The sequence below is a fragment of the Bombus flavifrons genome, chromosome 12, assembly GCF_040668555.2.
Source record: "Bombus flavifrons isolate JBK064 chromosome 12, iyBomFlav1_principal, whole genome shotgun sequence".
Taxonomy (NCBI): Eukaryota; Metazoa; Arthropoda; class Insecta; order Hymenoptera; family Apidae; genus Bombus; species Bombus flavifrons.
This window is the reverse complement of record NC_138453.1, coordinates 352,567-496,745: the sequence shown is the minus strand read 5'-3', so window position 1 is coordinate 496,745 and position 144,179 is coordinate 352,567. Positions and strand designations below refer to the sequence as shown.

Below are 144,179 nucleotides of genomic sequence, written 5' to 3'. Positions count from 1 at the left end.
TCCATCTTTTCGGGCGCTGGAGTTGGATCTCTGATCACTGTCCAAACTTTATCTTTAATTAATAACAATTCGAGTTTATCTCTCCACGTCTCGTAATTGCTGCCGTTAAGTCTTTGTATTTCGAAACGTGCACTACCCGTCATTGTTAATTTGCTATAGCCCGCACTTATACGCTTATACTTTACACTTATACTTTACTTTAAGACTGTATGTTAATTGTTTAATATTTACTTTAATCAGGAACTTATTTCAACACTAGCACATTGGGTCTGGGCCCATAACCTGTTAGAATTTAATCTTGAAATTAAGATTAATAAACTGTGTGGAAGACACAATGTGTGTATTGAAACAATACTTTATGATTTTTATTAAACAAAGTTACAAGTAAAATACAAGTAAGCGTTATGAATGTTGACAGTTGGCTAGTTGTTCACAGACTGACTTGCTTAGTGACCCATGGCCCTTAAAAAGGTTTAGAACTCCACTCTGTATGCAGCAATGAGTGTGACCTGTGTGAGTGTCTGTGTGGCGTCACATGTGCTACAGAACCTTCTAGTAGCTTCTCGACGTGCCCATCGAGAATGTTCCATCCGTATCCTTAAGCTTCTTCCGCCAAATTCTCGAAAGAGCATGCACGTGCTAGCCGCCATGGTACATCTCACGAACGCGCACTAGTGGGGATAGCGTTGGACAACGAAAGGAAGAATCCATACGATCAACCACCTTATCTGCATGCGATTGATATCGTTGTATTCCAACAATAACATTCCGTTGTATGTCGTACTTTTATTTGTACTGGAATGCATTTGACTATATGGACTACTTCTCCTGCGATCAAAGCCATGTGTCCTGGGGTTTTGGTTATTGTATATATGTGAATTCGTCGGGCAGTAGGGTTGCTAAACTTAAAGCGTTTTCTATTAATTTCTTTTCGGTGGTGCATCTTCGTGTCAGTACATCGTGGTATAGTGCCGTTTGTTTCATAAAATTTTATGTGTATATGTTATCAGTGGAAATAAGTATTACAAATGCTGCTTGGTTTACAAATATATACGTATATGTGTATGTATCGGTAGGTATTATAAATGAGATTTGTTTTATAATTATATATGTCGGGTTATGGTTGGAATTTTGGGCGCGTAACAACTCTTCACGTGAATTAACCGTTGTTTTACACAACCGAGATTATATTTACACGTATACACAAGTCTACTACAAAGATTAACAAATAATAAGTCTAGTGAATAATAAGCTTAACAAATAATAAGTTAGTGGATAATAAGTTGAACGAATAATAAGTCTAACAAATAATAAGTCTAATGAATAATAAGTTTAACGAATAGTAAGTTCAATGAATAGTATGATTTACGAACAATAAGTTTAATGAACGCTATTAACAATATTTTTGAGTTCAAACGAATCCACGGCCAACGGGATAACTCTTTACTAAGCGTAGACTGATCTTAAGCACAGAAATACGATGGTTGGAAACTCGACGTGTCACTCTCCAAAGCAGTCGCAAGAATGCCAGCCTCGTCGAGATTTTTCTCGCTGTACGATTGCATTTGTTTTTCTATGCCCGTTTGGAAGCATCGAGAAGGTTTCAAACGCCGTTGCTAGGCAGACTCGTTGGAAGTGTGACACCAATTACCTCTCAGGTACAAGACATCGACTCCCGACTGTCGGACGCCAACGCCGCGACGCATCTTAGTCCCCATCAGAGACAAGGCCCCAACCCCGACTTTCGGACTCCTTAGAATCCACACCAAACCCCCCAACATCCCCAAGCCAGGGTGTATATAAGCCGAGACTTCACCCAGCCCGGGCAGTTCTCGTTCTAGTTGCTGTTCTTGTACAACATCCCTTTCTCTGTTCAACGTTATTGTAAGTGCCAAAGTCATAATAAAGTTCGATAAAAGAGAATTAATAGTTGGGCTACGACTCAGGTTTCTTTTCTCTCGCAACCCAAATATCCGTTTTACGTGACAGAAGCAGCGAGAAAGTTCCAAACGCCGTTGTTAGGCAGTTTCTGCCTGGAGTTTGATTAGTAATACAATGTATGACCCATTGTATCACACGTGGCTAGACCCGCTCCCGAGGCCGCATGCCGCCACAACCACATTTCTCGGAAAACCCATACAACCACTCCAGACCTCCGTTAGGCAAAACGTACATCCCGTGACCGTGGCTACGTTCGGCGACCAATTGTCACCTCGAACCCAATCTCGCTATTACAAATCTCGAACAATTACAGCTATGATAAAATCCAGGCTAGAGTACTAGAGGATGTTCCCAAAATTTCCAAGGAACGGCTTCGGCTTTCCTCTCATCTCCGACGTATATATGTATATATATTGATAGAAATAGATGTTATAAATGTTGCTCATTTTACGAATATATATATATGTGCATGTGTCGATAAATATAAACGGACTTTATTTTATAAGCCTTATGCATTATCGATGAGAGTGGGTGTTATAAATGTTAACTGCCTTACAAACATGCATGTGTATGTATCGGTAAATATAAATGAAAATTATATGCATTGCTATAAATGTTGGTCGTTTTACAAGCGGATAGCATAAATATTTATTTTGTGCGTATACTCAGTTAATAGTAAATACCGTATCCATATTATATATTTATTATAAAGTTATAATAACTAATTATTGTTTATTAGTTTTCTCTAGTTCCATAATAATGAAAGTTAGAATAATATACGATAATAATAATTATTATTTATTAGTTTCTTTAGTTCGATAAATGTATTGCATTGTATTAATTATTATTTATTATTTTTCCTTAGTTTATTGAAATAGTTAGTAGTTTAATAGTCGTAGCGTTGTTCCTTATGGCTGATTTCCATAAATTCCTAATATTCCTGTTATAATGCTGTATTATATTGCATTAGCTATTATTCATTTCTTGTTATAATGTTCCCTTTGTTTTATTACCATCTTATTAATTATTTATTTCTTCGTTGAAAATACAATTTATTTTGTAACGCATGCACGTGTTGATTATCCAAAATGGCCGCTTACCTATATCTTCAGTAGGAATATGGTGTTAATATAATGTCAACAGTAACGTGTCGTCGAAATAACTAATTGTTCGTTAATCATTGTGATTTTATTTACTGGATGCCGAATTGAAGGGAAATAATATTGTTTTGTGTTTATAATAAAGTGCGCCTCATAGCACATGCGCGAACGATGCTTTGTGTTCGGGGGGAATTTTCAAATGGCTGTTCGTGTGTATCTTTAGTGAAGATAACGTGTTATGCAGCGTTTTACCAAAATAATTATTTACTTGTGTTAGATTTTATTTAATGAGGTGTGAATAATATTGTTTTATGTTCGTTGTAATGTTGTAATTATAACGTAATACGTTATATGGTATAACGTTATAACGTATTACGTTATATGGTATAACGTTATAACGTATTACGTTATATGGTATAACGTTATATCGTATTACGTTATATAGTATAACGTTATATGGTAAAACGTTATAACGTATTACGTCATATAATATAACGTTGTATGGTATAACGTTATAACGTATTACGTCATATGGTATAACGTTATATCGTATTACGTTATATAGTATAATGTCATATGGTACAACGTCATAACGTATTACGTTAAATGGTATAACGATATAACGTAATACGTTACATAGTATAATGTCATATGGTACAACGTCATAACGTATTACGTTATATGCTATAACGTTATATAGTATAACGTAATATGGTAAAACGTTATAACGTACTACGACATATAGTATAACGTTGTATGGTATAACGTTATAACGTATTACGTTATATAGTATAACGTTATATGGTATAACGTTATAACGTAGTACGTTATATAGTATATCATTATGTGGTAAAACGGTATAACGTAATACATTATATGGTATAACGTCATAACGGATTACGGTATATAATATAACGTTATATGGTAAAACGTCATAACGTATTACGTTATATAGCATAGCGTTATATGGTACAACGTTATAGCGTATTACGTTATACGGTATAACGTTATAACGTAATACGTTATATGGTATAACGTTATAACGTATTACGTTATATGGTATAACGTTATATCGTATTACGTTATATAGTATAACGTAATATGGTAAAACGTTATAACGTATTACGTCATATAATATAACGTTGTATGGTGTAACGTTATAACGTATTACGTTATATGGTATAACGTTATAACGTATTACGTTATATAGTATAACGTTGTATGGTATAACGTTCTAACGTATTACGTTATATAGTATAACGTTATATGGTATAACGTTGTAACGTAATACGATATATGGTATAACGTTATAACGTAATACGTGATATGGTGTAACGTTAATAGCCCAATTCCGGTTTCATATTTACAGAACTGATATGACGTATTACGTTATATGGTATAACGTTATAATGTATTACGTTATGTAGATTAACGTTATATGGTGAAACGTTATCACTTATTACGTTACATAGTATAGTGTTATATGGTATAACGTTATAACTTATTACGTTATATAGTATAACGTTATATGGTATAACGTTATAACGTATTACGTTACATAGTATAACATTATATGGTATAACGTTATAACGTATTACATTATATATATTCTAATCAATATCTTCATTTTGTCTTAGCTCGAAGAAGTATTCCTTAAATTTTCTGACATCTCTTGCTGAGAATCTTGCACAGAGTAGGAAACACTCTATCATTTTATCTCTGATTATTTTAGTAGAGTAATGCATAATGTAATGAATTTTTCATACCTTAATAGCTCCCTTTTCGAATATCCTATGTATATCAACGGAATGATGAAGTAGAATCATAAAATGATTCCACATGATCTTTCCTGCTTTAAACGAAATGTATCAAATTTTGTATTTAACATTTTCAATATTTCAATTACTAAACTACACATCCGAATTTAATTCAGAATGTGGGCATATGATTATGGTTAAGGTAAACAGAACATAAAGAGAAATGGTTAAGTACGTCTGCTTTTTCTGCAAGAATAATTTGGAACATACCAGTAATATACACGTATGTATTATACGCGTTACAACCTTTTTTAAAATCTCGATGCGATATAGTAAAGTTATGATATTTGGCAGATAAAACTTTTTAAATTACTCATATTGTTCCGTGGTAGTGTTGTTTCTTTTGTATCTATCTTAATTTTCCATCGATCTTACATAGATTACCTAAGTTTAACTTTTTATTGTTCCAGAGAGTATTAATTTGCAATTTGCTTGGTTTGGCGAATGATAATATCTTCTATGAAAATTTGAAAAGGAAGTTGGCAGAAATGTTAAACTCGGAAGAGAGCGTAAAAGCAATTGAAGACTTGGGACTTCTTGAAGAAGATTTAGTATTGAAGTTGAATACGCCTCTCGATACTTTGACACATTATTTGTCAAAAAAGTTGTGCTATGATCAAAATGAACGAGATCTAGTAATTCTAAGACACGACGTTGGAATACTCTGGCCAGACAACAGAAGAGAAAACAGAGGAATTAATTTGGTGTTGTATGGCGAACCACAAGGATACTCTGCTATGGCGCGCAGTGTTGGATATCCGACGGCAATAGCAGTTAAAATGATCCTTGACGGTATAGTTCTTCTTTTTCCCGTTTATTCTAAAAAATGTTTCTTCGTTCAGTATTACATATCGAATAATAAAAATTACGATTGACATTTGTTATCCCTTTTAACATAAAGGCGTTCAAAATTATGTTTACACAGAACGTAATACATATTATTGCAATTTTATATATCCACGCATATGTATATTTCTGATACTTTCATTGCATGTCATCCTTCTAAACAAATTTTACCATATAATTTAATAATAATTTCAAAGTACATTATTTTTCTTTTTCGTTAATAGGTGAAATTCAACAACGAGGAGTAGTCTTTCCGTTTACCCCAGATATTTATCGACCAATACTCAATCGATTGAAAGCAGAAGGAATAGAATTCTTTGAGACATCCAAGTGGATTTAACATCTTTATAATATTAATAACAAGTAATTATAAATATAATGTATAAATAAATATAATTATTAACTTATATAAGTTAACTTTCCATTGCCACTCTTGTAACACAAAGCATACGAAAACAACAGCGACAGAATTATTATTGTGTAGGTATTGTTTTTTAGTAGAACTTCTTATTGCTATTCATTATGATAGCATTATTTACATAGTTCTTTATGAAGTGAAATATACAAAAGAGTGGGATAATATCCGAATGTCCAGGATTAGGATCTTTCCACTTCAAATGAGCATAACATTCTAATGAGTCCAAGAATTACAAAACTTGAAACGTTATTTCGTAAGGAGGAGGGACAGGGAAGCCAATATTTATTATCTGCCGCCAATTTCATCTCAATATCAGTTACCACAACTTCATGTCACATTTGCCATGGGTAATAATATTTTTCATATCTTAAGACTGATACAATGAAAATTTCTTTGTATCTAAATCTGCAATACTCACATTCTATGAAAGGCTTTCTGACGATTCATCTGCAATTTTTGCTGCACTGCTTTGTTGCTGCGAATTTGCTGTTTCTACCTAAAAAGATTAATATTCAAATTAGCGTTAGGGGAGTCATGAATTAGAAAGAGGAGACGAAGAAGGAGATTCGTGTACCTGATTATCACATCCGTAATGTCTGCATTCGCAGTGTTGTCCACATGGAATGCCTGCTGCTACGCAGCCACATCGCCGTGTAGTACAATCTTTTTTGCAGTTACAAGCATGCGAAGATTTCTTTGTATCTAAACCTGCCACACTCTCATCTTGTGAACGGCTTTGTGACGATTCATCCGTAGTTTCTGCCGCACTGCTTTGTTGCTGCGATTCTGTTGTCTCTACCTAAAAAGATTAATATCCAAATTAGCGTTAGGGGTGTCATGAATTACAAAGAGGAGACGAAGAAGGAGATTCGTGTACCTGATCATGACATCCATAATGTCTGCATTCGCACAGTTGTCCACATGGAATGCCAGCTGCTACGCAGCCACATCGCCGTGTAGTACAATCTTTTTTGCATTTACAAGCATGCGAAGATTTCTTTGTATCTAAATCTGCCACACTCTCATCTTGTGAACGGCTTTGTGACGATTCATCCGTAGTTTCTGCCGCACTGCTTTGTTGCTGCGATTCTGTTGTCTCTACCTAAAAAGATTAATATCCAAATTAGCGTTAGGGGTGTCATGAATTACAAAGAGGAGACGAAGAAGGAGATTCGTGTACCTGATCATGACATCCATAATGCCTGCATTCGCACCGTTGTCCACATGGAATGCCAGCTGCTACGCAGCCACATCGCCGTGTAGTACAATCTTTTTTGCATTTACAAGCATGCGAAGATTTCTTTGTATCTAAATCTGCCACACTCTCATCTTGTGAACGGCTTTGTGACGATTCATCCGTAGTTTCTGCCGCACTGCTTTGTTGCTGCGATTCTGTTGTCTCTACCTAAAAAGATTAATACCCAAATTAGCGTTAGGGGTGTCATGAATTACAAAGAGGAGACGAAGAAGGAGATTCGTGTACCTGATCATGACATCCATAATGTCTGCATTCGCACCGTTGTCCACATGGAATGCCAGCTGCTACGCAGCCACATCGCTGTGTAGTACAATCTTTTTTGCATTTACAAGCATGCGAAGATTTCTTTGTATCTAAATCTGCCACACTCTCATCTTGTGAACGACTTTGTGACGATTCATCCGTAGTTTCTGCCGCACTGCTCTGTTGCTGCGATTTTGTTGTTTCTACCTAAAAAGATTAATATCCAAATTAGTGTTAGGGGAGTCATGAATTAGAAAGAGGAGACGAAGAAGGAGATTCGTGTACCTGATTATCACATCCATAATGTCTGCATTCGCACCGTTGTCCACATGGAATGCCAGCTGCTACGCAGCCACATCGCCGTGTAGTACAATCTTTTTTGCATTTACAAGCATGCGAAGATTTCTTTGTATCTAAATCTGCCACACTCTCATCTTGTGAACGGCTTTGTGACGATTCATCCGTAGTTTCTGCCGCACTGCTCTGTTGCTGCGATTTTGTTGTTTCCACCTAAAAAGATTAATATCCAAATTAGCGTTAGGGGAGTCATGAATTAGAAAGAGGAGACGAAGAAGGAGATTCGTGTACCTGATTATCACATCCATAATGTCTGCATTCGCACCGTTGTCCACATGGAATGCCAGCTGCTACGCAGCCACATCGCCGTGTAGTACAATCTTTTTTGCATTTACAGGCATGCGAAGATTTCTTTGTATCTAAATCTGCCACACTCTCATCTTGTGAACGACTTTGTGACGATTCATCCGTAGTTTCTGCCGCACTGCTCTGTTGCTGCGATTTTGTTGTTTCTACCTAAAAAGATTAATATCCAAATTAGCGTTAGGGGAGTCATGAATTAGAAAGAGGAGACGAAGAAGGAGATTCGTGTACCTGATTATCACATCCATAATGTCTGCATTCGCACCGTTGTCCACATGGAATGCCAGCTGCTACGCAGCCACATCGCCGTGTAGTACAATCTTTTTTGCATTTACAAGCATGCGAAGATTTCTTTGTATCTAAATCTGCCACACTCTCATCTTGTGAACGGCTTTGTGACGATTCATCCGTAGTTTCTGCCGCACTGCTCTGTTGCTGCGATTTTGTTGTTTCCACCTAAAAAGATTAATATCCAAATTAGCGTTAGGGGAGTCATGAATTAGAAAGAGGAGACGAAGAAGGAGATTCGTGTACCTGATTATCACATCCATAATGTCTGCATTCGCACCGTTGTCCACATGGAATGCCAGCTGCTACGCAGCCACATCGCCGTGTAGTACAATCTTTTTTGCATTTACAAGCATGCGAAGATTTCTTTGTATCTAAATCTGCCACACTCTCATCTTGTGAACGGCTTTGTGACGATTCATCCGTAGTTTCTGCCGCACTGCTCTGTTGCTGCGATTTTGTTGTTTCCACCTAAAAAGATTAATATCCAAATTAGCGTTAGGGGAGTCATGAATTAGAAAGAGGAGACGAAGAAGGAGATTCGTGTACCTGATTATCACATCCATAATGTCTGCATTCGCACCGTTGTCCACATGGAATGCCAGCTGCTACGCAGCCACATCGCTGTGTAGTACAATCTTTTTTGCATTTACAAGCATGCGAAGATTTCTTTGTATCTAAATCTGCCACACTCTCATCTTGTGAACGGCTTTGTGACGATTCATCCGTAGATTCTGCCGCACTGCTCTGTTGCTGCGATTTTGTTGTTTCTACCTAAAAAGATTAATATCCAAATTAGTGTTAGGGGAGTCATGAATTAGAAAGAGGAGACGAAGAAGGAGATTCGTGTACCTGATTATCACATCCATAATGTCTGCATTCGCACCGTTGTCCACATGGAATGCCAGCTGCTACGCAGCCACATCGCCGTGTAGTACAATCTTTTTTGCATTTACAGGCATGCGAAGATTTCTTTGTATCTAAATCTGCCACACTCTCATCTTGTGAACGGCTTTGTGACGATTCATCCGTAGTTTCTGCCGCACTGCTCTGTTGCTGCGATTTTGTTGTTTGCACCTAAAAAGATTAATATCCAAATTAGCGTTAGGGGAGTCATGAATTAGAAAGAGGAGACGAAGAAGGAGATTCGTGTACCTGATTATCACATCCATAATGTCTGCATTCGCACCGTTGTCCACATGGAATGCCAGCTGCTACGCAGCCACATCGCCGTGTAGTACAATCTTTTTTGCATTTACAAGCATGCGAAGATTTCTTTGTATCTAAATCTGCCACACTCTCATCTTGTGAACGGCTTTGTGACGATTCATCCGTAGTTTCTGCCGCACTGCTCTGTTGCTGCGATTTTGTTGTTTCCACCTAAAAAGATTAATATCCAAATTAGCGTTAGGGGAGTCATGAATTAGAAAGAGGAGACGAAGAAGGAGATTCGTGTACCTGATTATCACATCCATAATGTCTGCATTCGCACCGTTGTCCACATGGAATGCCAGCTGCTACGCAGCCACATCGCTGTGTAGTACAATCTTTTTTGCATTTACAAGCATGCGAAGATTTCTTTGTATCTAAATCTGCCACACTCTCATCTTGTGAACGGCTTTGTGACGATTCATCCGTAGTTTCTGCCGCACTGCTCTGTTGCTGCGATTTTGTTGTTTCTACCTAAAAAGATTAATATCCAAATTAGTGTTAGGGGAGTCATGAATTAGAAAGAGGAGACGAAGAAGGAGATTCGTGTACCTGATTATCACATCCATAATGTCTGCATTCGCACCGTTGTCCACATGGAATGCCAGCTGCTACGCAGCCACATCGCCGTGTAGTACAATCTTTTTTGCATTTACAGGCATGCGAAGATTTCTTTGTATCTAAATCTGCCACACTCTCATCTTGTGAACGGCTTTGTGACGATTCATCCGTAGTTTCTGCCGCACTGCTCTGTTGCTGCGATTTTGTTGTTTCTACCTAAAAAGATTAATATCCAAATTAGTGTTAGGGGAGTCATGAATTAGAAAGAGGAGACGAAGAAGGAGATTCGTGTACCTGATTATCACATCCACAATGTCTGCATTCGCACCGTTGTCCACATGGAATGCCAGCTGCTACGCAGCCACATCGCCGTGTAGTACAATCTTTTTTGCATTTACAGGCATGCGAAGATTTCTTTGTATCTAAATCTGCCACACTCTCATCTTGTGAACGACTTTGTGACGATTCATCCGTAGTTTCTGCCGCACTGCTCTGTTGCTGCGATTTTGTTGTTTCTACCTAAAAAGATTAATATCCAAATTAGCGTTAGGGGAGTCATGAATTAGAAAGAGGAGACGAAGAAGGAGATTCGTGTACCTGATTATCACATCCATAATGTCTGCATTCGCACCGTTGTCCACATGGAATGCCAGCTGCTACGCAGCCACATCGCCGTGTAGTACAATCTTTTTTGCATTTACAAGCATGCGAAGATTTCTTTGTATCTAAATCTGCCACACTCTCATCTTGTGAACGGCTTTGTGACGATTCATCCGTAGTTTCTGCCGCACTGCTCTGTTGCTGCGATTTTGTTGTTTCCACCTAAAAAGATTAATATCCAAATTAGCGTTAGGGGAGTCATGAATTAGAAAGAGGAGACGAAGAAGGAGATTCGTGTACCTGATTATCACATCCATAATGTCTGCATTCGCACCGTTGTCCACATGGAATGCCAGCTGCTACGCAGCCACATCGCCGTGTAGTACAATCTTTTTTGCATTTACAGGCATGCGAAGATTTCATTGTATCTAAATCTGCCACACTCTCATCTTGTGAACGACTTTGTGACGATTCATCCGTAGTTTCTGCCGCACTGCTCTGTTGCTGCGATTTTGTTGTTTCTACCTAAAAAGATTAATATCCAAATTAGCGTTAGGGGAGACATGAATTAGAAAGAGGAGACGAAGAAGGAGATTCGTGTACCTGATTATCACATCCATAATGTCTGCATTCGCACCGTTGTCCACATGGAATGCCAGCTGCTACGCAGCCACATCGCTGTGTAGTACAATCTTTTTTGCATTTACAAGCATGCGAAGATTTCTTTGTATCTAAATCTGCCACACTCTCATCTTGTGAACGACTTTGTGACGATTCATCCGTAGTTTCTGCCGCACTGCTCTGTTGCTGCGATTTTGTTGTTTCTACCTAAAAAGATTAATATCCAAATTAGTGTTAGGGGAGTCATGAATTAGAAAGAGGAGACGAAGAAGGAGATTCGTGTACCTGATTATCACATCCATAATGTCTGCATTCGCACCGTTGTCCACATGGAATGCCAGCTGCTACGCAGCCACATCGCCGTGTAGTACAATCTTTTTTGCATTTACAGGAATGCGAAGATTTCTTTGTATCTAAATCTGCCACACTCTCATCTTGTGAACGACTTTGTGACGATTCATCCGTAGTTTCTGCCGCACTGCTCTGTTGCTGCGATTTTGTTGTTTCTACCTAAAAAGATTAATATCCAAATTAGCGTTAGGGGAGTCATGAATTAGAAAGAGGAGACGAAGAAGGAGATTCGTGTACCTGATTATCACATCCATAATGTCTGCATTCGCACCGTTGTCCACATGGAATGCCAGCTGCTACGCAGCCACATCGCCGTGTAGTACAATCTTTTTTGCATTTACAAGCATGCGAAGATTTCTTTGTATCTAAATCTGCCACACTCTCATCTTGTGAACGGCTTTGTGACGATTCATCCGTAGTTTCTGCCGCACTGCTCTGTTGCTGCGATTTTGTTGTTTCTACCTAAAAAGATTAATATCCAAATTAGCGTTAGGGGAGACATGAATTAGAAAGAGGAGACGAAGAAGGAGATTCGTGTACCTGATTATCACATCCATAATGTCTGCATTCGCACCGTTGTCCACATGGAATGCCAGCTGCTACGCAGCCACATCGCCGTGTAGTACAATCTTTTTTGCATTTACAAGCATGCGAAGATTTCTTTGTATCTAAATCTGCCACACTCTCATCTTGTGAACGACTTTGTGACGATTCATCCGTAGTTTCTGCCGCACTGCTCTGTTGCTGCGATTTTGTTGTTTCTACCTAAAAAGATTAATATCCAAATTAGCGTTAGGGGAGTCATGAATTAGAAAGAGGAGACGAAGAAGGAGATTCGTGTACCTGATTATCACATCCATAATGTCTGCATTCGCACCGTTGTCCACATGGAATGCCAGCTGCTACGCAGCCACATCGCCGTGTAGTACAATCTTTTTTGCATTTACGAGCATGCGAAGATTTCTTTGTATCTAAATCTGCCACACTCTCATCTTGTGAACGGCTTTGTGACGATTCATCCGTAGTTTCTGCCGCACTGCTCTGTTGCTGCGATTTTGTTGTTTCCACCTAAAAAGATTAATATCCAAATTAGCGTTAGGGGAGTCATGAATTAGAAAGAGGAGACGAAGAAGGAGATTCGTGTACCTGATTATCACATCCATAATGTCTGCATTCGCACCGTTGTCCACATGGAATGCCAGCTGCTACGCAGCCACATCGCCGTGTAGTACAATCTTTTTTGCATTTACAGGCATGCGAAGATTTCATTGTATCTAAATCTGCCACACTCTCATCTTGTGAACGACTTTGTGACGATTCATCCGTAGTTTCTGCCGCACTGCTCTGTTGCTGCGATTTTGTTGTTTCTACCTAAAAAGATTAATATCCAAATTAGCGTTAGGGGAGACATGAATTAGAAAGAGGAGACGAAGAAGGAGATTCGTGTACCTGATTATCACATCCATAATGTCTGCATTCGCACCGTTGTCCACATGGAATGCCAGCTGCTACGCAGCCACATCGCTGTGTAGTACAATCTTTTTTGCATTTACAAGCATGCGAAGATTTCTTTGTATCTAAATCTGCCACACTCTCATCTTGTGAACGACTTTGTGACGATTCATCCGTAGTTTCTGCCGCACTGCTCTGTTGCTGCGATTTTGTTGTTTCTACCTAAAAAGATTAATATCCAAATTAGTGTTAGGGGAGTCATGAATTAGAAAGAGGAGACGAAGAAGGAGATTCGTGTACCTGATTATCACATCCATAATGTCTGCATTCGCACCGTTGTCCACATGGAATGCCAGCTGCTACGCAGCCACATCGCCGTGTAGTACAATCTTTTTTGCATTTACAGGCATGCGAAGATTTCTTTGTATCTAAATCTGCCACACTCTCATCTTGTGAACGACTTTGTGACGATTCATCCGTAGTTTCTGCCGCACTGCTCTGTTGCTGCGATTTTGTTGTTTCTACCTAAAAAGATTAATATCTAAGTTAACGTTGGGGGTGTCATGAATTACAAAGAGGAGACGAAGAAGGAGATTCGTGTACCTGATTATCACATCCATAATGTCTGCATTGACACCGTTGTCCACATGGAATGCCAGCTGCTACGCAGCCACATCGCCGTGTAGTACAATGTTTTTTGCATTTACAAGCATGCGAAGATATGTCTGTATCCATATCCGGTACACTCTGATTTTGTAAGAGGCTTTGTGGTGATTCGTCCGTAGTTTTGCCGCACTGCTTTGTTGCTGCGAATTTGTTGTTTCTGCCGTAACAATTGTTTTTGTGTTTTGTATTCTAGCGTTCTGCGTTTCTGTATGAGGAACCAATGCTCCTTCACCTAAGTTCTATATAAGACAGGGAAAATGATAAGGACTCTTTTACTTGCTTGGACATTCTATAATATTTTGAACATTTTCTTTACGTATAGGTAAAGAGATTGTTAAGGTTTTGATATCTGTTCGAATGTACGATTTAGGAATGTCCATGTCAGTAACACGTGGGGGGACTCTACTGCAAGGTGCCTCGAGAAGTGATCAAACATGGTCATCCCTATTTGTCGATAAAATGAATTAATTAATTACTTAATAATTAATAACGAGTCGATAAAATTCCTATAAATCGCCATTATAATAAGTTTCAGTACAAACTCATCGGTGTGACCATCTGAATGCACGAGTCATATAAGATATCTCTCTCTCTTCTCATTCAATAGTGTTCTAGCGCTTCCGAACACACCTTTCTCCTCGATTCCTCGTTGGATTCTAACGGGTATCAGGATTACATCTATGTAAATATTTCAGTTTCGATAAAAAAAATAACGAAATATTGTTAATGCGCGATTGTTAAATTCACCCCAAATTTATATTTCAAATATTCATATAATAGAGGTAGAAATAACGAAATTGCTTACCGTTTGACTTTTGTTGTTGGTGATTTTGTATGAACTAAAGGATTTACAGATGAAACTTTATACCGATCAGTTATTACTGATATGTAATCATTTATTACTCATGTTATGATAATTTATCTTATGATGAGTCTCTACTGAGATTAGAATGTACCTCTTTTAGTTGGACAAAAGAAAAACCTTTTTTTAGTTGCGTTTTTTGTCAACAGTTGTTACATTATGTAAAAAAATAGAAAAAAGTTTGGGGTCCTCAAATACATAATCTTAGTTCAGCTATTTATTAGTTTCCAAGATATTAATAAAAAAATTTTCGGTAATATATATTGCATTCAGTCATTACTGTTGAGGTTGACTGATAGAAGAACGAGTGGACGAATTTGCAATATTAGGTTGTCCGAAAAGGTTCTTTCGTTTCATAAGGTGATAATATATGAACAATAATTTAATAAAGACTAAAGTATATCGACTAAAATGAATTTTCAACATTCGGTAATGTTTGATAATTTGAGAAGCATCATGGAAAATAAGAAATTCAAAATATTTGTCTCTAGCCACTAGCCAGCGACCCTGACTCAAGTGATTCTTTAGGAACTGACGAATTTATAACATCTTACAACAGATGTCGATCATCTTAAATAACTTAAATGACCTCATATGCAAAGTTGTTAAATTCGTCTCAACAAACGCCATCGTACGTACTACAGAAGAAAGTGCAGGTCCATGCGAAATGAAAAAATGTTCATGCTAGTACAAATGACATGCCGAATGCTAAAAGTTAATGTTAAATCTAAATGATGTATGGAAAATTTATTAGAATTATTGCATCGTTCCATTAATCCATAATCGTTTGAAAGGGAATATTCCCTTTTCTCCCCTAAAAAGAATATATAATAAACGATTAATTTCTGTTTCTTAGGCAACTTGTAATCAGTTTCAGTATTGCACGATTCTGTCATTCTTATATTTGTCTATCTCGGATAGAATAGTAGATATGAACTTTTTCATAGAACCGTACACTTAAATAGGTTCTTGTAGCTTGAAACTCAATAGGTTCTCGCCTATGCTATTGTGTTACCAAGCGGGGCAGATTCCTAACTTTAAGCTTAAATACATAGGTTCTTGTATATGCTAAGTTCCAACCAAACAGGACAGATCCCTAATTTTATAGGTTCTTGAAATGCTATTTTCAATTAAACTCAGTATTTGGCCGCACGGAGCAGCACCAGTCCGGACATAACTAGATCCATAAGCGGGAGCGTTCTCATATATATATATATATATATATATCAAAGTTATAATATCTGAGTATATGTAAAGTAAATATTTTGAAGATATAAAAGAAAACGTTTATGATTTAAAGATAGAGGATTTTTGAATAATGTGTATTACAAGTTATAGTATTGTATTTGATCACGAATAAACCTAACGACATACATATTAATATACTTAAGAAAATATTTAATTGAATGTATCGATATAAAGCCTGTATTATAGTCGAATTGTATATATTCGATTTAAGTTCTGGGCGTATTTTATTTTGTCAAAGTTTTATGTGAAAATGTCAAATGAAATAAAAGTAGCTCTTAAAGCGGCTCGTGATACATTTAGAGAAAAGAAGTATATAGATGTGATTAAGAAATGTAACAAGATATTAATGAGAGTTCAAAATAATTATAACGCACTTATGTTATTGGCGGCTGCAATGAAAGAAATTGATGAGTATAAACCACAAGTACCATTAATTCTCCAAAAAGGTACAAAAATCCAAGCAGACAATCCATTAGCTTGGTACGGTTTAGTATCTTACTATGAAAGAAACTTGGACAATAATGAACGTTATAACCAACTATTATTAGCTTACTGTAAGCTTTTGGAAATAGAAAGGTATACAATTGCTATATACTTCATAAATGTTATATGTTTGTAAAACTTATTCAGTAATTTATTTTCAGTGACTCTAAGTTTACAAATATTATGAGTAGAATCTCAAAACTTTTTACACAACTTAAGGATGTTACGACTATAACTCAATGTATTGAACATTTAATTGAATTACGGAAGAATTTGGATGATAACAAAATTAAGGTCATTGATAAAACGCTTGGATGGCTGCTATTAGATAATTTTTACAATCTAGATAAATATCAAAATTTATTAGAAAGTGTTTTTAAATCTACAATTAATGATCTTGATGCAACTGACCAACAAAAATTTTATACAGAATACTTAAAAATTTTATATGACAAAGATGAATTAATCGATTTGGTAAAAGAAGCTATCAATATGCATCAGCGATTCCCTCAAGATACATTACCGTTAGGTAAGTATTAAAAATAATATATTAGCTATTTTAACATTCTGTTTATGAAAGTAACAAAGGAATCTTATAATATCGCTTATTAATTTTAATGGGATTTTTTATCAAGCAAACAGAAGAATTTAAAGATTTATTTTTAATATTTATGAGGTAACAGAATTTAATAATAATGCAATCTATATCTATCTATATCATGAAACATGTGGAGTGCAATTGTTTAGTAAACAGTAAATGGTAAATATAATTAATAAATGGCAATGATGTAAATAGTATTAATAGAAATGAGTTCAGTTAGATGTAAATATTAGCATATACGTACTATAAAGAAACAAAAAGAATTCAAAAGTACTGTACGACAAAATTTAAACTTTTTTACATATACATATATTATTATATATATATATATATATATATATATATATATATATATATCGTCTATGTATGTATTTTTTAGTTACAATAATAGGCTTTTCCCACAATAGCAACAATTGTTGTGATAAATGCTTCAATTTTGTATAGTTTCTCCATAATTGTTTTATCAGTATTGTTTTATCAGTAGATACATTTCCTGGTATTGGATGCATCTTTATCATTTCCAGATACTATTGAGGAAGCAAGCGTTTATGTTATCTCTTATTCACCATTGCCGATATTCTGGTTAGTAATGAATTATCAAATTTAGCGAAACAAAATTTTTATATTTTTTATTTTATAATTATGGGATTATTATAAACAAATTTCTAACGGTTTGCCAATGAAAATAATGCCAAATACGATTATATTTCAATGAATTTGATCTATGTGGAAAATGTACAATTGCATGATACATTAACTCTGCTATGTTTCTTTGTCATTATCGACCCAATTTTTCAACATTTCAAAAATAAAATAGGGTAAAATAATATTGAACAAGATATGGAAATTCTTATTAATATACATAATTTCTTGTTTCAGTTGCATATTAAACAGCTTCTTAAGACATTACAAATTTTTATTTGTTTACTAAAATGAGAGCAGGATTGAAATATACAAAATTCCATAATGATAGTAGGATTAAGATAATAGCTAGCATTTTCCAGAAACTTTTATATTCTTTGTTAGTAGATATGGCATGATCTCGAACATGCCTGTCAGAGATTTAAAATATATAGTATACAAAGTATAAAAGTATACAAGAACAGTACACATAAAGTATACATAACTTTAGTTGTAATTTATACTTTTAATGATATGACAAAGAGAATAGAGGAGTGCCAGGGTAAATAAATCAAGAAAGAAATTAATGACTAAGTGGTACAAAGAAGCAAAATTGTATAATAAGGTTGCACAATTTAAAGGAATTAAATATTAAAACTAACATTATATACACTGCTACTGGCTGCAGTCTATACCATAGGTATAATATAAATGATATCTACCGTTTCACTTCTGAATTAAAATCGCCACTAACAATAAGTGTTTAAAGCAGATTGAAAAATAACTTTCCTGAATTGTACCGAAGAATATTAGAGAATAGCAGTCTTAACTCAAGAGTTTCCATAAGTATGTTTTGTAGTAGTATATTTTAATAGATTAAACAGCTTCTATTAAACAAGTATTAATTTCCGAAAAAATTGCCACTATTAATATATAAAGCTTACATCTCACTACTGCATTGTATAGTAATTGCAAGCAATAAGTGCTTGAAATTTGCATATTAATTAAAATTAGAAACTATGTACACTTATAATCATTCAATTGTTATTTTCAGCATTTAAAATATTATTTATCAAGATATGAATATATTATTTGAGAAATTTTTCTTATGTTATGCATACATATATATATATATTCTAAACTACCGAGCATATTTCAAGTTGTTTTCATATATTGTTAGTTAAGGGATGAAATTTAGCAAAAATAGCATTTAATCACTATTTGTCGATTTTCCATATTTATGTTTTAATCACTCAGTTATGAAAATTATTTTAAAAGATCGTAATAGATCGATATTTGTTAAAAACGAAAAATAATAAAAATAATTAGTAATAAAGATTTAAATGTCGTGAAAGTCATTGGAAGAAACATAATACAACACGTTATAACGCAGTACTTGTCTTAAATTATTTATTAACTATTATCGAACTGATACTGATCAAAAACCATTATTTAAAGAGATAGTAAATTAGCGACAGCCATTGAAATATTCGTGATTCGAACTTACCTGGCTCTTATTTTTCAACTCTCGTCGCTGTCCGTGAAACAATTATTCAAAAAGTTGTTAATAAATGAAAATAAAATTTAAAATAAAATTTACTGCTATTGCTTTCATGTGATTACATATTTAGACAATAGTAGAAAATGATTTGGAGATTTATGTAAATCGAAAACTTGTTGCACAGAATACAGTAAGGTTTTATAGAAAATCTAGCTTGAAATTCTTCGTATAATGCAATTTCCTATTTCAAATACTGCAAAAACGAAGTCTCGAAGATATCACACAGAAGTAGATTACGCACGTATGGTATACGGAAAACTGAATTCCCCGCAATTCTACACATACTTTTATACCAAGATTTTTTATCTTGCAGCGCTCTGCAGAGTGACATAAGTTCAAATCCGTTTGAAATCATAAAATTGCGGATTTTTATTAGAAGTGCGCGATCCCCGCACTTCTGGATTCTTGGGATCCCCGTTAGTTTCGGTATTCGTAATCGAGTATTGAAATATAGTACCAACGAAAATTATGTAATGCCGCGAAGTGCAACGACAGAGGCACAAGTCGCCCCAAATTGTTATCTTACACCAAGAAAATAACAATTAACGTGTGTCACGTTTTAAGGTGTGTACATGCGACGTACGTACGATGATGTACGTAGACGTTGTAGCGAGTCTGTTGTGAGCCGATCATAAAAACTCTCGATATCAAGATATGCAAAGTTTCTGAATACAGCAAGAGCAGGGTCGTAGAAGAGAGACACCGTGACGACAGAAGTGACAAAACAGAACCGTAGTACGAAACGTATCGCGTAACCCGATAGTACTAGCACGTCAAGTCTACGATGAACTTCCGCCGAAGATTTCGGCAATTCAATTGATATTCAAGAAATCGTGCGAGAGTGCCAGCATTGAATCATCGCTCACAGCGTTGGATCACGTACGAATATGAAATTATATTATATATTATATAATTATATGCGGAAGAGTGGAGTCGCATGTTAGTCACTGATGAATCACGATACTGTCTATACGATCAACAGGTCATCAACAGGTTTGTTATCAATACGGTCCCCATTTTGGAATATGGACAATGGAAATGTGTGTCTCAAGTAAGAGTTTTCAACGCCGGTGGTTATTGGTGATGACGTGAATCGGAGTTTAGTTTTTCTATTGCACAGACTGGACGGTAGTGTCATTACCAGCACTAAATGTAACTTGTCATGTAGACGAAGTGGGAAATATTTAAGGAAAGAATTCAGTACCTAACACCGGTAAAAGAAGTTCTTATCAACATATGTCCTGTTTGACTTTCTTCAGGAGATACAGCGTCTTGTGTTCTGCGATTTCATATTTCATAGAATATACTTAAAATGACTTGCATTTGAATGCATGCACGAAGATCTTTTGTTATCGATCTAATGACTCTGTCAATACTGTCCAATAATAATAAATAATAAATAATAATAATAATAAATAATAATACTGCGTCCGATAATTTGAGCAGTGTGTGCGGGTGCCTGTTATCTGCAAATAGCGCGCCTCTACATCAGATTCAACTGGTGAGAGAGAGAGAGAAAGAGAGAGAGAGAGGGTGAGAGAGAGAGGGAGAGAGAGAGAGGATACAAGTCAATCTCATAACACTACAACGCTACAATCCAGACCTATCATTGGATTAATGCATCCAGCAATAAATACGAACCTGTTCAATGAGAGAAACGACAGCTACACCCAATATTAATATCCGGAAAGGAAAAGATGCAGACCAATCTGATACAAGTAGATACACTTACATTCGCCATACGCAAATAGTACAGATATCCTTCTTGCGTCAGTGGGGAAACACGCAATCGCAACTTCCCAACTTTTTAATTTACAGAAGGTTAACGCAACACACACCTATAATAACTAATATAACTGGCTCACAGAAACCGATAATGTAGACAACACGTCAGAATCTGACATGAGAACTGAATTGCAAATTCAACGACAAAAAGACAATCCAACGAAGTTCATTGAAGGGCAGAAGCCAACAGAAATAAAAGCGTAACCAACACAGCAGAAAGAAGATCACCTATCAATGCGATGAATATTTATCGACAATAGTATCACTTTCTCAATCAACTCACCCCAACAGTTGTTTGTCATAAATACCTGTTGGATAAACGTATCATGCAGAACAACCTAAGGAAATATTTCATTGTAAAAAGTGTCAGAGGATTGGCCATTTCAGTAGTAGTTGTACACTCGAATACAGATGCGATGTGTGCTAATAATCATAATCATTCAGGAAATTGCACAATCAAACATAAAAGTGATAAAACCAATGTCGAGTGCAGTCGGCACTAACTGCGGACAAACAAGGCATCCAGCATTGTTCAAGAAGTGCTCAACGAGGTAGCCCTTATTTTTTGACCTCCGATTTGCTTTCGATCTTACCGTTCCAAACTGCGATACTTGAGGACAAAATAATAAAATTTATTACGCGAAATTGCAGAGTGATTGGACAACTGGAATCCGTGCCACATTTAAGTTATTATGACTCCTGCAGTTACATACAGTGGTTTAAAGTCTTAAACGCTGCTTCATATACTAATTTCAGAAATAAAACTCAAATATTTTATATATATTTGTAGTTGCATCATATAAATATTATCATTACACGTCTAAGACATTGTATTTTTATGTAAAAATATTCACTAATATTTTTCAAATAGCGGATTATGCTCGAAATTGACGCGAAATCATTAAAATTTGAAAACTAACTTAAACACGGCACAGGTTCTCGTTGAGGAATCACTTTGAAATTTTTGCACATTTTCTCCCCAAATGTCAGAGTTTCGGACGGTGAGATAATGGTAATAGATTTTCTCCAAGAAATTACAAATAATTCAAATAATTGCAACAAAAGTTACAAAATTATTTTTGTGGATGAATTTGAAAATTGGTTTATGGGATCCTTAGAATGACTTTATGGAAGTTGAGATAGGAAACTGCCTATGACGAATGTAATCTTTTTACCACCTAGATTGAGTTTCATCTCACTGTGCGTTCGAATGCCACGTATGTGATGTTAATGTCTTTAAGTCACATGTAACACATGTAAATCCTCAGGTGGTAGGCTCACGTTCTCCGCTTTGGTATAGGATCTCCAATAACCATAGTACAAACATGCGCCACTGACGGCAATAATAACATCTTAATCTCATATAATATTAAATTCCCGATCACTTTTTATTCGGAATTGTTACTAGTTGCTTGCTTATACTGCCTACTCGGTACCAAGGTTGGACGCACACGAGGTTGGAACATGGGCTGCTTCGCTCTACTTGTTCATCGCTTGTCTCTCTACACATGAGCGTTACTACGCTTGCTGTATGCATGTATAGATATGTATTATTATTAGGTATATAGCTTATGCATTATTATTAAGTATTGTATTTATTTGTGTATTGTCGTATGTTATTTTGTATACATATTATTATATGTATTATGTAGCAAATGTTTTTATCATATATCTTTAAAATGAAGCTTTCAAACTATTTGAATATTATTCATTACGTCTAATGATACTGCTTCAAAAATATGTAATAAGAGAATTTGCTCCGTTTAGTTCATTTTAATTCATTATATTACATACACACACATACATATATGTATCTTAATGTATTTATCAATTATTTCTCTGAAGTAATCGGTCTTCTCCAATTTATGTTTCTATCCATAATCGCAGATACTGAAAAAACTTGTCTGGAAAATTTCCTAATTGGTGGTGCGAAAATGTTGACATTCGCCTTAGAACGAACGCATCTCATTAATTGGATAAACATTATACTTACCAATTTTCAGATAAAAGCGTATATCGTAGCGAACGTAGCAACGACGTGTTACGTACTCAAAAATAACAACTGCTGCATAATTTTACCGTTCTTCTGTATGTTCATATCCCACGGCGCTTAATGTTGGCGTCCCAAATATCGATGCTCTGGCTTACCGCTCTCTGTATGGTCAGGCCCGCTGCAGACGAACTTTTGTCGTTGCGATCCCGTTGCGATCACATATCTATCTTCGTTGTTTTTAATTAAGAAAACAAAGGAAGACACAAGATCGCAACGATGAAAGTCGCTCGCCTGCACCGGTCGTTAATTAGGTCGTAAATATACGGCGTAGTGAGCGATAGGTGGCAAGTGGCAAAACAAGTGATTTCACAGACAATGCCAAATGCCAATGTCCTAAATATCAATTTTGTCGCTTACTGTTTGCCACTTCTCTGTATGTACACGGCTTTAGGATTACAAGTGGAGAAGCGTCCGGAGAAATGTGAACTATAGAATTACTTCATACCTTTGTTAGGCAAAGCGTTCATCCCTTGACCGCGGCTACGTTCGGCGACTGGCTATCGCCTCGAGCCCAAGCTCATTATCACAAATCTTGAACAAATACAATCGGATCGAAAGACGACAATTGTTTAATTACGCCTATGATAGAATCTAGATTACGGTGTTAAGGGATTTTCCCGGGGTTCCAAAGGGAAGGCTCCGATGTCCTTTCATCTCCGACATATATATATAGTGTTAGGGACAGTAGAACAAGAATTTTCGCGTTAATGGATTGGTTAGGATTTTGAATTTTCTTTGTTTAATACAAATTTTATCCCTACGTTTCCTTCTTCTTCTCTCTTAATTTCGCCAGTGCATAACGAAATTATTAGAGAAGAAGAAATTTTTATAAAGTCAAATTTCTTACCTTGAGGAGTAAGTGCCGTCGGGGGCCATCACCTCGCCTGCGGTAATGATCATCGGTGTGTTTATTATTGGATTTTATTATTCAACTCGGGTATAATTATTATTAAAACCGTTAGTTTTATTTATTTATTTTGATTAAAAAAAAATACACACTGAATAAAGCTTGCAGTTTATTATTCGGACTAATGTCGCGGATACAAATATATTTATTTATAAAGATATTTTGATCTCGCCAACGAAATGAACACTTAGAAGATTTCTAATTTAATTGTGACTTAGACTGAGCAATTAATGAGAGACCGTCGAAACGCAATGCACGATAGACGACAAAATAATCACGTAACGTACAATTGACGACAAAATAATCACGTAACGTACAATTGACGACAAAATAATCACGTAACGTACAATTGACGACAAAATAATGGGCCATAGGTTTTCAAATCGCGAGTCGGCTATTGGTAGTAGCGCGTGTTCATTTGTGTATTCGAAACCTTACTCGCGCGATTTGCATATAGTAGTTTTCGTTTCCTCGTTACGGCACGCGCTGAGCGCGGGACGTGACACCCCCGCCCTTGGAGTTCAAATTTCCAAAGGAAATTTGACTGATAATGTCCCTGAGTTCGCTCAGGGCGGATGTAGGTGCTGTTGGTTGTTGAGCAACTGTTGATGTTATTAATATTCCTTGAGGTTGTGCCGTTTGATTGTCGACATTTCGTCCTCTTTAGAAGTATAATAGCAGGTGGGTGACTGTGCCGCATATTGCTCCTAGTAGGGCGATTCCACATCCGTAAGTCTCGCGTAACTGTTATCCGTGTATTGCTATATCTACTATCGTCTTCATTAGTTTAAATATTACAAGTATTCCAAATATTGCTGCTCTGACCGTTCCAAATTCCATAGGACCAGTCCATAATTTCGATGTGGTGCGATTTCCTTGCCAAACCGGTAGTTCCGAATAACTGTTAGAATTTAATCTTGAAATTAAGATTAATAAACTGTGTGGAAGACACAATGTGTGTATTGAAACAATACTTTATGATTTTTATTAAACAAAGTTACAAGTAAAATACAAGTAAGCGTTATGAATGTTGACAGTTGGCTAGTTGTTCACAGACTGACTTGCTTAGTGACCCATGGCCCTTAAAAAGGTTTAGAACTCCACTCTGTATGCAGCAATGAGTGTGACCTGTGTGAGTGTCTGTGTGGCGTCACATGTGCTACAGAACCTTCTAGTAGCTTCTCGACGTGCCCATCGAGAATGTTCCATCCGTATCCTTAAGCTTCTTCCGCCAAATTCTCGAAAGAGCATGCACGTGCTAGCCGCCATGGTACATCTCACGAACGCGCACTAGTGGGGATAGCGTTGGACAACGAAAGGAAGAATCCATACGATCAACCACCTTATCTGCATGCGATTGATATCGTTGTATTCCAACAATAACATTCCGTTGTATGTCGTACTTTTATTTGTACTGGAATGCATTTGACTATATGGACTACTTCTCCTGCGATCAAAGCCATGTGTCCTGGGGTTTTGGTTATTGTATATATGTGAATTCGTCGGGCAGTAGGGTTGCTAAACTTAAAGCGTTTTCTATTAATTTCTTTTCGGTGGTGCATCTTCGTGTCAGTACATCGTGGTATAGTGCCGTTTGTTTCATAAAATTTTATGTGTATATGTTATCAGTGGAAATAAGTATTACAAATGCTGCTTGGTTTACAAATATATACGTATATGTGTATGTATCGGTAGGTATTATAAATGAGATTTGTTTTATAATTATATATGTCGGGTTATGGTTGGAATTTTGGGCGCGTAACAACTCTTCACGTGAATTAACCGTTGTTTTACACAACCGAGATTATATTTACACGTATACACAAGTCTACTACAAAGATTAACAAATAATAAGTCTAGTGAATAATAAGCTTAACAAATAATAAGTTAGTGGATAATAAGTTGAACGAATAATAAGTCTAACAAATAATAAGTCTAATGAATAATAAGTTTAACGAATAGTAAGTTCAATGAATAGTATGATTTACGAACAATAAGTTTAATGAACGCTATTAACAATATTTTTGAGTTCAAACGAATCCACGGCCAACGGGATAACTCTTTACTAAGCGTAGACTGATCTTAAGCACAGAAATACGATGGTTGGAAACTCGACGTGTCACTCTCCAAAGCAGTCGCAAGAATGCCAGCCTCGTCGAGATTTTTCTCGCTGTACGATTGCATTTGTTTTTCTATGCCCGTTTGGAAGCATCGAGAAGGTTTCAAACGCCGTTGCTAGGCAGACTCGTTGGAAGTGTGACACCAATTACCTCTCAGGTACAAGACATCGACTCCCGACTGTCGGACGCCAACGCCGCGACGCATCTTAGTCCCCATCAGAGACAAGGCCCCAACCCCGACTTTCGGACTCCTTAGAATCCACACCAAACCCCCCAACATCCCCAAGCCAGGGTGTATATAAGCCGAGACTTCACCCAGCCCGGGCAGTTCTCGTTCTAGTTGCTGTTCTTGTACAACATCCCTTTCTCTGTTCAACGTTATTGTAAGTGCCAAAGTCATAATAAAGTTCGATAAAAGAGAATTAATAGTTGGGCTACGACTCAGGTTTCTTTTCTCTCGCAACCCAAATATCCGTTTTACGTGACAGAAGCAGCGAGAAAGTTCCAAACGCCGTTGTTAGGCAGTTTCTGCCTGGAGTTTGATTAGTAATACAATGTATGACCCATTGTATCACACGTGGCTAGACCCGCTCCCGAGGCCGCATGCCGCCACAACCACATTTCTCGGAAAACCCATACAACCACTCCAGACCTCCGTTAGGCAAAACGTACATCCCGTGACCGTGGCTACGTTCGGCGACCAATTGTCACCTCGAACCCAATCTCGCTATTACAAATCTCGAACAATTACAGCTATGATAAAATCCAGGCTAGAGTACTAGAGGATGTTCCCAAAATTTCCAAGGAACGGCTTCGGCTTTCCTCTCATCTCCGACGTATATATGTATATATATTGATAGAAATAGATGTTATAAATGTTGCTCATTTTACGAATATATATATATGTGCATGTGTCGATAAATATAAACGGACTTTATTTTATAAGCCTTATGCATTATCGATGAGAGTGGGTGTTATAAATGTTAACTGCCTTACAAACATGCATGTGTATGTATCGGTAAATATAAATGAAAATTATATGCATTGCTATAAATGTTGGTCGTTTTACAAGCGGATAGCATAAATATTTATTTTGTGCGTATACTCAGTTAATAGTAAATACCGTATCCATATTATATATTTATTATAAAGTTATAATAACTAATTATTGTTTATTAGTTTTCTCTAGTTCCATAATAATGAAAGTTAGAATAATATACGATAATAATAATTATTATTTATTAGTTTCTTTAGTTCGATAAATGTATTGCATTGTATTAATTATTATTTATTATTTTTCCTTAGTTTATTGAAATAGTTAGTAGTTTAATAGTCGTAGCGTTGTTCCTTATGGCTGATTTCCATAAATTCCTAATATTCCTGTTATAATGCTGTATTATATTGCATTAGCTATTATTCATTTCTTGTTATAATGTTCCCTTTGTTTTATTACCATCTTATTAATTATTTATTTCTTCGTTGAAAATACAATTTATTTTGTAACGCATGCACGTGTTGATTATCCAAAATGGCCGCTTACCTATATCTTCAGTAGGAATATGGTGTTAATATAATGTCAACCGTAACGTGTCGTCGAAATAACTAATTGTTCGTTAATCATTGTGATTTTATTTACTGGATGCCGAATTGAAGGGAAATAATATTGTTTTGTGTTTATAATAAAGTGCGCCTCATAGCACATGCGCGAACGATGCTTTGTGTTCGGGGGGAATTTTCAAATGGCTGTTCGTGTGTATCTTTAGTGAAGATAACGTGTTATGCAGCGTTTTACCAAAATAATTATTTACTTGTGTTAGATTTTATTTAATGAGGTGTGAATAATATTGTTTTATGTTCGTTGTAATGTTGTAATTATAACGTAATACGTTATATGGTATAACGTTATAACGTATTACGTTATATGGTATAACGTTATAACGTATTACGTTATATGGTATAACGTTATATCGTATTACGTTATATAGTATAACGTTATATGGTAAAACGTTATAACGTATTACGTCATATAATATAACGTTGTATGGTATAACGTTATAACGTATTACGTCATATGGTATAACGTTATATCGTATTACGTTATATAGTATAATGTCATATGGTACAACGTCATAACGTATTACGTTAAATGGTATAACGATATAACGTAATACGTTACATAGTATAATGTCATATGGTACAACGTCATAACGTATTACGTTATATGCTATAACGTTATATAGTATAACGTAATATGGTAAAACGTTATAACGTATTACGTCATATAATATAACGTTGTATGGTGTAACGTTATAACGTATTACGTTATATGGTATAACGTTATAACGTATTACGTTATATAGTATAACGTTGTATGGTATAACGTTCTAACGTATTACGTTATATAGTATAACGTTATATGGTATAACGTTGTAACGTAATACGATATATGGTATAACGTTATAACGTAATACGTGATATGGTGTAACGTTAATAGCCCAATTCCGGTTTCATATTTACAGAACTGATATGACGTATTACGTTATATGGTATAACGTTATAATGTATTACGTTATGTAGATTAACGTTATATGGTGAAACGTTATCACTTATTACGTTACATAGTATAGTGTTATATGGTATAACGTTATAACTTATTACGTTATATAGTATAACGTTATATGGTATAACGTTATAACGTATTACGTTACATAGTATAACATTATATGGTATAACGTTATAACGTATTACATTATATATATTCTAATCAATATCTTCATTTTGTCTTAGCTCGAAGAAGTATTCCTTAAATTTTCTGACATCTCTTGCTGAGAATCTTGCACAGAGTAGGAAACACTCTATCATTTTATCTCTGATTATTTTAGTAGAGTAATGCATAATGTAATGAATTTTTCATACCTTAATAGCTCCCTTTTCGAATATCCTATGTATATCAACGGAATGATGAAGTAGAATCATAAAATGATTCCACATGATCTTTCCTGCTTTAAACGAAATGTATCAAATTTTGTATTTAACATTTTCAATATTTCAATTACTAAACTACACATCCGAATTTAATTCAGAATGTGGGCATATGATTATGGTTAAGGTAAACAGAACATAAAGAGAAATGGTTAAGTACGTCTGCTTTTTCTGCAAGAATAATTTGGAACATACCAGTAATATACACGTATGTATTATACGCGTTACAACCTTTTTTAAAATCTCGATGCGATATAGTAAAGTTATGATATTTGGCAGATAAAACTTTTTAAATTACTCATATTGTTCCGTGGTAGTGTTGTTTCTTTTGTATCTATCTTAATTTTCCATCGATCTTACATAGATTACCTAAGTTTAACTTTTTATTGTTCCAGAGAGTATTAATTTGCAATTTGCTTGGTTTGGCGAATGATAGTATCTTCTATGAAAATTTGAAAAGGAAGTTGGCAGAAATGTTAAACTCGGAAGAGAGCGTAAAAGCAATTGAAGACTTGGGACTTCTTGAAGAAGATTTAGTATTGAAGTTGAATACGCCTCTCGATACTTTGACACATTATTTGTCAAAAAAGTTGTGCTATGATCAAAATGAACGAGATCTAGTAATTCTAAGACACGACGTTGGAATACTCTGGCCAGACAACAGAAGAGAAAACAGAGGAATTAATTTGGTGTTGTATGGCGAACCACAAGGATACTCTGCTATGGCGCGCAGTGTTGGATATCCGACGGCAATAGCAGTTAAAATGATCCTTGACGGTATAGTTCTTCTTTTTCCCGTTTATTCTAAAAAATGTTTCTTCGTTCAGTATTACATATCGAATAATAAAAATTACGATTGACATTTGTTATCCCTTTTAACATAAAGGCGTTCAAAATTATGTTTACACAGAACGTAATACATATTATTGCAATTTTATATATCCACGCATATGTATATTTCTGATACTTTCATTGCATGTCATCCTTCTAAACAAATTTTACCATATAATTTAATAATAATTTCAAAGTACATTATTTTTCTTTTTCGTTAATAGGTGAAATTCAACAACGAGGAGTAGTCTTTCCGTTTACCCCAGATATTTATCGACCAATACTCAATCGATTGAAAGCAGAAGGAATAGAATTCTTTGAGACATCCAAGTGGATTTAACATCTTTATAATATTAATAACAAGTAATTATAAATATAATGTATAAATAAATATAATTATTAACTTATATAAGTTAACTTTCCATTGCCACTCTTGTAACACAAAGCATACGAAAACAACAGCGACAGAATTATTATTGTGTAGGTATTGTTTTTTAGTAGAACTTCTTATTGCTATTCATTATGATAGCATTATTTACATAGTTCTTTATGAAGTGAAATATACAAAAGAGTGGGATAATATCCGAATGTCCAGGATTAGGATCTTTCCACTTCAAATGAGCATAACATTCTAATGAGTCCAAGAATTACAAAACTTGAAACGTTATTTCGTAAGGAGGAGGGACAGGGAAGCCAATATTTATTATCTGCCGCCAATTTCATCTCAATATCAGTTACCACAACTTCATGTCACATTTGCCATGGGTAATAATATTTTTCATATCTTAAGACTGATACAATGAAAATTTCTTTGTATCTAAATCTGCAATACTCACATTCTATGAAAGGCTTTCTGACGATTCATCTGCAATTTTTGCTGCACTGCTTTGTTGCTGCGAATTTGCTGTTTCTACCTAAAAAGATTAATATTCAAATTAGCGTTAGGGGAGTCATGAATTAGAAAGAGGAGACGAAGAAGGAGATTCGTGTACCTGATTATCACATCCGTAATGTCTGCATTCGCAGTGTTGTCCACATGGAATGCCTGCTGCTACGCAGCCACATCGCCGTGTAGTACAATCTTTTTTGCAGTTACAAGCATGCGAAGATTTCTTTGTATCTAAACCTGCCACACTCTCATCTTGTGAACGGCTTTGTGACGATTCATCCGTAGTTTCTGCCGCACTGCTTTGTTGCTGCGATTCTGTTGTCTCTACCTAAAAAGATTAATATCCAAATTAGCGTTAGGGGTGTCATGAATTACAAAGAGGAGACGAAGAAGGAGATTCGTGTACCTGATCATGACATCCATAATGTCTGCATTCGCACAGTTGTCCACATGGAATGCCAGCTGCTACGCAGCCACATCGCCGTGTAGTACAATCTTTTTTGCATTTACAAGCATGCGAAGATTTCTTTGTATCTAAATCTGCCACACTCTCATCTTGTGAACGGCTTTGTGACGATTCATCCGTAGTTTCTGCCGCACTGCTTTGTTGCTGCGATTCTGTTGTCTCTACCTAAAAAGATTAATATCCAAATTAGCGTTAGGGGTGTCATGAATTACAAAGAGGAGACGAAGAAGGAGATTCGTGTACCTGATCATGACATCCATAATGCCTGCATTCGCACCGTTGTCCACATGGAATGCCAGCTGCTACGCAGCCACATCGCCGTGTAGTACAATCTTTTTTGCATTTACAAGCATGCGAAGATTTCTTAGTATCTAAATCTGCCACACTCTCATCTTGTGAACGGCTTTGTGACGATTCATCCGTAGTTTCTGCCGCACTGCTTTGTTGCTGCGATTCTGTTGTCTCTACCTAAAAAGATTAATACCCAAATTAGCGTTAGGGGTGTCATGAATTACAAAGAGGAGACGAAGAAGGAGATTCGTGTACCTGATCATGACATCCATAATGTCTGCATTCGCACCGTTGTCCACATGGAATGCCAGCTGCTACGCAGCCACATCGCTGTGTAGTACAATCTTTTTTGCATTTACAAGCATGCGAAGATTTCTTTGTATCTAAATCTGCCACACTCTCATCTTGTGAACGACTTTGTGACGATTCATCCGTAGTTTCTGCCGCACTGCTCTGTTGCTGCGATTTTGTTGTTTCTACCTAAAAAGATTAATATCCAAATTAGTGTTAGGGGAGTCATGAATTAGAAAGAGGAGACGAAGAAGGAGATTCGTGTACCTGATTATCACATCCATAATGTCTGCATTCGCACCGTTGTCCACATGGAATGCCAGCTGCTACGCAGCCACATCGCCGTGTAGTACAATCTTTTTTGCATTTACAAGCATGCGAAGATTTCTTTGTATCTAAATCTGCCACACTCTCATCTTGTGAACGGCTTTGTGACGATTCATCCGTAGTTTCTGCCGCACTGCTCTGTTGCTGCGATTTTGTTGTTTCCACCTAAAAAGATTAATATCCAAATTAGCGTTAGGGGAGTCATGAATTAGAAAGAGGAGACGAAGAAGGAGATTCGTGTACCTGATTATCACATCCATAATGTCTGCATTCGCACCGTTGTCCACATGGAATGCCAGCTGCTACGCAGCCACATCGCCGTGTAGTACAATCTTTTTTGCATTTACAGGCATGCGAAGATTTCATTGTATCTAAATCTGCCACACTCTCATCTTGTGAACGACTTTGTGACGATTCATCCGTAGTTTCTGCCGCACTGCTCTGTTGCTGCGATTTTGTTGTTTCTACCTAAAAAGATTAATATCCAAATTAGCGTTAGGGGAGACATGAATTAGAAAGAGGAGACGAAGAAGGAGATTCGTGTACCTGATTATCACATCCATAATGTCTGCATTCGCACCGTTGTCCACATGGAATGCCAGCTGCTACGCAGCCACATCGCCGTGTAGTACAATCTTTTTTGCATTTACAAGCATGCGAAGATTTCTTTGTATCTAAATCTGCCACACTCTCATCTTGTGAACGGCTTTGTGACGATTCATCCGTAGTTTCTGCCGCACTGCTCTGTTGCTGCGATTTTGTTGTTTCTACCTAAAAAGATTAATATCCAAATTAGCGTTAGGGGAGTCATGAATTAGAAAGAGGAGACGAAGAAGGAGATTCGTGTACCTGATTATCACATCCATAATGTCTGCATTCGCACCGTTGTCCACATGGAATGCCAGCTGCTACGCAGCCACATCGCCGTGTAGTACAATCTTTTTTGCATTTACAAGCATGCGAAGATTTCTTTGTATCTAAATCTGCCACACTCTCATCTTGTGAACGGCTTTGTGACGATTCATCCGTAGTTTCTGCCGCACTGCTCTGTTGCTGCGATTTTGTTGTTTCCACCTAAAAAGATTAATATCCAAATTAGCGTTAGGGGAGTCATGAATTAGAAAGAGGAGACGAAGAAGGAGATTCGTGTACCTGATTATCACATCCATAATGTCTGCATTCGCACCGTTGTCCACATGGAATGCCAGCTGCTACGCAGCCACATCGCTGTGTAGTACAATCTTTTTTGCATTTACAAGCATGCGAAGATTTCTTTGTATCTAAATCTGCCACACTCTCATCTTGTGAACGGCTTTGTGACGATTCATCCGTAGTTTCTGCCGCACTGCTCTGTTGCTGCGATTTTGTTGTTTCTACCTAAAAAGATTAATATCCAAATTAGTGTTAGGGGAGTCATGAATTAGAAAGAGGAGACGAAGAAGGAGATTCGTGTACCTGATTATCACATCCATAATGTCTGCATTCGCACCGTTGTCCACATGGAATGCCAGCTGCTACGCAGCCACATCGCCGTGTAGTACAATCTTTTTTGCATTTACAGGCATGCGAAGATTTCTTTGTATCTAAATCTGCCACACTCTCATCTTGTGAACGGCTTTGTGACGATTCATCCGTAGTTTCTGCCGCACTGCTCTGTTGCTGCGATTTTGTTGTTTCTACCTAAAAAGATTAATATCCAAATTAGTGTTAGGGGAGTCATGAATTAGAAAGAGGAGACGAAGAAGGAGATTCGTGTACCTGATTATCACATCCACAATGTCTGCATTCGCACCGTTGTCCACATGGAATGCCAGCTGCTACGCAGCCACATCGCCGTGTAGTACAATCTTTTTTGCATTTACAGGCATGCGAAGATTTCTTTGTATCTAAATCTGCCACACTCTCATCTTGTGAACGACTTTGTGACGATTCATCCGTAGTTTCTGCCGCACTGCTCTGTTGCTGCGATTTTGTTGTTTCTACCTAAAAAGATTAATATCCAAATTAGCGTTAGGGGAGTCATGAATTAGAAAGAGGAGACGAAGAAGGAGATTCGTGTACCTGATTATCACATCCATAATGTCTGCATTCGCACCGTTGTCCACATGGAATGCCAGCTGCTACGCAGCCACATCGCCGTGTAGTACAATCTTTTTTGCATTTACAAGCATGCGAAGATTTCTTTGTATCTAAATCTGCCACACTCTCATCTTGTGAACGGCTTTGTGACGATTCATCCGTAGTTTCTGCCGCACTGCTCTGTTGCTGCGATTTTGTTGTTTCCACCTAAAAAGATTAATATCCAAATTAGCGTTAGGGGAGTCATGAATTAGAAAGAGGAGACGAAGAAGGAGATTCGTGTACCTGATTATCACATCCATAATGTCTGCATTCGCACCGTTGTCCACATGGAATGCCAGCTGCTACGCAGCCACATCGCCGTGTAGTACAATCTTTTTTGCATTTACAGGCATGCGAAGATTTCATTGTATCTAAATCTGCCACACTCTCATCTTGTGAACGACTTTGTGACGATTCATCCGTAGTTTCTGCCGCACTGCTCTGTTGCTGCGATTTTGTTGTTTCTACCTAAAAAGATTAATATCCAAATTAGCGTTAGGGGAGACATGAATTAGAAAGAGGAGACGAAGAAGGAGATTCGTGTACCTGATTATCACATCCATAATGTCTGCATTCGCACCGTTGTCCACATGGAATGCCAGCTGCTACGCAGCCACATCGCCGTGTAGTACAATCTTTTTTGCATTTACAAGCATGCGAAGATTTCTTTGTATCTAAATCTGCCACACTCTCATCTTGTGAACGGCTTTGTGACGATTCATCCGTAGTTTCTGCCGCACTGCTCTGTTGCTGCGATTTTGTTGTTTCCACCTAAAAAGATTAATATCCAAATTAGCGTTAGGGGAGTCATGAATTAGAAAGAGGAGACGAAGAAGGAGATTCGTGTACCTGATTATCACATCCATAATGTCTGCATTCGCACCGTTGTCCACATGGAATGCCAGCTGCTACGCAGCCACATCGCCGTGTAGTACAATCTTTTTTGCATTTACAGGCATGCGAAGATTTCTTTGTATCTAAATCTGCCACACTCTCATCTTGTGAACGACTTTGTGACGATTCATCCGTAGTTTCTGCCGCACTGCTCTGTTGCTGCGATTTTGTTGTTTCTACCTAAAAAGATTAATATCCAAATTAGCGTTAGGGGAGTCATGAATTAGAAAGAGGAGACGAAGAAGGAGATTCGTGTACCTGATTATCACATCCATAATGTCTGCATTCGCACCGTTGTCCACATGGAATGCCAGCTGCTACGCAGCCACATCGCCGTGTAGTACAATCTTTTTTGCATTTACAAGCATGCGAAGATTTCTTTGTATCTAAATCTGCCACACTCTCATCTTGTGAACGGCTTTGTGACGATTCATCCGTAGTTTCTGCCGCACTGCTCTGTTGCTGCCATTTTGTTGTTTCTACCTAAAAAGATTAATATCCAAATTAGCGTTAGGGGAGTCATGAATTAGAAAGAGGAGACGAAGAAGGAGATTCGTGTACCTGATTATCACATCCATAATGTCTGCATTCGCACCGTTGTCCACATGGAATGCCAGCTGCTACGCAGCCACATCGCCGTGTAGTACAATCTTTTTTGCATTTACAAGCATGCGAAGATTTCTTTGTATCTAAATCTGCCACACTCTCATCTTGTGAACGGCTTTGTGACGATTCATCCGTAGTTTCTGCCGCACTGCTCTGTTGCTGCGATTTTGTTGTTTCCACCTAAAAAGATTAATATCCAAATTAGCGTTAGGGGAGTCATGAATTAGAAAGAGGAGACGAAGAAGGAGATTCGTGTACCTGATTATCACATCCATAATGTCTGCATTCGCACCGTTGTCCACATGGAATGCCAGCTGCTACGCAGCCACATCGCCGTGTAGTACAATCTTTTTTGCATTTACAGGCATGCGAAGATTTCATTGTATCTAAATCTGCCACACTCTCATCTTGTGAACGACTTTGTGACGATTCATCCGTAGTTTCTGCCGCACTGCTCTGTTGCTGCGATTTTGTTGTTTCTACCTAAAAAGATTAATATCCAAATTAGCGTTAGGGGAGACATGAATTAGAAAGAGGAGACGAAGAAGGAGATTCGTGTACCTGATTATCACATCCATAATGTCTGCATTCGCACCGTTGTCCACATGGAATGCCAGCTGCTACGCAGCCACATCGCCGTGTAGTACAATCTTTTTTGCATTTACAAGCATGCGAAGATTTCTTTGTATCTAAATCTGCCACACTCTCATCTTGTGAACGGCTTTGTGACGATTCATCCGTAGTTTCTGCCGCACTGCTCTGTTGCTGCGATTTTGTTGTTTCCACCTAAAAAGATTAATATCCAAATTAGCGTTAGGGGAGTCATGAATTAGAAAGAGGAGACGAAGAAGGAGATTCGTGTACCTGATTATCACATCCATAATGTCTGCATTCGCACCGTTGTCCACATGGAATGCCAGCTGCTACGCAGCCACATCGCCGTGTAGTACAATCTTTTTTGCATTTACAAGCATGCGAAGATTTCTTTGTATCTAAATCTGCCACACTCTCATCTTGTGAACGGCTTTGTGACGATTCATCCGTAGTTTCTGCCGCACTGCTCTGTTGCTGCGATTTTGTTGTCTCTACCTAAAAAGATTAATATCCAAATTAGCGTTAGGGGTGTCATGAATTACAAAGAGGAGACGAAGAAGGAGATTCGTGTACCTGATTATCACATCCATAATGTCTGCATTCGCACCGTTGTCCACATGGAATGCCAGCTGCTACGCAGCCACATCGCCGTGTAGTACAATCTTTTTTGCATTTACAAGCATGCGAAGATTTCTTTGTATCTAAATCTGCCACACTCTCATCTTGTGAACGGCTTTGTGACGATTCATCCGTAGTTTCTGCCGCACTGCTCTGTTGCTGCGATTTTGTTGTCTCTACCTAAAAAGATTAATATGAAAATTAGCGTTAGGGGTGTCATGAATTACAAAGAGGAGACGAAGAAGGAGATTCGTGTACCTGATTATCACATCCATAATGTCTGCATTCGCACCGTTGTCCACATGGAATGCCAGCTGCTACGCAGCCACATCGCCGTGTAGTACAATCTTTTTTGCATTTACAGGCATGCGAAGATTTCTTTGTATCTAAATCTGCCACACTCTCATCTTGTGAACGGCTTTGTGACGATTCATCCGTAGTTTCTGCCGCACTGCTCTGTTGCTGCGATTTTGTTGTCTCTACCTAAAAAGATTAATATGAAAATTAGCGTTAGGGGTGTCATGAATTACAAAGAGGAGACGAAGAAGGAGATTCGTGTACCTGATTATCACATCCATAATGTCTGCATTCGCACCGTTGTCCACATGGAATGCCAGCTGCTACGCAGCCACATCGCCGTGTAGTACAATCTTTTTTGCATTTACAGGCATGCGAAGATTTCTTTGTATCTAAATCTGCCACACTCTCATCTTGTGAACGACTTTGTGACGATTCATCCGTAGTTTCTGCCGCACTGCTCTGTTGCTGCGATTTTGTTGTTTCTACCTAAAAAGATTAATATCCAAATTAGCGTTAGGGGAGTCATGAATTAGAAAGAGGAGACGAAGAAGGAGATTCGTGTACCTGATTATCACATCCATAATGTCTGCATTCGCACCGTTGTCCACATGGAATGCCAGCTGCTACGCAGCCACATCGCCGTGTAGTACAATCTTTTTTGCATTTACAAGCATGCGAAGATTTCTTTGTATCTAAATCTGCCACACTCTCATCTTGTGAACGGCTTTGTGACGATTCATCCGTAGTTTCTGCCGCACTGCTCTGTTGCTGCGATTTTGTTGTTTCCACCTAAAAAGATTAATATCCAAATTAGCGTTAGGGGAGTCATGAATTAGAAAGAGGAGACGAAGAAGGAGATTCGTGTACCTGATTATCACATCCATAATGTCTGCATTCGCACCGTTGTCCACATGGAATGCCAGCTGCTACGCAGCCACATCGCCGTGTAGTACAATCTTTTTTGCATTTACAAGCATGCGAAGATTTCTTTGTATCTAAATCTGCCACACTCTCATCTTGTGAACGGCTTTGTGACGATTCATCCGTAGTTTCTGCCGCACTGCTCTGTTGCTGCGATTTTGTTGTTTCCACCTAAAAAGATTAATATCCAAGTTAGCGTTAGGGGAGTCATGAATTAGAAAGAGGAGACGAAGAAGGAGATTCGTGTACCTGATTATCACATCCATAATGTCTGCATTCGCACCGTTGTCCACATGGAATGCCAGCTGCTACGCAGCCACATCGCTGTGTAGTACAATCTTTTTTGCATTTACAAGCATGCGAAGATTTCTTTGTATCTAAATCTGCCACACTCTCATCTTGTGAACGGCTTTGTGACGATTCATCCGTAGTTTCTGCCGCACTGCTCTGTTGCTGCGATTTTGTTGTCTCTACCTAAAAAGATTAATATCCAAATTAGCGTTAGGGGTGTCATGAATTACAAAGAGGAGACGAAGAAGGAGATTCGTGTACCTGATTATCACATCCATAATGTCTGCATTCGCACCGTTGTCCACATGGAATGCCAGCTGCTACGCAGCCACATCGCCGTGTAGTACAATCTTTTTTGCATTTACAAGCATGCGAAGATTTCTTTGTATCTAAATCTGCCACACTCTCATCTTGTGAACGGCTTTGTGACGATTCATCCGTAGTTTCTGCCGCACTGCTCTGTTGCTGCGATTTTGTTGTCTCTACCTAAAAAGATTAATATGAAAATTAGCGTTAGGGGTGTCATGAATTACAAAGAGGAGACGAAGAAGGAGATTCGTGTACCTGATTATCACATCCATAATGTCTGCATTCGCACCGTTGTCCACATGGAATGCCAGCTGCTACGCAGCCACATCGCCGTGTAGTACAATCTTTTTTGCATTTACAGGCATGCGAAGATTTCTTTGTATCTAAATCTGCCACACTCTCATCTTGTGAACGACTTTGTGACGATTCATCCGTAGTTTCTGCCGCACTGCTCTGTTGCTGCGATTTTGTTGTTTCTACCTAAAAAGATTAATATCCAAATTAGCGTTAGGGGAGTCATGAATTAGAAAGAGGAGACGAAGAAGGAGATTCGTGTACCTGATTATCACATCCATAATGTCTGCATTCGCACCGTTGTCCACATGGAATGCCAGCTGCTACGCAGCCACATCGCCGTGTAGTACAATCTTTTTTGCATTTACAAGCATGCGAAGATTTCTTTGTATCTAAATCTGCCACACTCTCATCTTGTGAACGGCTTTGTGACGATTCATCCGTAGTTTCTGCCGCACTGCTCTGTTGCTGCGATTTTGTTGTTTCCACCTAAAAAGATTAATATCCAAATTAGCGTTAGGGGAGTCATGAATTAGAAAGAGGAGACGAAGAAGGAGATTCGTGTACCTGATTATCACATCCATAATGTCTGCATTCGCACCGTTGTCCACATGGAATGCCAGCTGCTACGCAGCCACATCGCCGTGTAGTACAATCTTTTTTGCATTTACAGGCATGCGAAGATTTCATTGTATCTAAATCTGCCACACTCTCATCTTGTGAACGACTTTGTGACGATTCATCCGTAGTTTCTGCCGCACTGCTCTGTTGCTGCGATTTTGTTGTTTCTACCTAAAAAGATTAATATCCAAATTAGCGTTAGGGGAGACATGAATTAGAAAGAGGAGACGAAGAAGGAGATTCGTGTACCTGATTATCACATCCATAATGTCTGCATTCGCACCGTTGTCCACATGGAATGCCAGCTGCTACGCAGCCACATCGCCGTGTAGTACAATCTTTTTTGCATTTACAAGCATGCGAAGATTTCTTTGTATCTAAATCTGCCACACTCTCATCTTGTGAACGGCTTTGTGACGATTCATCCGTAGTTTCTGCCGCACTGCTCTGTTGCTGCGATTTTGTTGTTTCCACCTAAAAAGATTAATATCCAAATTAGCGTTAGGGGAGTCATGAATTAGAAAGAGGAGACGAAGAAGGAGATTCGTGTACCTGATTATCACATCCATAATGTCTGCATTCGCACCGTTGTCCACATGGAATGCCAGCTGCTACGCAGCCACATCGCCGTGTAGTACAATCTTTTTTGCATTTACAGGCATGCGAAGATATGTCTGTATCCATATCCGGTACACTCTGATTTTGTAAGAGGCTTTGTGGTGATTCGTCCGTAGTTTTGCCGCACTGCTTTGTTGCTGCGAATTTGTTGTTTCTGCCGTAACAATTGTTTTTGTGTTTTGTATTCTAGCGTTCTGCGTTTCTGTATGAGGAACCAATGCTCCTTCACCTAAGTTCTATATAAGACAGGGAAAATGATAAGGACTCTTTTACTTGCTTGGACATTCTATAATATTTTGAACATTTTCTTTACGTATAGGTAAAGAGATTGTTAAGGTTTTGATATCTGTTCGAATGTACGATTTAGGAATGTCCATGTCAGTAACACGTGGGGGGACTCTACTGCAAGGTGCCTCGAGAAGTGATCAAACATGGTCATCCCTATTTGTCGATAAAATGAATTAATTAATTACTTAATAATTAATAACGAGTCGATAAAATTCCTATAAATCGCCATTATAATAAGTTTCAGTACAAACTCATCGGTGTGACCATCTGAATGCACGAGTCATATAAGATATCTCTCTCTCTTCTCATTCAATAGTGTTCTAGCGCTTCCGAACACACCTTTCTCCTCGATTCCTCGTTGGATTCTAACGGGTATCAGGATTACATCTATGTAAATATTTCAGTTTCGATAAAAAAAATAACGAAATATTGTTAATGCGCGATTGTTAAATTCACCCCAAATTTATATTTCAAATATTCATATAATAGAGGTAGAAATAACGAAATTGCTTACCGTTTGACTTTTGTTGTTGGTGATTTTGTATGAACTAAAGGATTTACAGATGAAACTTTATACCGATCAGTTATTACTGATATGTAATCATTTATTACTCATGTTATGATAATTTATCTTATGATGAGTCTCTACTGAGATTAGAATGTACCTCTTTTAGTTGGACAAAAGAAAAACCTTTTTTTAGTTGCGTTTTTTGTCAACAGTTGTTACATTATGTAAAAAAATAGAAAAAAGTTTGGGGTCCTCAAATACATAATCTTAGTTCAGCTATTTATTAGTTTCCAAGATATTAATAAAAAAATTTTCGGTAATATATATTGCATTCAGTCATTACTGTTGAGGTTGACTGATAGAAGAACGAGTGGACGAATTTGCAATATTAGGTTGTCCGAAAAGGTTCTTTCGTTTCATAAGGTGATAATATATGAACAATAATTTAATAAAGACTAAAGTATATCGACTAAAATGAATTTTCAACATTCGGTAATGTTTGATAATTTGAGAAGCATCATGGAAAATAAGAAATTCAAAATATTTGTCTCTAGCCACTAGCCAGCGACCCTGACTCAAGTGATTCTTTAGGAACTGACGAATTTATAACATCTTACAACAGATGTCGATCATCTTAAATAACTTAAATGACCTCATATGCAAAGTTGTTAAATTCGTCTCAACAAACGCCATCGTACGTACTACAGAAGAAAGTGCAGGTCCATGCGAAATGAAAAAATGTTCATGCTAGTACAAATGACATGCCGAATGCTAAAAGTTAATGTTAAATCTAAATGATGTATGGAAAATTTATTAGAATTATTGCATCGTTCCATTAATCCATAATCGTTTGAAAGGGAATATTCCCTTTTCTCCCCTAAAAAGAATATATAATAAACGATTAATTTCTGTTTCTTAGGCAACTTGTAATCAGTTTCAGTATTGCACGATTCTGTCATTCTTATATTTGTCTATCTCGGATAGAATAGTAGATATGAACTTTTTCATAGAACCGTACACTTAAATAGGTTCTTGTAGCTTGAAACTCAATAGGTTCTCGCCTATGCTATTGTGTTACCAAGCGGGGCAGATTCCTAACTTTAAGCTTAAATACATAGGTTCTTGTATATGCTAAGTTCCAACCAAACAGGACAGATCCCTAATTTTATAGGTTCTTGAAATGCTATTTTCAATTAAACTCAGTATTTGGCCGCACGGAGCAGCACCAGTCCGGACATAACTAGATCCATAAGCGGGAGCGTTCTCATATATATATATATATATATATCAAAGTTATAATATCTGAGTATATGTAAAGTAAATATTTTGAAGATATAAAAGAAAACGTTTATGATTTAAAGATAGAGGATTTTTGAATAATGTGTATTACAAGTTATAGTATTGTATTTGATCACGAATAAACCTAACGACATACATATTAATATACTTAAGAAAATATTTAATTGAATGTATCGATATAAAGCCTGTATTATAGTCGAATTGTATATATTCGATTTAAGTTCTGGGCGTATTTTATTTTGTCAAAGTTTTATGTGAAAATGTCAAATGAAATAAAAGTAGCTCTTAAAGCGGCTCGTGATACATTTAGAGAAAAGAAGTATATAGATGTGATTAAGAAATGTAACAAGATATTAATGAGAGTTCAAAATAATTATAACGCACTTATGTTATTGGCGGCTGCAATGAAAGAAATTGATGAGTATAAACCACAAGTACCATTAATTCTCCAAAAAGGTACAAAAATCCAAGCAGACAATCCATTAGCTTGGTACGGTTTAGTATCTTACTATGAAAGAAACTTGGACAATAATGAACGTTATAACCAACTATTATTAGCTTACTGTAAGCTTTTGGAAATAGAAAGGTATACAATTGCTATATACTTCATAAATGTTATATGTTTGTAAAACTTATTCAGTAATTTATTTTCAGTGACTCTAAGTTTACAAATATTATGAGTAGAATCTCAAAACTTTTTACACAACTTAAGGATGTTACGACTATAACTCAATGTATTGAACATTTAATTGAATTACGGAAGAATTTGGATGATAACAAAATTAAGGTCATTGATAAAACGCTTGGATGGCTGCTATTAGATAATTTTTACAATCTAGATAAATATCAAAATTTATTAGAAAGTGTTTTTAAATCTACAATTAATGATCTTGATGCAACTGACCAACAAAAATTTTATACAGAATACTTAAAAATTTTATATGACAAAGATGAATTAATCGATTTGGTAAAAGAAGCTATCAATATGCATCAGCGATTCCCTCAAGATACATTACCGTTAGGTAAGTATTAAAAATAATATATTAGCTATTTTAACATTCTGTTTATGAAAGTAACAAAGGAATCTTATAATATCGCTTATTAATTTTAATGGGATTTTTTATCAAGCAAACAGAAGAATTTAAAGATTTATTTTTAATATTTATGAGGTAACAGAATTTAATAATAATGCAATCTATATCTATCTATATCATGAAACATGTGGAGTGCAATTGTTTAGTAAACAGTAAATGGTAAATATAATTAATAAATGGCAATGATGTAAATAGTATTAATAGAAATGAGTTCAGTTAGATGTAAATATTAGCATATACGTACTATAAAGAAACAAAAAGAATTCAAAAGTACTGTACGACAAAATTTAAACTTTTTTACATATACATATATTATTATATATATATATATATATATATATATATATATATATATATATATATATATATATATCGTCTATGTATGTATTTTTTAGTTACAATAATAGGCTTTTCCCACAATAGCAACAATTGTTGTGATAAATGCTTCAATTTTGTATAGTTTCTCCATAATTGTTTTATCAGTATTGTTTTATCAGTAGATACATTTCCTGGTATTGGATGCATCTTTATCATTTCCAGATACTATTGAGGAAGCAAGCGTTTATGTTATCTCTTATTCACCATTGCCGATATTCTGGTTAGTAATGAATTATCAAATTTAGCAAAACAAAATTTTTATATTTTTTATTTTATAATTATGGGATTATTATAAACAAATTTCTAACGGTTTGCCAATGAAAATAATGCCAAATACGATTATATTTCAATGAATTTGATCTATGTGGAAAATGTACAATTGCATGATACATTAACTCTGCTATGTTTCTTTGTCATTATCGACCCAATTTTTCAACATTTCAAAAATAAAATAGGGTAAAATAATATTGAACAAGATATGGAAATTCTTATTAATATACATAATTTCTTGTTTCAGTTGCATATTAAACAGCTTCTTAAGACATTACAAATTTTTATTTGTTTACTAAAATGAGAGCAGGATTGAAATATACAAAATTCCATAATGATAGTAGGATTAAGATAATAGCTAGCATTTTCCAGAAACTTTTATATTCTTTGTTAGTAGATATGGCATGATCTCGAACATGCCTGTCAGAGATTTAAAATATATAGTATACAAAGTATAAAAGTATACAAGAACAGTACACATAAAGTATACATAACTTTAGTTGTAATTTATACTTTTAATGATATGACAAAGAGAATAGAGGAGTGCCAGGGTAAATAAATCAAGAAAGAAATTAATGACTAAGTGGTACAAAGAAGCAAAATTGTATAATAAGGTTGCACAATTTAAAGGAATTAAATATTAAAACTAACATTATATACACTGCTACTGGCTGCAGTCTATACCATAGGTATAATATAAATGATATCTACCGTTTCACTTCTGAATTAAAATCGCCACTAACAATAAGTGTTTAAAGCAGATTGAAAAATAACTTTCCTGAATTGTACCGAAGAATATTAGAGAATAGCAGTCTTAACTCAAGAGTTTCCATAAGTATGTTTTGTAGTAGTATATTTTAATAGATTAAACAGCTTCTATTAAACAAGTATTAATTTCCGAAAAAATTGCCACTATTAATATATAAAGCTTACATCTCACTACTGCATTGTATAGTAATTGCAAGCAATAAGTGCTTGAAATTTGCATATTAATTAAAATTAGAAACTATGTACACTTATAATCATTCAATTGTTATTTTCAGCATTTAAAATATTATTTATCAAGATATGAATATATTATTTGAGAAATTTTTCTTATGTTATGCATACATATATATATATATTCTAAACTACCGAGCATATTTCAAGTTGTTTTCATATATTGTTAGTTAAGGGATGAAATTTAGCAAAAATAGCATTTAATCACTATTTGTCGATTTTCCATATTTATGTTTTAATCACTCAGTTATGAAAATTATTTTAAAAGATCGTAATAGATCGATATTTGTTAAAAACGAAAAATAATAAAAATAATTAGTAATAAAGATTTAAATGTCGTGAAAGTCATTGGAAGAAACATAATACAACACGTTATAACGCAGTACTTGTCTTAAATTATTTATTAACTATTATCGAACTGATACTGATCAAAAACCATTATTTAAAGAGATAGTAAATTAGCGACAGCCATTGAAATATTCGTGATTCGAACTTACCTGGCTCTTATTTTTCAACTCTCGTCGCTGTCCGTGAAACAATTATTCAAAAAGTTGTTAATAAATGAAAATAAAATTTAAAATAAAATTTACTGCTATTGCTTTCATGTGATTACATATTTAGACAATAGTAGAAAATGATTTGGAGATTTATGTAAATCGAAAACTTGTTGCACAGAATACAGTAAGGTTTTATAGAAAATCTAGCTTGAAATTCTTCGTATAATGCAATTTCCTATTTCAAATACTGCAAAAACGAAGTCTCGAAGATATCACACAGAAGTAGATTACGCACGTATGGTATACGGAAAACTGAATTCCCCGCAATTCTACACATACTTTTATACCAAGATTTTTTATCTTGCAGCGCTCTGCAGAGTGACATAAGTTCAAATCCGTTTGAAATCATAAAATTGCGGATTTTTATTAGAAGTGCGCGATCCCCGCACTTCTGGATTCTTGGGATCCCCGTTAGTTTCGGTATTCGTAATCGAGTATTGAAATATAGTACCAACGAAAATTATGTAATGCCGCGAAGTGCAACGACAGAGGCACAAGTCGCCCCAAATTGTTATCTTACACCAAGAAAATAACAATTAACGTGTGTCACGTTTTAAGGTGTGTACATGCGACGTACGTACGATGATGTACGTAGACGTTGTAGCGAGTCTGTTGTGAGCCGATCATAAAAACTCTCGATATCAAGATATGCAAAGTTTCTGAATACAGCAAGAGCAGGGTCGTAGAAGAGAGACACCGTGACGACAGAAGTGACAAAACAGAACCGTAGTACGAAACGTATCGCGTAACCCGATAGTACTAGCACGTCAAGTCTACGATGAACTTCCGCCGAAGATTTCGGCAATTCAATTGATATTCAAGAAATCGTGCGAGAGTGCCAGCATTGAATCATCGCTCACAGCGTTGGATCACGTACGAATATGAAATTATATTATATATTATATAATTATATGCGGAAGAGTGGAGTCGCATGTTAGTCACTGATGAATCACGATACTGTCTATACGATCAACAGGTCATCAACAGGTTTGTTATCAATACGGTCCCCATTTTGGAATATGGACAATGGAAATGTGTGTCTCAAGTAAGAGTTTTCAACGCCGGTGGTTATTGGTGATGACGTGAATCGGAGTTTAGTTTTTCTATTGCACAGACTGGACGGTAGTGTCATTACCAGCACTAAATGTAACTTGTCATGTAGACGAAGTGGGAAATATTTAAGGAAAGAATTCAGTACCTAACACCGGTAAAAGAAGTTCTTATCAACATATGTCCTGTTTGACTTTCTTCAGGAGATACAGCGTCTTGTGTTCTGCGATTTCATATTTCATAGAATATACTTAAAATGACTTGCATTTGAATGCATGCACGAAGATCTTTTGTTATCGATCTAATGACTCTGTCAATACTGTCCAATAATAATAAATAATAAATAATAATAATAATAAATAATAATACTGCGTCCGATAATTTGAGCAGTGTGTGCGGGTGCCTGTTATCTGCAAATAGCGCGCCTCTACATCAGATTCAACTGGTGAGAGAGAGAGAGAAAGAGAGAGAGAGAGGGTGAGAGAGAGAGGGAGAGAGAGAGAGGATACAAGTCAATCTCATAACACTACAACGCTACAATCCAGACCTATCATTGGATTAATGCATCCAGCAATAAATACGAACCTGTTCAATGAGAGAAACGACAGCTACACCCAATATTAATATCCGGAAAGGAAAAGATGCAGACCAATCTGATACAAGTAGATACACTTACATTCGCCATACGCAAATAGTACAGATATCCTTCTTGCGTCAGTGGGGAAACACGCAATCGCAACTTCCCAACTTTTTAATTTACAGAAGGTTAACGCAACACACACCTATAATAACTAATATAACTGGCTCACAGAAACCGATAATGTAGACAACACGTCAGAATCTGACATGAGAACTGAATTGCAAATTCAACGACAAAAAGACAATCCAACGAAGTTCATTGAAGGGCAGAAGCCAACAGAAATAAAAGCGTAACCAACACAGCAGAAAGAAGATCACCTATCAATGCGATGAATATTTATCGACAATAGTATCACTTTCTCAATCAACTCACCCCAACAGTTGTTTGTCATAAATACCTGTTGGATAAACGTATCATGCAGAACAACCTAAGGAAATATTTCATTGTAAAAAGTGTCAGAGGATTGGCCATTTCAGTAGTAGTTGTACACTCGAATACAGATGCGATGTGTGCTAATAATCATAATCATTCAGGAAATTGCACAATCAAACATAAAAGTGATAAAACCAATGTCGAGTGCAGTCGGCACTAACTGCGGACAAACAAGGCATCCAGCATTGTTCAAGAAGTGCTCAACGAGGTAGCCCTTATTTTTTGACCTCCGATTTGCTTTCGATCTTACCGTTCCAAACTGCGATACTTGAGGACAAAATAATAAAATTTATTACGCGAAATTGCAGAGTGATTGGACAACTGGAATCCGTGCCACATTTAAGTTATTATGACTCCTGCAGTTACATACAGTGGTTTAAAGTCTTAAACGCTGCTTCATATACTAATTTCAGAAATAAAACTCAAATATTTTATATATATTTGTAGTTGCATCATATAAATATTATCATTACACGTCTAAGACATTGTATTTTTATGTAAAAATATTCACTAATATTTTTCAAATAGCGGATTATGCTCGAAATTGACGCGAAATCATTAAAATTTGAAAACTAACTTAAACACGGCACAGGTTCTCGTTGAGGAATCACTTTGAAATTTTTGCACATTTTCTCCCCAAATGTCAGAGTTTCGGACGGTGAGATAATGGTAATAGATTTTCTCCAAGAAATTACAAATAATTCAAATAATTGCAACAAAAGTTACAAAATTATTTTTGTGGATGAATTTGAAAATTGGTTTATGGGATCCTTAGAATGACTTTATGGAAGTTGAGATAGGAAACTGCCTATGACGAATGTAATCTTTTTACCACCTAGATTGAGTTTCATCTCACTGTGCGTTCGAATGCCACGTATGTGATGTTAATGTCTTTAAGTCACATGTAACACATGTAAATCCTCAGGTGGTAGGCTCACGTTCTCCGCTTTGGTATAGGATCTCCAATAACCATAGTACAAACATGCGCCACTGACGGCAATAATAACATCTTAATCTCATATAATATTAAATTCCCGATCACTTTTTATTCGGAATTGTTACTAGTTGCTTGCTTATACTGCCTACTCGGTACCAAGGTTGGACGCACACGAGGTTGGAACATGGGCTGCTTCGCTCTACTTGTTCATCGCTTGTCTCTCTACACATGAGCGTTACTACGCTTGCTGTATGCATGTATAGATATGTATTATTATTAGGTATATAGCTTATGCATTATTATTAAGTATTGTATTTATTTGTGTATTGTCGTATGTTATTTTGTATACATATTATTATATGTATTATGTAGCAAATGTTTTTATCATATATCTTTAAAATGAAGCTTTCAAACTATTTGAATATTATTCATTACGTCTAATGATACTGCTTCAAAAATATGTAATAAGAGAATTTGCTCCGTTTAGTTCATTTTAATTCATTATATTACATACACACACATACATATATGTATCTTAATGTATTTATCAATTATTTCTCTGAAGTAATCGGTCTTCTCCAATTTATGTTTCTATCCATAATCGCAGATACTGAAAAAACTTGTCTGGAAAATTTCCTAATTGGTGGTGCGAAAATGTTGACATTCGCCTTAGAACGAACGCATCTCATTAATTGGATAAACATTATACTTACCAATTTTCAGATAAAAGCGTATATCGTAGCGAACGTAGCAACGACGTGTTACGTACTCAAAAATAACAACTGCTGCATAATTTTACCGTTCTTCTGTATGTTCATATCCCACGGCGCTTAATGTTGGCGTCCCAAATATCGATGCTCTGGCTTACCGCTCTCTGTATGGTCAGGCCCGCTGCAGACGAACTTTTGTCGTTGCGATCCCGTTGCGATCACATATCTATCTTCGTTGTTTTTAATTAAGAAAACAAAGGAAGACACAAGATCGCAACGATGAAAGTCGCTCGCCTGCACCGGTCGTTAATTAGGTCGTAAATATACGGCGTAGTGAGCGATAGGTGGCAAGTGGCAAAACAAGTGATTTCACAGACAATGCCAAATGCCAATGTCCTAAATATCAATTTTGTCGCTTACTGTTTGCCACTTCTCTGTATGTACACGGCTTTAGGATTACAAGTGGAGAAGCGTCCGGAGAAATGTGAACTATAGAATTACTTCATACCTTTGTTAGGCAAAGCGTTCATCCCTTGACCGCGGCTACGTTCGGCGACTGGCTATCGCCTCGAGCCCAAGCTCATTATCACAAATCTTGAACAAATACAATCGGATCGAAAGACGACAATTGTTTAATTACGCCTATGATAGAATCTAGATTACGGTGTTAAGGGATTTTCCCGGGGTTCCAAAGGGAAGGCTCCGATGTCCTTTCATCTCCGACATATATATATAGTGTTAGGGACAGTAGAACAAGAATTTTCGCGTTAATGGATTGGTTAGGATTTTGAATTTTCTTTGTTTAATACAAATTTTATCCCTACGTTTCCTTCTTCTTCTCTCTTAATTTCGCCAGTGCATAACGAAATTATTAGAGAAGAAGAAATTTTTATAAAGTCAAATTTCTTACCTTGAGGAGTAAGTGCCGTCGGGGGCCATCACCTCGCCTGCGGTAATGATCATCGGTGTGTTTATTATTGGATTTTATTATTCAACTCGGGTATAATTATTATTAAAACCGTTAGTTTTATTTATTTATTTTGATTAAAAAAAAATACACACTGAATAAAGCTTGCAGTTTATTATTCGGACTAATGTCGCGGATACAAATATATTTATTTATAAAGATATTTTGATCTCGCCAACGAAATGAACACTTAGAAGATTTCTAATTTAATTGTGACTTAGACTGAGCAATTAATGAGAGACCGTCGAAACGCAATGCACGATAGACGACAAAATAATCACGTAACGTACAATTGACGACAAAATAATCACGTAACGTACAATTGACGACAAAATAATCACGTAACGTACAATTGACGACAAAATAATGGGCCATAGGTTTTCAAATCGCGAGTCGGCTATTGGTAGTAGCGCGTGTTCATTTGTGTATTCGAAACCTTACTCGCGCGATTTGCATATAGTAGTTTTCGTTTCCTCGTTACGGCACGCGCTGAGCGCGGGACGTGACACCCCCGCCCTTGGAGTTCAAATTTCCAAAGGAAATTTGACTGATAATGTCCCTGAGTTCGCTCAGGGCGGATGTAGGTGCTGTTGGTTGTTGAGCAACTGTTGATGTTATTAATATTCCTTGAGGTTGTGCCGTTTGATTGTCGACATTTCGTCCTCTTTAGAAGTATAATAGCAGGTGGGTGACTGTGCCGCATATTGCTCCTAGTAGGGCGATTCCACATCCGTAAGTCTCGCGTAACTGTTATCCGTGTATTGCTATATCTACTATCGTCTTCATTAGTTTAAATATTACAAGTATTCCAAATATTGCTGCTCTGACCGTTCCAAATTCCATAGGACCAGTCCATAATTTCGATGTGGTGCGATTTCCTTGCCAAACCGGTAGTTCCGAATAACTGTTAGAATTTAATCTTGAAATTAAGATTAATAAACTGTGTGGAAGACACAATGTGTGTATTGAAACAATACTTTATGATTTTTATTAAACAAAGTTACAAGTAAAATACAAGTAAGCGTTATGAATGTTGACAGTTGGCTAGTTGTTCACAGACTGACTTGCTTAGTGACCCATGGCCCTTAAAAAGGTTTAGAACTCCACTCTGTATGCAGCAATGAGTGTGACCTGTGTGAGTGTCTGTGTGGCGTCACATGTGCTACAGAACCTTCTAGTAGCTTCTCGACGTGCCCATCGAGAATGTTCCATCCGTATCCTTAAGCTTCTTCCGCCAAATTCTCGAAAGAGCATGCACGTGCTAGCCGCCATGGTACATCTCACGAACGCGCACTAGTGGGGATAGCGTTGGACAACGAAAGGAAGAATCCATACGATCAACCACCTTATCTGCATGCGATTGATATCGTTGTATTCCAACAATAACATTCCGTTGTATGTCGTACTTTTATTTGTACTGGAATGCATTTGACTATATGGACTACTACTCCTGCGATCAAAGCCATGTGTCCTGGGGTTTTGGTTATTGTATATATGTGAATTCGTCGGGCAGTAGGGTTGCTAAACTTAAAGCGTTTTCTATTAATTTCTTTTCGGTGGTGCATCTTCGTGTCAGTACATCGTGGTATAGTGCCGTTTGTTTCATAAAATTTTATGTGTATATGTTATCAGTGGAAATAAGTATTACAAATGCTGCTTGGTTTACAAATATATACGTATATGTGTATGTATCGGTAGGTATTATAAATGAGATTTGTTTTATAATTATATATGTCGGGTTATGGTTGGAATTTTGGGCGCGTAACAACTCTTCACGTGAATTAACCGTTGTTTTACACAACCGAGATTATATTTACACGTATACACAAGTCTACTACAAAGATTAACAAATAATAAGTCTAGTGAATAATAAGCTTAACAAATAATAAGTTAGTGGATAATAAGTTGAACGAATAATAAGTCTAACAAATAATAAGTCTAATGAATAATAAGTTTAACGAATAGTAAGTTCAATGAATAGTATGATTTACGAACAATAAGTTTAATGAACGCTATTAACAATATTTTTGAGTTCAAACGAATCCACGGCCAACGGGATAACTCTTTACTAAGCGTAGACTGATCTTAAGCACAGAAATACGATGGTTGGAAACTCGACGTGTCACTCTCCAAAGCAGTCGCAAGAATGCCAGCCTCGTCGAGATTTTTCTCGCTGTACGATTGCATTTGTTTTTCTATGCCCGTTTGGAAGCATCGAGAAGGTTTCAAACGCCGTTGCTAGGCAGACTCGTTGGAAGTGTGACACCAATTACCTCTCAGGTACAAGACATCGACTCCCGACTGTCGGACGCCAACGCCGCGACGCATCTTAGTCCCCATCAGAGACAAGGCCCCAACCCCGACTTTCGGACTCCTTAGAATCCACACCAAACCCCCCAACATCCCCAAGCCAGGGTGTATATAAGCCGAGACTTCACCCAGCCCGGGCAGTTCTCGTTCTAGTTGCTGTTCTTGTACAACATCCCTTTCTCTGTTCAACGTTATTGTAAGTGCCAAAGTCATAATAAAGTTCGATAAAAGAGAATTAATAGTTGGGCTACGACTCAGGTTTCTTTTCTCTCGCAACCCAAATATCCGTTTTACGTGACAGAAGCAGCGAGAAAGTTCCAAACGCCGTTGTTAGGCAGTTTCTGCCTGGAGTTTGATTAGTAATACAATGTATGACCCATTGTATCACACGTGGCTAGACCCGCTCCCGAGGCCGCATGCCGCCACAACCACATTTCTCGGAAAACCCATACAACCACTCCAGACCTCCGTTAGGCAAAACGTACATCCCGTGACCGTGGCTACGTTCGGCGACCAATTGTCACCTCGAACCCAATCTCGCTATTACAAATCTCGAACAATTACAGCTATGATAAAATCCAGGCTAGAGTACTAGAGGATGTTCCCAAAATTTCCAAGGAACGGCTTCGGCTTTCCTCTCATCTCCGACGTATATATGTATATATATTGATAGAAATAGATGTTATAAATGTTGCTCATTTTACGAATATATATATATGTGCATGTGTCGATAAATATAAACGGACTTTATTTTATAAGCCTTATGCATTATCGATGAGAGTGGGTGTTATAAATGTTAACTGCCTTACAAACATGCATGTGTATGTATCGGTAAATATAAATGAAAATTATATGCATTGCTATAAATGTTGGTCGTTTTACAAGCGGATAGCATAAATATTTATTTTGTGCGTATACTCAGTTAATAGTAAATACCGTATCCATATTATATATTTATTATAAAGTTATAATAACTAATTATTGTTTATTAGTTTTCTCTAGTTCCATAATAATGAAAGTTAGAATAATATACGATAATAATAATTATTATTTATTAGTTTCTTTAGTTCGATAAATGTATTGCATTGTATTAATTATTATTTATTATTTTTCCTTAGTTTATTGAAATAGTTAGTAGTTTAATAGTCGTAGCGTTGTTCCTTATGGCTGATTTCCATAAATTCCTAATATTCCTGTTATAATGCTGTATTATATTGCATTAGCTATTATTCATTTCTTGTTATAATGTTCCCTTTGTTTTATTACCATCTTATTAATTATTTATTTCTTCGTTGAAAATACAATTTATTTTGTAACGCATGCACGTGTTGATTATCCAAAATGGCCGCTTACCTATATCTTCAGTAGGAATATGGTGTTAATATAATGTCAACAGTAACGTGTCGTCGAAATAACTAATTGTTCGTTAATCATTGTGATTTTATTTACTGGATGCCGAATTGAAGGGAAATAATATTGTTTTGTGTTTATAATAAAGTGCGCCTCATAGCACATGCGCGAACGATGCTTTGTGTTCGGGGGGAATTTTCAAATGGCTGTTCGTGTGTATCTTTAGTGAAGATAACGTGTTATGCAGCGTTTTACCAAAATAATTATTTACTTGTGTTAGATTTTATTTAATGAGGTGTGAATAATATTGTTTTATGTTCGTTGTAATGTTGTAATTATAACGTAATACGTTATATGGTATAACGTTATAACGTATTACGTTATATGGTATAACGTTATAACGTATTACGTTATATGGTATAACGTTATATCGTATTACGTTATATAGTATAACGTTATATGGTAAAACGTTATAACGTATTACGTCATATAATATAACGTTGTATGGTATAACGTTATAACGTATTACGTCATATGGTATAACGTTATATCGTATTACGTTATATAGTATAATGTCATATGGTACAACGTCATAACGTATTACGTTAAATGGTATAACGATATAACGTAATACGTTACATAGTATAATGTCATATGGTACAACGTCATAACGTATTACGTTATATGCTATAACGTTATATAGTATAACGTAATATGGTAAAACGTTATAACGTACTACGACATATAGTATAACGTTGTATGGTATAACGTTATAACGTATTACGTTATATAGTATAACGTTATATGGTATAACGTTATAACGTAGTACGTTATATAGTATATCATTATGTGGTAAAACGGTATAACGTAATACATTATATGGTATAACGTCATAACGGATTACGGTATATAATATAACGTTATATGGTAAAACGTCATAACGTATTACGTTATATAGCATAGCGTTATATGGTACAACGTTATAGCGTATTACGTTATACGGTATAACGTTATAACGTAATACGTTATATGGTATAACGTTATAACGTATTACGTTATATGGTATAACGTTATATAGTATAACGTAATATGGTAAAACGTTATAACGTATTACGTCATATAATATAACGTTGTATGGTGTAACGTTATAACGTATTACGTTATATGGTATAACGTTATAACGTATTACGTTATATAGTATAACGTTGTATGGTATAACGTTCTAACGTATTACGTTATATAGTATAACGTTATATGGTATAACGTTGTAACGTAATACGATATATGGTATAACGTTATAACGTAATACGTGATATGGTGTAACGTTAATAGCCCAATTCCGGTTTCATATTTACAGAACTGATATGACGTATTACGTTATATGGTATAACGTTATAATGTATTACGTTATGTAGATTAACGTTATATGGTGAAACGTTATCACTTATTACGTTACATAGTATAGTGTTATATGGTATAACGTTATAACTTATTACGTTATATAGTATAACGTTATATGGTATAACGTTATAACGTATTACGTTACATAGTATAACATTATATGGTATAACGTTATAACGTATTACATTATATATATTCTAATCAATATCTTCATTTTGTCTTAGCTCGAAGAAGTATTCCTTAAATTTTCTGACATCTCTTGCTGAGAATCTTGCACAGAGTAGGAAACACTCTATCATTTTATCTCTGATTATTTTAGTAGAGTAATGCATAATGTAATGAATTTTTCATACCTTAATAGCTCCCTTTTCGAATATCCTATGTATATCAACGGAATGATGAAGTAGAATCATAAAATGATTCCACATGATCTTTCCTGCTTTAAACGAAATGTATCAAATTTTGTATTTAACATTTTCAATATTTCAATTACTAAACTACACATCCGAATTTAATTCAGAATGTGGGCATATGATTATGGTTAAGGTAAACAGAACATAAAGAGAAATGGTTAAGTACGTCTGCTTTTTCTGCAAGAATAATTTGGAACATACCAGTAATATACACGTATGTATTATACGCGTTACAACCTTTTTTAAAATCTCGATGCGATATAGTAAAGTTATGATATTTGGCAGATAAAACTTTTTAAATTACTCATATTGTTCCGTGGTAGTGTTGTTTCTTTTGTATCTATCTTAATTTTCCATCGATCTTACATAGATTACCTAAGTTTAACTTTTTATTGTTCCAGAGAGTATTAATTTGCAATTTGCTTGGTTTGGCGAATGATAATATCTTCTATGAAAATTTGAAAAGGAAGTTGGCAGAAATGTTAAACTCGGAAGAGAGCGTAAAAGCAATTGAAGACTTGGGACTTCTTGAAGAAGATTTAGTATTGAAGTTGAATACGCCTCTCGATACTTTGACACATTATTTGTCAAAAAAGTTGTGCTATGATCAAAATGAACGAGATCTAGTAATTCTAAGACACGACGTTGGAATACTCTGGCCAGACAACAGAAGAGAAAACAGAGGAATTAATTTGGTGTTGTATGGCGAACCACAAGGATACTCTGCTATGGCGCGCAGTGTTGGATATCCGACGGCAATAGCAGTTAAAATGATCCTTGACGGTATAGTTCTTCTTTTTCCCGTTTATTCTAAAAAATGTTTCTTCGTTCAGTATTACATATCGAATAATAAAAATTACGATTGACATTTGTTATCCCTTTTAACATAAAGGCGTTCAAAATTATGTTTACACAGAACGTAATACATATTATTGCAATTTTATATATCCACGCATATGTATATTTCTGATACTTTCATTGCATGTCATCCTTCTAAACAAATTTTACCATATAATTTAATAATAATTTCAAAGTACATTATTTTTCTTTTTCGTTAATAGGTGAAATTCAACAACGAGGAGTAGTCTTTCCGTTTACCCCAGATATTTATCGACCAATACTCAATCGATTGAAAGCAGAAGGAATAGAATTCTTTGAGACATCCAAGTGGATTTAACATCTTTATAATATTAATAACAAGTAATTATAAATATAATGTATAAATAAATATAATTATTAACTTATATAAGTTAACTTTCCATTGCCACTCTTGTAACACAAAGCATACGAAAACAACAGCGACAGAATTATTATTGTGTAGGTATTGTTTTTTAGTAGAACTTCTTATTGCTATTCATTATGATAGCATTATTTACATAGTTCTTTATGAAGTGAAATATACAAAAGAGTGGGATAATATCCGAATGTCCAGGATTAGGATCTTTCCACTTCAAATGAGCATAACATTCTAATGAGTCCAAGAATTACAAAACTTGAAACGTTATTTCGTAAGGAGGAGGGACAGGGAAGCCAATATTTATTATCTGCCGCCAATTTCATCTCAATATCAGTTACCACAACTTCATGTCACATTTGCCATGGGTAATAATATTTTTCATATCTTAAGACTGATACAATGAAAATTTCTTTGTATCTAAATCTGCAATACTCACATTCTATGAAAGGCTTTCTGACGATTCATCTGCAATTTTTGCTGCACTGCTTTGTTGCTGCGAATTTGCTGTTTCTACCTAAAAAGATTAATATTCAAATTAGCGTTAGGGGAGTCATGAATTAGAAAGAGGAGACGAAGAAGGAGATTCGTGTACCTGATTATCACATCCGTAATGTCTGCATTCGCAGTGTTGTCCACATGGAATGCCTGCTGCTACGCAGCCACATCGCCGTGTAGTACAATCTTTTTTGCAGTTACAAGCATGCGAAGATTTCTTTGTATCTAAACCTGCCACACTCTCATCTTGTGAACGGCTTTGTGACGATTCATCCGTAGTTTCTGCCGCACTGCTTTGTTGCTGCGATTCTGTTGTCTCTACCTAAAAAGATTAATATCCAAATTAGCGTTAGGGGTGTCATGAATTACAAAGAGGAGACGAAGAAGGAGATTCGTGTACCTGATCATGACATCCATAATGTCTGCATTCGCACAGTTGTCCACATGGAATGCCAGCTGCTACGCAGCCACATCGCCGTGTAGTACAATCTTTTTTGCATTTACAAGCATGCGAAGATTTCTTTGTATCTAAATCTGCCACACTCTCATCTTGTGAACGGCTTTGTGACGATTCATCCGTAGTTTCTGCCGCACTGCTTTGTTGCTGCGATTCTGTTGTCTCTACCTAAAAAGATTAATATCCAAATTAGCGTTAGGGGTGTCATGAATTACAAAGAGGAGACGAAGAAGGAGATTCGTGTACCTGATCATGACATCCATAATGCCTGCATTCGCACCGTTGTCCACATGGAATGCCAGCTGCTACGCAGCCACATCGCCGTGTAGTACAATCTTTTTTGCATTTACAAGCATGCGAAGATTTCTTTGTATCTAAATCTGCCACACTCTCATCTTGTGAACGGCTTTGTGACGATTCATCCGTAGTTTCTGCCGCACTGCTTTGTTGCTGCGATTCTGTTGTCTCTACCTAAAAAGATTAATACCCAAATTAGCGTTAGGGGTGTCATGAATTACAAAGAGGAGACGAAGAAGGAGATTCGTGTACCTGATCATGACATCCATAATGTCTGCATTCGCACCGTTGTCCACATGGAATGCCAGCTGCTACGCAGCCACATCGCTGTGTAGTACAATCTTTTTTGCATTTACAAGCATGCGAAGATTTCTTTGTATCTAAATCTGCCACACTCTCATCTTGTGAACGACTTTGTGACGATTCATCCGTAGTTTCTGCCGCACTGCTCTGTTGCTGCGATTTTGTTGTTTCTACCTAAAAAGATTAATATCCAAATTAGTGTTAGGGGAGTCATGAATTAGAAAGAGGAGACGAAGAAGGAGATTCGTGTACCTGATTATCACATCCATAATGTCTGCATTCGCACCGTTGTCCACATGGAATGCCAGCTGCTACGCAGCCACATCGCCGTGTAGTACAATCTTTTTTGCATTTACAAGCATGCGAAGATTTCTTTGTATCTAAATCTGCCACACTCTCATCTTGTGAACGGCTTTGTGACGATTCATCCGTAGTTTCTGCCGCACTGCTCTGTTGCTGCGATTTTGTTGTTTCCACCTAAAAAGATTAATATCCAAATTAGCGTTAGGGGAGTCATGAATTAGAAAGAGGAGACGAAGAAGGAGATTCGTGTACCTGATTATCACATCCATAATGTCTGCATTCGCACCGTTGTCCACATGGAATGCCAGCTGCTACGCAGCCACATCGCTGTGTAGTACAATCTTTTTTGCATTTACAAGCATGCGAAGATTTCTTTGTATCTAAATCTGCCACACTCTCATCTTGTGAACGGCTTTGTGACGATTCATCCGTAGTTTCTGCCGCACTGCTCTGTTGCTGCGATTTTGTTGTTTCTACCTAAAAAGATTAATATCCAAATTAGTGTTAGGGGAGTCATGAATTAGAAAGAGGAGACGAAGAAGGAGATTCGTGTACCTGATTATCACATCCATAATGTCTGCATTCGCACCGTTGTCCACATGGAATGCCAGCTGCTACGCAGCCACATCGCCGTGTAGTACAATCTTTTTTGCATTTACAGGCATGCGAAGATTTCTTTGTATCTAAATCTGCCACACTCTCATCTTGTGAACGGCTTTGTGACGATTCATCCGTAGTTTCTGCCGCACTGCTCTGTTGCTGCGATTTTGTTGTTTCTACCTAAAAAGATTAATATCCAAATTAGTGTTAGGGGAGTCATGAATTAGAAAGAGGAGACGAAGAAGGAGATTCGTGTACCTGATTATCACATCCACAATGTCTGCATTCGCACCATTGTCCACATGGAATGCCAGCTGCTACGCAGCCACATCGCCGTGTAGTACAATCTTTTTTGCATTTACAGGCATGCGAAGATTTCTTTGTATCTAAATCTGCCACACTCTCATCTTGTGAACGACTTTGTGACGATTCATCCGGAGTTTCTGCCGCACTGCTCTGTTGCTGCGATTTTGTTGTTTCTACCTAAAAAGATTAATATCCAAATTAGCGTTAGGGGAGTCATGAATTAGAAAGAGGAGACGAAGAAGGAGATTCGTGTACCTGATTATCACATCCATAATGTCTGCATTCGCACCGTTGTCCACATGGAATGCCAGCTGCTACGCAGCCACATCGCCGTGTAGTACAATCTTTTTTGCATTTACAAGCATGCGAAGATTTCTTTGTATCTAAATCTGCCACACTCTCATCTTGTGAACGGCTTTGTGACGATTCATCCGTAGTTTCTGACGCACTGCTCTGTTGCTGCGATTTTGTTGTTTCCACCTAAAAAGATTAATATCCAAATTAGCGTTAGGGGAGTCATGAATTAGAAAGAGGAGACGAAGAAGGAGATTCGTGTACCTGATTATCACATCCATAATGTCTGCATTCGCACCGTTGTCCACATGGAATGCCAGCTGCTACGCAGCCACATCGCCGTGTAGTACAATCTTTTTTGCATTTACAGGCATGCGAAGATTTCTTTGTATCTAAATCTGCCACACTCTCATCTTGTGAACGACTTTGTGACGATTCATCCGTAGTTTCTGCCGCACTGCTCTGTTGCTGCGATTTTGTTGTTTCTACCTAAAAAGATTAATATCCAAATTAGCGTTAGGGGAGTCATGAATTAGAAAGAGGAGACGAAGAAGGAGATTCGTGTACCTGATTATCACATCCATAATGTCTGCATTCGCACCGTTGTCCACATGGAATGCCAGCTGCTACGCAGCCACATCGCCGTGTAGTACAATCTTTTTTGCATTTACAAGCATGCGAAGATTTCTTTGTATCTAAATCTGCCACACTCTCATCTTGTGAACGGCTTTGTGACGATTCATCCGTAGTTTCTGCCGCACTGCTCTGTTGCTGCGATTTTGTTGTTTCCACCTAAAAAGATTAATATCCAAATTAGCGTTAGGGGAGTCATGAATTAGAAAGAGGAGACGAAGAAGGAGATTCGTGTACCTGATTATCACATCCATAATGTCTGCATTCGCACCGTTGTCCACATGGAATGCCAGCTGCTACGCAGCCACATCGCTGTGTAGTACAATCTTTTTTGCATTTACAAGCATGCGAAGATTTCTTTGTATCTAAATCTGCCACACTCTCATCTTGTGAACGGCTTTGTGACGATTCATCCGTAGTTTCTGCCGCACTGCTCTGTTGCTGCGATTTTGTTGTTTCTACCTAAAAAGATTAATATCCAAATTAGTGTTAGGGGAGTCATGAATTAGAAAGAGGAGACGAAGAAGGAGATTCGTGTACCTGATTATCACATCCATAATGTCTGCATTCGCACCGTTGTCCACATGGAATGCCAGCTGCTACGCAGCCACATCGCCGTGTAGTACAATCTTTTTTGCATTTACAGGCATGCGAAGATTTCATTGTATCTAAATCTGCCACACTCTCATCTTGTGAACGACTTTGTGACGATTCATCCGTAGTTTCTGCCGCACTGCTCTGTTGCTGCGATTTTGTTGTTTCTACCTAAAAAGATTAATATCCAAATTAGCGTTAGGGGAGACATGAATTAGAAAGAGGAGACGAAGAAGGAGATTCGTGTACCTGATTATCACATCCATAATGTCTGCATTCGCACCGTTGTCCACATGGAATGCCAGCTGCTACGCAGCCACATCGCTGTGTAGTACAATCTTTTTTGCATTTACAAGCATGCGAAGATTTCTTTGTATCTAAATCTGCCACACTCTCATCTTGTGAACGACTTTGTGACGATTCATCCGTAGTTTCTGCCGCACTGCTCTGTTGCTGCGATTTTGTTGTTTCTACCTAAAAAGATTAATATCCAAATTAGTGTTAGGGGAGTCATGAATTAGAAAGAGGAGACGAAGAAGGAGATTCGTGTACCTGATTATCACATCCATAATGTCTGCATTCGCACCGTTGTCCACATGGAATGCCAGCTGCTACGCAGCCACATCGCCGTGTAGTACAATCTTTTTTGCATTTACAGGCATGCGAAGATTTCTTTGTATCTAAATCTGCCACACTCTCATCTTGTGAACGACTTTGTGACGATTCATCCGTAGTTTCTGCCGCACTGCTCTGTTGCTGCGATTTTGTTGTTTCTACCTAAAAAGATTAATATCCAAATTAGCGTTAGGGGAGTCATGAATTAGAAAGAGGAGACGAAGAAGGAGATTCGTGTACCTGATTATCACATCCATAATGTCTGCATTCGCACCGTTGTCCACATGGAATGCCAGCTGCTACGCAGCCACATCGCCGTGTAGTACAATCTTTTTTGCATTTACAAGCATGCGAAGATTTCTTTGTATCTAAATCTGCCACACTCTCATCTTGTGAACGGCTTTGTGACGATTCATCCGTAGTTTCTGCCGCACTGCTCTGTTGCTGCGATTTTGTTGTTTCCACCTAAAAAGATTAATATCCAAATTAGCGTTAGGGGAGTCATGAATTAGAAAGAGGAGACGAAGAAGGAGATTCGTGTACCTGATTATCACATCCATAATGTCTGCATTCGCACCGTTGTCCACATGGAATGCCAGCTGCTACGCAGCCACATCGCCGTGTAGTACAATCTTTTTTGCATTTACAGGCATGCGAAGATTTCTTTGTATCTGAATCTGCCACACTCTCATCTTGTGAACGACTTTGTGACGATTCATCCGTAGTTTCTGCCGCACTGCTCTGTTGCTGCGATTTTGTTGTTTCTACCTAAAAAGATTAATATCCATATTAGCGTTAGGGGAGTCATGAATTAGAAAGAGGAGACGAAGAAGGAGATTCGTGTACCTGATTATCACATCCATAATGTCTGCATTCGCACCGTTGTCCACATGGAATGCCAGCTGCTACGCAGCCACATCGCCGTGTAGTACAATCTTTTTTGCATTTACAAGCATGCGAAGATTTCTTTGTATCTAAATCTGCCACACTCTCATCTTGTGAACGGCTTTGTGACGATTCATCCGTAGTTTCTGCCGCACTGCTCTGTTGCTGCGATTTTGTTGTTTCCACCTAAAAAGATTAATATCCAAATTAGCGTTAGGGGAGTCATGAATTAGAAAGAGGAGACGAAGAAGGAGATTCGTGTACCTGATTATCACATCCATAATGTCTGCATTCGCACCGTTGTCCACATGGAATGCCAGCTGCTACGCAGCCACATCGCCGTGTAGTACAATCTTTTTTGCATTTACAGGCATGCGAAGATTTCATTGTATCTAAATCTGCCACACTCTCATCTTGTGAACGACTTTGTGACGATTCATCCGTAGTTTCTGCCGCACTGCTCTGTTGCTGCGATTTTGTTGTTTCTACCTAAAAAGATTAATATCCAAATTAGCGTTAGGGGAGACATGAATTAGAAAGAGGAGACGAAGAAGGAGATTCGTGTACCTGATTATCACATCCATAATGTCTGCATTCGCACCGTTGTCCACATGGAATGCCAGCTGCTACGCAGCCACATCGCCGTGTAGTACAATCTTTTTTGCATTTACAAGCATGCGAAGATTTCTTTGTATCTAAATCTGCCACACTCTCATCTTGTGAACGGCTTTGTGACGATTCATCCGTAGTTTCTGCCGCACTGCTCTGTTGCTGCGATTTTGTTGTTTCCACCTAAAAAGATTAATATCCAAATTAGCGTTAGGGGAGTCATGAATTAGAAAGAGGAGACGAAGAAGGAGATTCGTGTACCTGATTATCACATCCATAATGTCTGCATTCGCACCGTTGTCCACATGGAATGCCAGCTGCTACGCAGCCACATCGCCGTGTAGTACAATCTTTTTTGCATTTACAGGCATGCGAAGATTTCTTTGTATCTGAATCTGCCACACTCTCATCTTGTGAACGACTTTGTGACGATTCATCCGTAGTTTCTGCCGCACTGCTCTGTTGCTGCGATTTTGTTGTTTCTACCTAAAAAGATTAATATCCATATTAGCGTTAGGGGAGTCATGAATTAGAAAGAGGAGACGAAGAAGGAGATTCGTGTACCTGATTATCACATCCATAATGTCTGCATTCGCACCGTTGTCCACATGGAATGCCAGCTGCTACGCAGCCACATCGCCGTGTAGTACAATCTTTTTTGCATTTACAAGCATGCGAAGATTTCTTTGTATCTAAATCTGCCACACTCTCATCTTGTGAACGGCTTTGTGACGATTCATCCGTAGTTTCTGCCGCACTGCTCTGTTGCTGCGATTTTGTTGTTTCCACCTAAAAAGATTAATATCCAAATTAGCGTTAGGGGAGTCATGAATTAGAAAGAGGAGACGAAGAAGGAGATTCGTGTACCTGATTATCACATCCATAATGTCTGCATTCGCACCGTTGTCCACATGGAATGCCAGCTGCTACGCAGCCACATCGCCGTGTAGTACAATCTTTTTTGCATTTACAAGCATGCGAAGATTTCTTTGTATCTAAATCTGCCACACTCTCATCTTGTGAACGGCTTTGTGACGATTCATCCGTAGTTTCTGACGCACTGCTCTGTTGCTGCGATTTTGTTGTTTCCACCTAAAAAGATTAATATCCAAATTAGCGTTAGGGGAGTCATGAATTAGAAAGAGGAGACGAAGAAGGAGATTCGTGTACCTGATTATCACATCCATAATGTCTGCATTCGCACCGTTGTCCACATGGAATGCCAGCTGCTACGCAGCCACATCGCCGTGTAGTACAATCTTTTTTGCATTTACAGGCATGCGAAGATTTCTTTGTATCTAAATCTGCCACACTCTCATCTTGTGAACGACTTTGTGACGATTCATCCGTAGTTTCTGCCGCACTGCTCTGTTGCTGCGATTTTGTTGTTTCTACCTAAAAAGATTAATATCCAAATTAGCGTTAGGGGAGTCATGAATTAGAAAGAGGAGACGAAGAAGGAGATTCGTGTACCTGATTATCACATCCATAATGTCTGCATTCGCACCGTTGTCCACATGGAATGCCAGCTGCTACGCAGCCACATCGCCGTGTAGTACAATCTTTTTTGCATTTACAAGCATGCGAAGATTTCTTTGTATCTAAATCTGCCACACTCTCATCTTGTGAACGGCTTTGTGACGATTCATCCGTAGTTTCTGCCGCACTGCTCTGTTGCTGCGATTTTGTTGTTTCCACCTAAAAAGATTAATATCCAAATTAGCGTTAGGGGAGTCATGAATTAGAAAGAGGAGACGAAGAAGGAGATTCGTGTACCTGATTATCACATCCATAATGTCTGCATTCGCACCGTTGTCCACATGGAATGCCAGCTGCTACGCAGCCACATCGCCGTGTAGTACAATCTTTTTTGCATTTACAAGCATGCGAAGATTTCTTTGTATCTAAATCTGCCACACTCTCATCTTGTGAACGGCTTTGTGACGATTCATCCGTAGTTTCTGCCGCACTGCTCTGTTGCTGCGATTTTGTTGTTTCCACCTAAAAAGATTAATATCCAAATTAGCGTTAGGGGAGTCATGAATTAGAAAGAGGAGACGAAGAAGGAGATTCGTGTACCTGATTATCACATCCATAATGTCTGCATTCGCACCGTTGTCCACATGGAATGCCAGCTGCTACGCAGCCACATCGCCGTGTAGTACAATCTTTTTTGCATTTACAGGCATGCGAAGATTTCTTTGTATCTGAATCTGCCACACTCTCATCTTGTGAACGACTTTGTGACGATTCATCCGTAGTTTCTGCCGCACTGCTCTGTTGCTGCGATTTTGTTGTTTCTACCTAAAAAGATTAATATCCATATTAGCGTTAGGGGAGTCATGAATTAGAAAGAGGAGACGAAGAAGGAGATTCGTGTACCTGATTATCACATCCATAATGTCTGCATTCGCACCGTTGTCCACATGGAATGCCAGCTGCTACGCAGCCACATCGCCGTGTAGTACAATCTTTTTTGCATTTACAAGCATGCGAAGATTTCTTTGTATCTAAATCTGCCACACTCTCATCTTGTGAACGGCTTTGTGACGATTCATCCGTAGTTTCTGCCGCACTGCTCTGTTGCTGCGATTTTGTTGTTTCCACCTAAAAAGATTAATATCCAAATTAGCGTTAGGGGAGTCATGAATTAGAAAGAGGAGACGAAGAAGGAGATTCGTGTACCTGATTATCACATCCATAATGTCTGCATTCGCACCGTTGTCCACATGGAATGCCAGCTGCTACGCAGCCACATCGCCGTGTAGTACAATCTTTTTTGCATTTACAGGCATGCGAAGATTTCATTGTATCTAAATCTGCCACACTCTCATCTTGTGAACGACTTTGTGACGATTCATCCGTAGTTTCTGCCGCACTGCTCTGTTGCTGCGATTTTGTTGTTTCTACCTAAAAAGATTAATATCCAAATTAGCGTTAGGGGAGACATGAATTAGAAAGAGGAGACGAAGAAGGAGATTCGTGTACCTGATTATCACATCCATAATGTCTGCATTCGCACCGTTGTCCACATGGAATGCCAGCTGCTACGCAGCCACATCGCCGTGTAGTACAATCTTTTTTGCATTTACAAGCATGCGAAGATTTCTTTGTATCTAAATCTGCCACACTCTCATCTTGTGAACGGCTTTGTGACGATTCATCCGTAGTTTCTGCCGCACTGCTCTGTTGCTGCGATTTTGTTGTTTCCACCTAAAAAGATTAATATCCAAATTAGCGTTAGGGGAGTCATGAATTAGAAAGAGGAGACGAAGAAGGAGATTCGTGTACCTGATTATCACATCCATAATGTCTGCATTCGCACCGTTGTCCACATGGAATGCCAGCTGCTACGCAGCCACATCGCCGTGTAGTACAATCTTTTTTGCATTTACAGGCATGCGAAGATATGTCTGTATCCATATCCGGTACACTCTGATTTTGTAAGAGGCTTTGTGGTGATTCGTCCGTAGTTTTGCCGCACTGCTTTGTTGCTGCGAATTTGTTGTTTCTGCCGTAACAATTGTTTTTGTGTTTTGTATTCTAGCGTTCTGCGTTTCTGTATGAGGAACCAATGCTCCTTCACCTAAGTTCTATATAAGACAGGGAAAATGATAAGGACTCTTTTACTTGCTTGGACATTCTATAATATTTTGAACATTTTCTTTACGTATAGGTAAAGAGATTGTTAAGGTTTTGATATCTGTTCGAATGTACGATTTAGGAATGTCCATGTCAGTAACACGTGGGGGGACTCTACTGCAAGGTGCCTCGAGAAGTGATCAAACATGGTCATCCCTATTTGTCGATAAAATGAATTAATTAATTACTTAATAATTAATAACGAGTCGATAAAATTCCTATAAATCGCCATTATAATAAGTTTCAGTACAAACTCATCGGTGTGACCATCTGAATGCACGAGTCATATAAGATATCTCTCTCTCTTCTCATTCAATAGTGTTCTAGCGCTTCCGAACACACCTTTCTCCTCGATTCCTCGTTGGATTCTAACGGGTATCAGGATTACATCTATGTAAATATTTCAGTTTCGATAAAAAAAATAACGAAATATTGTTAATGCGCGATTGTTAAATTCACCCCAAATTTATATTTCAAATATTCATATAATAGAGGTAGAAATAACGAAATTGCTTACCGTTTGACTTTTGTTGTTGGTGATTTTGTATGAACTAAAGGATTTACAGATGAAACTTTATACCGATCAGTTATTACTGATATGTAATCATTTATTACTCATGTTATGATAATTTATCTTATGATGAGTCTCTACTGAGATTAGAATGTACCTCTTTTAGTTGGACAAAAGAAAAACCTTTTTTTAGTTGCGTTTTTTGTCAACAGTTGTTACATTATGTAAAAAAATAGAAAAAAGTTTGGGGTCCTCAAATACATAATCTTAGTTCAGCTATTTATTAGTTTCCAAGATATTAATAAAAAAATTTTCGGTAATATATATTGCATTCAGTCATTACTGTTGAGGTTGACTGATAGAAGAACGAGTGGACGAATTTGCAATATTAGGTTGTCCGAAAAGGTTCTTTCGTTTCATAAGGTGATAATATATGAACAATAATTTAATAAAGACTAAAGTATATCGACTAAAATGAATTTTCAACATTCGGTAATGTTTGATAATTTGAGAAGCATCATGGAAAATAAGAAATTCAAAATATTTGTCTCTAGCCACTAGCCAGCGACCCTGACTCAAGTGATTCTTTAGGAACTGACGAATTTATAACATCTTACAACAGATGTCGATCATCTTAAATAACTTAAATGACCTCATATGCAAAGTTGTTAAATTCGTCTCAACAAACGCCATCGTACGTACTACAGAAGAAAGTGCAGGTCCATGCGAAATGAAAAAATGTTCATGCTAGTACAAATGACATGCCGAATGCTAAAAGTTAATGTTAAATCTAAATGATGTATGGAAAATTTATTAGAATTATTGCATCGTTCCATTAATCCATAATCGTTTGAAAGGGAATATTCCCTTTTCTCCCCTAAAAAGAATATATAATAAACGATTAATTTCTGTTTCTTAGGCAACTTGTAATCAGTTTCAGTATTGCACGATTCTGTCATTCTTATATTTGTCTATCTCGGATAGAATAGTAGATATGAACTTTTTCATAGAACCGTACACTTAAATAGGTTCTTGTAGCTTGAAACTCAATAGGTTCTCGCCTATGCTATTGTGTTACCAAGCGGGGCAGATTCCTAACTTTAAGCTTAAATACATAGGTTCTTGTATATGCTAAGTTCCAACCAAACAGGACAGATCCCTAATTTTATAGGTTCTTGAAATGCTATTTTCAATTAAACTCAGTATTTGGCCGCACGGAGCAGCACCAGTCCGGACATAACTAGATCCATAAGCGGGAGCGTTCTCATATATATATATATATATATATATCAAAGTTATAATATCTGAGTATATGTAAAGTAAATATTTTGAAGATATAAAAGAAAACGTTTATGATTTAAAGATAGAGGATTTTTGAATAATGTGTATTACAAGTTATAGTATTGTATTTGATCACGAATAAACCTAACGACATACATATTAATATACTTAAGAAAATATTTAATTGAATGTATCGATATAAAGCCTGTATTATAGTCGAATTGTATATATTCGATTTAAGTTCTGGGCGTATTTTATTTTGTCAAAGTTTTATGTGAAAATGTCAAATGAAATAAAAGTAGCTCTTAAAGCGGCTCGTGATACATTTAGAGAAAAGAAGTATATAGATGTGATTAAGAAATGTAACAAGATATTAATGAGAGTTCAAAATAATTATAACGCACTTATGTTATTGGCGGCTGCAATGAAAGAAATTGATGAGTATAAACCACAAGTACCATTAATTCTCCAAAAAGGTACAAAAATCCAAGCAGACAATCCATTAGCTTGGTACGGTTTAGTATCTTACTATGAAAGAAACTTGGACAATAATGAACGTTATAACCAACTATTATTAGCTTACTGTAAGCTTTTGGAAATAGAAAGGTATACAATTGCTATATACTTCATAAATGTTATATGTTTGTAAAACTTATTCAGTAATTTATTTTCAGTGACTCTAAGTTTACAAATATTATGAGTAGAATCTCAAAACTTTTTACACAACTTAAGGATGTTACGACTATAACTCAATGTATTGAACATTTAATTGAATTACGGAAGAATTTGGATGATAACAAAATTAAGGTCATTGATAAAACGCTTGGATGGCTGCTATTAGATAATTTTTACAATCTAGATAAATATCAAAATTTATTAGAAAGTGTTTTTAAATCTACAATTAATGATCTTGATGCAACTGACCAACAAAAATTTTATACAGAATACTTAAAAATTTTATATGACAAAGATGAATTAATCGATTTGGTAAAAGAAGCTATCAATATGCATCAGCGATTCCCTCAAGATACATTACCGTTAGGTAAGTATTAAAAATAATATATTAGCTATTTTAACATTCTGTTTATGAAAGTAACAAAGGAATCTTATAATATCGCTTATTAATTTTAATGGGATTTTTTATCAAGCAAACAGAAGAATTTAAAGATTTATTTTTAATATTTATGAGGTAACAGAATTTAATAATAATGCAATCTATATCTATCTATATCATGAAACATGTGGAGTGCAATTGTTTAGTAAACAGTAAATGGTAAATATAATTAATAAATGGCAATGATGTAAATAGTATTAATAGAAATGAGTTCAGTTAGATGTAAATATTAGCATATACGTACTATAAAGAAACAAAAAGAATTCAAAAGTACTGTACGACAAAATTTAAACTTTTTTACATATACATATATTATTATATATATATATATATATATATATATATATATATATATATATATATATATATATCGTCTATGTATGTATTTTTTAGTTACAATAATAGGCTTTTCCCACAATAGCAACAATTGTTGTGATAAATGCTTCAATTTTGTATAGTTTCTCCATAATTGTTTTATCAGTATTGTTTTATCAGTAGATACATTTCCTGGTATTGGATGCATCTTTATCATTTCCAGATACTATTGAGGAAGCAAGCGTTTATGTTATCTCTTATTCACCATTGCCGATATTCTGGTTAGTAATGAATTATCAAATTTAGCGAAACAAAATTTTTATATTTTTTATTTTATAATTATGGGATTATTATAAACAAATTTCTAACGGTTTGCCAATGAAAATAATGCCAAATACGATTATATTTCAATGAATTTGATCTATGTGGAAAATGTACAATTGCATGATACATTAACTCTGCTATGTTTCTTTGTCATTATCGACCCAATTTTTCAACATTTCAAAAATAAAATAGGGTAAAATAATATTGAACAAGATATGGAAATTCTTATTAATATACATAATTTCTTGTTTCAGTTGCATATTAAACAGCTTCTTAAGACATTACAAATTTTTATTTGTTTACTAAAATGAGAGCAGGATTGAAATATACAAAATTCCATAATGATAGTAGGATTAAGATAATAGCTAGCATTTTCCAGAAACTTTTATATTCTTTGTTAGTAGATATGGCATGATCTCGAACATGCCTGTCAGAGATTTAAAATATATAGTATACAAAGTATAAAAGTATACAAGAACAGTACACATAAAGTATACATAACTTTAGTTGTAATTTATACTTTTAATGATATGACAAAGAGAATAGAGGAGTGCCAGGGTAAATAAATCAAGAAAGAAATTAATGACTAAGTGGTACAAAGAAGCAAAATTGTATAATAAGGTTGCACAATTTAAAGGAATTAAATATTAAAACTAACATTATATACACTGCTACTGGCTGCAGTCTATACCATAGGTATAATATAAATGATATCTACCGTTTCACTTCTGAATTAAAATCGCCACTAACAATAAGTGTTTAAAGCAGATTGAAAAATAACTTTCCTGAATTGTACCGAAGAATATTAGAGAATAGCAGTCTTAACTCAAGAGTTTCCATAAGTATGTTTTGTAGTAGTATATTTTAATAGATTAAACAGCTTCTATTAAACAAGTATTAATTTCCGAAAAAATTGCCACTATTAATATATAAAGCTTACATCTCACTACTGCATTGTATAGTAATTGCAAGCAATAAGTGCTTGAAATTTGCATATTAATTAAAATTAGAAACTATGTACACTTATAATCATTCAATTGTTATTTTCAGCATTTAAAATATTATTTATCAAGATATGAATATATTATTTGAGAAATTTTTCTTATGTTATGCATACATATATATATATATTCTAAACTACCGAGCATATTTCAAGTTGTTTTCATATATTGTTAGTTAAGGGATGAAATTTAGCAAAAATAGCATTTAATCACTATTTGTCGATTTTCCATATTTATGTTTTAATCACTCAGTTATGAAAATTATTTTAAAAGATCGTAATAGATCGATATTTGTTAAAAACGAAAAATAATAAAAATAATTAGTAATAAAGATTTAAATGTCGTGAAAGTCATTGGAAGAAACATAATACAACACGTTATAACGCAGTACTTGTCTTAAATTATTTATTAACTATTATCGAACTGATACTGATCAAAAACCATTATTTAAAGAGATAGTAAATTAGCGACAGCCATTGAAATATTCGTGATTCGAACTTACCTGGCTCTTATTTTTCAACTCTCGTCGCTGTCCGTGAAACAATTATTCAAAAAGTTGTTAATAAATGAAAATAAAATTTAAAATAAAATTTACTGCTATTGCTTTCATGTGATTACATATTTAGACAATAGTAGAAAATGATTTGGAGATTTATGTAAATCGAAAACTTGTTGCACAGAATACAGTAAGGTTTTATAGAAAATCTAGCTTGAAATTCTTCGTATAATGCAATTTCCTATTTCAAATACTGCAAAAACGAAGTCTCGAAGATATCACACAGAAGTAGATTACGCACGTATGGTATACGGAAAACTGAATTCCCCGCAATTCTACACATACTTTTATACCAAGATTTTTTATCTTGCAGCGCTCTGCAGAGTGACATAAGTTCAAATCCGTTTGAAATCATAAAATTGCGGATTTTTATTAGAAGTGCGCGATCCCCGCACTTCTGGATTCTTGGGATCCCCGTTAGTTTCGGTATTCGTAATCGAGTATTGAAATATAGTACCAACGAAAATTATGTAATGCCGCGAAGTGCAACGACAGAGGCACAAGTCGCCCCAAATTGTTATCTTACACCAAGAAAATAACAATTAACGTGTGTCACGTTTTAAGGTGTGTACATGCGACGTACGTACGATGATGTACGTAGACGTTGTAGCGAGTCTGTTGTGAGCCGATCATAAAAACTCTCGATATCAAGATATGCAAAGTTTCTGAATACAGCAAGAGCAGGGTCGTAGAAGAGAGACACCGTGACGACAGAAGTGACAAAACAGAACCGTAGTACGAAACGTATCGCGTAACCCGATAGTACTAGCACGTCAAGTCTACGATGAACTTCCGCCGAAGATTTCGGCAATTCAATTGATATTCAAGAAATCGTGCGAGAGTGCCAGCATTGAATCATCGCTCACAGCGTTGGATCACGTACGAATATGAAATTATATTATATATTATATAATTATATGCGGAAGAGTGGAGTCGCATGTTAGTCACTGATGAATCACGATACTGTCTATACGATCAACAGGTCATCAACAGGTTTGTTATCAATACGGTCCCCATTTTGGAATATGGACAATGGAAATGTGTGTCTCAAGTAAGAGTTTTCAACGCCGGTGGTTATTGGTGATGACGTGAATCGGAGTTTAGTTTTTCTATTGCACAGACTGGACGGTAGTGTCATTACCAGCACTAAATGTAACTTGTCATGTAGACGAAGTGGGAAATATTTAAGGAAAGAATTCAGTACCTAACACCGGTAAAAGAAGTTCTTATCAACATATGTCCTGTTTGACTTTCTTCAGGAGATACAGCGTCTTGTGTTCTGCGATTTCATATTTCATAGAATATACTTAAAATGACTTGCATTTGAATGCATGCACGAAGATCTTTTGTTATCGATCTAATGACTCTGTCAATACTGTCCAATAATAATAAATAATAAATAATAATAATAATAAATAATAATACTGCGTCCGATAATTTGAGCAGTGTGTGCGGGTGCCTGTTATCTGCAAATAGCGCGCCTCTACATCAGATTCAACTGGTGAGAGAGAGAGAGAAAGAGAGAGAGAGAGGGTGAGAGAGAGAGGGAGAGAGAGAGAGGATACAAGTCAATCTCATAACACTACAACGCTACAATCCAGACCTATCATTGGATTAATGCATCCAGCAATAAATACGAACCTGTTCAATGAGAGAAACGACAGCTACACCCAATATTAATATCCGGAAAGGAAAAGATGCAGACCAATCTGATACAAGTAGATACACTTACATTCGCCATACGCAAATAGTACAGATATCCTTCTTGCGTCAGTGGGGAAACACGCAATCGCAACTTCCCAACTTTTTAATTTACAGAAGGTTAACGCAACACACACCTATAATAACTAATATAACTGGCTCACAGAAACCGATAATGTAGACAACACGTCAGAATCTGACATGAGAACTGAATTGCAAATTCAACGACAAAAAGACAATCCAACGAAGTTCATTGAAGGGCAGAAGCCAACAGAAATAAAAGCGTAACCAACACAGCAGAAAGAAGATCACCTATCAATGCGATGAATATTTATCGACAATAGTATCACTTTCTCAATCAACTCACCCCAACAGTTGTTTGTCATAAATACCTGTTGGATAAACGTATCATGCAGAACAACCTAAGGAAATATTTCATTGTAAAAAGTGTCAGAGGATTGGCCATTTCAGTAGTAGTTGTACACTCGAATACAGATGCGATGTGTGCTAATAATCATAATCATTCAGGAAATTGCACAATCAAACATAAAAGTGATAAAACCAATGTCGAGTGCAGTCGGCACTAACTGCGGACAAACAAGGCATCCAGCATTGTTCAAGAAGTGCTCAACGAGGTAGCCCTTATTTTTTGACCTCCGATTTGCTTTCGATCTTACCGTTCCAAACTGCGATACTTGAGGACAAAATAATAAAATTTATTACGCGAAATTGCAGAGTGATTGGACAACTGGAATCCGTGCCACATTTAAGTTATTATGACTCCTGCAGTTACATACAGTGGTTTAAAGTCTTAAACGCTGCTTCATATACTAATTTCAGAAATAAAACTCAAATATTTTATATATATTTGTAGTTGCATCATATAAATATTATCATTACACGTCTAAGACATTGTATTTTTATGTAAAAATATTCACTAATATTTTTCAAATAGCGGATTATGCTCGAAATTGACGCGAAATCATTAAAATTTGAAAACTAACTTAAACACGGCACAGGTTCTCGTTGAGGAATCACTTTGAAATTTTTGCACATTTTCTCCCCAAATGTCAGAGTTTCGGACGGTGAGATAATGGTAATAGATTTTCTCCAAGAAATTACAAATAATTCAAATAATTGCAACAAAAGTTACAAAATTATTTTTGTGGATGAATTTGAAAATTGGTTTATGGGATCCTTAGAATGACTTTATGGAAGTTGAGATAGGAAACTGCCTATGACGAATGTAATCTTTTTACCACCTAGATTGAGTTTCATCTCACTGTGCGTTCGAATGCCACGTATGTGATGTTAATGTCTTTAAGTCACATGTAACACATGTAAATCCTCAGGTGGTAGGCTCACGTTCTCCGCTTTGGTATAGGATCTCCAATAACCATAGTACAAACATGCGCCACTGACGGCAATAATAACATCTTAATCTCATATAATATTAAATTCCCGATCACTTTTTATTCGGAATTGTTACTAGTTGCTTGCTTATACTGCCTACTCGGTACCAAGGTTGGACGCACACGAGGTTGGAACATGGGCTGCTTCGCTCTACTTGTTCATCGCTTGTCTCTCTACACATGAGCGTTACTACGCTTGCTGTATGCATGTATAGATATGTATTATTATTAGGTATATAGCTTATGCATTATTATTAAGTATTGTATTTATTTGTGTATTGTCGTATGTTATTTTGTATACATATTATTATATGTATTATGTAGCAAATGTTTTTATCATATATCTTTAAAATGAAGCTTTCAAACTATTTGAATATTATTCATTACGTCTAATGATACTGCTTCAAAAATATGTAATAAGAGAATTTGCTCCGTTTAGTTCATTTTAATTCATTATATTACATACACACACATACATATATGTATCTTAATGTATTTATCAATTATTTCTCTGAAGTAATCGGTCTTCTCCAATTTATGTTTCTATCCATAATCGCAGATACTGAAAAAACTTGTCTGGAAAATTTCCTAATTGGTGGTGCGAAAATGTTGACATTCGCCTTAGAACGAACGCATCTCATTAATTGGATAAACATTATACTTACCAATTTTCAGATAAAAGCGTATATCGTAGCGAACGTAGCAACGACGTGTTACGTACTCAAAAATAACAACTGCTGCATAATTTTACCGTTCTTCTGTATGTTCATATCCCACGGCGCTTAATGTTGGCGTCCCAAATATCGATGCTCTGGCTTACCGCTCTCTGTATGGTCAGGCCCGCTGCAGACGAACTTTTGTCGTTGCGATCCCGTTGCGATCACATATCTATCTTCGTTGTTTTTAATTAAGAAAACAAAGGAAGACACAAGATCGCAACGATGAAAGTCGCTCGCCTGCACCGGTCGTTAATTAGGTCGTAAATATACGGCGTAGTGAGCGATAGGTGGCAAGTGGCAAAACAAGTGATTTCACAGACAATGCCAAATGCCAATGTCCTAAATATCAATTTTGTCGCTTACTGTTTGCCACTTCTCTGTATGTACACGGCTTTAGGATTACAAGTGGAGAAGCGTCCGGAGAAATGTGAACTATAGAATTACTTCATACCTTTGTTAGGCAAAGCGTTCATCCCTTGACCGCGGCTACGTTCGGCGACTGGCTATCGCCTCGAGCCCAAGCTCATTATCACAAATCTTGAACAAATACAATCGGATCGAAAGACGACAATTGTTTAATTACGCCTATGATAGAATCTAGATTACGGTGTTAAGGGATTTTCCCGGGGTTCCAAAGGGAAGGCTCCGATGTCCTTTCATCTCCGACATATATATATAGTGTTAGGGACAGTAGAACAAGAATTTTCGCGTTAATGGATTGGTTAGGATTTTGAATTTTCTTTGTTTAATACAAATTTTATCCCTACGTTTCCTTCTTCTTCTCTCTTAATTTCGCCAGTGCATAACGAAATTATTAGAGAAGAAGAAATTTTTATAAAGTCAAATTTCTTACCTTGAGGAGTAAGTGCCGTCGGGGGCCATCACCTCGCCTGCGGTAATGATCATCGGTGTGTTTATTATTGGATTTTATTATTCAACTCGGGTATAATTATTATTAAAACCGTTAGTTTTATTTATTTATTTTGATTAAAAAAAAATACACACTGAATAAAGCTTGCAGTTTATTATTCGGACTAATGTCGCGGATACAAATATATTTATTTATAAAGATATTTTGATCTCGCCAACGAAATGAACACTTAGAAGATTTCTAATTTAATTGTGACTTAGACTGAGCAATTAATGAGAGACCGTCGAAACGCAATGCACGATAGACGACAAAATAATCACGTAACGTACAATTGACGACAAAATAATCACGTAACGTACAATTGACGACAAAATAATCACGTAACGTACAATTGACGACAAAATAATGGGCCATAGGTTTTCAAATCGCGAGTCGGCTATTGGTAGTAGCGCGTGTTCATTTGTGTATTCGAAACCTTACTCGCGCGATTTGCATATAGTAGTTTTCGTTTCCTCGTTACGGCACGCGCTGAGCGCGGGACGTGACACCCCCGCCCTTGGAGTTCAAATTTCCAAAGGAAATTTGACTGATAATGTCCCTGAGTTCGCTCAGGGCGGATGTAGGTGCTGTTGGTTGTTGAGCAACTGTTGATGTTATTAATATTCCTTGAGGTTGTGCCGTTTGATTGTCGACATTTCGTCCTCTTTAGAAGTATAATAGCAGGTGGGTGACTGTGCCGCATATTGCTCCTAGTAGGGCGATTCCACATCCGTAAGTCTCGCGTAACTGTTATCCGTGTATTGCTATATCTACTATCGTCTTCATTAGTTTAAATATTACAAGTATTCCAAATATTGCTGCTCTGACCGTTCCAAATTCCATAGGACCAGTCCATAATTTCGATGTGGTGCGATTTCCTTGCCAAACCGGTAGTTCCGAATAACTGTTAGAATTTAATCTTGAAATTAAGATTAATAAACTGTGTGGAAGACACAATGTGTGTATTGAAACAATACTTTATGATTTTTATTAAACAAAGTTACAAGTAAAATACAAGTAAGCGTTATGAATGTTGACAGTTGGCTAGTTGTTCACAGACTGACTTGCTTAGTGACCCATGGCCCTTAAAAAGGTTTAGAACTCCACTCTGTATGCAGCAATGAGTGTGACCTGTGTGAGTGTCTGTGTGGCGTCACATGTGCTACAGAACCTTCTAGTAGCTTCTCGACGTGCCCATCGAGAATGTTCCATCCGTATCCTTAAGCTTCTTCCGCCAAATTCTCGAAAGAGCATGCACGTGCTAGCCGCCATGGTACATCTCACGAACGCGCACTAGTGGGGATAGCGTTGGACAACGAAAGGAAGAATCCATACGATCAACCACCTTATCTGCATGCGATTGATATCGTTGTATTCCAACAATAACATTCCGTTGTATGTCGTACTTTTATTTGTACTGGAATGCATTTGACTATATGGACTACTTCTCCTGCGATCAAAGCCATGTGTCCTGGGGTTTTGGTTATTGTATATATGTGAATTCGTCGGGCAGTAGGGTTGCTAAACTTAAAGCGTTTTCTATTAATTTCTTTTCGGTGGTGCATCTTCGTGTCAGTACATCGTGGTATAGTGCCGTTTGTTTCATAAAATTTTATGTGTATATGTTATCAGTGGAAATAAGTATTACAAATGCTGCTTGGTTTACAAATATATACGTATATGTGTATGTATCGGTAGGTATTATAAATGAGATTTGTTTTATAATTATATATGTCGGGTTATGGTTGGAATTTTGGGCGCGTAACAACTCTTCACGTGAATTAACCGTTGTTTTACACAACCGAGATTATATTTACACGTATACACAAGTCTACTGCAAAGATTAACAAATAATAAGTCTAGTGAATAATAAGCTTAACAAATAATAAGTTAGTGGATAATAAGTTGAACGAATAATAAGTCTAACAAATAATAAGTCTAATGAATAATAAGTTTAACGAATAGTAAGTTCAATGAATAGTATGATTTACGAACAATAAGTTTAATGAACGCTATTAACAATATTTTTGAGTTCAAACGAATCCACGGCCAACGGGATAACTCTTTACTAAGCGTAGACTGATCTTAAGCACAGAAATACGATGGTTGGAAACTCGACGTGTCACTCTCCAAAGCAGTCGCAAGAATGCCAGCCTCGTCGAGATTTTTCTCGCTGTACGATTGCATTTGTTTTTCTATGCCCGTTTGGAAGCATCGAGAAGGTTTCAAACGCCGTTGCTAGGCAGACTCGTTGGAAGTGTGACACCAATTACCTCTCAGGTACAAGACATCGACTCCCGACTGTCGGACGCCAACGCCGCGACGCATCTTAGTCCCCATCAGAGACAAGGCCCCAACCCCGACTTTCGGACTCCTTAGAATCCACACCAAACCCCCCAACATCCCCAAGCCAGGGTGTATATAAGCCGAGACTTCACCCAGCCCGGGCAGTTCTCGTTCTAGTTGCTGTTCTTGTACAACATCCCTTTCTCTGTTCAACGTTATTGTAAGTGCCAAAGTCATAATAAAGTTCGATAAAAGAGAATTAATAGTTGGGCTACGACTCAGGTTTCTTTTCTCTCGCAACCCAAATATCCGTTTTACGTGACAGAAGCAGCGAGAAAGTTCCAAACGCCGTTGTTAGGCAGTTTCTGCCTGGAGTTTGATTAGTAATACAATGTATGACCCATTGTATCACACGTGGCTAGACCCGCTCCCGAGGCCGCATGCCGCCACAACCACATTTCTCGGAAAACCCATACAACCACTCCAGACCTCCGTTAGGCAAAACGTACATCCCGTGACCGTGGCTACGTTCGGCGACCAATTGTCACCTCGAACCCAATCTCGCTATTACAAATCTCGAACAATTACAGCTATGATAAAATCCAGGCTAGAGTACTAGAGGATGTTCCCAAAATTTCCAAGGAACGGCTTCGGCTTTCCTCTCATCTCCGACGTATATATGTATATATATTGATAGAAATAGATGTTATAAATGTTGCTCATTTTACGAATATATATATATGTGCATGTGTCGATAAATATAAACGGACTTTATTTTATAAGCCTTATGCATTATCGATGAGAGTGGGTGTTATAAATGTTAACTGCCTTACAAACATGCATGTGTATGTATCGGTAAATATAAATGAAAATTATATGCATTGCTATAAATGTTGGTCGTTTTACAAGCGGATAGCATAAATATTTATTTTGTGCGTATACTCAGTTAATAGTAAATACCGTATCCATATTATATATTTATTATAAAGTTATAATAACTAATTATTGTTTATTAGTTTTCTCTAGTTCCATAATAATGAAAGTTAGAATAATATACGATAATAATAATTATTATTTATTAGTTTCTTTAGTTCGATAAATGTATTGCATTGTATTAATTATTATTTATTATTTTTCCTTAGTTTATTGAAATAGTTAGTAGTTTAATAGTCGTAGCGTTGTTCCTTATGGCTGATTTCCATAAATTCCTAATATTCCTGTTATAATGCTGTATTATATTGCATTAGCTATTATTCATTTCTTGTTATAATGTTCCCTTTGTTTTATTACCATCTTATTAATTATTTATTTCTTCGTTGAAAATACAATTTATTTTGTAACGCATGCACGTGTTGATTATCCAAAATGGCCGCTTACCTATATCTTCAGTAGGAATATGGTGTTAATATAATGTCAACAGTAACGTGTCGTCGAAATAACTAATTGTTCGTTAATCATTGTGATTTTATTTACTGGATGCCGAATTGAAGGGAAATAATATTGTTTTGTGTTTATAATAAAGTGCGCCTCATAGCACATGCGCGAACGATGCTTTGTGTTCGGGGGGAATTTTCAAATGGCTGTTCGTGTGTATCTTTAGTGAAGATAACGTGTTATGCAGCGTTTTACCAAAATAATTATTTACTTGTGTTAGATTTTATTTAATGAGGTGTGAATAATATTGTTTTATGTTCGTTGTAATGTTGTAATTATAACGTAATACGTTATATGGTATAACGTTATAACGTATTACGTTATATGGTATAACGTTATAACGTATTACGTTATATGGTATAACGTTATATGGTAAAACGTTATAACGTATTACGTCATATAATATAACGTTGTATGGTATAACGTTATAACGTATTACGTCATATGGTATAACGTTATATCGTATTACGTTATATAGTATAATGTCATATGGTACAACGTCATAACGTATTACGTTAAATGGTATAACGATATAACGTAATACGTTACATAGTATAATGTCATATGGTACAACGTCATAACGTATTACGTTATATGCTATAACGTTATATAGTATAACGTAATATGGTAAAACGTTATAACGTACTACGACATATAGTATAACGTTGTATGGTATAACGTTATAACGTATTACGTTATATAGTATAACGTTATATGGTATAACGTTATAACGTAGTACGTTATATAGTATATCATTATGTGGTAAAACGGTATAACGTAATACATTATATGGTATAACGTCATAACGGATTACGGTATATAATATAACGTTATATGGTAAAACGTCATAACGTATTACGTTATATAGCATAGCGTTATATGGTACAACGTTATAGCGTATTACGTTATACGGTATAACGTTATAACGTAATACGTTATATGGTATAACGTTATAACGTATTACGTTATATGGTATAACGTTATATCGTATTACGTTATATAGTATAACGTAATATGGTAAAACGTTATAACGTATTACGTCATATAATATAACGTTGTATGGTGTAACGTTATAACGTATTACGTTATATGGTATAACGTTATAACGTATTACGTTATATAGTATAACGTTGTATGGTATAACGTTCTAACGTATTACGTTATATAGTATAACGTTATATGGTATAACGTTGTAACGTAATACGATATATGGTATAACGTTATAACGTAATACGTGATATGGTGTAACGTTAATAGCCCAATTCCGGTTTCATATTTACAGAACTGATATGACGTATTACGTTATATGGTATAACGTTATAATGTATTACGTTATGTAGATTAACGTTATATGGTGAAACGTTATCACTTATTACGTTACATAGTATAGTGTTATATGGTATAACGTTATAACTTATTACGTTATATAGTATAACGTTATATGGTATAACGTTATAACGTATTACGTTACATAGTATAACATTATATGGTATAACGTTATAACGTATTACATTATATATATTCTAATCAATATCTTCATTTTGTCTTAGCTCGAAGAAGTATTCCTTAAATTTTCTGACATCTCTTGCTGAGAATCTTGCACAGAGTAGGAAACACTCTATCATTTTATCTCTGATTATTTTAGTAGAGTAATGCATAATGTAATGAATTTTTCATACCTTAATAGCTCCCTTTTCGAATATCCTATGTATATCAACGGAATGATGAAGTAGAATCATAAAATGATTCCACATGATCTTTCCTGCTTTAAACGAAATGTATCAAATTTTGTATTTAACATTTTCAATATTTCAATTACTAAACTACACATCCGAATTTAATTCAGAATGTGGGCATATGATTATGGTTAAGGTAAACAGAACATAAAGAGAAATGGTTAAGTACGTCTGCTTTTTCTGCAAGAATAATTTGGAACATACCAGTAATATACACGTATGTATTATACGCGTTACAACCTTTTTTAAAATCTCGATGCGATATAGTAAAGTTATGATATTTGGCAGATAAAACTTTTTAAATTACTCATATTGTTCCGTGGTAGTGTTGTTTCTTTTGTATCTATCTTAATTTTCCATCGATCTTACATAGATTACCTAAGTTTAACTTTTTATTGTTCCAGAGAGTATTAATTTGCAATTTGCTTGGTTTGGCGAATGATAATATCTTCTATGAAAATTTGAAAAGGAAGTTGGCAGAAATGTTAAACTCGGAAGAGAGCGTAAAAGCAATTGAAGACTTGGGACTTCTTGAAGAAGATTTAGTATTGAAGTTGAATACGCCTCTCGATACTTTGACACATTATTTGTCAAAAAAGTTGTGCTATGATCAAAATGAACGAGATCTAGTAATTCTAAGACACGACGTTGGAATACTCTGGCCAGACAACAGAAGAGAAAACAGAGGAATTAATTTGGTGTTGTATGGCGAACCACAAGGATACTCTGCTATGGCGCGCAGTGTTGGATATCCGACGGCAATAGCAGTTAAAATGATCCTTGACGGTATAGTTCTTCTTTTTCCCGTTTATTCTAAAAAATGTTTCTTCGTTCAGTATTACATATCGAATAATAAAAATTACGATTGACATTTGTTATCCCTTTTAACATAAAGGCGTTCAAAATTATGTTTACACAGAACGTAATACATATTATTGCAATTTTATATATCCACGCATATGTATATTTCTGATACTTTCATTGCATGTCATCCTTCTAAACAAATTTTACCATATAATTTAATAATAATTTCAAAGTACATTATTTTTCTTTTTCGTTAATAGGTGAAATTCAACAACGAGGAGTAGTCTTTCCGTTTACCCCAGATATTTATCGACCAATACTCAATCGATTGAAAGCAGAAGGAATAGAATTCTTTGAGACATCCAAGTGGATTTAACATCTTTATAATATTAATAACAAGTAATTATAAATATAATGTATAAATAAATATAATTATTAACTTATATAAGTTAACTTTCCATTGCCACTCTTGTAACACAAAGCATACGAAAACAACAGCGACAGAATTATTATTGTGTAGGTATTGTTTTTTAGTAGAACTTCTTATTGCTATTCATTATGATAGCATTATTTACATAGTTCTTTATGAAGTGAAATATACAAAAGAGTGGGATAATATCCGAATGTCCAGGATTAGGATCTTTCCACTTCAAATGAGCATAACATTCTAATGAGTCCAAGAATTACAAAACTTGAAACGTTATTTCGTAAGGAGGAGGGACAGGGAAGCCAATATTTATTATCTGCCGCCAATTTCATCTCAATATCAGTTACCACAACTTCATGTCACATTTGCCATGGGTAATAATATTTTTCATATCTTAAGACTGATACAATGAAAATTTCTTTGTATCTAAATCTGCAATACTCACATTCTATGAAAGGCTTTCTGACGATTCATCTGCAATTTTTGCTGCACTGCTTTGTTGCTGCGAATTTGCTGTTTCTACCTAAAAAGATTAATATTCAAATTAGCGTTAGGGGAGTCATGAATTAGAAAGAGGAGACGAAGAAGGAGATTCGTGTACCTGATTATCACATCCGTAATGTCTGCATTCGCAGTGTTGTCCACATGGAATGCCTGCTGCTACGCAGCCACATCGCCGTGTAGTACAATCTTTTTTGCAGTTACAAGCATGCGAAGATTTCTTTGTATCTAAACCTGCCACACTCTCATCTTGTGAACGGCTTTGTGACGATTCATCCGTAGTTTCTGCCGCACTGCTTTGTTGCTGCGATTCTGTTGTCTCTACCTAAAAAGATTAATATCCAAATTAGCGTTAGGGGTGTCATGAATTACAAAGAGGAGACGAAGAAGGAGATTCGTGTACCTGATCATGACATCCATAATGTCTGCATTCGCACAGTTGTCCACATGGAATGCCAGCTGCTACGCAGCCACATCGCCGTGTAGTACAATCTTTTTTGCATTTACAAGCATGCGAAGATTTCTTTGTATCTAAATCTGCCACACTCTCATCTTGTGAACGGCTTTGTGACGATTCATCCGTAGTTTCTGCCGCACTGCTTTGTTGCTGCGATTCTGTTGTCTCTACCTAAAAAGATTAATATCCAAATTAGCGTTAGGGGTGTCATGAATTACAAAGAGGAGACGAAGAAGGAGATTCGTGTACCTGATCATGACATCCATAATGCCTGCATTCGCACCGTTGTCCACATGGAATGCCAGCTGCTACGCAGCCACATCGCCGTGTAGTACAATCTTTTTTGCATTTACAAGCATGCGAAGATTTCTTTGTATCTAAATCTGCCACACTCTCATCTTGTGAACGGCTTTGTGACGATTCATCCGTAGTTTCTGCCGCACTGCTTTGTTGCTGCGATTCTGTTGTCTCTACCTAAAAAGATTAATACCCAAATTAGCGTTAGGGGTGTCATGAATTACAAAGAGGAGACGAAGAAGGAGATTCGTGTACCTGATCATGACATCCATAATGTCTGCATTCGCACCGTTGTCCACATGGAATGCCAGCTGCTACGCAGCCACATCGCTGTGTAGTACAATCTTTTTTGCATTTACAAGCATGCGAAGATTTCTTTGTATCTAAATCTGCCACACTCTCATCTTGTGAACGACTTTGTGACGATTCATCCGTAGTTTCTGCCGCACTGCTCTGTTGCTGCGATTTTGTTGTTTCTACCTAAAAAGATTAATATCCAAATTAGTGTTAGGGGAGTCATGAATTAGAAAGAGGAGACGAAGAAGGAGATTCGTGTACCTGATTATCACATCCATAATGTCTGCATTCGCACCGTTGTCCACATGGAATGCCAGCTGCTACGCAGCCACATCGCCGTGTAGTACAATCTTTTTTGCATTTACAAGCATGCGAAGATTTCTTTGTATCTAAATCTGCCACACTCTCATCTTGTGAACGGCTTTGTGACGATTCATCCGTAGTTTCTGCCGCACTGCTCTGTTGCTGCGATTTTGTTGTTTCCACCTAAAAAGATTAATATCCAAATTAGCGTTAGGGGAGTCATGAATTAGAAAGAGGAGACGAAGAAGGAGATTCGTGTACCTGATTATCACATCCATAATGTCTGCATTCGCACCGTTGTCCACATGGAATGCCAGCTGCTACGCAGCCACATCGCCGTGTAGTACAATCTTTTTTGCATTTACAGGCATGCGAAGATTTCATTGTATCTAAATCTGCCACACTCTCATCTTGTGAACGACTTTGTGACGATTCATCCGTAGTTTCTGCCGCACTGCTCTGTTGCTGCGATTTTGTTGTTTCTACCTAAAAAGATTAATATCCAAATTAGCGTTAGGGGAGACATGAATTAGAAAGAGGAGACGAAGAAGGAGATTCGTGTACCTGATTATCACATCCATAATGTCTGCATTCGCACCGTTGTCCACATGGAATGCCAGCTGCTACGCAGCCACATCGCCGTGTAGTACAATCTTTTTTGCATTTACAAGCATGCGAAGATTTCTTTGTATCTAAATCTGCCACACTCTCATCTTGTGAACGGCTTTGTGACGATTCATCCGTAGTTTCTGACGCACTGCTCTGTTGCTGCGATTTTGTTGTTTCCACCTAAAAAGATTAATATCCAAATTAGCGTTAGGGGAGTCATGAATTAGAAAGAGGAGACGAAGAAGGAGATTCGTGTACCTGATTATCACATCCATAATGTCTGCATTCGCACCGTTGTCCACATGGAATGCCAGCTGCTACGCAGCCACATCGCCGTGTAGTACAATCTTTTTTGCATTTACAGGCATGCGAAGATTTCTTTGTATCTAAATCTGCCACACTCTCATCTTGTGAACGACTTTGTGACGATTCATCCGTAGTTTCTGCCGCACTGCTCTGTTGCTGCGATTTTGTTGTTTCTACCTAAAAAGATTAATATCCAAACTAGCGTTAGGGGAGTCATGAATTAGAAAGAGGAGACGAAGAAGGAGATTCGTGTACCTGATTATCACATCCATAATGTCTGCATTCGCACCGTTGTCCACATGGAATGCCAGCTGCTACGCAGCCACATCGCCGTGTAGTACAATCTTTTTTGCATTTACAAGCATGCGAAGATTTCTTTGTATCTAAATCTGCCACACTCTCATCTTGTGAACGGCTTTGTGACGATTCATCCGTAGTTTCTGCCGCACTGCTCTGTTGCTGCGATTTTGTTGTTTCCACCTAAAAAGATTAATATCCAAATTAGCGTTAGGGGAGTCATGAATTAGAAAGAGGAGACGAAGAAGGAGATTCGTGTACCTGATTATCACATCCATAATGTCTGCATTCGCACCGTTGTCCACATGGAATGCCAGCTGCTACGCAGCCACATCGCTGTGTAGTACAATCTTTTTTGCATTTACAAGCATGCGAAGATTTCTTTGTATCTAAATCTGCCACACTCTCATCTTGTGAACGGCTTTGTGACGATTCATCCGTAGTTTCTGCCGCACTGCTCTGTTGCTGCGATTTTGTAGTTTCTACCTAAAAAGATTAATATCCAAATTAGTGTTAGGGGAGTCATGAATTAGAAAGAGGAGACGAAGAAGGAGATTCGTGTACCTGATTATCACATCCATAATGTCTGCATTCGCACCGTTGTCCACATGGAATGCCAGCTGCTACGCAGCCACATCGCCGTGTAGTACAATCTTTTTTGCATTTACAGGCATGCGAAGATTTCTTTGTATCTAAATCTGCCACACTCTCATCTTGTGAACGGCTTTGTGACGATTCATCCGTAGTTTCTGCCGCACTGCTCTGTTGCTGCGATTTTGTTGTTTCTACCTAAAAAGATTAATATCCAAATTAGTGTTAGGGGAGTCATGAATTAGAAAGAGGAGACGAAGAAGGAGATTCGTGTACCTGATTATCACATCCACAATGTCTGCATTCGCACCGTTGTCCACATGGAATGCCAGCTGCTACGCAGCCACATCGCCGTGTAGTACAATCTTTTTTGCATTTACAGGCATGCGAAGATTTCTTTGTATCTAAATCTGCCACACTCTCATCTTGTGAACGACTTTGTGACGATTCATCCGTAGTTTCTGCCGCACTGCTCTGTTGCTGCGATTTTGTTGTTTCTACCTAAAAAGATTAATATCCAAATTAGCGTTAGGGGAGTCATGAATTAGAAAGAGGAGACGAAGAAGGAGATTCGTGTACCTGATTATCACATCCATAATGTCTGCATTCGCACCGTTGTCCACATGGAATGCCAGCTGCTACGCAGCCACATCGCCGTGTAGTACAATCTTTTTTGCATTTACAAGCATGCGAAGATTTCTTTGTATCTAAATCTGCCACACTCTCATCTTGTGAACGGCTTTGTGACGATTCATCCGTAGTTTCTGCCGCACTGCTCTGTTGCTGCGATTTTGTTGTTTCCACCTAAAAAGATTAATATCCAAATTAGCGTTAGGGGAGTCATGAATTAGAAAGAGGAGACGAAGAAGGAGATTCGTGTACCTGATTATCACATCCATAATGTCTGCATTCGCACCGTTGTCCACATGGAATGCCAGCTGCTACGCAGCCACATCGCCGTGTAGTACAATCTTTTTTGCATTTACAGGCATGCGAAGATTTCTTTGTATCTAAATCTGCCACACTCTCATCTTGTGAACGACTTTGTGACGATTCATCCGTAGTTTCTGCCGCACTGCTCTGTTGCTGCGATTTTGTTGTTTCTACCTAAAAAGATTAATATCCAAATTAGCGTTAGGGGAGTCATGAATTAGAAAGAGGAGACGAAGAAGGAGATTCGTGTACCTGATTATCACATCCATAATGTCTGCATTCGCACCGTTGTCCACATGGAATGCCAGCTGCTACGCAGCCACATCGCCGTGTAGTACAATCTTTTTTGCATTTACAAGCATGCGAAGATTTCTTTGTATCAAAATCTGCCACACTCTCATCTTGTGAACGGCTTTGTGACGATTCATCCGTAGTTTCTGCCGCACTGCTCTGTTGCTGCGATTTTGTTGTTTCCACCTAAAAAGATTAATATCCAAATTAGCGTTAGGGGAGTCATGAATTAGAAAGAGGAGACGAAGAAGGAGATTCGTGTACCTGATTATCACATCCATAATGTCTGCATTCGCACCGTTGTCCACATGGAATGCCAGCTGCTACGCAGCCACATCGCCGTGTAGTACAATCTTTTTTGCATTTACAGGCATGCGAAGATTTCATTGTATCTAAATCTGCCACACTCTCATCTTGTGAACGACTTTGTGACGATTCATCCGTAGTTTCTGCCGCACTGCTCTGTTGCTGCGATTTTGTTGTTTCTACCTAAAAAGATTAATATCCAAATTAGCGTTAGGGGAGACATGAATTAGAAAGAGGAGACGAAGAAGGAGATTCGTGTACCTGATTATCACATCCATAATGTCTGCATTCGCACCGTTGTCCACATGGAATGCCAGCTGCTACGCAGCCACATCGCCGTGTAGTACAATCTTTTTTGCATTTACAAGCATGCGAAGATTTCTTTGTATCTAAATCTGCCACACTCTCATCTTGTGAACGGCTTTGTGACGATTCATCCGTAGTTTCTGCCGCACTGCTCTGTTGCTGCGATTTTGTTGTTTCCACCTAAAAAGATTAATATCCAAATTAGCGTTAGGGGAGTCATGAATTAGAAAGAGGAGACGAAGAAGGAGATTCGTGTACCTGATTATCACATCCATAATGTCTGCATTCGCACCGTTGTCCACATGGAATGCCAGCTGCTACGCAGCCACATCGCCGTGTAGTACAATCTTTTTTGCATTTACAGGCATGCGAAGATTTCTTTGTATCTAAATCTGCCACACTCTCATCTTGTGAACGACTTTGTGACGATTCATCCGTAGTTTCTGCCGCACTGCTCTGTTGCTGCGATTTTGTTGTTTCTACCTAAAAATATTAATATACAAATTAGCGTTAGGGGAGTCATGAATTAGAAAGAGGAGACGAAGAAGGAGATTCGTGTACCTGATTATCACATCCATAATGTCTGCATTCGCACCGTTGTCCACATGGAATGCCAGCTGCTACGCAGCCACATCGCCGTGTAGTACAATCTTTTTTGCATTTACAGGCATGCGAAGATTTCTTTGTATCTAAATCTGCCACACTCTCATCTTGTGAACGACTTTGTGACGATTCATCCGTAGTTTCTGCCGCACTGCTCTGTTGCTGCGATTTTGTTGTTTCTACCTAAAAAGATTAATATCCAAATTAGCGTTAGGGGAGTCATGAATTAGAAAGAGGAGACGAAGAAGGAGATTCGTGTACCTGATTATCACATCCATAATGTCTGCATTCGCACCGTTGTCCACATGGAATGCCAGCTGCTACGCAGCCACATCGCCGTGTAGTACAATCTTTTTTGCATTTACAAGCATGCGAAGATTTCTTTGTATCTAAATCTGCCACACTCTCATCTTGTGAACGGCTTTGTGACGATTCATCCGTAGTTTCTGCCGCACTGCTCTGTTGCTGCGATTTTGTTGTTTCTACCTAAAAAGATTAATATCCAAATTAGTGTTAGGGGAGTCATGAATTAGAAAGAGGAGACGAAGAAGGAGATTCGTGTACCTGATTATCACATCCATAATGTCTGCATTCGCACCGTTGTCCACATGGAATGCCAGCTGCTACGCAGCCACATCGCCGTGTAGTACAATCTTTTTTGCATTTACAGGCATGCGAAGATTTCTTTGTATCTAAATCTGCCACACTCTCATCTTGTGAACGGCTTTGTGACGATTCATCCGTAGTTTCTGCCGCACTGCTCTGTTGCTGCGATTTTGTTGTTTCTACCTAAAAAGATTAATATCCAAATTAGTGTTAGGGGAGTCATGAATTAGAAAGAGGAGACGAAGAAGGAGATTCGTGTACCTGATTATCACATCCACAATGTCTGCATTCGCACCGTTGTCCACATGGAATGCCAGCTGCTACGCAGCCACATCGCCGTGTAGTACAATCTTTTTTGCATTTACAGGCATGCGAAGATTTCTTTGTATCTAAATCTGCCACACTCTCATCTTGTGAACGACTTTGTGACGATTCATCCGTAGTTTCTGCCGCACTGCTCTGTTGCTGCGATTTTGTTGTTTCTACCTAAAAAGATTAATATCCAAATTAGCGTTAGGGGAGTCATGAATTAGAAAGAGGAGACGAAGAAGGAGATTCGTGTACCTGATTATCACATCCATAATGTCTGCATTCGCACCGTTGTCCACATGGAATGCCAGCTGCTACGCAGCCACATCGCCGTGTAGTACAATCTTTTTTGCATTTACAAGCATGCGAAGATTTCTTTGTATCTAAATCTGCCACACTCTCATCTTGTGAACGGCTTTGTGACGATTCATCCGTAGTTTCTGCCGCACTGCTCTGTTGCTGCGATTTTGTTGTTTCCACCTAAAAAGATTAATATCCAAATTAGCGTTAGGGGAGTCATGAATTAGAAAGAGGAGACGAAGAAGGAGATTCGTGTACCTGATTATCACATCCATAATGTCTGCATTCGCACCGTTGTCCACATGGAATGCCAGCTGCTACGCAGCCACATCGCCGTGTAGTACAATCTTTTTTGCATTTACAGGCATGCGAAGATTTCATTGTATCTAAATCTGCCACACTCTCATCTTGTGAACGACTTTGTGACGATTCATCCGTAGTTTCTGCCGCACTGCTCTGTTGCTGCGATTTTGTTGTTTCTACCTAAAAAGATTAATATCCAAATTAGCGTTAGGGGAGACATGAATTAGAAAGAGGAGACGAAGAAGGAGATTCGTGTACCTGATTATCACATCCATAATGTCTGCATTCGCACCGTTGTCCACATGGAATGCCAGCTGCTACGCAGCCACATCGCTGTGTAGTACAATCTTTTTTGCATTTACAGGCATGCGAAGATTTCTTTGTATCTAAATCTGCCACACTCTCATCTTGTGAACGACTTTGTGACGATTCATCCGTAGTTTCTGCCGCACTGCTCTGTTGCTGCGATTTTGTTGTTTCTACCTAAAAAGATTAATATCCAAATTAGCGTTAGGGGAGTCATGAATTAGAAAGAGGAGACGAAGAAGGAGATTCGTGTACCTGATTATCACATCCATAATGTCTGCATTCGCACCGTTGTCCACATGGAATGCCAGCTGCTACGCAGCCACATCGCCGTGTAGTACAATCTTTTTTGCATTTACAAGCATGCGAAGATTTCTTTGTATCTAAATCTGCCACACTCTCATCTTGTGAACGGCTTTGTGACGATTCATCCGTAGTTTCTGCCGCACTGCTCTGTTGCTGCGATTTTGTTGTTTCCACCTATAAAGATTAATATCCAAATTAGCGTTAGGGGAGTCATGAATTAGAAAGAGGAGACGAAGAAGGAGATTCGTGTACCTGATTATCACATCCATAATGTCTGCATTCGCACCGTTGTCCACATGGAATGCCAGCTGCTACGCAGCCACATCGCCGTGTAGTACAATCTTTTTTGCATTTACAGGCATGCGAAGATTTCTTTGTATCTGAATCTGCCACACTCTCATCTTGTGAACGACTTTGTGACGATTCATCCGTAGTTTCTGCCGCACTGCTCTGTTGCTGCGATTTTGTTGTTTCTACCTAAAAAGATTAATATCCAAATTAGCGTTAGGGGAGTCATGAATTAGAAAGAGGAGACGAAGAAGGAGATTCGTGTACCTGATTATCACATCCATAATGTCTGCATTCGCACCGTTGTCCACATGGAATGCCAGCTGCTACGCAGCCACATCGCCGTGTAGTACAATCTTTTTTGCATTTACAAGCATGCGAAGATTTCTTTGTATCGAAATCTGCCACACTCTCATCTTGTGAACGGCTTTGTGACGATTCATCCGTAGTTTCTGCCGCACTGCTCTGTTGCTGCGATTTTGTTGTTTCCACCTAAAAAGATTAATATCCAAATTAGCGTTAGGGGAGTCATGAATTAGAAAGAGGAGACGAAGAAGGAGATTCGTGTACCTGATTATCACATCCATAATGTCTGCATTCGCACCGTTGTCCACATGGAATGCCAGCTGCTACGCAGCCACATCGCCGTGTAGTACAATCTTTTTTGCATTTACAGGCATGCGAAGATTTCATTGTATCTAAATCTGCCACACTCTCATCTTGTGAACGACTTTGTGACGATTCATCCGTAGTTTCTGCCGCACTGCTCTGTTGCTGCGATTTTGTTGTTTCTACCTAAAAAGATTAATATCCAAATTAGCGTTAGGGGAGACATGAATTAGAAAGAGGAGACGAAGAAGGAGATTCGTGTACCTGATTATCACATCCATAATGTCTGCATTCGCACCGTTGTCCACATGGAATGCCAGCTGCTACGCAGCCACATCGCCGTGTAGTACAATCTTTTTTGCATTTACAAGCATGCGAAGATTTCTTTGTATCTAAATCTGCCACACTCTCATCTTGTGAACGGCTTTGTGACGATTCATCCGTAGTTTCTGCCGCACTGCTCTGTTGCTGCGATTTTGTTGTTTCCACCTAAAAAGATTAATATCCAAATTAGCGTTAGGGGAGTCATGAATTAGAAAGAGGAGACGAAGAAGGAGATTCGTGTACCTGATTATCACATCCATAATGTCTGCATTCGCACCGTTGTCCACATGGAATGCCAGCTGCTACGCAGCCACATCGCCGTGTAGTACAATCTTTTTTGCATTTACAGGCATGCGAAGATATGTCTGTATCCATATCCGGTACACTCTGATTTTGTAAGAGGCTTTGTGGTGATTCGTCCGTAGTTTTGCCGCACTGCTTTGTTGCTGCGAATTTGTTGTTTCTGCCGTAACAATTGTTTTTGTGTTTTGTATTCTAGCGTTCTGCGTTTCTGTATGAGGAACCAATGCTCCTTCACCTAAGTTCTATATAAGACAGGGAAAATGATAAGGACTCTTTGACTTGCTTGGACATTCTATAATATTTTGAACATTTTCTTTACGTATAGGTAAAGAGATTGTTAAGGTTTTGATATCTGTTCGAATGTACGATTTAGGAATGTCCATGTCAGTAACACGTGGGGGGACTCTACTGCAAGGTGCCTCGAGAAGTGATCAAACATGGTCATCCCTATTTGTCGATAAAATGAATTAATTAATTACTTAATAATTAATAACGAGTCGATAAAATTCCTATAAATCGCCATTATAATAAGTTTCAGTACAAACTCATCGGTGTGACCATCTGAATGCACGAGTCATATTAGATATCTCTCTCTCTTCTCATTCAATAGTGTTCTAGCGCTTCCGAACACACCTTTCTCCTCGATTCCTCGTTGGATTCTAACGGGTATCAGGATTACATCTATGTAAATATTTCAGTTTCGATAAAAAAAATAACGAAATATTGTTAATGCGCGATTGTTAAATTCACCCCAAATTTATATTTCAAATATTCATATAATAGAGGTAGAAATAACGAAATTGCTTACCGTTTGACTTTTGTTGTTGGTGATTTTGTATGAACTAAAGGATTTACAGATGAAACTTTATACCGATCAGTTATTACTGATATGTAATCATTTATTACTCATGTTATGATAATTTATCTTATGATGAGTCTCTACTGAGATTAGAATGTACCTCTTTTAGTTGGACAAAAGAAAAACCTTTTTTTAGTTGCGTTTTTTGTCAACAGTTGTTACATTATGTAAAAAAATAGAAAAAAGTTTGGGGTCCTCAAATACATAATCTTAGTTCAGCTATTTATTAGTTTCCAAGATATTAATAAAAAAATTTTCGGTAATATATATTGCATTCAGTCATTACTGTTGAGGTTGACTGATAGAAGAACGAGTGGACGAATTTGCAATATTAGGTTGTCCGAAAAGGTTCTTTCGTTTCATAAGGTGATAATATATGAACAATAATTTAATAAAGACTAAAGTATATCGACTAAAATGAATTTTCAACATTCGGTAATGTTTGATAATTTGAGAAGCATCATGGAAAATAAGAAATTCAAAATATTTGTCTCTAGCCACTAGCCAGCGACCCTGACTCAAGTGATTCTTTAGGAACTGACGAATTTATAACATCTTACAACAGATGTCGATCATCTTAAATAACTTAAATGACCTCATATGCAAAGTTGTTAAATTCGTCTCAACAAACGCCATCGTACGTACTACAGAAGAAAGTGCAGGTCCATGCGAAATGAAAAAATGTTCATGCTAGTACAAATGACATGCCGAATGCTAAAAGTTAATGTTAAATCTAAATGATGTATGGAAAATTTATTAGAATTATTGCATCGTTCCATTAATCCATAATCGTTTGAAAGGGAATATTCCCTTTTCTCCCCTAAAAAGAATATATAATAAACGATTAATTTCTGTTTCTTAGGCAACTTGTAATCAGTTTCAGTATTGCACGATTCTGTCATTCTTATATTTGTCTATCTCGGATAGAATAGTAGATATGAACTTTTTCATAGAACCGTACACTTAAATAGGTTCTTGTAGCTTGAAACTCAATAGGTTCTCGCCTATGCTATTGTGTTACCAAGCGGGGCAGATTCCTAACTTTAAGCTTAAATACATAGGTTCTTGTATATGCTAAGTTCCAACCAAACAGGACAGATCCCTAATTTTATAGGTTCTTGAAATGCTATTTTCAATTAAACTCAGTATTTGGCCGCACGGAGCAGCACCAGTCCGGACATAACTAGATCCATAAGCGGGAGCGTTCTCATATATATATATATATATATATCAAAGTTATAATATCTGAGTATATGTAAAGTAAATATTTTGAAGATATAAAAGAAAACGTTTATGATTTAAAGATAGAGGATTTTTGAATAATGTGTATTACAAGTTATAGTATTGTATTTGATCACGAATAAACCTAACGACATACATATTAATATACTTAAGAAAATATTTAATTGAATGTATCGATATAAAGCCTGTATTATAGTCGAATTGTATATATTCGATTTAAGTTCTGGGCGTATTTTATTTTGTCAAAGTTTTATGTGAAAATGTCAAATGAAATAAAAGTAGCTCTTAAAGCGGCTCGTGATACATTTAGAGAAAAGAAGTATATAGATGTGATTAAGAAATGTAACAAGATATTAATGAGAGTTCAAAATAATTATAACGCACTTATGTTATTGGCGGCTGCAATGAAAGAAATTGATGAGTATAAACCACAAGTACCATTAATTCTCCAAAAAGGTACAAAAATCCAAGCAGACAATCCATTAGCTTGGTACGGTTTAGTATCTTACTATGAAAGAAACTTGGACAATAATGAACGTTATAACCAACTATTATTAGCTTACTGTAAGCTTTTGGAAATAGAAAGGTATACAATTGCTATATACTTCATAAATGTTATATGTTTGTAAAACTTATTCAGTAATTTATTTTCAGTGACTCTAAGTTTACAAATATTATGAGTAGAATCTCAAAACTTTTTACACAACTTAAGGATGTTACGACTATAACTCAATGTATTGAACATTTAATTGAATTACGGAAGAATTTGGATGATAACAAAATTAAGGTCATTGATAAAACGCTTGGATGGCTGCTATTAGATAATTTTTACAATCTAGATAAATATCAAAATTTATTAGAAAGTGTTTTTAAATCTACAATTAATGATCTTGATGCAACTGACCAACAAAAATTTTATACAGAATACTTAAAAATTTTATATGACAAAGATGAATTAATCGATTTGGTAAAAGAAGCTATCAATATGCATCAGCGATTCCCTCAAGATACATTACCGTTAGGTAAGTATTAAAAATAATATATTAGCTATTTTAACATTCTGTTTATGAAAGTAACAAAGGAATCTTATAATATCGCTTATTAATTTTAATGGGATTTTTTATCAAGCAAACAGAAGAATTTAAAGATTTATTTTTAATATTTATGAGGTAACAGAATTTAATAATAATGCAATCTATATCTATCTATATCATGAAACATGTGGAGTGCAATTGTTTAGTAAACAGTAAATGGTAAATATAATTAATAAATGGCAATGATGTAAATAGTATTAATAGAAATGAGTTCAGTTAGATGTAAATATTAGCATATACGTACTATAAAGAAACAAAAAGAATTCAAAAGTACTGTACGACAAAATTTAAACTTTTTTACATATACATATATTATTATATATATATATATATATATATATATATATATATATATATATATATATATATATCGTCTATGTATGTATTTTTTAGTTACAATAATAGGCTTTTCCCACAATAGCAACAATTGTTGTGATAAATGCTTCAATTTTGTATAGTTTCTCCATAATTGTTTTATCAGTATTGTTTTATCAGTAGATACATTTCCTGGTATTGGATGCATCTTTATCATTTCCAGATACTATTGAGGAAGCAAGCGTTTATGTTATCTCTTATTCACCATTGCCGATATTCTGGTTAGTAATGAATTATCAAATTTAGCAAAACAAAATTTTTATATTTTTTATTTTATAATTATGGGATTATTATAAACAAATTTCTAACGGTTTGCCAATGAAAATAATGCCAAATACGATTATATTTCAATGAATTTGATCTATGTGGAAAATGTACAATTGCATGATACATTAACTCTGCTATGTTTCTTTGTCATTATCGACCCAATTTTTCAACATTTCAAAAATAAAATAGGGTAAAATAATATTGAACAAGATATGGAAATTCTTATTAATATACATAATTTCTTGTTTCAGTTGCATATTAAACAGCTTCTTAAGACATTACAAATTTTTATTTGTTTACTAAAATGAGAGCAGGATTGAAATATACAAAATTCCATAATGATAGTAGGATTAAGATAATAGCTAGCATTTTCCAGAAACTTTTATATTCTTTGTTAGTAGATATGGCATGATCTCGAACATGCCTGTCAGAGATTTAAAATATATAGTATACAAAGTATAAAAGTATACAAGAACAGTACACATAAAGTATACATAACTTTAGTTGTAATTTATACTTTTAATGATATGACAAAGAGAATAGAGGAGTGCCAGGGTAAATAAATCAAGAAAGAAATTAATGACTAAGTGGTACAAAGAAGCAAAATTGTATAATAAGGTTGCACAATTTAAAGGAATTAAATATTAAAACTAACATTATATACACTGCTACTGGCTGCAGTCTATACCATAGGTATAATATAAATGATATCTACCGTTTCACTTCTGAATTAAAATCGCCACTAACAATAAGTGTTTAAAGCAGATTGAAAAATAACTTTCCTGAATTGTACCGAAGAATATTAGAGAATAGCAGTCTTAACTCAAGAGTTTCCATAAGTATGTTTTGTAGTAGTATATTTTAATAGATTAAACAGCTTCTATTAAACAAGTATTAATTTCCGAAAAAATTGCCACTATTAATATATAAAGCTTACATCTCACTACTGCATTGTATAGTAATTGCAAGCAATAAGTGCTTGAAATTTGCATATTAATTAAAATTAGAAACTATGTACACTTATAATCATTCAATTGTTATTTTCAGCATTTAAAATATTATTTATCAAGATATGAATATATTATTTGAGAAATTTTTCTTATGTTATGCATACATATATATATATATTCTAAACTACCGAGCATATTTCAAGTTGTTTTCATATATTGTTAGTTAAGGGATGAAATTTAGCAAAAATAGCATTTAATCACTATTTGTCGATTTTCCATATTTATGTTTTAATCACTCAGTTATGAAAATTATTTTAAAAGATCGTAATAGATCGATATTTGTTAAAAACGAAAAATAATAAAAATAATTAGTAATAAAGATTTAAATGTCGTGAAAGTCATTGGAAGAAACATAATACAACACGTTATAACGCAGTACTTGTCTTAAATTATTTATTAACTATTATCGAACTGATACTGATCAAAAACCATTATTTAAAGAGATAGTAAATTAGCGACAGCCATTGAAATATTCGTGATTCGAACTTACCTGGCTCTTATTTTTCAACTCTCGTCGCTGTCCGTGAAACAATTATTCAAAAAGTTGTTAATAAATGAAAATAAAATTTAAAATAAAATTTACTGCTATTGCTTTCATGTGATTACATATTTAGACAATAGTAGAAAATGATTTGGAGATTTATGTAAATCGAAAACTTGTTGCACAGAATACAGTAAGGTTTTATAGAAAATCTAGCTTGAAATTCTTCGTATAATGCAATTTCCTATTTCAAATACTGCAAAAACGAAGTCTCGAAGATATCACACAGAAGTAGATTACGCACGTATGGTATACGGAAAACTGAATTCCCCGCAATTCTACACATACTTTTATACCAAGATTTTTTATCTTGCAGCGCTCTGCAGAGTGACATAAGTTCAAATCCGTTTGAAATCATAAAATTGCGGATTTTTATTAGAAGTGCGCGATCCCCGCACTTCTGGATTCTTGGGATCCCCGTTAGTTTCGGTATTCGTAATCGAGTATTGAAATATAGTACCAACGAAAATTATGTAATGCCGCGAAGTGCAACGACAGAGGCACAAGTCGCCCCAAATTGTTATCTTACACCAAGAAAATAACAATTAACGTGTGTCACGTTTTAAGGTGTGTACATGCGACGTACGTACGATGATGTACGTAGACGTTGTAGCGAGTCTGTTGTGAGCCGATCATAAAAACTCTCGATATCAAGATATGCAAAGTTTCTGAATACAGCAAGAGCAGGGTCGTAGAAGAGAGACACCGTGACGACAGAAGTGACAAAACAGAACCGTAGTACGAAACGTATCGCGTAACCCGATAGTACTAGCACGTCAAGTCTACGATGAACTTCCGCCGAAGATTTCGGCAATTCAATTGATATTCAAGAAATCGTGCGAGAGTGCCAGCATTGAATCATCGCTCACAGCGTTGGATCACGTACGAATATGAAATTATATTATATATTATATAATTATATGCGGAAGAGTGGAGTCGCATGTTAGTCACTGATGAATCACGATACTGTCTATACGATCAACAGGTCATCAACAGGTTTGTTATCAATACGGTCCCCATTTTGGAATATGGACAATGGAAATGTGTGTCTCAAGTAAGAGTTTTCAACGCCGGTGGTTATTGGTGATGACGTGAATCGGAGTTTAGTTTTTCTATTGCACAGACTGGACGGTAGTGTCATTACCAGCACTAAATGTAACTTGTCATGTAGACGAAGTGGGAAATATTTAAGGAAAGAATTCAGTACCTAACACCGGTAAAAGAAGTTCTTATCAACATATGTCCTGTTTGACTTTCTTCAGGAGATACAGCGTCTTGTGTTCTGCGATTTCATATTTCATAGAATATACTTAAAATGACTTGCATTTGAATGCATGCACGAAGATCTTTTGTTATCGATCTAATGACTCTGTCAATACTGTCCAATAATAATAAATAATAAATAATAATAATAATAAATAATAATACTGCGTCCGATAATTTGAGCAGTGTGTGCGGGTGCCTGTTATCTGCAAATAGCGCGCCTCTACATCAGATTCAACTGGTGAGAGAGAGAGAGAAAGAGAGAGAGAGAGGGTGAGAGAGAGAGGGAGAGAGAGAGAGGATACAAGTCAATCTCATAACACTACAACGCTACAATCCAGACCTATCATTGGATTAATGCATCCAGCAATAAATACGAACCTGTTCAATGAGAGAAACGACAGCTACACCCAATATTAATATCCGGAAAGGAAAAGATGCAGACCAATCTGATACAAGTAGATACACTTACATTCGCCATACGCAAATAGTACAGATATCCTTCTTGCGTCAGTGGGGAAACACGCAATCGCAACTTCCCAACTTTTTAATTTACAGAAGGTTAACGCAACACACACCTATAATAACTAATATAACTGGCTCACAGAAACCGATAATGTAGACAACACGTCAGAATCTGACATGAGAACTGAATTGCAAATTCAACGACAAAAAGACAATCCAACGAAGTTCATTGAAGGGCAGAAGCCAACAGAAATAAAAGCGTAACCAACACAGCAGAAAGAAGATCACCTATCAATGCGATGAATATTTATCGACAATAGTATCACTTTCTCAATCAACTCACCCCAACAGTTGTTTGTCATAAATACCTGTTGGATAAACGTATCATGCAGAACAACCTAAGGAAATATTTCATTGTAAAAAGTGTCAGAGGATTGGCCATTTCAGTAGTAGTTGTACACTCGAATACAGATGCGATGTGTGCTAATAATCATAATCATTCAGGAAATTGCACAATCAAACATAAAAGTGATAAAACCAATGTCGAGTGCAGTCGGCACTAACTGCGGACAAACAAGGCATCCAGCATTGTTCAAGAAGTGCTCAACGAGGTAGCCCTTATTTTTTGACCTCCGATTTGCTTTCGATCTTACCGTTCCAAACTGCGATACTTGAGGACAAAATAATAAAATTTATTACGCGAAATTGCAGAGTGATTGGACAACTGGAATCCGTGCCACATTTAAGTTATTATGACTCCTGCAGTTACATACAGTGGTTTAAAGTCTTAAACGCTGCTTCATATACTAATTTCAGAAATAAAACTCAAATATTTTATATATATTTGTAGTTGCATCATATAAATATTATCATTACACGTCTAAGACATTGTATTTTTATGTAAAAATATTCACTAATATTTTTCAAATAGCGGATTATGCTCGAAATTGACGCGAAATCATTAAAATTTGAAAACTAACTTAAACACGGCACAGGTTCTCGTTGAGGAATCACTTTGAAATTTTTGCACATTTTCTCCCCAAATGTCAGAGTTTCGGACGGTGAGATAATGGTAATAGATTTTCTCCAAGAAATTACAAATAATTCAAATAATTGCAACAAAAGTTACAAAATTATTTTTGTGGATGAATTTGAAAATTGGTTTATGGGATCCTTAGAATGACTTTATGGAAGTTGAGATAGGAAACTGCCTATGACGAATGTAATCTTTTTACCACCTAGATTGAGTTTCATCTCACTGTGCGTTCGAATGCCACGTATGTGATGTTAATGTCTTTAAGTCACATGTAACACATGTAAATCCTCAGGTGGTAGGCTCACGTTCTCCGCTTTGGTATAGGATCTCCAATAACCATAGTACAAACATGCGCCACTGACGGCAATAATAACATCTTAATTTCATATAATATTAAATTCCCGATCACTTTTTATTCGGAATTGTTACTAGTTGCTTGCTTATACTGCCTACTCGGTACCAAGGTTGGACGCACACGAGGTTGGAACATGGGCTGCTTCGCTCTACTTGTTCATCGCTTGTCTCTCTACACATGAGCGTTACTACGCTTGCTGTATGCATGTATAGATATGTATTATTATTAGGTATATAGCTTATGCATTATTATTAAGTATTGTATTTATTTGTGTATTGTCGTATGTTATTTTGTATACATATTATTATATGTATTATGTAGCAAATGTTTTTATCATATATCTTTAAAATGAAGCTTTCAAACTATTTGAATATTATTCATTACGTCTAATGATACTGCTTCAAAAATATGTAATAAGAGAATTTGCTCCGTTTAGTTCATTTTAATTCATTATATTACATACACACACATACATATATGTATCTTAATGTATTTATCAATTATTTCTCTGAAGTAATCGGTCTTCTCCAATTTATGTTTCTATCCATAATCGCAGATACTGAAAAAACTTGTCTGGAAAATTTCCTAATTGGTGGTGCGAAAATGTTGACATTCGCCTTAGAACGAACGCATCTCATTAATTGGATAAACATTATACTTACCAATTTTCAGATAAAAGCGTATATCGTAGCGAACGTAGCAACGACGTGTTACGTACTCAAAAATAACAACTGCTGCATAATTTTACCGTTCTTCTGTATGTTCATATCCCACGGCGCTTAATGTTGGCGTCCCAAATATCGATGCTCTGGCTTACCGCTCTCTGTATGGTCAGGCCCGCTGCAGACGAACTTTTGTCGTTGCGATCCCGTTGCGATCACATATCTATCTTCGTTGTTTTTAATTAAGAAAACAAAGGAAGACACAAGATCGCAACGATGAAAGTCGCTCGCCTGCACCGGTCGTTAATTAGGTCGTAAATATACGGCGTAGTGAGCGATAGGTGGCAAGTGGCAAAACAAGTGATTTCACAGACAATGCCAAATGCCAATGTCCTAAATATCAATTTTGTCGCTTACTGTTTGCCACTTCTCTGTATGTACACGGCTTTAGGATTACAAGTGGAGAAGCGTCCGGAGAAATGTGAACTATAGAATTACTTCATACCTTTGTTAGGCAAAGCGTTCATCCCTTGACCGCGGCTACGTTCGGCGACTGGCTATCGCCTCGAGCCCAAGCTCATTATCACAAATCTTGAACAAATACAATCGGATCGAAAGACGACAATTGTTTAATTACGCCTATGATAGAATCTAGATTACGGTGTTAAGGGATTTTCCCGGGGTTCCAAAGGGAAGGCTCCGATGTCCTTTCATCTCCGACATATATATATAGTGTTAGGGACAGTAGAACAAGAATTTTCGCGTTAATGGATTGGTTAGGATTTTGAATTTTCTTTGTTTAATACAAATTTTATCCCTACGTTTCCTTCTTCTTCTCTCTTAATTTCGCCAGTGCATAACGAAATTATTAGAGAAGAAGAAATTTTTATAAAGTCAAATTTCTTACCTTGAGGAGTAAGTGCCGTCGGGGGCCATCACCTCGCCTGCGGTAATGATCATCGGTGTGTTTATTATTGGATTTTATTATTCAACTCGGGTATAATTATTATTAAAACCGTTAGTTTTATTTATTTATTTTGATTAAAAAAAAATACACACTGAATAAAGCTTGCAGTTTATTATTCGGACTAATGTCGCGGATACAAATATATTTATTTATAAAGATATTTTGATCTCGCCAACGAAATGAACACTTAGAAGATTTCTAATTTAATTGTGACTTAGACTGAGCAATTAATGAGAGACCGTCGAAACGCAATGCACGATAGACGACAAAATAATCACGTAACGTACAATTGACGACAAAATAATCACGTAACGTACAATTGACGACAAAATAATCACGTAACGTACAATTGACGACAAAATAATGGGCCATAGGTTTTCAAATCGCGAGTCGGCTATTGGTAGTAGCGCGTGTTCATTTGTGTATTCGAAACCTTACTCGCGCGATTTGCATATAGTAGTTTTCGTTTCCTCGTTACGGCACGCGCTGAGCGCGGGACGTGACACCCCCGCCCTTGGAGTTCAAATTTCCAAAGGAAATTTGACTGATAATGTCCCTGAGTTCGCTCAGGGCGGATGTAGGTGCTGTTGGTTGTTGAGCAACTGTTGATGTTATTAATATTCCTTGAGGTTGTGCCGTTTGATTGTCGACATTTCGTCCTCTTTAGAAGTATAATAGCAGGTGGGTGACTGTGCCGCATATTGCTCCTAGTAGGGCGATTCCACATCCGTAAGTCTCGCGTAACTGTTATCCGTGTATTGCTATATCTACTATCGTCTTCATTAGTTTAAATATTACAAGTATTCCAAATATTGCTGCTCTGACCGTTCCAAATTCCATAGGACCAGTCCATAATTTCGATGTGGTGCGATTTCCTTGCCAAACCGGTAGTTCCGAATAACTGTTAGAATTTAATCTTGAAATTAAGATTAATAAACTGTGTGGAAGACACAATGTGTGTATTGAAACAATACTTTATGATTTTTATTAAACAAAGTTACAAGTAAAATACAAGTAAGCGTTATGAATGTTGACAGTTGGCTAGTTGTTCACAGACTGACTTGCTTAGTGACCCATGGCCCTTAAAAAGGTTTAGAACTCCACTCTGTATGCAGCAATGAGTGTGACCTGTGTGAGTGTCTGTGTGGCGTCACATGTGCTACAGAACCTTCTAGTAGCTTCTCGACGTGCCCATCGAGAATGTTCCATCCGTATCCTTAAGCTTCTTCCGCCAAATTCTCGAAAGAGCATGCACGTGCTAGCCGCCATGGTACATCTCACGAACGCGCACTAGTGGGGATAGCGTTGGACAACGAAAGGAAGAATCCATACGATCAACCACCTTATCTGCATGCGATTGATATCGTTGTATTCCAACACCCTTCCTCAACGATATTAATCGCTGATTATTGATTCTGTAAATTGCACTTCTGTAATAGAAAAAACAATTTAGTTGCACATAAAGGTTTAGCTAGTGAGTCAGCTATCATTTGATCAGTAAGACAATATTTTAACTCAATACTTTTCTTCCGTCGTAATTGTCTTACAAAATGATATCTGGTTTCTATATGCCATGTTCTGTTGCTAAACTTATTATTTGTGGCTATTTGGATGCAGCTTTGATTATCATCGTAGAGAATTAATTTTCTTCTATCTTCTCATTTGTTTTCGCCGCAATGAGGATGTCGTCTACGTACACAATGAGGTAAATTGTGTCTTCGCCTACCATTAAAATGTACAGACACGGATCCACCTCGCTTTGATTAAAACCACGTTCGACTAATGTCTCGTGTAGCTGCTCATTCCACACTCGAGCAGCTTGTTTGAGGCCATATATACTTTTGTTCAGTTTACATGCATACCTGCGGTCTTCGATCTCGTATCCTTCAGGTTGACCCATGTAAACTGTTTCCACTGGCGCGAACACCTCGTCGTAATCTTTACCGAATTTTTGTGAAAAACCCTTTGCGACGAGTCTTGCCTTATATTTCACAATTTTGCCCTCGGTGTTTCTCTTTATCCTGTAGACCCATTTACATCCGATAACTTTTCGCTCTTTAGGCGGAATCACAAGATCCCAAGTCTTGTTATTTTTAAGTGAATCCATTTCCTCGTCCATTGCCTTTATCCACAGTTCTGCATCTGGTCTTGATAATGCATCCTTTCGATCCTTTGGCTCTTCTAGGCTAACTGCCATGTTTAGTGCTCCCATGTACCTGTCGGGAGGAATTCCTTTATTTAATCTTTTTGATCGCCTCGGCTCTGAACCTTGAATATCTTCACTCGTTGTTTTGTTTTCCTTGTCTTTGCCTTCAGATTCATCTTTAGGTCCTTTTTCTTCAACAATTTCCTTATTGTTACTTCCTGTTTTATCCACTGTACCTTCAGTAACAGTCTGTTCTTCAATGATAATTTCTTCAGTCCCGGGTTCCTTATGAGTCTCAAGAAAGATCACATTACGACTTATCTTCACTTTATCTGTGGCTGTATCAAGTAGTCTATATGCCTTTGACTCTTCCGAATATCCGACAAACCTTAACTTTTCTGCTTTTTCGTCTGATTTTCTTCGACACTCTTGAGGTATATGTGCATATGCCATAGTACCAAACGAACGAAGATTTTTGACGTCAGGTAGTTTAGAATACCATAATTCGTACGGCGTCTTACCTGTGTGTTTTGTGGGTAGGACATTTTGCAGGTAGTTGGCTGTGTGTATTGCTTCACCCCAATACTTCTTGTCCATGTCGGCGTCGATAAGCATACATTTAGCCATTTCTATTAGTGAGCGATTCTTTCTTTCAGCGACTCCATTTTGCTGCGGTGAGTATCCTGCTGTATATTGAATCCTTATACCTTCACTTTGCAAATAATTCCTCAGGTCGTTGTTGACGTATTCCCTTCCTCGATCCGATCTTATTGCTTTAGGTGTCTTATTTAATTGATTTTTCATCGATTGCACAAATTCTTTAATATATCTCGTGGTTTCGTGTTTTGTTTCCATCAGATATATTTTTGTGAATCTACTGAAATCATCGATTACAGTTAAAGCATATCTTTTCTTACCTGGAGTTGCAGTCTGCATTGGGCCACAAACATCTGTATGTATGAGATCCAGTATACTACTCGTCCTTGTCGTTGATTCTTTAGGGAAAGGTTTTTTCGTCATTTTTCCTTTTATACAGCACTCGCAAATTTCTCTTATTCCCCAGTCCTTTATCTTTATCCCGGTTGCAAGGCCGTTTTCTAATTGCTTTATCGCATCTATGCTTCTATGCCCAAAACGCTTATGCCAGGTATGTTGACAGTTTGCATTGTGTTCTTTTTCTTTAATTGCACATGCGCTTTCGATGGTCGGCAGTAGGTATAAGTTGCTTGAGGCTTTGGCGAATACTTCTACTACTCCATCTTTTACAATACGACAACCGTCATTCTCGAAACTTACTTTATAGCCGTCACTCGTTAGTTTTTTCACCGAGAGTAAGTTCGAGCTTAGTCCAGGTATGTACAACACATTGTCAACATGCATGTCTATTACCTTACCGTTACTTGGGTGCCTTATGATACCTGATCCTTTGCCTTTTATTTGAACTGCCTTATCTTCGTCTGCTAGAAGTACAAGACCCTTTTCATCTGGATTGAAACTGCTGAAAAAATTTCTATCTGCCGTCATGTGGCTCGTAGCCCCTGAGTCAATAATCCATACATCTGTACGCTTTCTATCTTTATTACTCATTCCGAGGCAAAGTTCCTGGGAAATTTTCTCAGATGCCTTATGTTCTGTACTCACGAAAGCTTGCTGGTCTTCATCAGATGTATATTCCATCACCTTATTCGCTTTATTTTTCTTTGCTTTCCATGCGGCGTATTTACGACAATCCTTCTTCATGTGCCCGGGTTTCTTGCAAAAGAAACATTTCGTCTTACTGTTACTACCATCACTTACTTTCATTACCGTTTCGTTCCGGTCTGTTGTCCATCCTGAACCTCTGCGCCGTTTATATTCGTCGATGAGCTTTCCTTTGACGAATTCCATGGTGAGATCTGATTCCGGTCTACTTTCCAGACTGCTAATTAGAGGATTGTATGACTCTGGTAGACTACGTAGAATCATTGCTACCGATATGTCCTCATCCAAAGGTTTTCCTAATGCTGTTAGCCGATCGAACATGTTCAACATTTCCGTTAAGTGTTCTTCCAAATTTCCGCCTTCAGCTAAGTTCATTCGACATATATCCTTGAGCAGAAATACTTTATTTGATAATGATGCTTTCTGATGATAGTTCTTTAGGGCCTCCCATGCTTGTTTCGCCGATTTTGCTCCCCGAATGTGAATAAGCTGACTATCCTCGACAAGTAACCCTATTGTCGCGCGAGCCTGATCGTCCTTATCTAGCCAATTTTGATCCATCTTTTCGGGCGCTGGAGTTGGATCTCTGATCACTGTCCAAACTTTATCTTTAATTAATAACAATTCGAGTTTATCTCTCCACGTCTCGTAATTGCTGCCGTTAAGTCTTTGTATTTCGAAACGTGCACTACCCGTCATTGTTAATTTGCTATAGCCCGCACTTATACGCTTATACTTTACACTTATACTTTACTTTAAGACTGTATGTTAATTGTTTAATATTTACTTTAATCAGGAACTTATTTCAACACTAGCACATTGGGTCTGGGCCCATAACCTGTTAGAATTTAATCTTGAAATTAAGATTAATAAACTGTGTGGAAGACACAATGTGTGTATTGAAACAATACTTTATGATTTTTATTAAACAAAGTTACAAGTAAAATACAAGTAAGCGTTATGAATGTTGACAGTTGGCTAGTTGTTCACAGACTGACTTGCTTAGTGACCCATGGCCCTTAAAAAGGTTTAGAACTCCACTCTGTATGCAGCAATGAGTGTGACCTGTGTGAGTGTCTGTGTGGCGTCACATGTGCTACAGAACCTTCTAGTAGCTTCTCGACGTGCCCATCGAGAATGTTCCATCCGTATCCTTAAGCTTCTTCCGCCAAATTCTCGAAAGAGCATGCACGTGCTAGCCGCCATGGTACATCTCACGAACGCGCACTAGTGGGGATAGCGTTGGACAACGAAAGGAAGAATCCATACGATCAACCACCTTATCTGCATGCGATTGATATCGTTGTATTCCAACAATAACATTCCGTTGTATGTCGTACTTTTATTTGTACTGGAATGCATTTGACTATATGGACTACTTCTCCTGCGATCAAAGCCATGTGTCCTGGGGTTTTGGTTATTGTATATATGTGAATTCGTCGGGCAGTAGGGTTGCTAAACTTAAAGCGTTTTCTATTAATTTCTTTTCGGTGGTGCATCTTCGTGTCAGTACATCGTGGTATAGTGCCGTTTGTTTCATAAAATTTTATGTGTATATGTTATCAGTGGAAATAAGTATTACAAATGCTGCTTGGTTTACAAATATATACGTATATGTGTATGTATCGGTAGGTATTATAAATGAGATTTGTTTTATAATTATATATGTCGGGTTATGGTTGGAATTTTGGGCGCGTAACAACTCTTCACGTGAATTAACCGTTGTTTTACACAACCGAGATTATATTTACACGTATACACAAGTCTACTACAAAGATTAACAAATAATAAGTCTAGTGAATAATAAGCTTAACAAATAATAAGTTAGTGGATAATAAGTTGAACGAATAATAAGTCTAACAAATAATAAGTCTAATGAATAATAAGTTTAACGAATAGTAAGTTCAATGAATAGTATGATTTACGAACAATAAGTTTAATGAACGCTATTAACAATATTTTTGAGTTCAAACGAATCCACGGCCAACGGGATAACTCTTTACTAAGCGTAGACTGATCTTAAGCACAGAAATACGATGGTTGAAAACTCGACGTGTCACTCTCCAAAGCAGTCGCAAGAATGCCAGTGTCACGTAAAACGGATATTTGGGTTGCGAGAGAAAAGAAACCTGAGTCGTAGCCCAACTATTAATTCTCTTTTATCGAACTTTATTATGACTTTGGCACTTACAATAACGTTGAACAGAGAAAGGGATGTTGTACAAGAACAGCAACTAGAACGAGAACTCCCCGGGCTGGGTGAAGTCTCGGCTTATATACACCCTGGCTTGGGGATGTTGGGGGGTTTGGTGTGGATTCTAAGGAGTCCGAAAGTCGGGGTTGGGGCCTTGTCTCTGGTGGGGACTAAGATGCGTCGCGGCGTTGGCGTCCGACAGTCGGGAGTCGATGTCTTTTCTCTGAGAGGTAGTTGGCGTCACAGGGGATTCGGTGTGGATTCCAAGGAGTCCGAAAGTCGGGGTTGGGGCCTTATCTCTGATGGGGACTAAGATGCGTTGCGGCGTTGGCGCCCGACAGTCGGGGGTCGATGTCTTGTATCTGAGAGGTAATTGGTGTCACACCAGCCTCGTCGAGATTTTTCTCGCTGTACGATTGCATTTGTTTTTCTATGCCCGTTTGGAAGCATCGAGAAGGTTTCAAACGCCGTTGCTAGGCAGACTCGTTGGAAGCATCGAGAAAGTTCCAAACGCCGTTGTTAGGCAGTTTCTGCCTGGAGTTTGATTAGTAATACAATGTATGACCCATTGTATCACACGTGGCTAGGCCCGCTCCCGAGGCCGCATGCCGCCACAACCACATTTCTCGGAAAACCCATACAACCACACCAGACCTCCGTTAGGCAAAACGTACATCCCGTGACCGTGGCTACGTTCGGCGACCAATTGTCACCTCGAGCCCAATCTCGCTATTACAAATCTCGAACAATTACAGCTATGATAAAATCCAGGCTAGAGTACTAGAGGATGTTCCCAAAATTTCCAAGGAACGGCTTCGGCTTTCCTTTCATCTCCGACGTATATATGTATATATATTGATAGAAATAGATGTTATAAATGTTGCTCATTTTACGAATATATATATGTCGGAGACGAAAAGGACACCAGAACCCTCGCCGGAACCTTGGAAAAAGCTATGAACGAAAGTAATTAAATAAAGTACTGTTACTCGATCTAGTCGTATTTAATTTGCGATAATAAAACCTAGACCCAAGGCGACCATCCGTCGCCGAACGTAGCCGCGGCCAACGGGACGGGCGTGCGATTTAGAAAAAAAGGCATGGAGCGATAGTATGACCCTCATTAAAAGGATACCCATAGAGGTACCCGGCAGTAAAACACGCTAACGGTTCCTTCGGACAAGGAATATTAGATATTGAGGCACGTACACAGCACAAGTCCAGTTAGCCTAGGACCGGCTATAAAACCTGGGTTTTTTTGGTAATTAAGATGCTTCTAACGGACAAGTAGTCTTTGTCTCAAGTTGACCAATAGACAGCGACGTCAACTTCCCTCACTTCGAGAACGAGGGCTATCCTGGACGAGTCCGATGATTTCGTGTCCTGGGAGACACCCGCATCAGAGTTGCCCTCGGTGGCATGATTGAGACGAGATTCATTCATTCTGGAGAGCTCGCCTACGAAGGTAGTCGCGCCTTCTGATCCGAGTAAGTGCATCCCGTTGGTCACGGATTCGTTAGGGACATAGGGATACCAATTCGATTATCGCGAGTGTAGTCACCGTCTTTGATTGTCGCGTCTGGAGTGCTTGCTCACGGAATACGAGTTCAAGTACGCGGGATAAGGTCATGATGGCCGACTCCGAAGGAGGCTCACCAAACGCCCCCGGCCCTAGCATGGGTCATTCTCCGACATATATATGTGCATGTGTCGATAAATATAAACGGACTTTATTTTATAAGCCTTATGCATTATCGATGAGAGTGGGTGTTATAAATGTTAACTGCCTTACAAACATGCATGTGTATGTATCGGTAAATATAAATGAAAATTATATGCATTGCTGTAAATGTTGGTCGTTTTACAAGCGGATAGCATAAATATTTATTTTGTGCGTATACTCAGTTAATAGTATATACCGTATCCATATTATATATTTATTATAAAGTTATAATAACTAATTATTGTTTATTAGTTTTCTCTAGTTCCATAATAATGAAAGTTAGAATAATATACGATAATAATAATTATTATTTATTAGTTTCTTTAGTTCGATAAATGTATTGCATTGTATTAATTATTATTTATTATTTTTCCATAGTTTATTGAAATAGTTAGTAGTTTAATAGTCGTAGCGTTGTTCCTTATGGCTGATTTCCATAAATTCCTAATATTCCTGTTATAATGCTGTATTATATTGCATTAGCTATTATTCATTTCTTGTTATAATGTTCCCTTTGTTTTATTACCATCTTATTAATTATTTATTTCTTCGTTGAAAATACAATTTATTTTGTAACGCATGCACGTGTTGATTATCCAAAATGGCCGCTTACCTATATCTTCAGTAGGAATATGGTGTTAATTTAATGTCAACAGTAACGTGTCGTCGAAATAACTAATTGTTCGTTAATCATTGTGATTTTATTTACTGGATGCCGAATTGAAGGGAAATAATATTGTTTTGTGTTTATAATAAAGTGCGCCTCATAGCACATGCGCGAACGATGCTTTGTGTTCGGGGGGAATTTTCAAATGGCTGCTCGTGTGTATCTTTAGTGAAGGTAACGTGTTATGCAGCGTTTTACCAAAATAATTATTTACTTGTGTTAGATTTTATTTAATGAGGTGTGAATAATATTGTTTTATGTTCGTTGTAATGTGTGTATATGTACTGTGTGTTGTTTTAATGTAATAGCGTGGATTATATTATTATCGAATTTATTAATTGCTAATAGAGTCGTTTCACTGTTTGATTATACGTGGTTTGTATTTATATAAGTTTCGTTTAATTTGGTTAATTCAATGTGTGCATTATGTATTGTGTCACCAGTCACTTTTGTGTAGCATAACCTTATTTCCTTATACCAAATTTAGTATAGCTCAATTCAATATAATATTTTCTAATTCTAATCATGTTTTGTTGTAAATACTCAGTTAATCTATGTTGATTAATTTCTAACCTATTTCTGTGTTTATTGACTGTTCTTATTTCTTTCCTGTTAATTTGTTGTTGCTTTATACTTGTTATTTGTTGTTATTTCATGTATAGTATGAATTTTAAGTTAATCCACGTATTGATGATTAAAATTTATTTATTGAATTACTATGATCTGTAATTCTTCAGATTTTATTCTTTCGATGGTGCGTCGCTTACCTGGAACATTCCTACAGCATTATCCGGTTCTTCGTTACACCTTAAATACCTACTGCGGGTGCCTTCAATCATCCTACATCTGTGAGCATAAAGGTATCATTTAATTCATTCAATTTAATATGTGTGTAATGCATTGTGTGAGCGACCGCTATTGTGCATTACAAAGTCTGTTTCTATATGTTAGATATAATAATATAACAGTATTACGTAGGTTAGTACAGTATAGTATCTTTCTATTCTGGTTATATTCATTATTAACTTTCAATTATCCTGTCTTAATTATTTCTTAACCACTTTCTATACTTATCAGCTATTTTATTTCTTCTTATTAATTGTTTATTACTTCATAACTATGTAATATAGTCGAAGCTAATCCATATCTTATAGGTTAGAACTTATTTACTATATTATTACTGTTGATGGACTTTGTCCTTTTCTCCAGGTCTACATGCTGCGTCGCTCATGCAAGACACCTACACAGTACGCACTTGGCGTCATTGAGTTCTTCAATACATTTTCGACACTCAATACGAGTGCTTTCATTTATTCTACATTTGTAAGTACTAAAAACGCTATTTAATTAATTTAAATCAATAGGTATTGTATGGTATCAGCGATCGCTGTTGTGTATTATAGATTTTATTTCAAAATACAATGATTTAACAATATTATATAACTTAACATAGTATAATACCTTCTTATTATAGTCATATTTAGTATTGACATTCGGTTAACCTATTTTAATTATTTTACAACCTCTTTTCACACTTATTAACTGATTTTTATCTCTTCCCATTGAGATCGCTGCGTTGATGTTGAGTCACTAGTTTCCTTGATTTTTCAGTTTAATTTTCTGTTGGCCAACTGTAAGTTTGTTGTCGAGCATCAGTTATTGATTATTATTGTGTTTCTTTTAGGAAAATTTTTAATAGTATTGTTTTCTTTTGTATATGTCAAGGTGGTTGGGGATGGCTTATCCATTTGTTCTGACTGACAGTCGTATACTATATTCTACGGAGTGGATGCGTAATTTGTTCCTGCGAAATTCATGCATGTACACTTCCTTGTATGGTGATTGACTGTTCGCAAGGTAACTTTTACTTTCACTGTTTTAATTATTTATTGAATTAACACGTTTTATATTCAAACAATAATTGGAGCACACTTAATAATTTTCTTTTTCCTTTTTAGGTTTCCACTATCTGTATTATTCGACGAACAGTGTCACACTTCCTTCTGATTTGACCACAATAATGTTATAACATTTAATAATATTGTATTTTGCATTGAAACAATTGAAGTTAATTCATTCATTTATTTCAGCTGGCTGTCGTACATTGTATTCCGCAAACAGGGATCCATAACCTGTATTTGCACATACACTTTCTTGTATGATGATTACTTGTTCACAAGGTAAATTTCACTTTCACTATTTTAATTATTCATTGAATTAACACATTTTATATTCAAACAATAATCGGAGCACACTTAATAATTTTCTTTTTCCTTTTTAAGTTTCCACTATCTGTATTATTCGACGAACAATGTCACACTTCCTTCTGATTTAACCACAATATTGTTATAACATTTAGTAATATTGTATTTTGCATTGAAACAATTGAAGTTAATTCATTCATTTATTTCAGCTGGCTGTCGTACATTGTATTCCGCAAACAGGGATCCATAACCTATATTTGCACATATACTTTCTTGTATGAGGATTACTTGTTCACAAGGTAACTTTCACTTTCACTTTCACTATTTAATTATTCATTGAATTAACACATTTTATATTCAAACAATAATTGGAGCACACATAATAATTTTCTTTTTCCTTTTTAGGTTTCCACTATCTGTATTATTCGACGAACAGTGTCACACTTCCTTTTCTTCATTTTAGTTTTTATTTTGCGCCAAGACGCAAGTTTACTGACACCGATCCAATTATCCAATTGCTTGTCAATAGCATTCAAAATACAAATTTTTGAAAATGCCGTAGCTATATTAACCCAAAAATATTTTAGATATAGTATAGTGTGATACCATCTATATTTTCCAAGAGGAATCATAAGATTAGCACTCATGTTGTCTACGTCAAATGCTAGATGTAACAACCAACGAAGTATTTTTAATCCAATTATAATCCAATGGCTAGCGTACTTATTCGAGTTTTTATATATATCTTCGACTGGTGATTCCCTATTTTCTCCCTTTTTATTTCTTTGAGCACGTTGAACTTGCGTTTTTTCGGTTTGAAAATGTTTAGAATTCTTTTCCTTAGTTACCCATTCTTCTTTATTTACTTTATTCACAACACGTTGATTTTTCTCTACCTTTTCAGGATGAATAGTTTCACTGGAAGTGCTTATTATAATTAAATTATTATTTATTTGTACGGAACGTTTAGGAAGATAGGCTGAGGTAGCGTCTAGGAGGCTTGGAGCCTTCCATGCTGGTCTAGTCTTTTCTCGAGAATTTTTATATTAGTACTGTGGGAATAATTTACGTTCTTCGGCGCGTGGAAGGGCCGGTGGCTGGAGTCTCATTATTATATCGACACTTGCTCCGGCAACACGCGCGATCCGCTACTCTCCCACAGTAAGGATTTCCTCCGATTTATCTTGCGAAAGTTTGGTTTTGATGAATATTTCCATGTTATGGTTGCTTTCGGGGTTTGATCTGATTTTCGATTTTTGCTGTTTTCGTGAACGTAGATTTCGGTGATTTGGACTCCAACGTTTGAACGATGGTTGCGGAGGCATCTTCATCAGGTTTTCTTACGCGGGCCGCCCTAGTGCGTATTCGGTCTGCTTAAATTTATCCTTTTCATTTGCCTTTTATTCATTTGTTTCATTAAGTTACATTGTATTGTTTCAGCGCAAGAGGAAAAGGAATTGCGAAGAAACCGTGAGTGATTCTAAACGATGCATTCAACGCATGAGGTGTTGCGAGTTCTATCCTGAAGCTCCTTGTTTTGATTTTGATTTGGTTCGGTGGTGATATTGTTCGCATATACATATGTATGTGTGTGTCGGTGCGTTAGACATTTTACTTATTTAGATATATATATATGTCGGAGAGGAAAGAACACCGGAGCCTCTGGAATGCTGGATAATCCCGCAACATTGTAACCTAGAGCCTACTATAGCTGTAATTAAACAATTGTAGTTATTCAACCTAATTGTAATTGTCCGAGATTTGTGATAGTGAGCTTGGGCTCGAGGCGACAGTCGGTCGCCAACGTGCCCGCGGTCAAGGGATGAACGCTTTGCCTAACAAAGGTGTGAAGTAATTCTATAGCTCTCCTTAAAAGAAATATCTCTGGCGACACACGACAGTAAATATTCCAACGGTCTCTGTCCCGTGGCCACACGCAGTTCCTATTCTTCGAGTAAGATGATTGCCAGATGTCGATGTGTCTCCACAGTACGTGATCAGCTAGCCCGAGGGCCGTTATAAACACTAATATCTAGTTACCTAAAGTCCTTCGAACAGATAAACAGTCTTTGTCTCAACTACGGGAAGATAGGGGAGATCTATTTCTTTCAACGAACGGCGTCTCCCACTAGCAACTTTCCCTCGAGGGCGGCTAGCATCTTTTCTAACCACCGATATGGAAATTGACCAATTAGCAGCAACGCCAATTTCCCTTACTCTCTGAACGAAGACTATCCTCGACGAATCCGATGATCTCGTGCCCTTAGACACACCCCGATATAGTTTTCCTCTGTGGCATCATCGGGACGGGAAAGGCATTCTTTCACGCGATCTCATCGACTAAAGAAGTAACGTCTTTACGAATTATTATTGTTCAGACTTAGACTTCGCGAGCACGTTTATTCATCATCCCGTTGACCGCGGATTCGTTATCGAACCCGAGACCATTGTTACTAGTATCGCGGGTGCCTAATCACCATAGTCGATTGTTAAATTTGTATCATCCGTGCCTGTGCTAATAAACTGTGTCTTCATTATATCGCAACGATGGCTAATTTCAATGAAGACTCACCAAACACCCACAATCCTATCCGCAACGCCACTCCGACATATATATATATATATATGTCGGAGAGGAAAGAACACCGGAGCCTCTGGAATGCTGGATAATCCCGCAACATTGTAACCTAGAGCCTACTATAGCTGTAATTAAACAATTGTAGTTATTCAACCTAATTGTAATTGTCCGAGATTTGTGATAGTGAGCTTGGGCTCGAGGCGACAGTCGGTCGCCAACGTGCCCGCGGTCAAGGGATGAACGTTTTGTCTAACAAAGGTATGAAGTAATTCTATAGCTCTCCTTAAAAGAAATATCTCTGGCGACACACGACAGTAAACATTCCAACGGTCTCTGTCCCGTGGCCACACGCAGTTCCTATTCTTCGAGAAAGATGATTGCCAGATGTCGATGTCTCTCCACAGTACGTGACCAGCTAGCCCGAGGGCCGTTATAAACACTAATATCTAGTTACCTAAAGTCCTTCGAACAGATAAACAGTCTTTGTCCCAACTACGGGAAGATAGGGGAGATCTATTTCTTTCAACGAACGGCGTCTCCCACTAGCAACTTTCCCTCGAGGGCGGCTAGCATCTTTTCCAACCACCGATATGGAAATTGACCAATTAGCAGCAACGCCAATTTCCCTTACTCCCGGAACGAAGACTATCCTCGACGAATCCGATGATCTCGTGCCCTTAGACACACCCCGATATAGTTTTCCTGTGTGGCATCATCGGGACGGAAAAGTCATTTCTTTCACGCGATCTCGTCAACTGAAGGAAGTAACGTTCTTACGAATTATTGTGCGGACTTAGACTTCGCGAACACGTTCAACCATCATCCCTCTGACCGCGGTTTCGTTATCGAACCCGAGACCATTGTTACTAGTATCGCGGGTGCCTAATCACCACAGTCGATTGTTAAACTTGTATCATCCGTGCCTGTGCTAATAAACTGTGTCTTTACTATATCGCAACGATGGCTAATTTCAATGAAGACTCACCAAACACCCACAATCCTGACCTCAACGCTACTCCGACATATATATATATATATCTGCCTTATATTTGTTAGTTCGCTAATGGGAATCGTTTAACAATTTTAGTTTCAGTGGTGTAATGTCGTTCATTTTATTTCATTTATATACATTTCGATATATATATGTGTCTCACAATATAGTTTCATATAGAATTCATATAATTTTAAAGTGTTAGTTAATGTAAGTTTTGATAACATATAGATATATATATATGTCGGGGTGAGATTGGAATTTTGGGCGCGTGACAATTCTTCACGTGAGTTATCCATTGTTTAACACAACTAAGATTATATTTTCACGTATACACAAGTCTATTACAAAGATTAACAAATAATAAGTCTAGAGAATAATAAATTGAACAAATAATGAAGTTAGCGGAAAATATATTGAACGAATAATAAATTAAGCGAATAATAAAGTTAGTGGATAATAAGTTGAACGGTTAGTAAGTCTAACAGATAATAAAGCTAATGAATAATTACGTTTAACGGATAGTAAGTTCAATGAATAATATGGTTAACAAACAATAAGTTAATAATCGTTATAAACAATAATTTGAGTTCAAACGAATCCACGATCAACGGGATGACTCCTTACTAAGCGTAGACTGATCTTAAGCACAGAAACACGACGTGTCACTCTTTAAAGCAGTCACAAGACGAATGCCAGCCTCGTCGAGATCATTCTCGCTGTACGATTGCATTTTGTTTTTCTATACCCGTTTGGAAGCATCGAGAAGGTTCCAAACGCCGTTGTTAGGCAGACTCGTTGGAAGCATCGAGAAAGTTCCAAACTCCGTTGTTAGGCAGGCTCGTTGGAAGCATCGAGAAAATTCCAAACGCCGTTGCTAGGCAGTTTCTGCCTGAATACATCCCGTGACCGTGGCTACGTTCGGCGACCAACTGTCGCCTCGAACCCAATCTTGATATCACAAATCTCTAACAATTACAGCTATGATAAAATCCAGGCTAGACTACTAGAAGATGTTCCCAAAGTTTCCAAGGAACGGCTTCGGCTTTCCTTTCATCTCCGACATATATATATATGTATTTGTATATATAAAAATATAATTTTCATATATCACTTGTCTGTTAAAGTATAGTTTCGTATATGTATTTTTATTTTATTTATGTTTGTTAAGTTATGTATATGTGTATACATTTTTATTTTTTTATATATACATTTATATTTGTATTTCATAATGTAACTTCATATAGAATTTATTTAATTTTAAAATGTTAGTTAATGCTAGTTTTTGATAACATATATATATATATATATATATGTCGGGTTTACATTGCAATTAGGATTAGGGGCGTGAAACGAATCGTCGTTTGGTTTACGCATTGTCGATAAGCAATAGAGAAGACATTGACTAGTGCAGATACGATTATTATAGGATTGGACAAGGAACCGTGGTAATTAGATACTCGAGAAACTAATGACAATGATCCTAGGCTCAATAACGAATCCGCGGTCGACGGGATGGTGGATGAACATGCTCACAAAATCTAAGTCGGACTCTTTGTTAAAACGTGGAATATCCACCGAGCGTGCAGACGTTACGTAACTCGCTAATACGACCTCACCAGAGAATGACTTTCCTTCGCGATTATGCTGCAGAGGAAAACTATGATGGGGTGTGTCTAAGGACACGAGATTCTTGGATTCGTCGAGGATAGCCTTCGTTTAGAAGGTGAGGGAAATTGGCGTTGCTGCTAATTGGTCAATCTCCATATCGGTGGTTAGAAAAAGATGCTAGCCGCCCTCGAGGGAAAGTTGCTAGTGGGAGACGCCGTTCGTTGAAAGAAATAGATCTCCCCTATCTTCCCGTAGTTGGGACAAAGACTGATTATCTGTTCGAAGAACTTTAGGTAACTAGATATTAGTGTTTATAACGGCCCTCGGGCTAGCTGATCACGTACTGTGGAGAGACATCGACATCTGGCAATCATCTTTCTCGAAAAATAGGAACTGCGTGTGGCCACGGGACAGAGACCGTTGGAATGTTTACTGTCATGTGTCGCCAGAGATATTTCTTTTAAGGAGAGCTATAGAATTACTTCATACCTTTGTTAGGCAAAACGTTCATCCCTTGACCGCGGGCACGTTGGCGACCGACTGTCGCCTCGAGCCCAAGCTCACTATCACAAATCTCGGACAATTACAATTAGGTTGAATAACTACAATTGTTTAATTACAGCTATAGTAGGCTCTAGGTTACAATGTTGCGGGATTATCCAGCATTCCAGAGGCTCCGGTGTTCTTTCCTCTCCGACATATATATATATATATATATATATATATATATATATATATATACGTATTTGTCAATCTTTAATATTATTTATAATATTATCGGTCGTATCTAGTCCAGTTTATTAATTGATTTTATTTACTTTATTTTATACTGATAGTTATTGGTTAGGTTTTCGAATCGTGGTTTATCCTTCGCCAAGTTGTCAAATTCATAGGTTATTGGTATGTTTATTTAATGTTATATACGTATGTTTTGTTTATTGGTTGATTTATATGATATTGAACCATAGGTTTTCAAATAGCGAGTCGGTTATTGGTAGGCTTATTTAATGTTATATGCATATATTTTATTTATTGGTTGATTTATATCATATTGAACCATAGGTTTTCAAATAGCGAGTCGGTTATTGGTAGGCATATTTAATGTTATATGCATATATTTTATTTATTCGTTGATTCTATTCTACATATTTCGTGTTTCGTATATATTCATCCCTATTTGTTAGTCTACTAGTCGCCCTTATTCGTTAATCTTTTATTTCGTTTTGTAGTAGCGTATGTTCATTGGTGTATTCGAATTTTACTCGCGCTGATTTGCGTATAGTAGTTTTGTATCTTCATTACGGCACGTGTGGAGCGCGGGACGTGACAGTATAACGTTGTAACGTAATACGTTATATGGTATAACGTTATAACGTATTACGTTATGTAGTATAGCGTTATATGGTAAAACGATATAACGTACTACGTTATATAGTATAACGTTGTATGGAATAACGTTATAACGTAATACGTTATATGGTATAACGTTATTACGTATTACGTTATGTAGTATAGCGTTATATGGTAAAACGATATAACGTACTACGTTATATAGTATAACGTTGTATGGTATAACGTTATAACGTAATACGTTATATGGTATAACGTTAATAGGCCAATTCCGGTTTCATATTTACAGAACTGATATAACGTATTACGTTATATAGTATTGAGTTATATGGTAAAACGTTATGACGTACTACGTTATATAGTATAACGTGGCATGGTATAACGTTATAACGTAATACGTTATATGGTATAACATTAATAGGACAATTCCGGTTTCATATTTACAGAACTGATATAACGTATTACGTTACATATATAACGTTATAACGTATTACGTTATATAGTGTAGCGGTAGAACGTATTACGTTATAACATAATACGTTCAATGGTATAACGATATAATGTATAATGTCATAACGTATTACGTTATATATTATTACGTTGTATGGTATAACGTTGTAACGTAATACGTTATATGGTATAACGTTATAACGTATTACGATATGTAGTATAGCGTTATATGGTAAAACGTTGTAACGTACTACGTTATATAGTATAACGTTAATTGCCCAATTCCGGTTTCATATTTACAGAACTGATATGACGTATTACGTTATATGGTATAACGTTAATAGGCCAATTCCGGTTTCATATTTACAGAACTGATATAACGTATTACGTTATATGGTATAACGTTATAACTTATTACTTTATATAGTATAACGTTATATGGTAAAACGTTATAACGTATTACGATATATAGTATAACGTTATATGGTATAACGTTATAACGTAATGCACTATATGGTATAATATATAATTATATAGCATAACGTTGTATGGTATAACGTTATAACGTAATACGTTACATAGTATAATGTTATATGGTAAAACGTTATAACGTATTACATTATATGGTATAACGTTATAACGTATTACGTTATATAGTGTAGCGGTAGAACGTATTACGTTATAACACAATACGTTCAATGGTATAACGATATAATGTATAAAGTTATAACGTATTACGTTATATATTATTACGTTGTATGGTATAACGTTGTAACGTAATACGTTATATGGTATAACGTTATAACGTATCACGATATATAGTATAGCGTTATATGGTAAAACGTTATAACGTAGTACGTTATATAGTATAACGTTGCATGGTATAACGTTATAACGTAATACGTTATATGGTATAACATTAATAGGACAATTCCGGTTTCATATATACAGAACTGATATACCGTATTAGGTTATATGGTATAATGTTATAACGTATTACGATATATAGTATAACGTTATATGGTATAACGATATAACGTAATACGTTATATGGTATAACATTAATAGGACAATTTCAGTTTCATATTTACAGAACTGATATACCGTATTAGGTTATATGGTATAACGTTATAACGTATTACGATATATAGTATAGAGTTATACGGTAAAGCGTTATAATGTACTACGTTATATAGTATCACGTTGTATGGTATAACGTTATAACGTAATACAGTATGGTATAACGTTAATTGCCCAATTCCGGTTTCATATTTAGAGAACTGATATGACTTATTACGTTATATGGTATAACGTTATTACGTATTACGATATGTAGTATAACGTTATATGGTAAAACGTTTTAACGTATTACGTTACATAGTATAGTGTTATATTATATAACGTCATAACGTATTACGTTATATAGTATAACGTGGCATGGTATAACGTTATAACGTAATACGTCATATGGTATAACGTTAATAGTCCAATTCCGGTTTCATATTTACAGAACTGATATAACGTATTACGTTACATGGTATAACGTTAATTGCCCAATTCCGGTTTCATATTTACAGAACTGATATGACGTATTACGTTATATGGTATAACGTTAATAGGCCAATTCCGGTTTCATATTTACAGAACTGATATAACGTATTACGTTACATGGTATAACGATATAACGTATTACGTTATATAGTATAACGTTATGTGGTAAAACGCTATAACGTACTACGTTATATAGTATAACGTTGTATGGTATAACGTTATAACGTACTACGTCATATGGTATAACGTTAATAGGCCAATTCCGGTTTCATATTTACAGAACTGATATAACGTATTGCGTTACATGGTATAACGTTATAACGTATTACGTTATATAGTGTAGCGGTAGAACGTATTACGTTATAACATACTACGTTCAATTTTATAACGATATAATGTATAAAGTTATAACGTATTACGTTATATATTATTACGTTGTATGGTATAACGTTGTAACGTAATACGTTATATGGTATAACGTTATAACGTATCACGATATGTAGAATAGCGTTATATGGTAAAACGCTATAACGTACTACGTTATATAGTATAACGTTGTATGGTATAACGTTATAACGTAATACGTTATATGGTATAACGTTAATAGGCCAATTCCGGTTTCATATTTACAGAACTGATATAACGTATTACGTTATATGGTATAACGTTATAACTTATTACTTTATATAGTATAACGTTATATGGTAAAACGTTATAACGTATTACGATATATAGTATAACGTTATATGGTATAACGTTATAACGTAATGCACTATATGGTATAATATATAATTATATAGCATAACGTTGTATGGTATAACGTTATAACGTAATACGTTACATAGTATAATGTTATATGGTAAAACGTTATAACGTATTACATTATATGGTATAACGTTATAACGTATTACGTTATATAGTGTAGCGGTAGAACGTATTACGTTATAACATAATACGTTCAATGGTATAACGATATAATGTATAAAGTTATAACGTATTACGTTATATATTATTACGTTGTATGGTATAACGTTGTAACGTAATACGTTATATGGTATAACGTTATAACGTATCACGATATATAGTATAGCGTTATATGGTAAAACGTTATAACGTAGTACGTTATATAGTATAACGTTGCATGGTATAACGTTATAACGTAATACGTTATATGGTATAACATTAATAGGACAATTCCGGTTTCATATATACAGAACTGATATACCGTATTAGGTTATATGGTATAATGTTATAACGTATTACGATATATAGTATAACGTTATATGGTATAACGATATAACGTAATACGTTATATGGTATAACATTAATAGGACAATTTCAGTTTCATATTTACAGAACTGATATACCGTATTAGGTTATATGGTATAACGTTATAACGTATTACGATATATAGTATAGAGTTATACGGTAAAGCGTTATAATGTACTACGTTATATAGTATCACGTTGTATGGTATAACGTTATAACGTAATACAGTATGGTATAACGTTAATTGCCCAATTCCGGTTTCATATTTAGAGAACTGATATGACTTATTACGTTATATGGTATAACGTTATTACGTATTACGATATGTAGTATAACGTTATATGGTAAAACGTTTTAACGTATTACGTTACATAGTATAGTGTTATATTATATAACGTCATAACGTATTACGTTATATAGTATAACGTGGCATGGTATAACGTTATAACGTAATACGTCATATGGTATAACGTTAATAGTCCAATTCCGGTTTCATATTTACAGAACTGATATAACGTATTACGTTACATGGTATAACGTTAATTGCCCAATTCCGGTTTCATATTTACAGAACTGATATGACGTATTACGTTATATGGTATAACGTTAATAGGCCAATTCCGGTTTCATATTTACAGAACTGATATAACGTATTACGTTACATGGTATAACGATATAACGTATTACGTTATATAGTATAACGTTATGTGGTAAAACGCTATAACGTACTACGTTATATAGTATAACGTTGTATGGTATAACGTTATAACGTACTACGTCATATGGTATAACGTTAATAGGCCAATTCCGGTTTCATATTTACAGAACTGATATAACGTATTGCGTTACATGGTATAACGTTATAACGTATTACGTTATATAGTGTAGCGGTAGAACGTATTACGTTATAACATACTACGTTCAATTTTATAACGATATAATGTATAAAGTTATAACGTATTACGTTATATATTATTACGTTGTATGGTATAACGTTGTAACGTAATACGTTATATGGTATAACGTTATAACGTATCACGATATGTAGAATAGCGTTATATGGTAAAACGCTATAACGTACTACGTTATATAGTATAACGTTGTATGGTATAACGTTATAACGTAATACGTTATATGGTATAACGTTAATAGGCCAATTCCGGTTTCATATTTACAGAACTGATATAACGTATTACGTTATATGGTATAACGTTATAACTTATTACTTTATATAGTATAACGTTATATGGTAAAACGTTATAACGTATTACGATATATAGTATAACGTTATATGGTATAACGTTATAACGTAATGCACTATATGGTATAATATATAATTATATAGCATAACGTTGTATGGTATAACGTTATAACGTAATACGTTACATAGTATAATGTTATATGGTAAAACGTTATAACGTATTACATTATATGGTATAACGTTATAACGTATTACGTTATATAGTGTAGCGGTAGAACGTATTACGTTATAACATAATACGTTCAATGGTATAACGATATAATGTATAAAGTTATAACGTATTACGTTATATATTATTACGTTGTATGGTATAACGTTGTAACGTAATACGTTATATGGTATAACGTTATAACGTATCACGATATATAGTATAGCGTTATATGGTAAAACGTTATAACGTAGTACGTTATATAGTATAACGTTGCATGGTATAACGTTATAACGTAATACGTTATATGGTATAACATTAATAGGACAATTCCGGTTTCATATATACAGAACTGATATACCGTATTAGGTTATATGGTATAATGTTATAACGTATTACGATATATAGTATAACGTTATATGGTATAACGATATAACGTAATACGTTATATGGTATAACATTAATAGGACAATTTCAGTTTCATATTTACAGAACTGATATACCGTATTAGGTTATATGGTATAACGTTATAACGTATTACGATATATAGTATAGAGTTATACGGTAAAGCGTTATAATGTACTACGTTATATAGTATCACGTTGTATGGTATAACGTTATAACGTAATACAGTATGGTATAACGTTAATTGCCCAATTCCGGTTTCATATTTAGAGAACTGATATGACTTATTACGTTATATGGTATAACGTTATTACGTATTACGATATGTAGTATAACGTTATATGGTAAAACGTTTTAACGTATTACGTTACATAGTATAGTGTTATATTATATAACGTCATAACGTATTACGTTATATAGTATAACGTGGCATGGTATAACGTTATAACGTAATACGTCATATGGTATAACGTTAATAGTCCAATTCCGGTTTCATATTTACAGAACTGATATAACGTATTACGTTACATGGTATAACGTTATAACGAATTACGTTATATAGTATAACGTTATATGGTAAAACGATATAACGTACTACGTTATATAGTATAACGTTGTATGGTATAAAGTTATAACGTAATACGTTATATGGTATAACGTTAATGGGCCAATTCCGGTTTCATATTTACAGAACTGATATAACGTATTACGTTATATGGTATAACGTTATAACGTCTTACGTTATATGGTACAACGTTACAACGTATTACGTTACATAGTATAATGTTATATGGTAAAACGTCATAACGTATTACATTATATGGTATAACGTTATAACGTATTACGTTATATAGTGTAGCAGTAGAACGTATTACGTTATAACATAATACGTTCAATGGTATAACGATATAATGTATAATGTCATAACGTATTACGTTATATATTATTACGTTGTATGGTATAACGTTGTAACGTAATACGTTATATGGTATAACGTTAATAGGCCAATTCCGGTTTCATATTTACAGAACTGATATAACGTATTACGTTATATGGTATAACGTTATAACGTCTTACGTTATATGGTACAACGTTACAACGTATTACGTTACATAGTATAATGTTATATGGTAAAACGTTATAACGTATTACATTATATGGTATAACGTTATAACGTATTACGTTATATAGTGTAGCAGTAGAACGTATTACGTTATAACATAATACGTTCAATGGTATAACGATATAATGTATAATGTCATAACGTATTACGTTATATATTATTACGTTGTATGGTATAACGTTGTAACGTAATACGTTAAATGGTATAACGTTATAACGTATTACGATATGTAGTATAGCGTTATATGGTAAAACGTTAAACGTACTATGTTATATAGTATAACGTTGTATGGTATAACGTTATAACGTAATACGTTATATGGTATAACATTAATAGGACAATTTCGGTTTCATATTTACATAACTGATATACCGTATTAGGTTATATGGTATAACGTTATAACGTATTACGATATATAGTATAACGTTATATGGTATAACGTTGTAACGTAATACGTTATATGGTATAACGTTAATAGGCCAATTCCGGTTACATATTTACAGAACTGATATAACGTATTACGTTATATGGTATAACGTTATAACGTCTTACGTTATATGGTACAACGTTACAACGTATTACGTTACATAGTATAATGTTATATGGTAAAACGTTATAACGTATTACATTATATGGTATAACGTTATAACGTATTACGTTATATAGTGTAGCAGTAGAACGTATTACGTTATAACATAATACGTTCAATTTTATAACGATATAATGTATAAAGTTATAACGTATTACGTTATATATTATTACGTTGTATGGTATAACGTTGTAACGTAATACGTTGTATGGTATAACGTTATAACGTAATACGTTATATGGTATAACGTTAATTGCCCAATTCCGGTTTCATATTTACAGAACTGATATGACGTATTACGTTATATGGTATAACGTTAATAGGCCAATTCCGGTTTCATATTTACAGAACTGATATAACGTATTACGTTACATGGTATAACGATATAACGTATTACGTTATATAGTATAACGTTATGTGGTAAAACGCTATAACGTACAACGTTATATAGTATAACGTTGTATGGTATAACGTTATAACGTACTACGTCATATGCTATAATGTTAATAGGCCAATTCCGGTTTCATATTTACAGAACTGATATAACGTATTGCGTTACATGGTATAACGTTATAACGTATTACGTTATATAGTGTAGCGGTAGAACGTATTACGTTATAACATAATACGTTCAATTTTATAACGATATAATGTATAAAGTTATAACGTATTACGTTATATATTATTACGTTGTATGGTATAACGTTGTAACGTAATACGTGATATGGTATAACGTTATAACGTATCACGATATGCAGTATAGCGTTATATGGTAAAACGTTATAAAGTAGTACGTTATATAGTATAACGTTGTATGGTATAACGTTATAACGTAATACATTATATGGTATAACATTAATAGGACAATTCCGGTTTCATATATACAGAACTGATATACCGTATTAGGTTATATGGTATAATGTTATAACGTATTACGATATATAGTATAACGTTATATGGTATAACGTTATAACGTAATGCACTATATGGTATAATATATAATTATATAGCATAACGTTGTATGGTATAACGTTATAACGTAATACGTCATATGGTATAACGTTACAACGTATTACGTTACATAGTATAGTGTTATATGGTAAAACGTTATAACGTATTACATTATATGGTATAACGTTATAACGTATTACGTTATATAGTATAGAGTTATACAGTAAAACGTTATAATGTACTACGTTATATAGTATAACGTTGTATGGTATAACGTTATAACGTAATACATTATGGTATAATGTTAATTGCCCAATTCCTGTTTCATATTTACAGAACTGATATGACGTATTACGTTATATGGTATAACGTTATTACGTATTACGTTATGTAGTATAACGTTATATGGTGAAACGTTTTAACGTATTACGTTACACAGTATAGTGTTATATGGTATAAGGTTATAACGTATTACGTTATATAGTATAACGTGGCATGGTATAACGTTATAACGTAATACGTCATATGGTATAACGTTAATAGTCCAATTCCGGTTTCATATTTACAGAACTGATATAACGTATTACGTTACATATATAACGTTATAACGTATTACGTTATATAGTGTAGCGGTAGAACGTATTACGTTATAACATAATACGTTCAATGGTATAACGATATAATGTATAATGTCATAACGTATTACGTCATATATTATTACGTTGTGTGGTATAACGTTGTAACGTAATACGTTATATGGTATAACTTTATAACGTATTACGATATGTAGTATAGCGTTATATGGTAAAACGTTATAACGTACTACGTTATATAGAATAACGTTGTATGGTATAACGTTATAACGTAATACGTTATATGGTATAACATTAATAGGACAATTCCGGTTTCATATTTACAGAACTGATATACCGTATTAGGTTATATGGTATAACGTTATAACGTATTACGATATATAGTATAGAGTTATACGGTAAAACGTTATAATGTACTACGTTATATAGTATCACGTTGTATGGTATAACGTTATAACGTAATACAGTATGGTATAACGTTAATTGCCCAATTCCGGTTTCATATTTAGAGAACTGATATGACGTATTACGTTATATGGTATAACGTTATTACGTATTACGATATGTAGTATAGAGTTATACGGTAAAACGTTATAATGTACTACGTTATATAGTATCACGTTGTATGGTATAACGTTATAACGTAATACGTTATATGGTATAACATTAATAGGACAATTCCGGTTTCATATATACAGAACTGATATACCGTATTAGGTTATATGGTATAATGTTATAACGTATTACGATATATAGTATAACGTTATATGGTATAACGTTATAACGTAATGCACTATATGGTATAATATATAATTATATAGCATAACGTTGTACGGTATAACGTTATAACGTAATACGTCATATGGTATAACGTTACAACGTATTACGTTACATAGTATAATGTTATATGGTAAAACGTTATAACGTATTACATTATATGGTATAACGTTGCATGGTATAACGTTATAACGTAATACGTTATATGGTATAACATTAATAGGACAATTCCGGTTTCATATATACAGAACTGATATACCGTATTAGGTTATATGGTATAATGTTATAACGTATTACGATATATAGTATAACGTTATATGGTATAACGATATAACGTAATACGTTATATGGTATAACATTAATAGGACAATTTCAGTTTCATATTTACAGAACTGATATACCGTATTAGGTTATATGGTATAACGTTATAACGTATTACGATATATAGTATAGAGTTATACGGTAAAGCGTTATAATGTACTACGTTATATAGTATCACGTTGTATGGTATAACGTTATAACGTAATACAGTATGGTATAACGTTAATTGCCCAATTCCGGTTTCATATTTAGAGAACTGATATGACTTATTACGTTATATGGTATAACGTTATTACGTATTACGATATGTAGTATAACGTTATATGGTAAAACGTTTTAACGTATTACGTTACATAGTATAGTGTTATATTATATAACGTCATAACGTATTACGTTATATAGTATAACGTGGCATGGTATAACGTTATAACGTAATACGTCATATGGTATAACGTTAATAGTCCAATTCCGGTTTCATATTTACAGAACTGATATAACGTATTACGTTACATGGTATAACGTTAATTGCCCAATTCCGGTTTCATATTTACAGAACTGATATGACGTATTACGTTATATGGTATAACGTTAATAGGCCAATTCCGGTTTCATATTTACAGAACTGATATAACGTATTACGTTACATGGTATAACGATATAACGTATTACGTTATATAGTATAACGTTATGTGGTAAAACGCTATAACGTACTACGTTATATAGTATAACGTTGTATGGTATAACGTTATAACGTACTACGTCATATGGTATAACGTTAATAGGCCAATTCCGGTTTCATATTTACAGAACTGATATAACGTATTGCGTTACATGGTATAACGTTATAACGTATTACGTTATATAGTGTAGCGGTAGAACGTATTACGTTATAACATACTACGTTCAATTTTATAACGATATAATGTATAAAGTTATAACGTATTACGTTATATATTATTACGTTGTATGGTATAACGTTGTAACGTAATACGTTATATGGTATAACGTTATAACGTATCACGATATGTAGAATAGCGTTATATGGTAAAACGCTATAACGTACTACGTTATATAGTATAACGTTGTATGGTATAACGTTATAACGTAATACGTTATATGGTATAACGTTAATAGGCCAATTCCGGTTTCATATTTACAGAACTGATATAACGTATTACGTTATATGGTATAACGTTATAACTTATTACTTTATATAGTATAACGTTATATGGTAAAACGTTATAACGTATTACGATATATAGTATAACGTTATATGGTATAACGTTATAACGTAATGCACTATATGGTATAATATATAATTATATAGCATAACGTTGTATGGTATAACGTTATAACGTAATACGTTACATAGTATAATGTTATATGGTAAAACGTTATAACGTATTACATTATATGGTATAACGTTATAACGTATTACGTTATATAGTGTAGCGGTAGAACGTATTACGTTATAACATAATACGTTCAATGGTATAACGATATAATGTATAAAGTTATAACGTATTACGTTATATATTATTACGTTGTATGGTATAACGTTGTAACGTAATACGTTATATGGTATAACGTTATAACGTATCACGATATATAGTATAGCGTTATATGGTAAAACGTTATAACGTAGTACGTTATATAGTATAACATTAATAGGACAATTCCGGTTTCATATATACAGAACTGATATACCGTATTAGGTTATATGGTATAATGTTATAACGTATTACGATATATAGTATAACGTTATATGGTATAACGATATAACGTAATACGTTATATGGTATAACATTAATAGGACAATTTCAGTTTCATATTTACAGAACTGATATACCGTATTAGGTTATATGGTATAACGTTATAACGTATTACGATATATAGTATAGAGTTATACGGTAAAGCGTTATAATGTACTACGTTATATAGTATCACGTTGTATGGTATAACGTTATAACGTAATACAGTATGGTATAACGTTAATTGCCCAATTCCGGTTTCATATTTAGAGAACTGATATGACTTATTACGTTATATGGTATAACGTTATTACGTATTACGATATGTAGTATAACGTTATATGGTAAAACGTTTTAACGTATTACGTTACATAGTATAGTGTTATATTATATAACGTCATAACGTATTACGTTATATAGTATAACGTGGCATGGTATAACGTTATAACGTAATACGTCATATGGTATAACGTTAATAGTCCAATTCCGGTTTCATATTTACAGAACTGATATAACGTATTACGTTACATGGTATAACGTTATAACGAATTACGTTATATAGTATAACGTTATATGGTAAAACGATATAACGTACTACGTTATATAGTATAACGTTGTATGGTATAAAGTTATAACGTAATACGTTATATGGTATAACGTTAATGGGCCAATTCCGGTTTCATATTTACAGAACTGATATAACGTATTACGTTATATGGTATAACGTTATAACGTCTTACGTTATATGGTACAACGTTACAACGTATTACGTTACATAGTATAATGTTATATGGTAAAACGTTATAACGTATTACATTATATGGTATAACGTTATAACGTATTACGTTATATAGTGTAGCAGTAGAACGTATTACGTTATAACATAATACGTTCAATGGTATAACGATATAATGTATAATGTCATAACGTATTACGTTATATATTATTACGTTGTATGGTATAACGTTGTAACGTAATACGTTATATGGTATAACGTTAATAGGCCAATTCCGGTTTCATATTTACAGAACTGATATAACGTATTACGTTATATGGTATAACGTTATAACGTCTTACGTTATATGGTACAACGTTACAACGTATTACGTTACATAGTATAATGTTATATGGTAAAACGTTATAACGTATTACATTATATGGTATAACGTTATAACGTATTACGTTATATAGTGTAGCAGTAGAACGTATTACGTTATAACATAATACGTTCAATGGTATAACGATATAATGTATAATGTCATAACGTATTACGTTATATATTATTACGTTGTATGGTATAACGTTGTAACGTAATACGTTAAATGGTATAACGTTATAACGTATTACGATATGTAGTATAGCGTTATATGGTAAAACGTTAAACGTACTATGTTATATAGTATAACGTTGTATGGTATAACGTTATAACGTAATACGTTATATGGTATAACGTTAATTGCCCAATTCCGGTTTCATATTTACAGAACTGATATGACGTATTACGTTATATGGTATAACGTTAATAGGCCAATTCCGGTTTCATATTTACAGAACTGATATAACGTATTACGTTACATGGTATAACGATATAACGTATTACGTTATATAGTATAACGTTATGTGGTAAAACGCTATAACGTACAACGTTATATAGTATAACGTTGTATGGTATAACGTTATAACGTACTACGTCATATGCTATAATGTTAATAGGCCAATTCCGGTTTCATATTTACAGAACTGATATAACGTATTGCGTTACATGGTATAACGTTATAACGTATTACGTTATATAGTGTAGCGGTAGAACGTATTACGTTATAACATAATACGTTCAATTTTATAACGATATAATGTATAAAGTTATAACGTATTACGTTATATATTATTACGTTGTATGGTATAACGTTGTAACGTAATACGTGATATGGTATAACGTTATAACGTATCACGATATGCAGTATAGCGTTATATGGTAAAACGTTATAAAGTAGTACGTTATATAGTATAACGTTGTATGGTATAACGTTATAACGTAATACATTATATGGTACAACATTAATAGGACAATTCCGGTTTCATATTTACAGAACTGATGTACCGTATTAGGTTATATGGTATAACGTTATAACGTATTACGATATATAGTATAGAGTTATACAGTAAAACGTTATAATGTACTACGTTATATAGTATAACGTTGTATGGTATAACGTTATAACGTAATACATTATGGTATAACGTTAATTGCCCAATTCCGGTTTCATATTTAGAGAACTGATATGACGTATTACGTTATATGGTATAACGTTATTACGTATTACGATATGTAGTATAGAGTTATACGGTAAAACGTTATAATGTACTACGTTATATAGTATCACGTTGTATGGTATAACGTTATAACGTAATACGTTATATGGTATAACATTAATAGGACAATTCCGGTTTCATATATACAGAACTGATATACCGTATTAGGTTATATGGTATAATGTTATAACGTATTACGATATATAGTATAACGTTATATGGTATAACGTTATAACGTAATGCACTATATGGTATAATATATAATTATATAGCATAACGTTGTATGGTATAACGTTATAACGTAATACGTCATATGGTATAACGTTACAACGTATTACGTTACATAGTATAGTGTTATATGGTAAAACGTTATAACGTATTACATTATATGGTATAACGTTATAACGTATTACGTTATATAGTATAGAGTTATACAGTAAAACGTTATAATGTACTACGTTATATAGTATAACGTTGTATGGTATAACGTTATAACGTAATACATTATGGTATAATGTTAATTGCCCAATTCCTGTTTCATATTTACAGAACTGATATGACGTATTACGTTATATGGTATAACGTTATTACGTATTACGTTATGTAGTATAACGTTATATGGTGAAACGTTTTAACGTATTACGTTACACAGTATAGTGTTATATGGTATAAGGTTATAACGTATTACGTTATATAGTATAACGTGGCATGGTATAACGTTATAACGTAATACGTCATATGGTATAACGTTAATAGTCCAATTCCGGTTTCATATTTACAGAACTGATATAACGTATTACGTTACATATATAACGTTATAACGTATTACGTTATATAGTGTAGCGGTAGAACGTATTACGTTATAACATAATACGTTCAATGGTATAACGATATAATGTATAATGTCATAACGTATTACGTCATATATTATTACGTTGTGTGGTATAACGTTGTAACGTAATACGTTATATGGTATAACTTTATAACGTATTACGATATGTAGTATAGCGTTATATGGTAAAACGTTATAACGTACTACGTTATATAGAATAACGTTGTATGGTATAACGTTATAACGTAATACGTTATATGGTATAACATTAATAGGACAATTCCGGTTTCATATTTACAGAACTGATATACCGTATTAGGTTATATGGTATAACGTTATAACGTATTACGATATATAGTATAGAGTTATACGGTAAAACGTTATAATGTACTACGTTATATAGTATCACGTTGTATGGTATAACGTTATAACGTAATACAGTATGGTATAACGTTAATTGCCCAATTCCGGTTTCATATTTAGAGAACTGATATGACGTATTACGTTATATGGTATAACGTTATTACGTATTACGATATGTAGTATAGAGTTATACGGTAAAACGTTATAATGTACTACGTTATATAGTATCACGTTGTATGGTATAACGTTATAACGTAATACGTTATATGGTATAACATTAATAGGACAATTCCGGTTTCATATATACAGAACTGATATACCGTATTAGGTTATATGGTATAATGTTATAACGTATTACGATATATAGTATAACGTTATATGGTATAACGTTATAACGTAATGCACTATATGGTATAATATATAATTATATAGCATAACGTTGTACGGTATAACGTTATAACGTAATACGTCATATGGTATAACGTTACAACGTATTACGTTACATAGTATAATGTTATATGGTAAAACGTTATAACGTATTACATTATATGGTATAACGTTGCATGGTATAACGTTATAACGTAATACGTTATATGGTATAACATTAATAGGACAATTCCGGTTTCATATATACAGAACTGATATACCGTATTAGGTTATATGGTATAATGTTATAACGTATTACGATATATAGTATAGCGTTATATGGTAAAACGTTATAACGTAGTACGTTATATAGTATAACGTTGCATGGTATAACGTTATAACGTAATACGTTATATGGTATAACATTAATAGGACAATTCCGGTTTCATATATACAGAACTGATATACCGTATTAGGTTATATGGTATAATGTTATAAAGTATTACGATATATAGTATAACGTTATATGGTATAACGATATAACGTAATACGTTATATGGTATAACATTAATAGGACAATTCCAGTTTCATATTTACAGAACTGATATACCGTATTAGGTTATATGGTATAACGTTATAACGTATTACGATATATAGTATAGAGTTATACGGTAAAACGTTATAATGTACTACGTTATATAGTATCACGTTGTATGGTATAACGTTATAACGTAATGCAGTATGGTATAACGTTAATTGCCCAATTCCGGTTTCATATTTAGAGAACTGATATGACGTATTACGTTATATGGTATAACGTTATTACGTAAAACGATATGTAGTATAACGTTATATGGTAAAACGTTTTAACGTATTACGTTACATAGTATAGTGTTATATTATATAACGTCATAACGTATTACGTTATATAGTATAACGTGGCATGGTATAACGTTATAACGTAATACGTCATATGGTATAACGTTAATAGTCCAATTCCGGTTTCATATTTACAGAACTGATATAACGTATTACTTTACATGGTATAACGTTATAACGAATTACGTTATATAGTATAACGTTATATGGTAAAACGATATAACGTACTACGTTATATAGTATAACGTTGTATGGTATAAAGTTATAACGTAATACGTTATATGGTATAACGTTAATGGGCCAATTCCGGTTTCATATTTACAGAACTGATATAACGTATTACGTTATATGGTATAACGTTATAACGTCTTACGTTATATGGTACAACGTTACAACGTATTACGTTACATAGTATAATGTTATATGGTAAAACGTTATAACGTATTACATTATATGGTATAACGTTATAACGTATTACGTTATATAGTGTAGCAGTAGAACGTATTACGTTATAACATAATACGTTCAATGGTATAACGATATAATGTATAATGTCATAACGTATTACGTTATATATTATTACGTTGTATGGTATAACGTTGTAACGTAATACGTTAAATGGTATAACGTTATAACGTATTACGATATGTAGTATAGCGTTATATGGTAAAACGTTAAACGTACTATGTTATATAGTATAACGTTGTATGGTATAACGTTATAACGTGATACGTTATATGGTATAGCATTAATAGGACAATTTCGGTTTCATATTTACATAACTGATATACCGTATTAGGTTATATGGTATAACGTTATAACGTATTACGATATATAGTATAACGTTATATGGTATAAGGTTGTAACGTAATACGTTATATGGTATAACGTTAATAGGCCAATTCCGGTTTCATATTTACAGAACTGATATAACGTATTACGTTATATGGTATAACGTTATAACGTCTTACGTTATATGGTACAACGTTACAACGTATTACGTTACATAGTATAATGTTATATGGTAAAACGTTATAACGTATTACATTATATGGTATAACGTTATAACGTATTACGTTATATAGTGTAGCAGTAGAACGTATTACGTTATAACATAATACGTTCAATGGTATAACGATATAATGTATAATGTCATAACGTATTACGATATATAGTATAACGTTGTATGGTATAACGTTATAACGTAATACGTTATATGGTATAATATATAATTATATAGTATAACGTTGTATGGTATAACGTTATAACGTAATACGTTGTATGGTATAACGTTATAACGTAATACGTTATATGGTATAACGTTAATTGCCCAATTCCGGTTTCATATTTACAGAACTGATATGACGTATTACGTCATATGGTATACTGTTAATAGGCCAATTCCGGTTTCATATTTACAGAACTGATATACCGTATTAGGTTATATGGTATAACGTTATAACGTATTACCATATATAGTATAACGTTATATGGTATAACGTTCTAACGTATTACGTTATATGGTATAACGTTATAACTTATTACTTTATATAGTATAACGTTATATGGTAAAACGTTATAACGTGTCACGTTATATAGTATAAAGTTTTATGGTATAACGTTATAACGTCTTACGTTATATGGTACAACGTTACAACGTATTACGATACATAGTATAATGTTATATGGTAAAACGTTATAACGTATTACATTATATGGTATAATATATAATTATATAGTACAACGTTGTATGGAATAACGTTATAACGTAATACGTTATATGGTATAATATATAATTATATAGTATAACGTTGTATGGTATAACGTTATAACGTAATACGTCATATGGTATAACGTTCCAACGTATTACGTTACATAGTATAATGTTATATGGTAAAACGTTATAACGTATTACATTATATGGTATAACGTTATAACGTATTACGTCATATAGTGTAGCGGTAGAACGTATTACGTTATAACATAATACGTTCAATGGTATAACGATATAATGTATAAAGTTATAACGTATTACGTTATATATTATTACGTTGTATGGTATAACGTTGTAACGTAATACGTTATATGGTATAACGTTATAACGTATCACGATATATAGTATAGCGTTATATGGTAAAACGTTATAACGTAGTACGTTATATAGTATAACGTTGCATGGTATAACGTTATAACGTAATACGTTATATGGTATAACATTAATAGGACAATTCCGGTTTCATATATACAGAACTGATATACCGTATTAGGTTATATGGTATAATGTTATAACGTATTACGATATATAGTATAACGTTGTATGGTATAACGTTATAACGTAATACGTTATATGGTATAATATATAATTATATAGTATAACGTTGTATGGTATAACGTTATAACGTAATACGTTGTATGGTATAACGTTATAACGTAATACGTTATATGGTATAACATTAATAGGACAATTCCGGTTTCATATTAACAGAACTGATATGACGTATTACGTTATATGGTATAACGTTAATAGGCCAATTCCGGTTTCATATTTACAGAACTGATATAACGTATTACGTTACATGGTATAACGATATAACGTATTACGTTATATAGTGTAGCGGTAGAACGTATTACGTTATAACATAATACGTTGAATGTTATAACGATATAATGTATAAAGTTATAACGTATTACGTTATATATTATTACGTTGTATGGTATAACGTTGTAACGTAATACGTGATATGGTATAACGTTATAACGTATCACGATATGTAGAATAGCGTTATATGGTAAAACGCTATAACGTACTACGTTATATAGTATAACGTTGTATGGTATAACGTTAGAACGTAATACGTTATATGGTATAACGTTAATAGGCCAATTCCGGTTTCATATTTACAGAACTGATATAACGTATTACGTTATATGGTATAACGTTATAACTTATTACTTTATATAGTATAACGTTATATGGTAAAACGTTATAACGTATTACGATATATAGTATAACGTTATATGGTATAACGTTATAACGTAATGCATTATATGGTATAATATATAATTATATAGCATAACGTTGTATGGTATAACGTTATAACGTAATACGTCATATGGTATAACGTTACAGCGTATTACGTTACATAGTATAATGTTATATGGTAAAACGTTATAACGTATTACATTATATGGTATAACGTTATAACGTATTACGTTATATAGTGTAGCGGTAGAACGTATTACGTTATAACATAATACGTTCAATGGTATAACGATATAATGTATAAAGTTATAACGTATTACGTTATATATTATTACGTTGTTTGGTATAACGTTGTAACGTAATACGTTATATGGTATAACGTTATAACGTATCACGATATATAGTATAGCGTTATATGGTAAAACGTTATAACGTAGTACGTTATATAGTATAACGTTGCATGGTATAACGTTATAACGTAATATGTTATATGGTATAACATTAATAGGACAATTCCGGTTTCATATATACAGAACTGATATACCGTATTAGGTTATATGGTATAATGTTATAACGTATTACGATATATAGTATAACGTTATATGGTATAACGATATAACGTAATACGTTATATGGTATAACATTAATAGGACAATTCCAGTTTCATATTTACAGAACTGATATACCGTATTAGGTTATATGGTATAACGTTATAACGTATTACGATATATAGTATAGAGTTATACGGTAAAACGTTATAATGTACTACGTTATATAGTATAACGTTGTATGGTATAACGTTATAACGTAATACAGTATGGTATAACGTTAAGTGCCCAATTCCGGTTTCATATTTACAGAACTGATATGACGTATTACGTTATATGGTATAACGTTATAACGTCTTACGTTATATGGTACAACGTTACAACGTATTACGTTACATAGTATAATGTTATATGGTAAAACGTTATAACGTATTACATTATATGGTATAACGTTATAACGTATTACGTTATATAGTGTAGCAGTAGAACGTATTACGTTATAACATAATACGTTCAATGGTATAACGATATAATGTATAATGTCATAACGTATTACGTTATATATTATTACGTTGTATGGTATAACGTTGTAACGTAATACGTTATATGGTATAACGTTAATAGGCCAATTCCGGTTTCATATTTACAGAACTGATATAACGTATTACGTTACATATATAACGTTATAACGTATTACGTTATGTAGTGTAGCGGTAGAACGTATTACGTTATAACATAATACGTTCAATGGTATAACGATATAATGTATAATGTCATAACGTATTACGTCATATATTATTACGTTGTGTGGTATAACGTTGTAACGTAATACGTTATATGGTATAACTTTATAACGTATTACGATATGTAGTATAGCGTTATATGGTAAAACGTTATAACGTACTACGTTATATAGAATAACGTTGTATGGTATAACGTTATAACGTAATACGTTATATGGTATAACATTAATAGGACAATTCCGGTTTCATATTTACAGAACTGATATACCGTATTAGGTTATATGGTATAACGTTATAACGTATTACGATATATAGTATAGAGTTATACGGTAAAACGTTATAATGTACTACGTTATATAGTATCACGTTGTATGGTATAACGTTATAACGTAATACAGTATGGTATAACGTTAATTGCCCAATTCCGGTTTCATATTTAGAGAACTGATATGACGTATTACGTTATATGGTATAACGTTATTACGTATTACGATATGTAGTATAGAGTTATACGGTAAAACGTTATAATGTACTACGTTATATAGTATCACGTTGTATGGTATAACGTTATAACGTAATACGTTATATGGTATAACATTAATAGGACAATTCCGGTTTCATATATACAGAACTGATATACCGTATTAGGTTATATGGTATAATGTTATAACGTATTACGATATATAGTATAACGTTATATGGTATAACGTTATAACGTAATGCACTATATGGTATAATATATAATTATATAGCATAACGTTGTACGGTATAACGTTATAACGTAATACGTCATATGGTATAACGTTACAACGTATTACGTTACATAGTATAATGTTATATGGTAAAACGTTATAACGTATTACATTATATGGTATAACGTTATAACGTATTACGTTATATAGTGTAGCGGTAGAACGTATTACGTTATAACATAATACGTTCAATGGTATAACGATATAATGTATAAAGTTATAACGTATTACGTTATATATTGTTACGTTGTATGGTATAACGTTGTAACGTAATACGTTATATGGTATAACGTTATAACGTATCACGATATATAGTATAGCGTTATATGGTAAAACGTTATAACGTAGTACGTTATATAGTATAACGTTGCATGGTATAACGTTATAACGTAATACGTTATATGGTATAACATTAATAGGACAATTCCGGTTTCATATATACAGAACTGATATACCGTATTAGGTTATATGGTATAATGTTATAACGTATTACGATATATAGTATAGAGTTATACGGTAAAACGTTATAATGTACTACGTTATATAGTATCACGTTGTATGGTATAACGTTATAACGTAATACAGTATGGTATAACGTTAATTGCCCAATTCCGGTTTCATATTTAGAGAACTGATATGACGTATTACGTTATATGGTATAACGTTATTACGTAAAACGATATGTAGTATAACGTTATATGGTAAAACGTTTTAACGTATTACGTTACATAGTATAGTGTTATATTATATAACGTCATAACGTATTACGTTATATAGTATAACGTGGCATGGTATAACGTTATAACGTAATACGTCATATGGTATAACGTTAATAGTCCAATTCCGGTTTCATATTTACAGAACTGATATAACGTATTACGTTATATGGTATAACGTTATAACGTCTTACGTTATATGGTACAACGTTACAACGTATTACGTTACATAGTATAATGTTATATGGTAAAACGTTATAACGTATTACATTATATGGTATAACGTTATAACGTATTACGTTATATAGTGTAGCAGTAGAACGTATTACGTTATAACATAATACGTTCAATGGTATAACGATATAATGTATAATGTCATAACGTATTACGTTATATATTATTACGTTGTATGGTATAACGTTGTAACGTAATACGTTAAATGGTATAACGTTATAACGTATTACGATATGTAGTATAGCGTTATATGGTAAAACGTTAAACGTACTATGTTATATAGTATAACGTTGTATGGTATAACGTTATAACGTGATACGTTATATGGTATAGCATTAATAGGACAATTTCGGTTTCATATTTACATAACTGATATACCGTATTAGGTTATATGGTATAACGTTATAACGTATTACGATATATAGTATAACGTTATATGGTATAAGGTTGTAACGTAATACGTTTTATGGTATAACGTTAATAGGACAATTCCGGTTTCATATTTACAGAACTGATATAACGTATTACGTTATATGGTATAACGTTATAACGTCTTACGTTATATGGTACAACGTTACAACGTATTACGTTACATAGTATAATGTTATATGGTAAAACGTTATAACGTATTACATTATATGGTATAACGTTATAACGTATTACGTTATATAGTGTAGCAGTAGAACGTATTACGTTATAACATAATACGTTCAATGGTATAACGATATAATGTATAATGTCATAACGTATTACGATATATAGTATAACGTTGTATGGTATAACGTTATAACGTAATACGTTATATGGTATAATATATAATTATATAGTATAACGTTGTATGGTATAACGTTATAACGTAATACGTTGTATGGTATAACGTTATAACGTAATACGTTATATGGTATAACGTTAATTGCCCAATTCCGGTTTCATATTTACAGAACTTATATGACGTATTACGTCATATGGTATACTGTTAATAGGCCAATTCCGGTTTCATATTTACAGAACTGATATACCGTATTAGGTTATATGGTATAACGTTATAACGTATTACCATATATAGTATAACGTTATATGGTATAACGTTCTAACGTATTACGTTATATGGTATAACGTTATAACTTATTACTTTATATAGTATAACGTTATATGGTAAAACGTTATAACGTATCACGTTATATAGTATAAAGTTTTATGGTATAACGTTATAACGTCTTACGTTATATGGTACAACGTTACAACGTATTACGATACATAGTATAATGT

At 35.3% G+C, this 144,179-nt stretch overlaps 8 protein-coding genes and 4 long non-coding RNA genes across 18 annotated transcripts; 8 read left to right on the top strand and 4 right to left on the bottom strand.

Moving 5' to 3' along the window:
- Positions 1 to 4,659: 4,659 nt before the first annotated feature.
- LOC138185555 (uncharacterized) lies at positions 4,660 to 6,119 on the top strand. Its single transcript, XR_011174652.1, has 2 exons — positions 4,660 to 5,650; positions 5,929 to 6,119. It is a non-coding gene; the product is annotated as an uncharacterized LOC138185555 (long non-coding RNA).
- A 424-nt stretch (positions 6,120 to 6,543) lies between these two features.
- Positions 6,544 to 7,622, bottom strand: LOC138185721 (uncharacterized). The gene is made up of 6 exons (XM_069124881.1): positions 7,617 to 7,622; positions 7,446 to 7,527; positions 7,303 to 7,361; positions 7,141 to 7,224; positions 6,835 to 6,921; positions 6,544 to 6,618 (listed from the first exon to the last, which is right to left on the bottom strand). The coding sequence occupies exons 1-6, from the start codon at positions 7,620 to 7,622 to the stop codon at positions 6,544 to 6,546; spliced, it is 393 nt and encodes a 130-aa protein (XP_068980982.1).
- An 8,468-nt stretch (positions 7,623 to 16,090) lies between these two features.
- Positions 16,091 to 17,832, top strand: LOC138185702 (tetratricopeptide repeat protein 37-like). Its single transcript, XM_069124864.1, has 3 exons — positions 16,091 to 16,717; positions 16,786 to 17,153; positions 17,750 to 17,832. Exons 1-3 carry the CDS (start codon positions 16,392 to 16,394, stop codon positions 17,830 to 17,832), a joined length of 777 nt encoding a protein of 258 aa, XP_068980965.1. The 5' UTR covers positions 16,091 to 16,391.
- Positions 17,833 to 29,696: 11,864 nt separating this feature from the next.
- LOC138185395 (uncharacterized) lies at positions 29,697 to 30,500 on the top strand. Its single transcript, XR_011174604.1, has 2 exons — positions 29,697 to 30,031; positions 30,310 to 30,500. It is a non-coding gene; the product is annotated as an uncharacterized LOC138185395 (long non-coding RNA).
- Positions 30,501 to 30,924: 424 nt separating this feature from the next.
- Positions 30,925 to 32,003, bottom strand: LOC138185720 (uncharacterized). Its single transcript, XM_069124880.1, has 6 exons — positions 31,998 to 32,003; positions 31,827 to 31,908; positions 31,684 to 31,742; positions 31,522 to 31,605; positions 31,216 to 31,302; positions 30,925 to 30,999 (listed from the first exon to the last, which is right to left on the bottom strand). The coding sequence occupies exons 1-6, from the start codon at positions 32,001 to 32,003 to the stop codon at positions 30,925 to 30,927; spliced, it is 393 nt and encodes a 130-aa protein (XP_068980981.1).
- A 10,605-nt stretch (positions 32,004 to 42,608) lies between these two features.
- Positions 42,609 to 47,764, top strand: LOC138185534 (tetratricopeptide repeat protein 37-like). 4 transcript variants are annotated; one of them, XM_069124545.1, is made up of 3 exons: positions 42,609 to 43,217; positions 43,286 to 43,653; positions 47,742 to 47,764. In XM_069124545.1, exons 1-3 carry the CDS (start codon positions 42,892 to 42,894, stop codon positions 47,747 to 47,749), a joined length of 702 nt encoding a protein of 233 aa, XP_068980646.1. In that variant the 5' UTR covers positions 42,609 to 42,891; the 3' UTR covers positions 47,750 to 47,764. The 4 variants fall into 4 exon arrangements, with proteins under 4 accessions (XP_068980646.1, XP_068980644.1, XP_068980643.1 ...); XM_069124543.1 differs by lacking the exon at positions 47,742 to 47,764 and adding an exon at positions 46,488 to 46,901; XM_069124542.1 differs by lacking the exon at positions 47,742 to 47,764 and adding an exon at positions 44,266 to 44,668.
- Positions 47,765 to 55,931: 8,167 nt separating this feature from the next.
- Positions 55,932 to 57,391, top strand: LOC138185556 (uncharacterized). Its single transcript, XR_011174653.1, has 2 exons — positions 55,932 to 56,922; positions 57,201 to 57,391. It is a non-coding gene; the product is annotated as an uncharacterized LOC138185556 (long non-coding RNA).
- Positions 57,392 to 57,815: 424 nt separating this feature from the next.
- Positions 57,816 to 58,894, bottom strand: LOC138185719 (uncharacterized). The gene is made up of 6 exons (XM_069124879.1): positions 58,889 to 58,894; positions 58,718 to 58,799; positions 58,575 to 58,633; positions 58,413 to 58,496; positions 58,107 to 58,193; positions 57,816 to 57,890 (listed from the first exon to the last, which is right to left on the bottom strand). The coding sequence occupies exons 1-6, from the start codon at positions 58,892 to 58,894 to the stop codon at positions 57,816 to 57,818; spliced, it is 393 nt and encodes a 130-aa protein (XP_068980980.1).
- A 10,286-nt stretch (positions 58,895 to 69,180) lies between these two features.
- LOC138185530 (tetratricopeptide repeat protein 37-like) lies at positions 69,181 to 70,936 on the top strand. The gene is made up of 3 exons (XM_069124538.1): positions 69,181 to 69,807; positions 69,876 to 70,243; positions 70,854 to 70,936. The coding sequence occupies exons 1-3, from the start codon at positions 69,482 to 69,484 to the stop codon at positions 70,934 to 70,936; spliced, it is 777 nt and encodes a 258-aa protein (XP_068980639.1). The 5' UTR covers positions 69,181 to 69,481.
- Positions 70,937 to 82,504: 11,568 nt separating this feature from the next.
- LOC138185553 (uncharacterized) lies at positions 82,505 to 83,964 on the top strand. The gene is made up of 2 exons (XR_011174650.1): positions 82,505 to 83,495; positions 83,774 to 83,964. It is a non-coding gene; the product is annotated as an uncharacterized LOC138185553 (long non-coding RNA).
- Positions 83,965 to 84,388: 424 nt separating this feature from the next.
- Positions 84,389 to 85,467, bottom strand: LOC138185718 (uncharacterized). The gene is made up of 6 exons (XM_069124878.1): positions 85,462 to 85,467; positions 85,291 to 85,372; positions 85,148 to 85,206; positions 84,986 to 85,069; positions 84,680 to 84,766; positions 84,389 to 84,463 (listed from the first exon to the last, which is right to left on the bottom strand). The coding sequence occupies exons 1-6, from the start codon at positions 85,465 to 85,467 to the stop codon at positions 84,389 to 84,391; spliced, it is 393 nt and encodes a 130-aa protein (XP_068980979.1).
- Positions 85,468 to 95,769: 10,302 nt separating this feature from the next.
- LOC138185536 (tetratricopeptide repeat protein 37-like) lies at positions 95,770 to 100,923 on the top strand. 4 transcript variants are annotated; one of them, XM_069124550.1, is made up of 3 exons: positions 95,770 to 96,378; positions 96,447 to 96,814; positions 100,901 to 100,923. In XM_069124550.1, the coding sequence occupies exons 1-3, from the start codon at positions 96,053 to 96,055 to the stop codon at positions 100,906 to 100,908; spliced, it is 702 nt and encodes a 233-aa protein (XP_068980651.1). In that variant the 5' UTR covers positions 95,770 to 96,052; the 3' UTR covers positions 100,909 to 100,923. The 4 variants fall into 4 exon arrangements, with proteins under 4 accessions (XP_068980651.1, XP_068980649.1, XP_068980648.1 ...); XM_069124548.1 differs by lacking the exon at positions 100,901 to 100,923 and adding an exon at positions 99,647 to 100,060; XM_069124547.1 differs by lacking the exon at positions 100,901 to 100,923 and adding an exon at positions 97,425 to 97,827.
- Positions 100,924 to 144,179: the final 43,256 nt, after the last annotated feature.

Coding starts and splice junctions, on each gene's coding strand:
- LOC138185702 (XM_069124864.1), top strand. CDS start 16,392: ATGTCAAATGAAATAAAAGTAGCTCTTAAAGCGGCTCGTGATACATTT. Junction 16,718..16,785: donor AAGCTTTTGGAAATAGAAAG/GTATACAATTGC, acceptor ATTTATTTTCAG/TGACTCTAAGTTTACAAATA. Junction 17,154..17,749: donor TCAAGATACATTACCGTTAG/GTAAGTATTAAA, acceptor TATCATTTCCAG/ATACTATTGAGGAAGCAAGC.
- LOC138185720 (XM_069124880.1), bottom strand. Junction 31,743..31,826: donor AAGCCGTTCACAAGATGAGA/GTGTGGCAGATT, acceptor GTGGCTGCGTAG/CAGCTGGCATTCCATGTGGA. Junction 31,000..31,215: donor GTTCACAAGATGAGAGTGTG/GCAGGTTTAGAT, acceptor TAATCTTTTTAG/GTAGAAACAGCAAATTCGCA.
- LOC138185534 (XM_069124542.1), top strand. CDS start 42,892: ATGTCAAATGAAATAAAAGTAGCTCTTAAAGCGGCTCGTGATACATTT. Junction 43,218..43,285: donor AAGCTTTTGGAAATAGAAAG/GTATACAATTGC, acceptor ATTTATTTTCAG/TGACTCTAAGTTTACAAATA. Junction 43,654..44,265: donor TCAAGATACATTACCGTTAG/GTAAGTATTAAA, acceptor TATCATTTCCAG/ATACTATTGAGGAAGCAAGC.
- LOC138185719 (XM_069124879.1), bottom strand. Junction 58,634..58,717: donor AAGCCGTTCACAAGATGAGA/GTGTGGCAGATT, acceptor GTGGCTGCGTAG/CAGCTGGCATTCCATGTGGA. Junction 57,891..58,106: donor GTTCACAAGATGAGAGTGTG/GCAGGTTTAGAT, acceptor TAATCTTTTTAG/GTAGAAACAGCAAATTCGCA.
- LOC138185536 (XM_069124547.1), top strand. CDS start 96,053: ATGTCAAATGAAATAAAAGTAGCTCTTAAAGCGGCTCGTGATACATTT. Junction 96,379..96,446: donor AAGCTTTTGGAAATAGAAAG/GTATACAATTGC, acceptor ATTTATTTTCAG/TGACTCTAAGTTTACAAATA. Junction 96,815..97,424: donor TCAAGATACATTACCGTTAG/GTAAGTATTAAA, acceptor TATCATTTCCAG/ATACTATTGAGGAAGCAAGC.
- LOC138185721 (XM_069124881.1), bottom strand. Junction 6,922..7,140: donor GCCGTTCACAAGATGAGAGT/GTGGCAGATTTA, acceptor TAATCTTTTTAG/GTAGAGACAACAGAATCGCA. Junction 6,619..6,834: donor GTTCACAAGATGAGAGTGTG/GCAGGTTTAGAT, acceptor TAATCTTTTTAG/GTAGAAACAGCAAATTCGCA.
- LOC138185530 (XM_069124538.1), top strand. CDS start 69,482: ATGTCAAATGAAATAAAAGTAGCTCTTAAAGCGGCTCGTGATACATTT. Junction 69,808..69,875: donor AAGCTTTTGGAAATAGAAAG/GTATACAATTGC, acceptor ATTTATTTTCAG/TGACTCTAAGTTTACAAATA. Junction 70,244..70,853: donor TCAAGATACATTACCGTTAG/GTAAGTATTAAA, acceptor TATCATTTCCAG/ATACTATTGAGGAAGCAAGC.
- LOC138185718 (XM_069124878.1), bottom strand. Junction 85,070..85,147: donor ATTATGGATGTCATGATCAG/GTACACGAATCT, acceptor TAATCTTTTTAG/GTAGAGACAACAGAATCGCA. Junction 84,464..84,679: donor GTTCACAAGATGAGAGTGTG/GCAGGTTTAGAT, acceptor TAATCTTTTTAG/GTAGAAACAGCAAATTCGCA.